Source organism: Chionomys nivalis, chromosome 19 (assembly GCF_950005125.1).
Source record: "Chionomys nivalis chromosome 19, mChiNiv1.1, whole genome shotgun sequence".
Taxonomy (NCBI): domain Eukaryota; kingdom Metazoa; phylum Chordata; class Mammalia; order Rodentia; family Cricetidae; genus Chionomys; species Chionomys nivalis.
The window spans coordinates 59,474,716-59,608,525 of record NC_080104.1 but is presented as its reverse complement, the minus strand read 5'-3'; the positions used below and the strand labels follow the sequence as shown (position 1 = coordinate 59,608,525).

Genomic DNA, 133,810 nt, shown 5'->3' with positions numbered 1-133,810 from the left:
CTCGCACCCCAGTTTCCACTCATCCGCCCCACCCCCACCCGTGGAGCATTTTTTTTGATTAATCATTGGTGTGTGAGGGCTACATGGTGAGTTTCAAGACAGCAGGCAATACATGGAGAGACCATGATTTTTCTTTTACAAAAAGAAAGAAAAGAAAAAGGAATTAAACTAAAACATTGTGTGTGTGCATCGAGATACAGCATCTTACTGGCCTGGAACTCTGATCCCATGATCCTTTCCCCTCAGCCTCCTGGGAGCTGGAATTGCAGGTATGCACCATCACATTGAGTTTTTGTTTTTTAAGGTTTATTTTTACTTTAAGTGTGTGCCTGTAGGCTTCTATGTGCCCACATGGACGCAGGACCCTTGGAGACTAGAAGAGGGTGTCAGATTCCCTGGAACTGGAGTTACAGGTGACTGAGTCCCCATTTCGGTGCTGGAGCCAAACCCTGGTCCTCCAGAAGAGCAACCAGTGCTCTTAGCTGCTGAGCCGTCTCCCCAGCCCTGAGTTTTAAATGTTTTGTTTTTTTTTTTTTTTTTTTTGACAAGGTTTTCCATGTAGTCTTGACTGTCCTGGAACTCACTTTGTAGACCAGGCTGACTTCGAACTCACAGAGATCCGCCTGCCTCTGTCTCCCAGGTGCAGGTATTGAAGGCGTGTGCCACCACTGCTCAGGTTAATTTTTAACTTTGATCATTTGGTGAGCCTGTGATGACTTTCCCTTTCTTTTTCTGTGTGCTTTTAGCAGCATGAGATAGCAACACCCAATAGAAACAGGCCATGTCTTGAATATTTCTATTTTGATGCTACATCTGCCTTTAATGGGCAGGACCTCAAGGTCAACACGCTACACGCGTACGAGCAACGTGTGTGTCAGTAGACGTTGAGATATTGAGTACTATTAGGCACTTGTCTGCAATTTTGAAAAAGGATGATTTTGTTACTGAAACTGATGTTCCCACAGGACTGACAGAGCAGCCTGATAAGAAGTATAATTAGTTCCAGCTGGGTGGTGTTGGCGCACGCCTTTAGTCCCAGCACTCGGAAGGGAGAGCCAGGTGGGTCTCTGTGAGTTCGAGGCCAGTCTGGTCTATAGAGCTAGCTCCAGAAAAGGCTCCAAAGCTACACAGAGAAGCCCTATCTCAAAAAACCACAAAAAAAAAAAAAAAGTATAATTCCAGGCCAATCTGGGCTACGTAACAAGACCTTGACTTGACGCAACAAACAAAAGCAAAACAAATCTGAATTCTAGGAACTCAGCTGGTGAGCGGGGAGGAATAGAGCATTGACAGAATGGCCTCAGGGAGGGGTGGGCAATGTGCCTCTCAGTGACAGATTGCTACACACCCATTTATAGTTCATTCTGAGTCGCTGCAGTAAACACTCAAGGCTAGCACCTTGTGCGTCAGCGTGTGTGCCTGGAGGTGTGGGTTAGAGGGCAGCCTCAAGTGTCGTTCCCTCTCACAGCAGCCACTGTGTTTCTGGAGGCAGGGTCTCTTACTGAGACCTGGCTCTCTGTGTTAGGGGGGCTGGTTGGCCACCTCTCCAGCACTGCACTCATGTCCACCCGAGTGCTGGGAATTAAACTCGGGTCCTCACGCTTGGCATCAAGCACTGAACATACCATCTCCCCAGCCCTGGCTGGAGTACTTTGTACAGAAAAAAAAAAAGAAAGACTAGAAAAATTTTGAAGGTCAGAGAACAGGGCACCATCGGCCTGGTGAGCCACCCTGCCCCATCTACACCGTCTGTGGTGGAGGGACAGCAAGCCTGCTGGTTACGCGCACAAGGCCACACTGGTGACAGTGATGGCCGCGCTTTATAGCAGCCCGATCCTGAGGGAGCTGACGCCCTCTGTCACCTTCACCGTTCCCTCTGAGGCACTGCTAATTACCTCCCCTCTTTAAGATCCCAGGGCCTCACCCCTGACACACCAGGAGCCCAGCATCCAGTGCGTGAGCCTTTAGGGTGTACACTCGCCCCTCAGTATTTCTGGAAGAACTAGCGATACCTCACCAGAGTAAAAAATAAAAAAAAGAGCAACAGTACCTGAGAGAGGCTGGCCCAGAAGTGACAGCTCCGGAACACTCCTGCTCTGTTAGTGGGAACACACAGGCACTCTGGAACACACGCTGGTGGTCTCTTCAGAAATGAAGTGCATCCTCGTTTGTATAGTGGTTAAAAAAAAAAAAAAAAAAAAAAAAAAAAAGAAAAAAAAAAGAAAAAAAAAAAAGAAATGAAGTGCAGACACACTCGTGCACTCACATACACACATGCATACATACAATACACACTATACACAACAAACACACCTACACACATTCCACACAACATGTGCAAATACACACTATACACAACAAACACACCCACACACATTCCACACAACATGTGCAAATACACACTATACACAACAAACACACCCACACACATTCCACACAACATGTGCATACATCCATATGCACACATACACACATGCACACACAGGTACACACACACTTGCATACACATACATACACACACCATATGCATGCAAGTACACTCAGCAATTTGTTCTCTCCCCACAAAAAAAAGAGGTGTCCAGAAAAAAAGCAGCTTGTGTAAGAGTGTTCTGGGAGACCCCTTCCTGAGACCCGAGTGACAGACCATCGTGACGACCATCAGTGGGGAGCTGTGAAAATGACTTATGGTTTGGCCATTCAGTGGAAATCAGTGCAGCAGCAGCAGCAGTAACAAAAAATGAAAAGCAAACTCCTGCTGGCTGTGGGGGCTGAAGCAGGCAGATAGTTGTGAGTTCGAGGACACCCTAAGCTGTCTCAAAAAGAAAAAGAAAAGAAATGGAAAAAGAGAAAGAGGGGCTGGAGATCAGTGAGTCAACCCCAGGGCTGAGAATGGAGACGAGGACCCATGGGGCTTGCTGGCCAACCAATCTAGCTGACATGTTTAGTTAGACACCTGGCCACAAAAAACAAGCTGGGATACTAGGACATGGCCGAGCAATTACGAGTAGGTGCTGCTCTTGTAGAGGACCTGAGTTCAGCTCCCAGCACCCACACGGCAGCTGTCTGTCATCTGTAAACCCACTTCCAGGAACTTGAAGCCCTCATCAGGCCTCCACAGGCACAGAAGTGGTGCACAGACAGACATGCAGTCAAAACACTCATACACAAATAAAATAAAAATAAATAGTTAAAATGCAAGATGGAGAAGTAATTGAAAAAGGCATGAGTCTCAATCTTGGCTTCCACATATGCCTGCATAGACACACATACATACACCACACACACATACATACACCACACATACATACATACACCACACACACATACCACACATACACATACGCCACAAATCCACACACATATATACACACATACACACACTACACACATACACACACACCACATACCATAGGCATACACATACGTATACCACACATACACACCACAAACATGTACATACACACATACATACACACCACACAGACATACATACACCATACACACACACATACACACACACGACACATACACACATGTATGCACACTCTCATAGAGAAAGAGATATTCAAGAATACACTGGGTGTTCCATTTATCTAAAATTTTAGAAATAAAAGCTGGGTGGTAAAAAAAAATAAATAAATAAAAAATAAAAAAAACAACAACAACAACAACAAAAAAGCTGGGTGGTGATGGTGAACATCTTTAATCCCAGCACTCGGGAGATTGCTGAGACAAGCAGATTTCTGTAAGTTCAAGGTCAGCCTGGTCTACAAGAGCTAGTTGCAGGATAGCTAGGGCTATTACACAGAGAAACCCTGTCTAGAAAAATCAAAAAACAAAAAACAAGAAAAAAAAGAAAGAAAGAAAAAATAGAAATGCAAATCTGCAGGCTGCGAGATGGCTCAGCTTACACCAACCACGTGTAAGCCTGGTGATAGGGGTCCCTTCTCCAGAACCCACTTACAGGTGAGAGAAACCTCACTCCACATAGCTGTCTTCTGACCTCCACATGCAAGCCGTGGCACATGCGGAGCCGCGGCGCGTGTGGAGCCGTGGCACACGTGGAGCCGTGTGGAGCTGTGGCACATGTGGACCTTGGCACATGTGGTAGCACACACACAATACAGCAGTAATAAATAATTATTTTAAAGACGGAGAAAATCCATAGTGACAGAAAGGAGATTGGGGTGGCTTGGACCAAGCACCAACTGGTTGGAAAAAAAAAAAGAAACAAGCCGGGCGGTGGTGGCGCACGCCTTTAATCCCAGCACTCGGGAGGCAGAGGCAGGCGGATCTCTGTGAGTTCGAGACCAGCCTGGTCTACAAGAGCTAGTTCCAGGACAGGCTCCAAAACCACAGAGAAACCCTGTCTCGAAAAACCAAAAAAAAAAAAAAAAAAAAAAAAAGAAACAAAAGTTTTGGAATGAGGGCCCTGATTTAACAGGTGGTAGAGGTTAAACAGACAAACACATTTGTCAAAACTCATCAAACCGGGGCTGGAGAGATGACTCAGCAATTTAGAGCATTTATTGCCCTTGCAAAGACCCCAAGTTCAGATCCAGCACCTGCAGGGTGACTCACAACCATCTGCTGTCCTGGAACTCACTCTGTAGACCAGGCTGGCCACAAACTCACAGAGATCTGCCTGCCTCTGCCTCCCAAGTGCTTGGATTAAAGGCGTGCAACTACCACCTCCTGGCGACCACAGCAAATCTTAAAAGGAAAACATTTCACTGAGGTAGCTCACTTACAGTTAGAGAGGTTTAGTCCATAGTCATCATAGTCATAACGGTGTGCAGGCAGACATAGTGCTGGCTACATCTTGATCAGAAGACAACAGGATGTAGACAGAGTCTCACACTGCATTAAGCTTGAGCAAAGGAGATCTCAAAACCCACCTACAGTAACACGCTCCTCCAACAAGGCCACACCTCCTCATTGTGGCAATCCCTTTGGGACCATTTTCTTTTAAACCACCACAGGATCCAAGGCCTTCTTCTGAACTCCACTGGCATGAGACACACCTGGTATACATACATATAGGCAAAACATTCATGCCCATAAAGCAAAGAAATCTAAAAAACATAACAACAAACAAAAACTATTCATCAAACAGGCCTTGGGCTGTAGCTCAGTGAGACCTTGCTTAGGGAGTGTGAGGCAACCCTGAGATTGAGTGCCACCATTGAGAACACCAAAAATCATCTCATCAAACTGTTTAAGTCAGGCATGTGAACACACACTGCTAATCACAGCACTCAGGAGGCAGAGGCAGGTGGCTCTCGTGAGTTTGAGGCCAGCCTGGTCTACATGGAGAATTCCAGGACAGTTAGAGCTACATAGAGAGACTCTGTCTCAAAACAAAACAAAAAACATACACATAGATGATGAATGATATTACATGTAATCATGGCTCTGTGAACGTAACCTAAACCACATAATGTGTGCTTAATTCTTAGCCTGGTTCATTGCCTTCCTGCTGCCCTCTTTACTGTCATTTTATATGTCCTGGTGTTTTGTCTACATGTGTGTCTGTGTACCGTGTGTATACAGTACCTGCAGAGGCCAGAAAAGAGCATCAGGTCCCTTGGAACTGGATCTACAGAGGGCTGTGAGCAGCCGTGTGGGAGCTGGGAACAGAACTCACGTCCTCTGCAAGAGCAGCCGGTACTCTCCACCAGTGAGCCTTCTCTCCAGGCCCCCTCTGTATTTGCTTATAAATTAGCATTTTTTACCTGTTCTCTTGGTTTTTCCCTTTAGCCTCTTCCGCAGATGGCATTAGGCCCATCACCACAGATGTCCAACTTCTGCACTACAGACACCATCTTGGTCCCTTCTCTCCATTTCTCAGGGATCCGAGTGTGGCCTTTGTTTTTCTAATTAAGATTTATTTTATTTTTAACTGTGTGCATGTGTGTGTGTGTGTGCGTGCGCGCGTGTGATGCAGTGTCGGTCAGAAGAGGTCAGAAGATCCCCTGGACCGGGAATTACAGGTAGTTGTGAACCACTGGACAGGGATTTTGGAACCAAACTCTGGTCCTCCACAGAGCAGTCCACTGAACCATCTCTCCAGCTACTAGGCATGACTTTTGTGGATGAAGAAAAGCCCTAGAAATGGGAGAGGACCTTTAAGAGTTGGAGCCTCAGTGGAGAAAGCGGGCCACTGAGAGCAGAACGGCTGTTTGTTTGTCTTGTTTTGTTTTCCAAGACAGGGTTTCTCTGTGTAGCCCTGGCTGTCCTGGAACTCACTCTGTAGACCAGGCTGGCCTCGAATTCACAGAGCTCCACATGCCTCTACCTTCTGAGTGCTGAGATTAAAGGTGTGCGCTACCATCGCCCAGCACCGTTCAGCTTCCTGCCACTCCCTGCTTTCTGGCTATAGATGCCAGCGGCCTCACAGCCCTGCAGATAGGACTGGATGTCTCTGAACTGTGAGCCAAAGTAGACCCCTCCTCCCTTAGCTTCCTTCTTGTCGGGCACTTGGTCACAGTGATGAGAAAAGTGACTAATTCAAAGGGAAGATGGAGGACTGGTGAGATGGCTCAGCAGGCAATGGTGCCCATCGCCAAGGCTGATGACCCGAGATCGACTCCCGTACCCATATGGTGGAGGGAGAGAACTGGCTCCTGAATGTCGTCTTACGACCACACACACACGTAAACATGCATGCACATAGAAATAAGCAACAACCTAAAAATGAAACAAGTCAAAGGGCAAGACAGGGATGAAGTCCGGGTGGGGGTGGGGCAAGAGGACATGCGGGCTCCCATGGGCAGTTCCCTAAGAGGCAGTGTTTGACCTGAAGCTGGAAAAGCACCAGGGCTCTGTTTTGTTTTGTTTACTCGTAGCGCTGAGCCCAGAGCCGGATAATACTTTGCCTCCGAGCTACACGCCTATGATGTGTTGTCCAGGTTGGCCCCATGCTCCATAGTTCAGGCCATCTTTCTGTCTTAGCGTCTTCAGTAGCTAGCACCACAGGCCTCTGAGCCCCAGGCTCCTCACTTCACTACAGCAAATCCAGTCTGTGTCCCGCACGCTCTCAGAGACTTTCCAGCCATCCCTGTCTAGCTAGACACTGTCCTCACAACCAACAGGTATACCCTAAACTAGAAAAGAAACAGTGGTAGCAAATGCTTTTAATCCCAGCCCTTGGGAGACAGAGACAGGTGGATCCCTGTGAGTTCAAGGCCAGCCAAACCTACACAGTGAGACCCGTCTCAAGAGAAAGAAAAAAGAATATCATCTTCAACAACCTTCTTAAAAATAGATGCTATTTTCTTTTGACAGATAGGGAAACTGAGGCACATGGCAGTTAAATGGCCTGCCTAACTAGTGAGTGGCATAGCCTTTGTGTAAGCTGTAAGCCATCAGGCCTCTCAGAGGGAGTGACCATGTTCGCAGGCTGTAGTGTGGAGAGTCAGTACGTTCTCCAGACCTGGTGGGCTCCCACCCTAGACCCCTGCTCTCCCAGCCCAGTCTCCCAGCCCCCCTATCCCTAGTCCCTAGCCTTCCAACTCCCCAGCCTCCCAACCCCCAGTCCCCTGCCCTCCCAGCTCCCCTGCCCCCAGCTCCCCTACCCTCCCAATACCCCAGTCTCTCAGCCCCCCTGCTCCCAACCCTCCTGACTCCCAGTCCCCCTGCCCTCCTAGCCCCCAGCCCCCCTGATTCCCAGCCCCAGTCCCCCTGCTCTCCCAGCTCTTCTGTCCCCAGCCCCCCTGCCCTCCCAATACCCCAGCCTCCTAGCCCCCCTACCCCCAACCCTCCTGACTCCCAGTCCCCAGGGCCCCTGCCTCCAGCTCCCTGCCCTCCCAGCTCCCAGTCTCCCAGCCCCCAGCGTCCCTGGCCTCTCACATCCTCTCGCCCCCTGCCTTCCTGTACTTCCTTTCCTACCACCAAATGCCTGTGGGTCTAGACATTTGCAGGCTTCCCTGCCCTCCTAGCTTCCTTCCCTTCAGTCACCCAAGTCCTCACGCCAGCAGCCTCAGAGGCTGCCCTGGAGGACATGACCATCCCTGGCCCCGGCGCTGGGATATGAGGTGCCAAAGGCAAGGGGTGGCACTCATCAGTCAGCCTCCGGGGTTGTCTCCTGAAGGTGAGCCGCAGACATGAGTCAGGAGTAGCTGCCCCTTATCATGGGAAGGGCGCTGTTAGAAGGTCATAAGGGACCTCCTCTCTCACTCTTTTTTCCTGTTGTCTTTTGATTTGTTTTTGCGCAATGGAGCCCTGGCTGGACTCACATTTATAGTGCTTCTGCTGCTTTGCCGCCAAGTGCTGAGGTGACAGGCCCAGACTCCACCCCTCTTGACCAACTAGAAAAAAACACACGTTCTGGATTAGTGTGAATTACATTTGAAAGCCAGGAAGAGCCAGGTGTGGTGACCCTTGCCTGTCTTCCCAGCTCTTGGCAGGTGGAGAGGAGAGACTGCCCTCCTGTGCCAGGTTCAAGGCCTCCTGAGCCACACAAGACTCTGTCTCAAAAACAAATACATAAAATAAAAGAAGATGCGTGCCATTGGGTCTTACTCTCAAACTTTTTGTTTGTTTTGAGACGGGGTTTCCTGAGTTCACTCTGTATACCAGGCTGGACTCAAACTCAGAGACCTGTCCGCCTGAGTGCTGGGATTAAAGGTGTGCGCTACAGGCGGCTCAAACTTTCTTTTCTTTTAAATATGCTATGTTCAAGTACTTTTGTCAGTCAGAAATCTTATGTAAATAAAAACGAAACCTACTTTCTCATTCCATTCAATTTGAATAAATTTATTCCTCTATCATCCACCAACTGGCGATGATTGCTTAAAGCTCCTGCAGCCGGCAGAAGCTCCTGCAGTGGGGAGGGGCTGACTGGACAGACCTTCCTCCTGGACCCCTAACTCGGTCAGATGCGATGGAAGAGGGGCATCAGATAAGCGCGAGCCCTACTTTCTTTTATCTGTTTTCGTGGCCTTGGGAATGCTAGCCAACCTAACCCCTGGCTTCTTTTCTTCCACATGTATGTGTACATGGTGTGTATATAGTGTGAATGTGTATGTAGGCAGGCCATGTGTGTGTTCAGGGGCCTGTGGAGGCCAGAGGTTGATGATAGGTCTCGTCTCCCTCAGTCACTCGCGGACCTTGCATGTTGAGGCAAAGCCTCCTGAGGAACCCCGAGCTGCCAGTCAGTCCGGGGGTGAATGTGCTCTGGGCACCCCTGTGTCTGACTCCCGGCGCTAGGATGACGAGTGGGCTCCAAACACCTCAAGTTTACAAGGGTGCTCCCTCGCACCCTCCTCCTGCTTCTGAAGCAAGGCTTTGCCCACTGAGCCACCTGCCCAGCCCCACCCACTCCTGTTTTGGTTTTGTTTCTGTCTTAAGGCAGGGTCTCACTGTGTAGTACAGTTTGGCCTGGGACTCTCAGTTTTCCTGCCTCAGCTGGGATCCTGTACAACTGTGACAGCATCTCTGACACCAGATTGTGTTCCTCAGCCCCCACTCTAGATACGGACTCCTTTGAGACAGCACTAGGTCTCACTGACTCTTAGCTCTGCCCGCATCGAGTCCTGCCAGCCCCACACGCCGGGCCCACTCTGGGTATGGTGTCTGCAGCTGACCAAGGCTGAGGCAAATCCAAAGCCCCTCCCTGTCCAGCCCTTCAGATCTAGTAGCTGTGTCAGACATGACCCCTCTACCTGGATGCCCTGGAGGAGCCTAGGAGAAGCTTCTACGTGAGGCAGGCGGCCTGTGTGGACTCTGCTTGTTTCACAACCAAAACTGTGTCCTGTCTAAGCCTCCCCTCAAGCCAGAAGCTCCTGCAGCAAGAGTCCAGGCCTGGTATAATCCCAGCACACAGAAAGTGGGGGCAGGAGGAGGAGTTTCAGGGGCTCAGGGTAGCAAGATGGCTCAGCAGAAAAAGGAGGTTGCTGCCAGCATGGTGACCCGAGCTCGGTCTCCAAGACCTGCAAGGTGGAAGGAGAGAACGGTCTGCCATAAGCTGTCCTCTGGCCTGCACGTCCGCACAGGGGCATGTGCCTGCACACACGCACTACCCACACAAATGAATGCAGCAAAAAAAAAAAAAAAATTATTTTTTTGAGACAGGGTTTCTCAGTAGCTTTGGGGCCTGTCCTGGAACTAGCGCCTGTTCAAGGAACATAACTTAGGTGCTAGGCCATCCCACCTGATTTGTGACAAACCAGTGAGCCACAGGCTTGGAGAGAGAAGGTGACTGTCCCTAAGAATGGCATTGTGCCAAGCATAAATGTGTGTCAAACCAAAGGTTGAACAACAAGTTGTCCCTCACTCATCTTTTCCGATATAAGGGAGTCAAAAAAGCAAAGACAAAAATGCCCTAGCCAGCCCCACGCCCAGCCCCACCCAGTTCCACCGTCCTTTTTATCTCCACAAGCACACTACGGTACCGGTACCTGCCTGCCCACACCCACACCAAACTAAATTCATTCAGTTTTTTAAAAAGGTCAGGGCTTAAGGCCTAGACTCACCTGTAGTGGGAGAAACTGTCTTCAGCAAACACAGGAGCTGCGCACCTGTAACCCCAGCATTCAGGAGGTGGAGGTGGGGGGGGGGTCAGGAGCCAAGGTCATCCTTGGCTACGTAGTCAATTTGAGGCCAGCCTGAGCTACACAAAACCCTATCTCAAAACAACAACACAACAAAGGCTCAGACAGGCTCAGGTAGTGGGGGCGGGACAGTTAAGGAATGCGAGGGAGGGGCCTGGAGAGATGGCACCCTCTTCTGACCTCGGGTGCCCGGCTTACACAGAGCACACACAAACACATTCAGGCAAAACATAAAATAAATCATTTAAAAACAAATGTGGGCATGAGAAAAAGAGAAACCAGAGTCACCGTACTGGGCCTTGGAGAAGTCAGTATACAGAAAGAACAGGGTCCAGCTGTTCGCCTGCCCTTCCCCTCTCCATAGCCCCATTCCTGCCAGTTACTCAAGCAGGGTGCCCCAGGGTGGGGCCCCATCTCGATGCTTCGTCTAATTCCCACCAGACACCAGCAGGGAAAACAGCAGAAAAGATACCAGATCTATATGAACCCAGAGGCAACCAGGGGTAAGCAGGCCTCTGTGCTGGAAGGTTCTCCGGAGTCCCCTTGGTCCAACAAGTGTGAGCTGGGGTGGACAAGGAAGTGTATGTGCATGAAACTGCATGTACATGTGTGTCTGTCTGGGTGCCCATGTGCATGTATGTGTGCATTTGATGTGGGGGTACCTCATGTTCATGCTTGTACTGGATTGTATATATCTGCATCTGCTGCTTGTGTCTTCGTGTCTGTGTGCCTGAGGCTATCTGTACCATGAGCGTGAGGATAGGGTGATGCCCATGACTGACGGGTACACAGGGGACCCACGGGGAACATTTTTGCAAACTGGTTAGTGCGCTGATGGCAGAGCAGAAGCCACATTTGGTTGTTGCTGTTGCTTTTTGAGACAGGGTCTCATGATGTAGCCCTGGCTTTCCTAGTACTCAATGTATAGACCAAGCGAGCTTCAAACTCACACAGATCTGCCTGCCTCCACCTCCTGACTGCTAGGATAAAAGGCATGTAACCACCAGGCCGGGCCTAGAAGGCATCTGTTTTGTGGTTTTGATGCTTTTGTGGAGTGTGTGTGCGTGCGTGTGTGCATGCCCAGAGATGGGCATCAAGTGACCTCCTCAGTCACTCCCCACCTTTATTTTGCAGGGCCTCTCACTAAACCTGAGGCACACTTATTCCAATAGCTGGCTGGGAATGACCTCCAGGGTTTGCTGTTCCCCCAGGGTTGGTATTACAGACACCACCAGTGGGTTCTAGGGATCCAAACTTGGGTCCTCATGCTTTCGACGACAGGTACCTCACCCGCCCAGCCATCTCTCTAGCACTTGTTTTTGGTTTGGGTCGGACAGGGTTTTAAGTACCTCAGGCTAGCCTCAATCTCACTGTGTAGCCAAGGCTGACCTGGGAAGCCTGACCTCTGCTTCCCACAGGCTGGAACCACAGGTGTGCATCGCCACAGTCAGCTCAAGTGTTTGCCGAGGGATGCTGTCTGCCTGGGTGTGTGTGGCTAGGGGCAGCACCACTCTACTGTCTTCCTGGGCCCACCCCAAAGCACCTAGCTTTGCCCAAAGAGCTCCAGTCTGATGCTCAGACCCGGCTACCCCGCCCACCCGCCCGCCAGGGAGGGCGTCAAATCCCAGCCCTCCAGGCGACAGAGATGACTCCAGCAAAGGAGCTAAGGCAGGGAAGAGGAAACCTGACGGGACCTGTCGAAGTCGTCCAAAGACTGCTTCCTCCCTCTGTGTTCACAGGGGACCAAGGCCTGGAGAGAGGAAGTGCTTGGGAGCCCTAGGACCGGAAGTGAGGGCTTCTGACTCCAGGTCAGCGCTCTTCCTTTAGGCCTTTAGCGCACTTGCACAGTCCTACGGGATAAATGGGCGGAGCAGTGCTGAGCCTGCTGGGTGTTCTGGGGAGTCTCCCTACCCCGCCTCCCTTAGCCAGCAGCTCGCTGTTTGTTCGTAGCTCACCTCTCTCTCCTGGGGTCGCCAACTCTGACGTCACAGCCAGTGGGCTGCATCCCAGTCAGCCTCTGGTCCCCAGCAACTGGTGGGAGTTACCGCCCAGCGGTAGCTTAAATGAGTGTTTTAGAGAGGGACCAGGGGCACCCACAGCCATCGTCTACCTTTCTTGGAAGCTCAGCTCTTTCTTCTCCAGGCCAAAGGATGGGAGAGGCCCAGCTTCTGAACAGCCTTGAAAGGGGGACAGAGAAGAAATGAGCTAACTACAAAGCCCTCACTTCTCCCTGTCCTTGGGTGGATGGTCTTGAGAGTTCCATTTTGCAAAGTCTTGGCCTTGCTAAAAAACCACTATGCTTAGTGAGGGGCTAGAGGAGTGGGAGGGGCTGGCATTCGACCAGGGACAAGTGCAGCAAAGGAGCCATGCTAGCCCTCTTCCTCACCCCCTCTTCACTCACAGCCTCTCCTTCTGGTCTCTGCACCGACTCCCACTTCCTGTGCCCAAGTTCAAGCAACTCCTCAGTGGAGGCCTTTCTACCTTAAGAACGTTCTTGTCCACAGGCTGGGTGTACGCTTGCCTAGTATGCATGAATTCCCGGGTTCAATCCCCAGAACCTTGTAAGTTGGGCATGGTGGTGCATGCCTGAATCCTAGCACTGGGGCAGGTGAAGGCAGGAAAGTCAGAAGTTCAAGGTCAGCCTCAAAAGTTAATTTTGACCTGGTAGTGGCGCACGCCTTTAATCCCAGCACTTGTGAGGCAGAGGCAGGTGGATCTCTGTGAGTTCAAGGCCAGCCTGGTCTACAAGAGCTAGTTCCAGGACAGCCAGGGCTATTGCACAGAGAAACCCTGTCTCGAAAAACAACAACAACAACACCTTTTCCGGCGGTGACGACCTCCCTACGAGAACATGCCTCTCGCAAAGGATCTCCTTCATCCCTCTCCAGAGGAGGAAAAGAGGAAACACAAGAAAAAGCGCCTGGTGCAGAGCCCCAATTCCTACTTTATGGATGTGAAGTGCCCAGGATGCTATAAAATCACCACGGTCTTTAGCCATGCACAGACGGTAGTCCTGTGTGTCGGCTGCTCCACTGTCCTCTGTCAGCCTACAGGCGGGAAAGCAAGACTGACAGAAGGATGCTCCTTCAGGAGGAAGCAGCACTGAAAAGCACCAGATTCGAGATGAGTGGGAACCATCCCAATAAACACATTTTGGATATAAAAAAAAAAAAAAAGAAAAAAAGAAAAACAACAACAACAAAACAAAAGCAAACAAACAAAAGTTCATTTTGGCTGGGCATGGTGGTGCACACCTCACATCCCTGGGGAGGAAGAGGCAGGTGAGTTCAGGGGTAGCCATGGCTACACGGAGAGAAAACAGCTCTAAAAATCTACTCTGGCCGGGCGATGGTGGCGCATGCCTTTAATCCCAGCACTCAGGAGGCAGAGGCAGGCGGATCTCTGTGAGTTCGAGACCAGCCTGGTCTACAGAGCTAGTTCCAGGACAGGCTCCACAACCACAGAGAAACCCTGTCTCGAAAAACCAAAAAAAAAAAAAAAAAAAAATCTACTCTGTCACCACCACTAATCTTATTGTCCACCCCCTCCGATAATAGCAGCTAAATTTATTTATTTATTTATTTATTTATTTATTTATTTTTGATTTTTCGAGACAGGGTTTCTCCATAGCTTTTGGCTCCTGTCCTGGAACTAGCGCTTGTAGACCAGGCTGGCCTCGAACTCACAGAGATCCGCCTGCCTCTGCCTCCCGAGTGCTGGGATTAAATTAGACACGTGCCTGCGTGTCTGTGTCATCTGTGCGTGTCTGTGTGTCTGTGCATCAGTGTTCAGATCGAAGAGAACCTTCTGGAATCAGTTCTCTCATCCCGCCATGTAGGTCACAGAGGTTGAACGTAGGCCATCACGCTAGGCAGCAAGAACCTTTACACACTGAACCACCTCACTAGCAAGATGTAATTTCAAGAAAATTCTGCAAAAGGCTGGGTGTGGTGGCACACACCTTTGATCTCAGCACTCAAGAGTCAGAGGCAGGCAAATCCCTGTAATTTCAAGGCTAGTCTGGTCTACACAGCCGGTTCCAGGCAGGCCAGCCAGGGCTAGTGAGACCCTATAGCAAAAAAATTGAAACAAAAATAACAACAACAACAACAACAAAACCATAAAGTTAACCTCTGTGGAAACTTCCAGAAGTCTATGACAACAACCAACTGATTCCTTGGGGTTCCAGCTCCCAAAGCTGGGCACTCTGAGCCTAGACACAGAGTCCTCTTTGCTCCGCAAATGTATGAGACCCAAAGACCAGGAGTGAGCAGGAGCTTCCCCATCAGTGCGCCCCCACGCCTGCCTGCCACTCCTGTCCTGGAGAACTAGCTGCACAGCAGAATGCCCCAGTTTCCTGTTCCTGGGAGGGGGTTTCCCAGCCGGCCTTCTCAGGTGCAAGTCTTGGGCTGGGGGTTGAGGGTGGCGCTCAGTGAAAGTCAAGCAAAAAAGGGCCTTTCTCCAATCCCTGCTAAAAATAACCCCGGGCCTGTGCTGAGGCCCCCCAACTTAGCGCTGTTTTGCTTGAAACCTCCAAGCAGCTCAGCAGTTGGGGCGCGGGCAGGGGTGGAGGGCCTGCTGAGGTTCTGTGACCCTGGGGGGGGGGGGACAGTTGCAGCTGGTCCTCTCAGGGTGCCTGGGAGGGGCTGGTGTGTCTGTGTGCCAGTGTGCTGTGGTGACAGGGCCTCCCAGCAGCCTGGGCTGGAAACAGAAGTCAGAGGACCAGTTGCGAAGGGGTCTCTGTCCTACTAACTGCAGCTAGAGGGGCCAGAGTTACTACTCCACGGGGTCCCCACCTCTTCTCAGAAGCACTCAGTCCCTGTAACCCAAGCCAGGCTCGGGGTGTAGGGGGGCTGTCTTGCCCCTGGAAGGCTCCTGGCACACACCCAACAGGGGGTGTCGCCTCACAATCCAGGTCCCTGTCTGGCTTCTGCTCTGCCCAAAGAGATGGGCAGGTCCTCAAGGGCGGGTGTGGTGGGGTGGGCAAGGAATTTCCCTGGAAACGGGAAGTACAAGATGTGTCAGTGTGGGATCCCAACAGAGCAGACAGAGGGGGAGGGAGGGGAGGAATGGGAAGGAGGGGGGAAAAGGAGAGGGAAGGGGAGGAGAGGAGGAGAGGACAGAGAGATGGGGGTAGGGAAGTGGAGAGGAGGATAAGGAAGGAATGGGGAAGGAAGAAGAGAGGAGCAGAGGGGAGGAAAGAAATAGAGGAGAGGGGAGAGGAAAGGGAAGGGGAGAGGAGGGTAGGAGGAGAGGGGATGGAAGGATGGGGGAGAGGCAGGAACGGGGTGGTGGAGAGGAGGAGAGGAAGGGGTGGGAGAGAGGAAGAGAGGACAGGGTGGGGGGAGAGGAGGAGGGGATGGGGTGAGGGAGAGGAGAGAGGGGAGAGAAAGATGAGCAAGAACAAGGAAGGGAACCGAGATGGGAAGGGAAAGCTTTTCTCTCAAGTCCTCTCTGATTTGGCTTCAAGGCTTCTTGGGACAGGACTGGTCTGCATTTGACCTCCTTATAACAAAGTAACAGAGCTCCAGGCCCTCCAGGACTTCTGCGTGAACAATTTCTCCCCACCTTGGCAAGCCCTAGATGGACCCTTACTCTCTGTCAGAGCAGGAACAGACTTAGGATGGCCACACGTCTCTACCCTATGTGCAGAACATGCAGGAGACGGCTCTTGGGAACGTGAGAAACAGTGTATTCAGAGAACTATTCAGGGGACACGAGAAAGGGTTTCAGAGGGGACTTCCCTGGGTAATTCAGGACAGATGAGCACCGCTCCTGATACTTGGTAGAAAATACACACACACACACACCACAAACAAAAAACACTTTATAGTCACAAGTTATGATTGATGGATTTTGAGACAGGGTCTCGCTATAGCCCTGGCTGTCCTGAATCTCATTATGTAAACCAGGCTAATCTTGCACTCAGAGAGATCCTTCTGCTTCTGCCTCCTAAATGCTGGGATTAAGGCACAGGCCACCACGCCCCACCTCCAGCTGTGATTCTTGGCCAGAGATCCTCAATCACTCTGAGCCTCAGTTTCCATCTCTACAAAATGGATCTAATCTTTCACAAGATTCTGGAGAGCTGTACGCTGGACTTGCTTTTTTTGTTTGTTTTGTTTTTTGGGGTTTTGTTTGTTTGTTTTGTTTTGTTTTTTGTTTTTCAAGACAGGGTTTCTCTGTAGCTTTAGAGCCTGTCCTGGAACTAGCTCTTGTAGACCAAGCTGGCCTCGAACTCACAGAGATCCGACTGCCTCTGCCTCCTGAGTGCTGGGAGTAAAGGCGTGCGCCACCACCGCTCGTTTGATTTGCCATTTCTGTATGCTAGAAAACACCAAGTTCTTCAACCTTGGGACCTTCAAAAGTGCTGTTCCCGCCGGGCGGTGGTGGCGCACGCCTTTAATCCCAGCACTTGGGAGGCAGAGGCAGTCGGATCTCTGTGAGTTCGAGACCAGCCTGGTCTACAGAGCTAGTTCCAGGACAGGCTCCAAAGCCACAGAGAAACCCTGTCTCGAAAAACCAAAAAAAAAAAAAAAAAAAAAAAAAGTGCTGTTCCCTTTGAAGGGAGTCCTGGGCCTCCAGATGTCCACAGGACTCCTGGGCTCCCAGCCCTCCCTGCTGGACCTGCACCCGCTCAGCTGTCTCCATGTTCACGTCTCCTGAGCACTTATGGCCCACATTATCTGCTAATTTGCTTCATTTTCCTGCTTGTTTATGGCCCTAACCACCCAGGATGTAAGTTTCTTAAGAGCTGACCCGGCCCTGGCTGCATTTGGAGTTTGCTAAGTATCTGAGTGGCCTCTGAGCACTTCTGAATGAATGAACAGCTAGCCTTGCAAATGACGTTGTGTTTAAGTGACTGATTCTCCCACAGGCCTCCCTGAGCCAAAGGGCAGTAAATGTTCCTTAATAGAGGCCTGGAGAACACTCTGGGCCTGGCCCTCACCCAGCCCTGAAGCTCCCCGGGTACAGGGAGCCGGGAGGCTGTCTGAGCTTCCGGCTGCTCCAGGATAAAGGTCAGTCCTTTGCTGGAACACAAGGTACTGCACCATCTGGGTCTGCCTGCCTCTGGCCTCATCCCCCTGGCCTCCTCAACCTGCACTCTGTGTCCAGCCAGACCAAACAGTGCCTGGTGCCTGCCACACAGCACAGGACTGTCTCATGCCCTCTGTCCCTTGTACCTGGAACAATTTGTTGCTGTGCCTAGCCAGCTCTCTGCAGACTTAAGAAGATTTACTTCCTCCAAAGGGAACTTGCCAGAACCTTCTGTCTGGCCACACCCGGGTCCCTGAGTTCCCAAGGCTTTAGGATGATACGGTTTTATGCATTTTTTTTCCTAAGTTATTCAGTGGTCTTGAGAACAACCACCAGCATCCATGTCTCTAGGGCAGTGGTTCTCAGCCTGTGGTTCACGACCCCACAAGGTCTAACGACCCTTTCACAAGGGCACATAACAGCTACTCTGCATATCAGATATTTCCATTATGATTCACAACAATAGCAAAATTACAGTTATAAAGTAGCAACAAAAATAATTGTATGATTGTGTGTGCACCACATCCTGAGGAGCTGTGTCAAAGGGTTGCAGCACTGGGAAGGCTGAGAAGCACTGCTCTAGGGGGAAGGCACTATGCCAGCTGCGCATAGGAGGTACTTAGTAAAGACCTAGCTTTTGCAGTCTGGTCCCAGAGCCTATGTTAGGTGCCAGAGAAGTGCCCTGAGTTGATAAGCCGGACTCTGGCAGAAGTTTGGGGAAGGATCATCCGGCCGGTGAGATGGCTCAGCAGGTAAAGGGCTTGCCTCCAAGCCTGACTGACCTGAGTTCAATCCTAGGGCCCACGTGATGGAGGGAGAGAGCTGACTCCCTAAGCAGTCCTCTGTCAATGTGCACTGTGACTCTCTCTCTCTCTCTCTCTCTCTCTCTCTCTCTCTCTCTCTCTCTCTCTCTCACACACACGCACACACACACACACACAAATAAAATGTAATATCTTAAAAAATACGACCGGCAGATAAGAACTGTATAAACAGAACTCTGAGTGAGCGAGAATGGAAAAAGAGGAAGAAGAGTAAACTTAGAGGAAGAAAACGCTGCCTAGAACACAGTGTCCCCCAGAGAGCCACCGAGGACAGGAAGCCAGGAACCAGCACAGAGGAAGCACACAGGGGCTATTTGGTGTCTCTACTCCATCCGCTGGGGTGGAAGAGTAGCGTGGGCAGGTCCTGTGGAGCTGTGACTCTCTCCTCTCCTGGGGTGACAGGGCGCTATGAAAGGCCATACACACCACCGGATATAGGACATCCTGGAAGTTTCTTCATCTCTCAGCTCAGAGGAGCCCTGTGACAGGAAGCCAGGCACCTTGACCTTGAGCGAGCACTTTAGCTACCCTGGTCTGTTTCCCAAGCTGCAGGGCTAACAGCCCTCTCCGAGGGGGCTCATGCTGAGTTAGGACTGCCACGCGGGACAGTCAGAGCCAATGTCTAGATTCTTCCCTGAAGCCCTGCTGTGGATAGTGAGACTATGCTGCAGATCACGCTGCTGTGAGCTGAGCAAAGTAGCCTAAGCCTGTGACCCAGCACTCAGACGACAGAGGCAGGAGGATCAAGAGTTCATGGTTCTCCTCAGTTTTGCAGAGAATTTAAGGCTAGCCTGGGCTACAGCCCTGTCTTATCAGGCCATATACCTCTGAGAGTGAGGTAGGTAACAAGAGATAGTTCAAATGTCCCAAGCTGGGAGCCATGACAGGCACGCCTGACACTGCAAATCTGCTGCTGGTGTCGTGGGGACCTTGCAAATGGGTCATTTCATCCTGTCCCATGGGCCAGTGTCACCAGTGCTGTGCTCGGAGGGAGGGTTGTGACAGGAGGGTCATGAATTCAAGGCCAGCCTGGGATACATTGCGCGATCATGTCTATAAACAAATAGTATGTCCAGTTCCAGTTTGCATCTTTGGTAGGGACTGAGTCCTGGCATTGAGATCCTGGGGTGGATCTCTGCCCTCCCTAGGCCCCCACCTCTGCCTGTGCCCTGTGACTGCTAGGGCAGATGCTTGAACAGTACAGATTCAGGGTGTCAACCTCACTTGTCCAGCTGGGTTCAGGGTTATTGCTGAGGTACAAGAAACAAATACGAGAATCAAAAGAGAGCGATGGAATTGACCTCAAACATAGAGAAGCTGGAGAGGAGAGGAGGGGAGGGGAGGAGAGAAGAGGGGAGGGGAGGGGAGGGAGACAGAGAGAGAATGAACATGAACTGGGGGCTTCCTGAACCCTTCTGGAGTTTGCCTTCACCCTCCAGGATGAACTCAATGGGCTCCCCACTGCTCCATGGGCTGTGGGAACTGGAAACTGACTCCGTTAGCCTTGGGGGGGGTCCTGGTGGGGAGGAGGAGGTGGGCAGATGAGAGCCGCTGGTGCCGACAGCAGGATGCCACTACTGGAGGAGTATAAATAAGAAACAGCCAGTGTAGGACTGGACAGAGGCCATTTGAAACACACGGTACATTCCGGCCCCAGTGTAACAAACTGTACCAGCCTTCCTGAGAGCTGGGAGCACTGCAGAGGGGTGGGAAGACAGCAGAGAAGCCTCCCCCCCTCCTCCCACAGTCCTGGCACCACACAGAAAGCCCCTGTCCCCTGGCAGCCACAGGAAGCGTACCATCCCCGCTCACACTTTGTACCAAGTTCCTCTCCCAACTCCAGACAGGGGTGGGGGAATCAGAGGAGGGTGGGAAAAAGGTGAGACTTGGGGGTGGGAGCCACAAGCCTGTGTGAGGAGTAGGGGCAGGCTGCCACCACAACCTAGGCAGCACAGGGGAGATGGCATGCATCCTTCAGACAGGGACCCACCCTGTCAGTCACAGCAAGTGAGGGTTGCAAGGAGGTAACTGAGGAAGTGCCTTACCCAAGGTCACACAGCCGGTTGTTCTCGGGGTGGGACAGAGTTATCCAGAACTGGGCAATGCTGGGCACTCTTGGGTGTAGGACTGTAGGAGTGGCAAGGCAGGGAACAGGCAGTGCCCAAGGACTAAGGGTGGGGAGCCCACAGTCAAGGCTGCCCCCACATGCTTTGCTTGGCCTTGAGTGGGCAGGGCTTGAGTACAGTCCCCTTCCCAACCTTCCCCAAACTCCCCCTTACATAGCAGAGATAACACTTGTGAAATATTTCGTGTGAAGGCTGTCTGGTGGGGATATCAACTAAAATGAGTCACCTCAACCCCTCCCCTATTCTCCTACACACACACACACACACACACACCACACCAAACCCCAGGCATAGCACCTTCTGGGGCCCTTTTGTTTTTCATATCACCCCCTTGTTCCTTGGAGGTTTCTATAGCTGTTACATACTTTAAACGTTTACCTGTTGGTTTAGGTTAACCATACACACACTGGGTACAAAATGTGTGTATGTGGTTAAACAGTAACCTAAACCTCATCACCTGGATTACAAAATGCCCAAGGCTCTTTGTGAGTTCGAGACCAGCCTGGTCTACAAGAGCTAGTTCCAGGATAGACTCCAAAGCTACAGAGAAACCCCGTCTCAAAAAACCAAAAAAAAAAAAAAAAAAAAAAAGCCCAAGGGACTTGGAGGGTTGGAGGGGGAGGGATGAGCTGGGATTGGATGAATGAAGGGTATGAAGGAGGCCTTAAGAAAAAGTTGACTTTTGGCGCACGCCTTTAATCCCAGCACTTGGGAGGCAGAGGCAGGAGGATCTCTGTAAGTTCGAGACCAGCCTGGTCTACAAGAGCTAGTTCCAGGACAGGCACCAAAACAAACAAAAAACCAAAAAACAAAAAAAGTTGACTTTGCTTCAGCCTCAAGGCTTTCTAATCCGGTTAGAACTGGGTGAATGAACAGATAACTAGAACAGGAGACAGGCCCCAGGCTGCTGAGCTTTGGGGAGGTGCAAGAGAATTTGGGTAAAGGACAGGGAGGGAGTGCGGTTTAGCTGGTGCCTCCTTCTCAGGATGGGGAGACCGAGGGCAGGCACCATGACAGACGTGATACCGAATCAGGGAGGTATGGAAGGAAGGGAGAAGCCAGGACCTTTGAAAATATCTATGGGGCTGGAGAGAGGGCTCAGGGTTAAGAACAGTTGCAGCTCTTGAAGAGGACCTGAATTCGGGCCACAGCGACTGACCGCTACCTCCTATAACCCAGTTTCTGGGGATCTGACGCCCTCTTCTGGATTTGGCAGCTCCAAACAGCAGTCAGCAGTGTGTGGTCTCTCTCTCTCTCTCTCTCTCTCTCTCTCTCTCTCTCTCTCTCTCTCTCTCTCTCTCTCTCTCTCTCTCTCTCTCTCTCTCTCTCTCTCTCTCCTCTCTCTCTCTCTCTCTCTCTCTCTCTCTCTCTCTCTCTCACACACACACACACAAATAAAAATGAAATAAACATTAAAAAAGAAAGCATGTCTCACTTTTCATGACATCCTTAGCTCAGGCTCAGCACACAGTCCCTGGCTTGGGAGAGGAGCCAGCACTTGGTGTTGTCTTTGCAGGACGATTGAGAGAAATGGTGACTCTCAGTAACACGCCAGTGTTTGGGGCTGAACAACAGGCAGAGCCTTTGGGGTCCTCTTGCGCCACCCTGCCCTTGCTCCACCACTCCCACTCGGCTCTCCCTCCTCTCAGCATCCTGCCAGGGGCTTCCCAAGCTTTCCAAAAAGGCCGAGCTTGGTTGAGGACTCCGGGAATCCCTGGAGTCTCCGTGCTCCCAAATTCTGTGACGGCTCAAGGGTGGGGGTGAGAAAGTGGGAGGCTCCTCCGGGGGATCGCTTGAATTGGTCCCCTCAAAGCGGGCTTCGTTGTCACGTGGTCACATTCCAGGTCTCCCAAGTCTGGGTCTGGCGTGCTTCCAACTATCCTCCTGCAGTCACTGGGACTGAACGTTTGCGTGGAGGGTGGGAAGTGGGGGTGGGGGGCTCTTAATACCTGCCCCAGCTCCCAGCTGTAGTCATTCTCCACCAACCCGGGGCAGGGGATTCACCCAATCTGGGAGGGCAGAGGCGTCTGGAGAGGCGCGGGTGCTCGGAGGCTGGTGAGTGCTCAGGGTTGCTGGGGCCCACCCTCCAGGGGTGCGTTCTGAGAGTCCCTGCGGCCACGGGAGGCTGCGCCATAGCGCAAGCCGCGAGCACAAACAGGGCGAGGAGGCTGGTGTGAGCGCCTGGGCCCGCTGCCAGAGCGCTGGGGCTGGAACACAATGTCCCGGGCGAGAGCTGGCGGGCGGGCGGGCGGGCGAGCGCGAGCGAGAACAGCCTGACTCAGCAGCTGGGTAAGTGGGTGTGTTCGCCCGCTCCCCAAATCAACCGCTCCGGCAGCCTGCGGTCAGCAGCCGGCTCCGCGTGGGGAGGAAGGGCGCGGAGCTCCGGGACCTCCACACGGTCGGGTACAAGGACTCCTCACCCCTGCATGAAGCCTTCTCCGGACCCTCCAGGCCAGGGCACCGCTGGCCGGTTCAACCCACCTGGGACGAGAGTATCCTCCTCACCGCATCCACCCGTGCAGAGGACCACGGAGCTGCTGGCTACAGGCTCCGTGGTCCCACCAAGCCCCACCCACTCTGGAACACCTCTGGAGGTCTCAGAGTGGCTTGTGACTGTCAGTTGCAGAGAAAGCAGTTTGTTCTGAGGTTTGGGGGGTAAAGGGGCCAAGCAAGAGCATCCTAGAAGAATTAAGGCAGAGTTCTGCACTGTCCTTGACTGACCCAGAGTGTTCAGTGTCTCTTCCTGTCCCCCTCCTTTCAAAACCACTGGGGCCCTGAAGATTTCCTCCCGGGAGGGAGGGAGGGAGGGAGGGAGGGAGGGAGGGAGAAGCAGGTGGCCTGGTCCTCTGAAGCCTGAGACTCTGCTTTTTTTGCTGTCCCCACCCTCCCACCTGAAGCCACAGCAAAGGCCCACGAAGCTGGCCACCCAGCCACAAAATTCCTCCTTTGCGCTTGCTGACTCTTGTGGTCTGGTGGGGCCATTGAGAGCATGGCAGCAGGCCAGAACCAGAACGGGTGGTTCCTTGGGGGCGGGGTTGTTTAGTGCTCCAGCCTCCTGGGGTGTCTTCAAGGTACCCCGAGGGACACCCTGTGCCTGAAGAGTGCCAGGACAGGCAGGGAGGGGCTCTGTCCTCTGCTGGATTCCCGGAAAGGTTTTGGCAGACAGCACAGGCTTGGGTTCCAGAGCCTTCCAGGCTGAAGTTTAGGGGAGGGACCCTAGACTGCTGGAGTACCTCACCTGGGCCTAGTGTCCCCAGGCCATCTGATTGCACCATCTGAACACTCTGTAGCCAAAGGTGAAGGGAGGGGTGCCAACGTGGATCCAGGCTAGGGACCACTTTTCAACACAACACACACCCCATGCAGAAGGTCACTCAGCTGACACTCAACAAACTGACTGTCACCTATTCCAACCTACAACCATATCAGTTCCTGGTGCCTGTTTGCTGGTGTAAGTGAAATGGTAACCTGGGTACACTGACTTCTCTAACTTCTGGTTCCCCACCAGACACTTCTCTTCACATGCTTCTAAGGGACTGACTTAACTGCCCACTAAGACCTGATCCCCCGAACTCCCTACAGTGGTGGGCTAATTTTTAGGGGGGCTGAGGATGAAATCTAGGCTCTTTGAGCTAAATCTCTACCCCTGTTGTTGTTGTTTTTTTTTTTTTTTTTTTTTTTTTGGTTTTTCGAGACAGGGTTTCTCTGTGGGTTTGGAGCCTGTCCTGGAACTAGCTCTTGTAGACCAGGCTGGTCTCGAACTCACAGGGATACGCCTGCCTCTGCCTCCCAAGTGCTGGGATTAAAGGCGTGCGCCACCACCATCCGACCCCTGTTGGTTTTTATTAGACTGGGTGTTCACAGCCTAATGCCAGCACTGCCTCTTGCTTGCCCAGCTCCAGCCAAAGGAGTAGAGGGATCAGTAAGGAGGTGCCATACTGTGGCTCCTACATAGCAGGCAAAGCACCCAGGAAACAACTGGCTACAAAAGCCACTCGCGAGAGTGCGCCCTCTACTGGAGGGGTGAAGAAACCTCATCGTTACAGACCTGGCACTTCCGTGAAATCCACCCATCTTCTGACTGGCAAACTCCCTTTCCAGCAATTGCTCAGGACTTCAAAAGAGATCTGTGTTTCCAGAGTGCAGCTATTGGTGCTTCACAAGAAGCAAGTGAAACCTGTCTGGTTGGCCCTTTTGAAGATACCAACCTGTCCATGCCAACCATGTAACAGTTGGGCAAAAAGACATCCAGGAAGCTAGCCTCACCCGCGGAGAATGTGTCCCAGAGTCCAGGATGAGGGGAAATGTTCCATTCTCAAAAAATTTTTTTTCTTCTTCCTGTTACCGGTAGTTCTGACTGTTAGGGTTTTTTTTTTTCCCCATGGGGTCAAAAGGCACCTGAGTATATGATTGTGAGTGGAAAAATAAGGGACAGAAATCAGGTATTGGCAGTTTTTCCATTTTCACTTGATAGGAATTTTTAATATAAATATGAGATGTAAATAAAGTATTAATGCGGGCAAAGGGGTACAGGGAACACAGTTCAACAGTTCAACTTTATAACCATTATAAATAAACTTGTTAAAATTTTCTGGACAAAAAAATTAAAATGACTGAGCCCTTCGTAGTGGCGGTGCACAGCTTTAATCTAAGCACTCAGGAGGCAGATGCAGGGCTATCTTTGAGTTCGAGGCCAGCTTGGTCTACAGAGCGAGTTCCAGGACAGATAGGACTACACAGAGAAACCCTGTCTCAAAAAACAAACAAACAACCCAAAATAAAAACAAAACCAGATGAATAAATAAAATCACTGCGTGTGCCCGTGTGTACATGTGTGTATGCGTGTACAAGGTACAAGTGTGTGCGTGTACAAGGTACATGTGTGTGCGTGTACAGGTACATGTGTGTATGCGTGTACAGGTACATGTGTGTATGCGTGTACAGGTACATGGTGGCAGTCAAAGGACAGCTTTGTTGTCTGTTCTCTTTTCACTCCGTAAGAGCTGGTGGCAAGCGTCTTTGCTGCTGAGCCATCTCGCTGGCTCTAGTTAACTCTTAATTGATCTCTTTATCAACAGCCTATATTTGATCTGTCACTACATACCAGATTCTTCATTTTGCTCCTTATGTTTAAAACTGCTATTATTTGTTCCTGACTTTTTCCAGTTCTTTCTCTCCAACCCTAGAGAGTCCACCTTTGGCACAAATTGTCCTGCTTTCTGACCGGGAGTTCTCCTTGCTTCTACACACCCTCCTGGAATAATCGTTCCCAAACACCATTTACTGTGTATGCTATCAACTTCAGCCAAGCACTCTGGGAACACTGGGTACTGTCCTGGGTGTTCCCTGAGCAGAGGCCTGGGCTCATTCATCCATTCCAGCCCACTGTACTAGGCACAGGCCTCACAGTGAGGGGACACTAGGCATTCTTTTTTTTTTTTTTTTTTTTTTGGTTTTTCGAGACAGGGTTTCTCTGTGGTTTTGGAGCCTGTCCTGGAACTAGCTCTTGTAGATCAGGCTGGTCTCGAACTCACAGAGATCTGCCTGCCTCTGCCTCCCGAGTGCTGGGATTAAAGGCGTGCGCCACCAACGCCCGGCGACACTAGGCATTCTTAAGTGAACAAACCATTCATTTGATCCAACATTCCCCTCACCTCCTTCTTATTCTCTCTACCAAGTTGGTCTCTCTAGTCCCACAGAGCGTCGTGCCTTCCTGATGCTCACTCAGGCCCTGTTTTTAAACATTTGTGTGTGTGTGTGTATGTATGTATGCATGCATGCATGTATGTATATTTGGTGTGGGTGCAGGTGTGCCAGTGGGCAAATGTGGCAGTCACTGAACAACTTTCAAGAGTCATTTCTCTCCTTTTGCCATGTGGCTCCCAGGTCATCAGGTTTAGCAGCGAGCACCTTTGCCCACTGAATCTGTTTTTGCCCTATTTTTCATCTACTTCAGACTCTTCAGAGTTCGGAAGGGGAAGCTAACATCCAGGTTACCCTCAGAGAGTTTGTGCTAAATTGCAGACACAGGGCAGTTGCTGTGGTACCTGCTCCTATGAGACAAAGCCACAGAGGACAGAAGACCCAAAGGAGGGGCTGTGGATGTACCTAAGTGCTTGCCACACACGTAGGGGGCCCTGGATCCCTCCATCCCCAACAAGGTGTGGTATACACCCATAATCCCAGCATTTGGAAGGTAGAGACAGGCAGATCAGACGCTTAAGGTTATCCCTGGCTAAATACAGAGTTTGAGGTCAGCCTGGGCTAGAGATCCTGTTTTAAAACAAATAAAAAAATTAAAAAGGGTCTGGTTAGCTTGAGTCACCAGTTTGGCGGCCTGGCTTTACAACCACCTCCTGACCTACTTGGAAAGGCACCTTCCACAGGAAAGCCTCTAATAATACCAACCCTGTTTTGATCCTTTTGAGCAGCCATCAACATTTTCTAGGTTTTATTGCTTAATTATGTCCTGTGGTATCTTCACGCCATTTCCCCGGAGACTATAAACTCCTTCATGACGGAGACACTCGGCCTTTCCTATCACTTAATCTAAGAAGGAAAAACGACGAGGGGACTCAGATCCACAGGCGTGGGTCCTGTCTTGGCTCCACCGTTTAGCTACTGGGCTAACACTGGTTCCAACAGCTAGCTTAATGAATCGCTCAGACTCAGTTCCTACAACTGTCAAAGGAGCTAGAACTACAAGGGGCAAAGGTCACAAAGACCTGAGTGCTGGGAATGAGTTGATAAGTCGTGAGCACACAGGTTTGCCTTCCTTCCCTGAATGGCTGAGGCCTTCCATGAATTACAGAACTATCTTCCCTGATTAGCGCTTGTTACAAGAGAAGAGAGGCACTGAATAATTACATAGGTGGCGCAGCGGATAAAGGCGCTGCCAAGCCTGACAACAAGGGTTGGATTCCTTCGCTCCCACGAGGTGGAAAGGGAGAACTGACTCCTACAAGTAGCTGCTCTCAGAGATCCTTTTGCACGTGGTGGCACGCGAGCCCCACCCCCGCAATAAATCTAAAAGAAGAAAAATTACATCGACTCCAGAATCATATCCCAGGTGCAAGGCCACTCCACCCGCATTCGTGACAACCTGTGTACAGGAGGCTTGGAAAGAGCAAGACAGTCCCTAAGAATGGCGACAAGCATAAACATTTGTTGAATCAAAACAAACGAACACAAGTTGTCGCTCATTCATTTTCTCGAACACCAAGCAAGTCAAAAAAAAGTCAGAAACGCCCCACCCCGCCGCGCCCCCAGCCCAGCCGCACCCTGTCCCAGAGCACCAGGCTGCCTGTAGTCCCTAAAGTCCGCCTGTCTCCAGCCCCGCCTCCGATTGCCTTGGAAACAGTGACGTTTAGGGGGCGTGGCCGCTCTCCATCCTCTCCAACGGCTTGAGCGGCGCCTTAGCGCAACCTGGGGGCTGGGTGGGGGGAAAGGATGAGGTTATAGTTGCTGGGTCTTCCCCCGCCCCTTAGGCGGGAGATAACTACGCAGGCCAGTCCGCGCCCAGGAGAGCGCGCGCCTCGCGATTGCTCTTGACGATCTCGCCCTGGATCTGAGAGTGCGGGCCGGGTCCCCGGGAACCTTTCCTTGCGATCTAGCAGGGTGGAGGGGTGGAGGTGGGTAGGGAGTCTGGAAATAGCAGGCTTGGGTCCCCGAGAACCTCCCCTGGCGATCTAGCGGGAGTCTGGGAACTGTAGGCCTGTCCCCGGAAGCCCACTGCACCCTCCATCCTTGACGCTATACGGGCAGCTCGGCTGGGCGCAGTCGTGTGCCTTCCGGGGCACCCAGGCTCGCTGCGCGCCCAGGGCGCGGACGGGAAGGGGTTAAACAAGGTGCTGGCGTGGGGCGCGGCGGGTGTGGAGGAGGGGAGCGGGGAGAAAGTGAGAGCGGGGGCGGGGGGGGGGAACCGGAGCGAAAGAACATCCTGTGCCGCCGCCGGATGCGAGGGGCGGGGGAGGCCGGGCGATGCGCTCCGCCCCGCGCTCCTCCTCCCGGGCGCTGCCCTCTCCCGCGCTTCACGCGGCGTCTCCTGGTCCCCACGCCTTCGCGGGTCATGAGCTGGCCAGAGGGGCCCCTCGGCTCTAATTCCGCGGCCGGGGTAAGCGCGGGAAGTGTGGGATCTGCTGCGAGGCACGGGCGCCCCCCAGTCTGATCCTCTGAGCACTGATGGGGAGGTGTCCGTTGCACAGCGATAGGATCTGCACCTTCTGTGGCCAGTCCTGCTGGCTGCATTTTCTGAGCCAACACCGAAACGCTGATTGTGGAGTTTGAGGAACCCCACACTGCGGGGATTAGAACCCGAATCGATCGGACCGCAAAGGGCTTTTCAATGGGTGTAGCGAAAACTCAAAAACCCCTTAGCTGATAAGGCTCCCGAGAGATAGGCCGCGGAAGTGAAGGAGGCTTACCGAGTAAAGGCCTTTGCCTTCAAGCTTGACGACCTGAGTTCGATTCCCTGATCCCATATGGTGAGAGACCTACCGATTTACGTAAATTGTCCTCTGATCTCCACATGTGTGCCTTAGTATGCGCATACCCTACTCCCACCCCCACCCCCGATAATTTAAAATTCAGGGGAGCCGAACCTGGTGACTTTTAACACAACAATCAAGAGGCAGAGACAGAATACCTCTTGAGTTGAACTCCTGGACTATCTAGAGTCTGTCCTAAAAAACCAAAAGTAAGCCGGGTGGTGATGGCACATGCCTTTAATCCCAGCACTCAGGAGGCAGAGGCAGGTGGATCTCTGTGAGCTCGAGGCCAGCCTGGTCTACAGAACAAGTTCCAGGACAGCTAGGAGTGTTATACAGAGAAACCCTGTCTCAAAAACAAAACAAAAAAAGTAAAATAAATAAGTAAATAAAAGTGTTGTGGATAACAGTTTCGCTCTACACCTTAGCCTCAAATGGGGCATAAGCTAGCCATGTGGGCGGCTGGGTGCCGGGGACGCAGCCCTGCCACTCATATTACAACATATCTGAATGCCGTGGGTTTGTCTGAGAGACCCTGTCTTAATGAGGAAGGTGGGAGAGAGGGTAACAGCCAACCTGGCACACCTGGGAAGGAGAGACTTCAAATGAGGACTTGACTCCATCAGATTGGTCTGGGCCCATGTCTGTGGAGCACCTCCTTGATTGCTGATTGGCTAGAAGGTGCCAGTACTAAACAGGTGGGAGTAGGTTGTGTGGAAAGGTTAGTTGACCATGAGCCAAAGACCAAGCTAGAAAAAGACGTTCTGTGGTTTGTGCTTCGGTTCCTGCCTTGATTTCCCTAAATGATGGACTGTGACCCGGAAGTGGAAGCCAAGTCGACCCTTCCTCACCAAGCTGGGTTTGTCACAGTGTTTATCACCACAGAAAGCAAGCTAGAATCCAGGATGATTCTAGACGTCAGCCTTGAGCCTCCACGTGTATACACACATATGCACACATATGCCAACACATGTGGTACCATACATGAACACAGGTACACCACACACACACATACTGGAAAATGGAATAAAAGAGAGGTGAGCATTGTGCATAGGCTATTAAGTGTGCAGAATCAACTCAGTTGGGGGTCAGAAAAGGTGGGAAGGCTGGGTGAGAAGGGTGGAGCATGGACCTCGTCTTAGATCAGCCAAAGTGGCCTTTGAGTCTCAGGTGACAGTCCCCCCCAGGTGGCCATTTTCCTGTCCTGAGTTGTCAGGAATGAAGGGTGATTCCACAGCAGTAGAGACTGTGCTCCCCTTCCTTGGTTCCTTGTTGCAGAAGACCCTGGAATTGCCTATCTGAAGTCAGGCAGATCTGGAGTGCCCCTGGTGGCTAGCGATAGAAGAGGGGACAGGAAGATAATGGCTTCAGGAGCAGTCCCTGTTCCCTGCACCTAGTGGGTGGCGCCTGCCAGGTCCTGTCCTTACAGCTACCCCCCCCCCCAAACTTCTGTCTAGGCTCAGCTCTGGAGCCTTCTGACCTGGCTCTTTCCAGCAGGCAGGCTCAGCCCTGCTCTAGCACCTTCATGCTCTGGGCCAGCTCGAAGCCCCTCACCTCCACACGCAACAGCAAAGGCTATGAAGAGACCCTGGTGAAGAGAGAAGACACCTAGGCAAGCTGCTCTTTCTCCCTCCATGTTAGGAGAACACAGAGCCCCTCATTCCAAACAGTAAGAGCTATGCCTATAAGTCTCTAAGCTGTGACATCATGGCTTATAGACCTACTAAGTGCAGGCCGCTAAGCTGGATGCAAGTCACACAAAGACTAGACCCCTTGAGACTTCCTCAGGGAGGCAGACTCCAGGGCTGCAATCAGAAGCTGGGCGGGACGATTCTTTCTAAGTTGTCCACCTGTCATTTTCAAGCCCGGGTGTGAAGAGGAAACCCTGTTTGAGAAACAACCTGCCACCCAGGCAGAACATCCATGCTAGAGATCAACAGATGGTCTTGGAAGTTGAGCTTCCCCAAACCCAAAGGCCCAAGCCCAGAAGTGGGCCTCTGCTGCCCTCTAGTGGAACAAAAGGTACTGGAACGCGCCACGCGCCGGCCACTCCAACTTGGCTCAAAGAAAAAGGAACTGGAGATCAAAATACACAGCCCACACACGTGAAGATGACATAGTGCAACCCCTCAATTTAAACAATAAATATGTATTCTAATAAAAAAAAACAGGAGCTGGAAAGATGGTTCCGTGGGTAGAGCACTTACCACAAACACAGGGGTACTGATCCCCAGTACCCACATAAAAAAATTCAGGCACAGTAGTGTGTGCCTGTAATCTCAGCACTGGGGAGGTGGGGACGAGAGAATCCTCGGGGCTTGTTGAACACCTGGTCGAGTCAGGTCAATGAGCCCCAGGTTCAGGGAGAGGTCCATCTGAGAACAATATGACAGTAGCTAAGGTGCACACTGTTCTTGCAGAGGACCCAAGTTCAGTTCTTGGCACCCACATCTGACAGAACCACCTATAACTCCAGCTGCAAGATCTGGTGCCTTTTGCCCTTGAAGGCACCTGATTGACGGTCACAAACCCACACACAGATGTAAGCACATAATTGAAAACCAGTACTGGGGGCTGGAGAGATGGCTCAGTGGTTAAAACCATTGGTTGTTCTTGCAAAGGGCCTAGGTTCAGCCCCCAGCACCTACATGCTGGCTCACAGTGCTCTCTAATTCTCGTGCCAGGTGACCTGATCTCCATGGGTGCACATACATACATGAAAGCAAAACATTCAGATACATAAAATACAATCAATAAAATATGATGGAGAGAAGCTAAAGAATATACCTGATATTAATGTCTGTCCAGCGTATATGCATGCGAACACATGGGCATTTATATCTGCACGTGCATACAGAAACATGTTCATGAATGCACACACACCTCCCACACACTCCTACAACCAAACAGGCTGGGCATGGTGGTGCACACCTGTAACCGAGCACTTGGGCAGTAGAGGCAGGAGGGTCAACCAAGGTCATCCTTAACAAAATAGTAAGAAGGAAGCCAGTCTGAGCTCGTGATACCGCATCTCAAAAACCTGAAAGCCAGGAGGTGGAGAGGCAGCTCAGGGGTAAAGAGCACTTGCTGCTCTTCCAGAGGACTCGAGTTTAGTTACCGGCACTCACAACTGGCCGCTCACAGCTGTAACTCCAGCTCCGGTAGATCCAGCGCTTTCTTCTGGACTCCTTGGGTACCATATGCATGCGTGTACGGCACACATACACATGCATAAAACACTGAAGCCGGGTGTGGTGTCACACACCTCTAACTCCAGCAAGGAGGGGCAGAGGCAGGTAGATCTCTGGGTTACACAATGAGACCCTGTCTACAAATAAATGATGGGAGATATAAAAACAGGCAGTGACGAGCCCATGGCCTTGCCATGCCGGGAAGTGCAGTCTCTGAGCCCCACTCAAGCCCCCCCACCTTCTACCTCCGGAGTCCCTGGCTTCATCTCTGCAGCCTCCGAAAGCTGAGTCCTCTCTGCTTGGAGGCTCTCTGGCCTCTTACTTCCCTGAGGGCCACCCTTAACCACATCAACTCCCGGATTTCCTTTGTTGCCTAGGCTTCAATTCTAGTACCCTGGTTCTCGGCCCTGCCAGGGTTCTGGTTCTGGAATGTTCTCTGCAGGTGCCTTGGGCCTAGCTCCCACCTAGACCACAGGGCAGCACTGAAGTCATGGGCAAGACCATTCCCCGGTGCCTGCAGCAACTGGACCTCCGCAAAAGTGTTGTGGGCCTAGCTACAGGCGCCGGGGCCATTTACCTGCTCTACAAGGCCATCAGGGCTGGCATAAAATGTCAGCCGCCCCTCTGCTCCAACTCACCCATCTGCATCGCCCGTGAGTGTCCGGTCCCTGGGGAGAGGGCTCTGCCCCAGGAGACACCTGCTCCTAAGGCCTCCCCTGGGGGAAGGCCCAAAGGTGACTCCTTCAAGCTGCTCTCTCCCTTCCTTCTCTCCTCAGCCTGCCTCAGTTTCCCTCCCCCTCCCCAGCACCTGAGGCAAGGCCCTGCTATAGAAGACAGTTGGGGGGTCCCTGAATAGCAGAACTCGTGGAGCTGGGTCCAAGGAATCACCCACTCTGGCTTCCTCCACTCCAGGTATTAGAAGTGGGATCAAGAGCTTTATCTGTCTTGCTCTCCCTCAGGACCTGGAGCCAGTGAAGGAAGGAAGAGCAGGGACTTTCTGCCCTAAGCTGCCCTAAGTACATTTTTATTTTATGTGTTAGGGCAGTTTACCTGTGTGGGTGTCTGTATACCACCTGTGTGAAATGCCCAGGGACTCCAGAAGAGGGTATCCGATTGATGGTTGTGAGCCACCATGTGGGTGTCAGGAACCGAGCCCCGGTCCTCTGGAAGAGCAGCCAGTGTCCTTAACCCCTGAGCCATCTCTCCATAGGGTACTTTTGTGCCATCAGAGAAAGGGTGACTTCTTGGAGATGGTTGGTTGTCATCTGCCGGGTGTCCGGCAAGCCTGTCACGGCTACACACCAGGAAGGTTGTGGTTGTGAACCAATGAGCAAGCCTCAGGACAGAGGGCACAGGAGTCATGGTCCTCGCGCAGAGCCCAGGCGGTGCTGTTAGTGCCTGAAGGACTGGGCACAGCGAAGCCTTCACTTTAGAGAAGCCTTTGCCCTTGGCTCCCTCCTCCCCTTCCCCCACTTCTGAGTCCATCTCCTGAACTGTGGGCCTGGGGTGCTGTCTAGGCCTGGCCATCGAGAGAGAGCGTCAGGGGCGGGACTCGGGAGAGATCCGAAGACTCCTCAACTCGCTGGAGTGCAAACAGGATGAATATGCCAAAAGCATGATCCTACACAGCATCACCCGTTGTGTGTATCTGCTGGAGGCTGAGGTGAGGAGAGGCGGGGTGGGGGCGTCCCCCCGGTCGTCAGTCTGCCCCCCCCCCCCCCCCCCCCGGCTCGCAGCTCACCCCTAACCCCAGGCAGTGTCCTTAGACCTGTCCCTCTGGCTGGTGGCGGCAGGGGGAGGTCTCAGAGACTTGGGAGACAGTGGTCCCAGGACACCCGCTTCTCCTGTCTCTCCCGGCTCTCCTCACATGCTCTAGGCCTCGGCTTGTACTACCGATGACATCAGCCTGGTGGGGGAGATGCTGGATGACAAGGACAACAGCGTCAAAATCCAAGCCCTGAATGCTCTTAAAGCTTTCTCTGGAATCAGGAAGTTCAGGCTCAAAATCCAGGTGAGCCTGTCCCCAGGGTCTGGGTCCTTCGATTTGCATAGGGTGAATGGTCGGGTCCTGTAAGTTTGTTTGGATCTGAGTTTCTAACCCAGAAACAAGCGAGGAGGTGGTGATCCGCCTCCTCATAGGCAGGCACACTCATCTGCACATACCTGAAAGACACTGGACACCCGCCCCACAAAGAGCAGAAAGCCCCTCTTATTCTTAGACACCAGCGCATAACACACAGGTGAGGCCTCTCATTTCAATGCTAGATTGTCTGCCTCCTGACAGGCTGGCTGTGCAGCTAGGGTCACCACACCTTCCCGCTTAGGCTGGAGAAGGAGCTGAAGGGACGTAGAAGTCACAGCTCCACACCAGCCAGACAGAAGAGAGGAGAATTAGGCCAAGGTCAGGAGAAAAGATGGGAGTTTGTTTTCCGCAGGCCAAACCCTATTGCTCAGTCTCTCGGGCACTCCCCTGTGTGGGAATGGCAACCCAGTGGCCACCAGCTGCCACCTCCCTCTGTGGCGCTTGGAGTGGGGCTGAAGATTCCTGTTCCCTAATCCTGGTTTAGTCTTTTGGGTGACCTAAGGGCTCACCACAGGGATGTTTAAAAAAGCAAACAGCAGCTGGGGACCCAGCTAGCTTAGCTGGGGGTGTCCTGGTCTCAGGACCCCAGAAGCCAGCAGAGGTGGAGGCAGGAGAATCAGGAGGTGAAGTCCATTCCAGGGTCTAGGGTCTGATGACTCAGAAAAACAAAACAAAACAAAACAAAACAACAACAACAAAAAGTAAATTCTAAAATATAAGGTCTTTGACCCCAAATTGCTTTCTAGCAAAATGTCTCTTCCCCACCAGTTAAAACTGGCTAAGGGCTGGGAGGGCAAACGTGCTGACCTGAGTTCGAAAACTGACCCCCAAAAGTCGTCCTCTGACCCCCTTGTGCAAGCCAGGGGGTGTCTTACACTCCAAGTCTTACATACACACAATAATCACATATTCTTTAAGAAGTAAAAAGTTAAATATTTAATTCACACTCACATATTAACTGTTTCCAAGACAGGGTTTCTCTGTGTAGCTCTGGCTGTCCTGGAACTCACTCTGTAGACCAGGCTGGCCTCGAACTCACAGAGATCCGCCTGCCTCTTCTTCCAAGTGCTGGGATTAAAGGCGTGCACCCTGCTGACAACATCTTTTGTGTGTGTGAGGCAGAAAGAATAACAATTCAAACAAAACCCAGGGCAAGGTGGCTCAGTAGGTAAGGGCACTTGCGTCTAAGTCTGACCACCTAAATTTTATTCCCAGGCCCCACACGGTGGAAGGAGAGAACCAGCTCCCAGAAGCTGTCCTCTGACCTCCACACGTGCTCACGCATGCAGCCCCTTCCCCAAATATGGCCAGCCCCAAGAGAAGAGGGAGACACAGTCCCCTGAAGCTAGACTTCCAGGCAGCTGTGAGTCACCTCTTTGCGAACAGAGCACTCTGGTGAACTTGAGTCCTCTGTGAGAATGGCAAGGGCTCATAACCTCTGAGCTACCTCTTCAGCCCCTGTACTTACTTCATATTCTAACTATAGAGTTCCTCCTCTACCCCCAAGATTCAGCCGTCTCTAATGCTAACGGATTTATTTAATCCATCTCTTAAAGTCTCCCAAGTCTGGACAGTTCCGATAGTGTTTGTAGGCGCACTCTACTCTGAGACTCGGCATAGACTCTTAGCTGTGAATGCCTGTAAAATCAAAAAGATGCTCCCAACATATAACCCCAGAGTGAACATTCCCATTCCAAAAGGGAGGAAGGGATAGTAGTGGATAAAGGAGGGATAGGAAAAAGCCCAGCAGGGTGGGCATTACATCCTGCAGCTCTGTGTTTGGTAGCTAAGGCCGTGGTGACACAGAGTACCATAGGTGCTTACGTAACCCCATCCCTAAGGTCTTGCATTTGCTGCTCTCTCTTGGGCTGGCTCCAGCCCGTCCATACCCACAGCTTTCCTCCTCAGCAGACAGCCCACATTCTTGGCATCCCGTATCGAAGAGTCTGCATTGCAGCCTTGTTTTCCCTCACAGCCGTGGGCACAACCCTCTTGGGGCTTCTGGAAGGGACCACAACTCTATAAACCCTCTGCCTGGCTTCTTGGGCTTTGGGCTTCTCTGTTTTCTGGAATCCTGGTGGAAGCATCTGTGACATCTTTGTACTGTGCATGCCTGCAAAGCCAGCCCACAGTTATGACGCCAAGTCCTGCTGCCAGCCTGGGCAGTAAGTGGCTAAGGCCACCTTGTATTGCAGCCACAGTGGCCTTTTTCTAGGTGGCCCTTTGTGAACAGAGCACTCTGGTGGCATTCTAGGAAGGTCTTACTAGTGAATCTCCAGTTCCGTACCCTGGAATGGGGTCTCACCTCAAATGTCCAGAAGTCACCATTTCCTATTGGCTGTTCACCTTTTCTTTAATGGTGTCAATCTCTTTAACAAGTACAGTCATTTTCTCTGCACTTTTAAATGTGCTCCTCTTATGTGTGCACAAATTGTGTGCGTTCAGATTCTTCTGCTTTGCTCTTTGTTCCCGGTTTTCACCGTGAGACTGGCTAACGGTAGTTCGCAGTCATCTGCCACCGTAACGGCACCGCAGCCTGAATGTTGTGCTGCCTCTGAAATCCCTCCACGAAATCAACAGGCCATTGCTTTCAAATTCAACCTCATTCAAAATTTCAAGGCCCAGGAAAAATCTAGACAAATTCTTTACCAAATGTGGAAGTCCTGTGGTCCAGTTCTCAACCCAATCCTCGTTCTCCACCTGAATCCTCGCAGATAGAGTCTGTGCTGTTTGGCGTCTATCAGCATTCATCATCCGCCAAGCTCCAGTTCCAGGGTTCTAGGGAGTTCCTAGCCTGTACCTCCAATCTTCTCCAAATTCCTCCTGCAAACAAGTTCCAGGGGCCTGAGAGCCACACCTTCGGGCTGTTAGCAACAGCCCCACTCCTGGTACCAATTTCCTTCACAGAGTTAACTTTGCAGCATTGCCACCCCAAGGGCGACAGAACACAAAGGGAGGAAATGATTAACTTGGCTCATGGTGTCAGCTCATCACAGGGGGCGCAGGGGAGGCGCGACAGCAGCTTGGCCCAGGGTGGTGGGAGCCTGTGATATGGGGGTATGTGTCATAGAATACCAGGAAGCAGAGAAAGACACAGGAACCAGAAGCAAGATGGACCCTTCAAAGACCTGCCTCTTGTGACCCACTTCTACCAGCGAGGCCCCACCTCCTAAGGATTCCACAGCCTCCTAAAATGGAGCTGCCAACTGGGAACAAGGATTCAAAACACGTGCCGGGGAGTGGAACATTTTGGTTTCAAACCATACATATACGGTCTGTAGTCTTGTGTGGTTTGCTTTCACACCCCCCCAAAACATTGAACAGACTAAGATTTATCCTCCCCTGGACATTTTATTTCCTTCTTCGGATAGTGGCCAATATTCAGTGGTCTGTTTTGTGGCCACCTTAGTGTTTGCCCACGGTTGGACGGTTGAGCTTTCCCTGGTTATTCCTGCACCTCCACTTGCCACGAGCATGCTGCGCACACCCTCCATGCCCTGGAGCATTGCCGTAGATTGGTCCGCAGGAGAGGGAGGGCTTGGTCCAAGGTGGTGTCCAGCGTTTCCACAGCGTTACCCTAGGATACAGTCCCATCAGGCCTGCCTGAACGGTCCTGTTGGCTCACCCTTCGTCAAGATTGGCATATTCCAAACTTTAACATTTCCGTCCTGGGTTAGCTTTTTTTTTTTTTTTTTTTTTTTTTTTGGTTTTTCGAGACAAGGTTTCTCTGTGGTTTTGTAGCCTGTCCTGGAACTAGCTCTTGTAGACCAGGCTGGTCTCGAACTCACAGAGATCCGCCTGCCTCTGCCTCCCGAGTGCTGGGATTAAAGGCGTGCGCCACCACCGCCCGGCTCCTGGGTTAGCTTTTATTATCAACTTGATAGAACCTCAGCTGAGAAGTCACCTCCCCCAGACTGCCCCGTGGGCAATTCTGTGAGACTGTCCTGACTGAGGATTGGTGTGCGCACCTGGCCACTGTGTGTGACACCATCATAGGCAGGTGCGCCTGGGCTCTAGAAGAAATTTAGCTAAACATGAATCAGTGAGCTAGCTTGAACACACCATTCCCCTGTGGTTCTTACAAAAAAAAAAAAAAAAGAACATTTATATGTATGAGTATTTGTCCCCTGGGATCTATGAGTGCTGTATCCATGCCTGGTGACTCAGACCAGAAGAGGAGCCAGATCCTGGCGTTGGAGTTATGGATGGTTGTGAGCCACCATGTAGGTGCTAGGAACCAAACCTGGGTCTCTGCAGGAGCAGCCAGGGCTCTTAGCTGCTGAGCCGTCTCCCTAGTCCCTCATAGTGGTCGTTGTAGGAGCAGTGGTAGGTAATAGTAGTCTTGTCTCCGGGCTGATAACCCTTCCCTCCCCCACATTCTTTCAGCCATGGTGTTAGTCACCGCCACACACACAGAAAAGGCAAACTAGAATTGTTTCTTACATGGAAAATATGCTTTCGAAACAAAAGCTTGGGCTGAGACATCATGGTACATTTCTGCAACCCTAGTGCTCAGGAGGTCTAAGGTCAGAGGATTGTGAGTTTGGGGCCGGCCTGGGGCTCTCGAGTTGAGAGTAATTTTAAAACAATAACGTTTTCTTGCGGTCTTCACTTGGTGGTGCTTCCCCCACCCACTCACGGAGCACAGCACCTTAGCTTCCTCTGTTGCCTGAAAGCTCTGGTCCTCCCAGGCCACCTCAAGCTGCTTCCATGAGAGAGCCTGTGGTTCCACCCAGCGGAGTTCACTTCCCGCAAGGAGCTGCAGCCGTGCGTGCGTGTTGCATGCGCCTCAGAGGATGGGTGCTCTCTGTATTGGGAAGGCGGAACACTTTCTATTTGGAAGGGCTTTCTAGGTCCCTGCAGTCTGCGGGTGGGGTTTGGGTGGGAGTTCCCCTGCTTCCTCAAGGCCAGCTATCACCAGATGTACTACCTAGGCCTGCTGGAGGGCCTCTATCCTAACCGCCCTACATTTTCAATCAGACCATGGTTTGCTCTTTTTTTGTTTGTTTTTTGAGACAGGGTTTCTCTGCAGCTTTGGAGCCTGTCCTGGAAATAGCTCTTGTAGACCAAGCTGGCCTCGAACTCAGAGATCCTCCTGCCTCTGCCTCCGGCGTGTGCCACCACCGCCAGGCTGTGCTCTTAGAAACTCTGAGCAGGAATGTGACATTGGCTGTGGGCCGTGCCTCCTTGCCCTAACCCCAGCCATTTAAAAGGAAGTTTCAGACCCTCTCTCTCCCTGTTCCTGCACCTCGTTCTTCCTTCTTTCTGAGGCCCTCCCCCAGACTTTCACCTGCCCTCCACTCCCAGAAGGCAGTGGGGCGGGCAGGGAATGCCTGCTTTCACAGGGACTTTGCCTCATTGCTGAAGGGCCAGCTTGGGCTTGTGTTGTTCGATATCTTAACCCTCACCACTCAAAATCCCTCTAGCCCTTGTCTGTTGACCCTGACTGGGGGGCACTGAATGGGGCAACGCTGGTCCTTGCGGGACATACACCCTAACGGGTGGGTCAGGGGCACAGTCAGGCTCACGGTGCCTCTGATGTGAGGCTTGAGGAGGAAATCAAGAAGGGGGAAGCGGCTTTATTCCCAGCATCCGGGAGGCAGAGGCAGGCGGATCTCTGAGTTTGAGGCCAGTCTGGTCCACAGAGTGAGTTCCAGGACAGCCAGGGTTACACTATGAGATTCCCTCTCAAGAGAGAAAAAGGGGAGTGGGTGAGGAAGGTCACGTGGGGGTGCAGTTTTGATGCGATCTTTTGTTACCTCTATGCTGAGGCTTTGTGACATCAAACACATGCTCTTTTAAAAAAAAGATACGGTGTGTGGATGTGGCCCCGTGGGCTGAGTGCAGGCCTAGCCTGGAGAAGCTGGGCTCTGCCCAGATCATAACTAGGTGCTGTTCTCATGCTCTAACCCCAGCACTCAGGAGCTAGGGCAAGGAGGTCAGGAGTTCAAGGTCACCCTCAGCTACAGAGCGTATTTGAGACCAGCCTGGGCTACAAGAGACCCCATTTTAAAACAGAAATAAACAACAACAAACCACATGTTTGATGACAGATGCATCAAGATTTCAAACCCAAGGTTGATGAAGGAGCACGGTGGTGCCAAACCTGACCACCTGAGATAGCCGGTTCCCACAGGCTGTCCTCTGACCTCTACTTATGCACCTCCCACCCAACCCTGTACACCACCTCACCACCATCCACACACAATCATAACCTTCAAAATTAAAAGCATAGCTAAAAATAAAAGTTAGCTGGTGGGTTGGAGAGATGGGTCAGAGGTTAAGAGCACTGGCTGCTCTTCCAGAGGACCTGAGTTCAATCCTCAGCATGGTATGGCTCACAGTCACCTATAACTGTAGTCCCATGGGATCTAATGCCCTTTTCCAGTATGCAGTCGTGAAGATGATACACTCATATACATAAATACATAAATCTTAAAGTTAGTTGATAACACCAAATGCTACAAAAATATAGCAAAACTAGGTGTCACCCACATTGCTGGTATGAATATAAAATGAGAAAACAGTCATTCTGGAAATTAGCTTAGTGATTTTTTTAAAATTTTCTTTTTGTTTTGTTTTGTTTTCCTGAGACAGGGTTTCTATGTGTGTCCCTGGCTGTCCCAGAACTAGTTCTGTAGACCAGGCAGGCCTCAAACTCATAAAGATCTGCCTGCCTCTGCCTCCTAAGGGCTGGGATTAAAGGCGTGCGCCATCACTGCCCGGCCAATTTAGTAGTCTCTTAAAACACTGAATACACATCTATCAACTGGTAGTTGCATTGCTCCTAGGTTTTTATCCCAGAGAAATGAAAACTTAAAGCCCATAGAAATGGTACATCAGCTGGCTGTGGTGGAGCACACCGGCAGGATTTGCGGAAGGAGGTGGAGACAAGAGGATCACAAATTCTAGGCCAACCTACGCTACACAATTTCTTCTGGGCAGTGATGGTGCACGACTTTAATCCCAGCACTTGGGAGGCAGAGGCAGGCACATCTCTGTGAGTTCAAGACCAACCTGGTCTACAAAGCGAGTTCCAGGACAGCTAGGACTGTTACATAGGCAAACCCTGTCTCAAAAAATAAAAAAAGAAAAAGAAAAAAGAAAAGGTGCACCATTATACATAGCAGCCTTATTTCAAATTGGCTCAAACTGAAAGCTACCAAAACATCTTTCAGGTTTTTTGAATCATCTTGGTTAAACTGTGGTATAATTTGAAGAAGGAAGGGAAGGAAAAAGGGGATGGGGTGTGTGGCTAGGGAGGACCTTCCAAGGTGACATTTCAGCAAAGCATGGCAGGTTGAGGGAACAGCCTGTGCGACTAGCTGGTATGCAAGGAACACCTCAGGGCCCTTTGTGGTGAGCCCCTCGCTGCTAACAAAGACAGGAAGGGAGGGCTGACGATCGGGAGACTGGAGCAGAGCCAGTGGGATGGTGACGAGCATCTCTAAGGATTTCAGCTTTTTACCTAGTGAGTGGCCGGTGCAGGGGAGAGAGGAGCAGCAGATCTAAGTCTTCAGGTGTTCTGAACCAAGATGCAGGGGGCAGGATGGAAGGTGGGGTACAGGACACCATTGCAGAAATCTGAGTCAGAGATGGGGGCTTGGAAGAAGATGGTAGAAGTGGGGATGGATAAGAAGCAGTTTGGTTTTACATAGGACTTTTTTTTTTTTAATATACAAACTTTTTTTTTTGATTGTGTGAATGTGTGAATCTGGGCATGCACATGCCAGGGCACAGTTGTGGAGGTCAGAGGTCACCCTGCAGAGGTCGGTTCTCTCCTTCCACCCTATGGAATGTGGAGATCAGATTCAGTTTGTCAGGCTTGGTAGCAAGCACTTTTGCCTGCTGAGCCAGCTCACTGGCCCTTTCGCTGTATTTTTAGAAATGATTGTTAGCGTGTGTACGTGTGCGTTGCGTGCATGTGTGTGTGTGTGTGTGCAGACAACAGCTTTGTGGAATTGGTTCTCTCTTTCCGCCTTATGTACATTTCAGGGTTTGAACTCAGGTCTGACACGCTTGTACCACAAGTACTTTACCCACTTCTCCCTAACCCCTTTTGCTGGTTTTGAAGATAAAACCAAAAAGATTTCTGAGGGATGGAAAAGGGAGAGAGGAGGGAGGGGAGGGATAGGGAGGGGAGAGGAGAAGAGAGAGAGAGAAAGAATTGGAGGGAGCTGGAGAGATGGCTCAGAGGTTAAGAGCATTGCCTGCTCTTCCAGAGGTCCTGAGTTCAATTCCCAGCAACCACATGGTGGCTCACAACCATCTGTAATGAGGTCTGGTGCCCTCTTCTGGCCGGCATACATACATACAGAATATTGTATACATAATAAATAAATAAATAAATAAATAATAAATAAAAGAATTGGAGGATGCTGCAAGTTGGGGCTGGGAAGGAATGTGAGACCGGTGGACAGGACCAAGGAAGCAGGTTTGGGGTAGGGAGAAAGTAGGGTTAACGGGTGGGGTGGGTTAGTGACCTTACCAAAGGGGTGAAGCGGAGAAGAGAGCGTTGGGCAGAAGGCTTAGGAAGACTGAGAGGGAGACTAGCAAGGGGAAATCCACATGAGGCGGGCCTGGCTGACCAAGGCATGCGGTGCTTCCCGTTCAAGGTAGGGAGCATTGTCTACTGGGTCCCCGGTGGCCAGTGAAGGGTGACATGGAGCATGGTGCGTCAGGGAGGTCGCCATATGAAAGCAGACCCTTCTCTCCACCCCAGGAACATTCCATCAAGGTGCTGGAGCTGATCTCGACCATCTGGGACACGGAGCTGCATGTGGCTGGCCTTCGCCTCCTCAACAACCTCCCGCTCCCTGACTACGTGCACCCACAGCTGCGGCGGGTGATGCCCGCCCTGATGGAGATCATGCAGTCGGACTATGTCCTGGCACAGGTGCCTGCCCATCAGGGCCGCGGAGCAGCGCCTAGAGGGAAGAGCAGAGGTTCAAGCCTCCCCTGCTGAGGCCCAGACCCACCGGCCTTCTCCTGCTCTTCCTTATTCAGGTACAAGCTGTCCGCCTGCTGAGTTACCTGGCGCAGAAGAATGACCTTCTCTATGACATTCTCAACTGTCAGGTGAAAAAAGATGGAGAGGGGCTGATGGGACGCCGATGTGGGTGTTGGGAGGATTGTGTTCACTGGGTAGATTTTTTTAAATTATTTTTTAATGTGCATGGGTGTTTGCATGTGTGTGTCTGTGCATCACCTGTGTACAGTGCCTGTGGAAGCCAACAGAGGGCGTTAGCACTCCTGGAACTGGAGCTACAGAGTGTTGTGAGCCACCCATGTGTGGGTGCTGAGAATCCACTAGTGGTTCTCTGCCAGGGAAGTCAGAGCTCTTAATGGCCAAGCCCCTCTCTCCAGCCTCATATACTGAGTCTTAAAATTAATCTCAGGAAACCACTCGAGTGCGGATTTTAGAACAGGCCGGAGCTCACGGTTCTCTCCCGCCCCCAACACAGGTGCACTCCAACTTCCTGAACCTCTTCCAGTCCTCACAGCCGGGGAGTCTGCTGTTGGAGGTGCTGGTGTTTGCCGAGCGGCTGAGTGAGGGCCGGAACTCAGGCCACTACCGAGCTGTGAAGTGGCATTACAACGAGCAGTCCCTGCACGAAGCCCTCTTTGGGGATGAGTCCAGACTGGCCGACCGACTGCTCTCCCTGGTCATCCACCCCGAGGAGGAAGTCCAGATTCAGGCCTGCAAAGTCATAGTCAGCTTGCAGTGTCCCCAGGACTTGGGGTCCCGACCCTCAGCCTGCCGTCCCAGCCATTCCTACTTTAAAAACGGGGAGTAACGTTAAGGAGAACCAATAAATGCATACGGGGGGGAAGGTGAGGCTTCTGGAAGCAAGCGTCTGTCCGTGGCCTCCCAGGGTCACCAGGACCCCCGCCTAGGCCATGGCACAGCAAGGGCGAGTCTCCCAAAGGCACCCCACTTTTGTGTTTGGGAGACTGAAACCCTCCTTCTGTTGCTGCTCTTCAAATCTGTTTTTCTTTTCCTGTTTTTTGTGTGGTGTGTGTGTGTGTGTGTGCATGTGTCCAGGCATGTGAGCACATGTGCGTGTTTGTGTACATGTGTGTGCTTGTGCAGGTGGAGGCTTGACCTCCTCCACCTTGTTCACCGAGGTGGGGTGTCTCAGTCAAGCCCGCTCACAGCCAGTTCATCTGGGGGACCCATCTCCCTCTGTCTCTGCCTTCAAGGCTGGAAGATGGGGCAGCCACTCTGCCCACTGGCATTTGCTTGGGTTCTGAGGACTCTGGACTCCAGTTCTCACTTTGATTCCCCAAGTCATCTCCCAGACGCCTTTTAAAACCTGAATGTGAAGCCCATCCTTTCCCGGGGAGACGTAGGTGCTGCGGTGTGTGTGTGCATGCGTGTGTGTCTCTGTGTGTAACTGGAACTACAGTGAGAGGTGGTTGTGAATAATCATTCAGGTGCTGGGAACCCAGGTCCTCTGCAAGAGCATCAAGTACTCCTAACCACTGAGCCATCCCTCCAGTCCTCCAGCTGGGTTTAAGAATCTCCCCCGAGTCCCTCCTATCGGGAATGGTGTGATCTTTTAGGGTGTGGGCTGTTGTGGGAGGTGCCTGTGTGGGAGCTGTGGGAGCCGGTCCTCTTTCTGACCTTCTGTCTGGTGCTAAGGCTGTTGTCACAGGAGCTCCTGCTATGACATGCCACCATCCACCCCAGGCCTTACAGAGGCTGCATCCGTGGGGCTCGCCCATAGACCCTTCAGAATGATGGGTTTAAACCAGGCATGGGGCACACGGCTTTAATCCCAGCCCTCGGAAGCAGAGGCAGGCTGGTATATGCATCTCAAACTGCACGTCTGCACGTAGTCTATTGTCCTGTTCCTCTAGAGAACCCTGATACAACGCCTACCGTCAAGGCACTTGTACGTTACATTTCTATTACATGTGTGTTTGTATGTGTGCGCGCATGCCATGCCACAGTACATATATGTCGGAGGACAACTTGCTAGGGAGAGTTAGCTCTCTCCTTCCACCGTGTGGATCCCAGGGTTGAACTCGGGTTGTCAGGCATGGCAATACGCACCTTTACCTGCTGAACCATCATGCCGGCCCGGGCACTTTTTTACACCACATGCCCCTTCAAGTCCTGGCCAGAGGAGGAACCACAGCTTCTCAGGGACTCCCAGACCCCAGCGTATTCTCGAGTATTAACTGTGTTCCCCACCCCACTGAGTTTCCACTGGAAATGAGGCTGTGCACATTCCAGTGGCCACAAAGGGGGCATGGAGGAAGACTTGAAAATGTTTGGTGACCACATGAATGGACAGAGAATGACAGACTGACTAGGTACGGTTGACAACCCTGGATTGCGAGTGCTGGGTTCGAATCCTAGCTCTGTCATCTGTTGGCTGCCTGACCTGCGGTGGAGCAGGGCCCTGTTTTGCTTCAGTCCCCTTGTCTATAAAACAAATAGGAAAATGGCACTTACGGGCCTGATGGAACTGGGAGGCCATCGGAGGAGCTGAGCCGTGACGTCATCATGGAGAAAACACGGATTGTTCCTTTTCAGGAGGACAGCCCCTGGGTAGACTGCCTAAAAACATAAAAACAAAAATCAACAGCTTATGTTGGGGTTAAGCCCCATCAAACCTTTCAGGATTCAGAAGGATTGCTATAGCAGCCGAAACCCTGACTAGTGAGGTCTGAGGGTAAACAAATTAGCTCACCTAAGTCTTTTCGTCAGGTCCCATTCATTCTTTCTATGCTCTCTCTAAAGGCCTCTTGACGCTCCCCGTTCGATGGTTCTCTTTTGGTGCTGCTCACTGGTTTTCCCATCCCGCCAGGTTTCCAGTTCACATGCCCACAGGCACATAGCTAACAATTCTCGGGGAAACAACAATGCTACCGAGCATGCGTCTCTTGGGGCTAACAGGATGGATGGAAGACTGACATGGTGGGCACAGTGTGTCTCAGAAGGGGCGTGGCTGTGAAGCTCCCTGGCAGATACTGGGAGGGTTAGGATGGAGCTCGTCCCCTGGCTGAGCATCCTGGTGCTATATCCGCTGGTACCCAGGTGAGAAGGACTCTGGGGTTGGTTTAGCAATCCAAGGTTTGTTCCTGCATATTTTAGGGGTAAAGGTACAAACAGTTAATTTCCTAGACTAAGACCTTGTGTCAAGTGAAAGGTGAAGGTGAGCACAGAATATTAATAGCTTGTGAGGGCAGAGCAAAGGCCAGCAGGTTACACCTGAGTCTGCTGCTAGAGAATTCAGGGTCACCCGGACCTGTTTATCAGTAAGAGCAGACCTCAGGGCTCCTTTCCTGTCAATAAGTCCTGTCAATAAGGACAATTGTGGGGGACTAGCTTTATGTAGATTTGACTATAAGATCAAAGGTTTAGCTGGATAAATGCCCATACAGGAAGAAGTTATCTATCTCAACTAATGATTTATATGCTGCTGGGATATTTTGGGATGAATCCCATGATGGAGAAGGGCCATGACTTCCTAAGATTGCTACAGAATGGACAAGCATTCCCGAAGCTCCGCAGACTGGGTTCCTGGTTGGACGGACCACACTCCCGTGAGTTTCTCTAGTCTGTCAGTGTGCTTTTGGTGTACAAGGCTGTGACTCACAGCAAACAATTGTTATCTTGGGAACATGGGAACGTTTGGGTTGATTTGTCTGGTTCCATCAAGCTGTGGTTGGTTCAGCCTTGGCTAGGGCTCTCTCTAGTCAGCCGAGGGCTCAGTAAGGACTGTCCCCTTCCAAGAGGCGGCTCCCTTGTGTGGCCAGCTGATGCCAGGTCCTCACTCTCTCTGCAGGATGTTGGAGAGTCTTCAGGTCATAGCATCTGGCTTCCCCAGAGCAAGTGTAAAAAATCTGAATACGGGGGCTGGAGAGATGGCTCAGTGGTTAAGATAAGAGCATTGCCTGCTCTTCCAAAAGTCCTGAGTTCAATTCCCAGCAACACCATGGTGGCTCACAATCATCTGTAATGAGATCTGGTGCCCTCTTCTGGCCTGTAGGCATACACACAGAACACTGTATACATAAATATTTTTTAAAAAATCTGAATACTGTGTATTTCAAAGCATAAAACACAAAAACATGCCTGGGGCCTGCGAGATGGCTCAGGGGATAAAGGTGCTTGCCGCCAAGCTTGATGTGGATCCTCAGCAGCCACAGGGCAGAAGGTGAGCATGGACTCCTGCGAGCTGTCCTCTGACCTCACTTGCGCGGCGGTAGGAAGGTGCCACTCCGTACTACACCATACACAGTTAATGTAAATTCTTTTGTTCACATACAACAGCTGTTTTTGGGTTTGTTTAAGATTTATTTATTTATTTATTATGTATACCATGTTCTACCTGTATGCATTCCTGCAGGCCAGTAGAGGGCACCAGATCTCATTACCGATGGTTGTGAGCCACCATGCGGTTGCTGGGAATCGAACTCAGGACCTCTGGCAGTGCTCTTAACCCCTGAGCCATCCCTCCAGCCTTTAAAAATGTAAATTTTTAAAGGAAAAAATGTATCTTAATTATTTCAGAGTGAGTTTCCATCTTGAGGATTTCAGCATGTACCGTGTGTGGCATAAAACCATGACTCAGCGGAAATGAAGAGTCTGAGCGTTTGACTGTTTGAGGTCTTAAGGGAAACTTGCCAGGTCTGAGGCTGGAATGTCTTTCAGTAACTGTTCAAAAAGGAACACGTGACTCCAGAGGTTTCGTACATGTGTTAAGAATTGAAACGTCTGGGGCTGGAGAGATGGCTCAGCGGTTAAGAGCATTGCCTGCTCTTCCAAAGGTCCTGAGTTCAATTCCCAGAAACCACATGGTGGCTCACAACCATCTGTAATGGGGTCTAGTGCCCTCTTCTGGCCTACAGGCATATACACAGACAGAATATTGTATATATAATAAATAAATCAATAAATATTAAAAAAAAAAGAATTGAAACGTCTGTGTGCTGGTCCACAACCAATAAAATCTCAACGGAAACATACAGAGAAAACCAAACCCCGTCATGGAAGAGCTTGTAATCAAAGCACTGGGGAGACACAGACAGCGGGGGAGGGAGGTCTTGGGGCTCACTAGCCAGCCAGGCTCGCATGTAAGTTCCAAACAAGGAAGAGACCCGATCTCAAAACATTTTCTTTCAACTTTTTAAAAAGTGCACAGCCCTTGAGGACACCCTGAGGCTGTCCCCTGGCTTCCACAGGCATGAACACACATTTCTCTCTCACACACAAATGGAATAGTAATGTCAAGATGGGAGAGAAAGGCCATGGGTGGCCTGGAAAGTCACATAGACACTCTGCAGGTACTGGGGTGCTAAGAGGATGATGAGGGGACCCCAAAGCAGTGCTATTGCAAAGTTTTCACCCAGCATGGCGAGTGGCTTCTTCAGAGCCACAGATGTAATCCCATTCAGTTCTGTCCCCAACCAATATGCTCTAACCTCTCTCGACCCCAGGCCACGTGAAATAGGACAGAATTGCATACAAATGGCCTAGAGGTGCACAAGAAGGTGGCTGGAATCTCAGGGGAGGGTCCAATGACCGACCCAGCTCCTTCTCTGAGACCTGATGGCAGTGTGTACTCGCCCTAGCAGGTGCACCTGACCTCAGGATGGAGCCAGACCTCTCCTGCTCAGAGGGCTGCCCCCGAGCAGTCCCGGCGATGCCCCGCCCCCCAGTAGGTGGACACTGCGAATCTCACTTTCACTGACTGAACAGACTTAGGAGGGGAGAGCCATACACTGCTGTTCTGGGCCCCAAGGGCCATCTTAGTGGGCAAGGAGTCACTTCTTTAAGAATTCCATGACCAAAACCAACTAGGGGAGGAAGGGGTCTAATTGACTTCCACTTTCAGGTCACAGTCCTTCATTTAGGGAAATCAAGGCAGGAACCGAAGCACAAACCATGGGACGTTTTCTTCTAGCTTGTTATTTGGCTCGTGGTTAGCTTTTTATACAGCTTGGTCCCACCTTGGGACTGGCACCTTCTAGGCCAATCAGCAATCAAGAAAATGCTCCACAGACATGGTCCCGGGCCAATCGGAAGGAGGCAAATCTTCATTTGAAGTCTTCCTCCCCAGGTGTGCCGGACTGGCCGCCACACTCTCTCTCGTCCACATTCCTCACTAAGGCAGGGTCTCAGTCAAACCCAGAGCACCTAGACAAGGCTAGTTTTGCTAGCAAGTGTACTGAGGGATCCTGCATCTGCCCCAGGGGTTAGATTTACAAGAGAAACAACACACACACACCAACAATTTACATGAATTCTGGGGATCTGACTTCAGGTGTTTTATTTTTTTTTTCTTTTTTTGGTTTTTTGAGACAGGGTTTCTCTGTGGTTTTGGAGCCTGTCCTGGAACTAGCTCTTGTAGACCAGGCTGGTCTCGAACTCACAGAGATCCGCCTGCCTCTGCCTCCCAAGTGCTGGGGTTAAAGGCATGTGCCGCCCGGTTTTCAGGTGTTTTAACAACTGAGCTACAGTCCACATTTGCTGTTTAAAGATTCTAAAGACAACCAAGCAGTGGTGGCGCACGCCTTTAATCCCTGCACTGGGGAGGCAGAGGCAGGCTCTCTGGGAGTTTGAGGCCAGCCTGGTCTACAGAGCGAGTTCCGGGACAGCCAGGGGACTGGACAGCGGTAGAGCTGTGGCTGCCCCACAAGGGCAGTGGGAACAACTGAAGGGTCATGACTGGCATTTTTTGTAAAAAGACCAGAGATGAAGATAAAAAAAATCCTCAGAGCTAGATGTGATGTCATCCCTGTATTCGCAACACTTGGGAGGCTGAGACTGGAGGATTGCCATGAATTTGAGGCCAGACTGAGCTACACAGTGAATTCCAGGCCAGACTGGGCTACAAAGTGGAATCCGGTCTCAGAACAAACTAAAGCAAAATCTCAGTGTCTCTTGTGGTGAGCTGGACAGGGAGGCTGTAATCCTAGCACTTGGAAGGCAGAGGGAGGAGGATCGGGACTTCAGGGCCAGCTCATTATGGTAGGGTCAATCATATAAGAATCATATGAGATATGAGACCCTGCCTAAAAAAGTGGGGGAGGGGGGACTTGGGGAAGGCTCAGTGGGCAAAAGTGCTTGCAGTCGAGACTGGCAACCTGAGTTCAGTCCCCAAAACCTAACTGGTGGAAGAGAAGTGGTCCACTCCAAGTGGTCCTTTCTAATCCCAAGTTCGCACTGTGCCAATTGTGTCTTCCCCCAGCATTCAGACAACAGAAGCCAGCGGATCTCAGGGAGTTTGAGGCCAGTCTGGTCTACATTGCAAATTCCAGGCCAGCTGGGGCTGTATGGTGAGGAGCAAATCCCTTCCCCTGAAAGACACAGAGGGCTCCACAGAGCCTTGCATGAAGGAGAGATCCTTCAGGACATCAGAAACGTGTGTGTGTGTGTGTGTGCGTGTGTCTGTCATCCTGGCTTCACACGTCTGTGTACACAGAACTGTACCTTTGGGATTTTACATGTAAAATGTTAGATTCGGCGGCAGGTAGCTCAGCTGCTGGAATCATGTCCTAGAGGACACAAGCCCTGGTCTAATCCTCAGCACTGCCTGAACCAGGCATGGTGTCAAGCCCCAAACTGGGTATGGTAAGCACATGTGTGGTGACCAGCACTCATGAGGTGGAGGCAGGAGGGTGGTGTGTGCGTGTGTGTGTGTGTCTGGTGTGTCAGGCGATGAGGCAACACCCCTGGTTCCTAGGTAGGACTGTCTGCCTCCGTCTTCCAGGGTGACATACCAGGGCTAAGGCCCAGCCAGGTCCGGAGAGCAGCTGGGTAGGCTCCTGTAGCCCCTTCCAGGTTGCTTCCTCTGAGAGCTGATGTGGACCAGCAGGTCCTGGAGGAGATGGGAGAGAGAGCACTGTATGTCCCAGTCCAGTCCTGTCCTGTCACGAGGATGAGTACGGGAGGGGAAGGAATGGCTGGAAGTTGGCGCCTGTTGGGAGCTGTGAACCCCCCAGATCCTGAATTTCTGGTAAACAACTTGTAATGCTTGCAGCTGCTCTGAGCACGAGACTCTCAAGAGTTCCTTATGGCAGGGGAGTGGTTTCTGGTGCTTTTGGCTGGGGCGTGGCTATCAGTTAAGGATCCCTATAGACGCTGCCCCTGGACACATTAAGGGGGGTATTCAGGCATCAAGGATGACCTGTGTCTCTGTGTGTTTCAGTCGCCAGCCCCTTGCCTGGTTCACAAACTGTATGGTAGTGCATAGGCTGCTGGGCCTGTCTCCAGATGCCTGGTGTCTTCACAGACAGGACAACCAGCCTCGCCCTGTATCTGGGTCACAGGGTAGAGTCTCTTGTCCCAGTTCTAGCCCCACAATCTATGACTTTCCCCAGAGAAGCAACCTCAGCCAGCTTCCCCAAATACCCCCCCCCGAGTTCTCGGCACCCCACCTAGAGCTGACCCCCCCAACACAGATGGCCTTTCTCACCAGCTTTGGACACTGTCATTTCTCACCTTTGCCCCATTTGTCCCTGCCTGAAGACCTGCTTCTGTCTGCCAAGCCCCAGGTACCGATTAAAGCCAAGCAAAGTATCCCCTCCCCCCCCCACCACAGGTACCCTGGGCTGCCCTAGGCATTTTAGGCAGGAGCTTGCTATTGTCTCCTTTCCTACCTAGAGTTCTGGTCCTCCTCTTCAGTGAGTTTGGCAGCTCTGCCTCCGCCTTTAAACTCAGTACTCTTGAGATAGGGTCCCTTGTTGTAGCACACAACGCCCGTCTGCGCTCTATGAGCTACCATACAGTTCACGAGCTTCGGGCAAGGGGCTGGAGGTTGAAACACACAGAGAGACAGAGAGACACGAACCTCTAAGTCACTGGTAAGAAGCCCTTTATTCGGGGGCTGGAGAGATGGCTCAGTGGTTAAGAGCACTGGCTGCTCTTCCAGAGGTCCTGAGTTCAATTCCCAGCAACCACATGGTGGCTCACAACCATCTGTAATGAGATCTGGTGCCCTTCTCTGGCATGTGGGCATACAAGGAGGCAGAATGTTGTATACATAATAAATAAAATTTAAAAAAAGCCCTTTATTCAATAGCACCACGGAGGCTAATATACCCAACAGTCAGGTGGGCCAACAGGTGAAAACCTTATCCTCTGATCCTCAAGGCCAAGGCAACACGTGCTCGTGAAGCAGAGCTGGTAAACAACTTTGACACAGCTTTCAGTAACTCAAATCAGAAGGAAAGTAAAGATCTCTAGCAGGGAAGAGTAGCTGGAGGCCAGGACTCCAAAGGGTCCCTACACCTCGTAGCCCAGGCTAGCCTCAGACTGACTGGCTTTGAGCTTCAGGCTCTGGAATGCTAGGACCACGGCCTTGTGCCACCCCTCAGTTTATGTGGTACTAGGGGTCAGGCCCAGGCTTTGTGGGTATGAGGCGGTCATCCCCATTCCCTGGGTTTTGTTTTTTAGAAAAGTGTAGTTCAGGCTGACTTCAAACTTACTATGTAGCCAAGGATGACCTGGAATATCTGCTCCACCTGTCTCCACCGTCTGAGTGCAGGGAGAGGCAGGTGAATCTCTGTAAGTTCGAGGCTAGCCTGGTCTGCAGAATGAGTTCCAGGACAGCCAAGGCTACACAGAGAAACCTGCCTCAAGAAAATCAAAAACACCTCCCCCACCAAAAATAAAATAAAATAATAAAAAGATCTATTTTGTGTGTATGAGTGCTTCGCTTACATGATGTCTGTGCACCATGCGTGTGCCTGGTGCCATTGAAAGACCCTACAGACCCCCTCCTCAGAACCCGCAGCTAGCAGGCTCCCCGGGAGAACGTCCTGTTTGCTTGAAAGATTCTCAGGATCAGCAGCTAGCCTGCTCTCGTGAGAGGAAAACAGGATATCTATAAGATAGGACATCTACAAAGCAGGATGACTGCAAAGTAGGATGTCTATAAGAACAGGATGTCTGCTGCCAGACATCCATGCTGGGAGAGGAAAAACCATTCATCCCCCCCCACCCCCGCGCCTCATTCCGATAACCACGCTTCTGCTTCTGTAAAACTTGCTTTTGCTGCCCTCTTTCCTATAAAAAGACCTCCTCCCAGTCTGCCGGTGCGCAAGTCCTCCGAACGACTTTGCCACCCGCAGGTACCTGTGTCTACCTAATAAACCTCTTGCAGTTTGCATCCGACCCGTGGTCTTGGCCTGGTCTTTGGGTCCGGGGGTCTCCACCTGAGGGAAGGTCCCTACTGGGGGTCTTTCACCATCAGGGGTCAGATAAGGTTATGTTGCCCCAGAACTGGAGTTACAGATGGCTGTGAGTCACTTCGTGGGTCTTCCGCAAGAGCAGCCAGTGCTTGTAACCTCTTAGTCATACCCCACAGGGTCACATTTTAAATGAGCTTTCACTCACAGTTTGAAATATGTGTTTAGAAGCAGCTCATATGAGGCCCAAGGTCCCACCCACAGCATAAACGCCCTGCTGGTTCAAAGTCTTTCCTCCATCCCCTGCAGAGCCAGCGGTCCTTCCCCACCTCCTCTGAGCAGGACAGGCTGTGACCATCGAGCCCACGCCGGCTGGCTACCACCCCTACAGAGATCTTTTTCCGTACTGCTCAGGAACCTCCAGTCACCCAGGCCATGGCCTTCACCCAGGCTTTAGCCACCACGCTGGCACTGCTCGCCGGGGTCCTGCCACACAGTCTCAGTGAAACCTCAGATCATAAAAAGGTAAGCAGTGTCCCCGACTTCTGTGATCAAAGGGTGGGGACCGAGGACTACAGACAGCTTGCAGCCTCCCTCAGTGGGGATCCAGGCCCTGACTGGAGGTGTGAGGGGACCCCAGGTGCACTTCACAAGGCTGTTCAAGTTCCAGTCACGTTCCTGGATCGAGAGAGCAGTGCCCCTGGCCCAAGCCCCATTGGCTTTCACACCACTGGGTCTACCAATTCTAACCCCTCCCTCCTGCTTCTTTCTGGGTCCTCTTCTACCCTCCTCCAGGGCCTAGGACTCCTCTAGATGCCGTCTTTCTCCCTCCTCTTTCTCCCCTTGATTTTTAATTCTGAAAGTTCCTTCTCTCCTTCCCTCATTCCTTCATCTATGTATATGAAGACCAGAAACAACTCAGGGCACTCCATTCTCTCCTCCCATCTTTACTCCCTTGCCCATCATCCCAGGCTGCCCGTCATCCCAGGCTGCCCGTCATCCCAGGCTGCCCATCTCACACAGCAAGCCCTTTTGTTGGCTGAGCCATCTTGCTCCAGTCCAGTCCCACTAGCTATTCAGACTGTGGTCTGGGACTATTTCCCAGTGTCATTGTTTGGAAGCCATGGAGGTGAAAGGGCAGGAATTAGGATGAAGAAGGAACTGGCTGAGCCCCAGAGCCTGATTCTTTTGCTCAATCAAACCGTTTGGGGAAGAGGGTACATTGTGGGGAGGTGTCTGAGATGGCTTCTCTTCCTGGACCCCTGAGTTCTTGGGCAGTGCCAGGATCTCCTCCATCCCTTCATAGACAGGAGCTGGTGACCAAGGCTGTCTCTGCAGGCCAACGGGGACAGGTGCGTCCACCACACCCACTGCCTCAGTGACTGCTGCCTCATAGACCTGGAAAAAAGCGGGGCCTTCTGCACCTCCAAGTCTCGTATGGGCATGGCGTGCTTACCCCAGGTGAGATACCAGCGAGCCGAGCGGGGAAGGGGGGACAGAAACACATCTGTGCTCCCCCTCCTGGGATGCCCTTCCCCCACTGCCCACTCCTCCTGCAGTAGCCCAGGCTGCCTCACTCAGCTGGAGAGCTTGCAAGGGAAGCCTCACAGCCTGCCTGGTGACTGCGCATAGTAGATGCTCAACAAATGTTTGTTGAGTGAGAAACTTTTTCTTAACCTTTCTGGTGTAAGGGGGATGGAGAATACATCTACCCTTTCTTAGTGCCCATCTCCCTGTCACCATGACCTGGTCACTTGGGAGAGCTGCAGGGCTAGCTGGGACCTCAGCTTTCCGGTGGGATCCTCACATCCTGGTTTCCCTAGCTTCCTGTCTGGGCCCTCTCTGACCTTTTGTTTCCTTGCCCATTAAGTGGGACTAATGTGTCTACCTTACAAAGTGACTGGGACATTCACAGGGCTCACTCAAGAGGCTGTTGTCAACTGGAAGACACAAAGGCACAGAATGTCTTGTTCCTACTCACTGGCCATGGGCCCAAACTCTCCTAGGGAAGATGGACCCAGCCCCCATATTCCTGCCTGACCCACTACCAGTGTCTAAAGGAAGCAGTCAAGAACCCCACTGTGGCCTGGAGAATCTCTTTGTTAGAGGGCACTGGGTACATCGTCTCACCCACTATAATATTATGAAAAAGTAATATAATAGATGAAAAAGTCACTCCCCCGGTCGGCTTTCCATTTCTGTGATACACAAACACCAGGACTAAAAGCAACCCAGAGAGGAAAGGGTTTGTTACAGTTTCTACTTCCAGGTCACAGCCCATCACTGAGGGAAGGCAGGCAGGAGCTGAAGTAGAGACCATGAAGAAATGCTAATTAGTGTCTCACTCCCAGGCTCAGCTTAGCTTTCTATACCAGGTCCACCTGCCTAGGGATGGTGCTGCCCACAGTGAGCTGGGCCCTACTGTATCAAGGACAATCTGAGGGAGGCAATTCCTGAATTGAGGTCCCCTCTTCCTAGGTGACTGTAGATTATGCTAACAGAAAAACCCAGTGTGTGGGGGGGGCTGGGGGTGGAGAGGTGGGGGCTGGAGACTGGAGACATGTCTCCTCAGTGTGGGGCACTTCTGGCAGAGGACAAGGTTCCTTTCCCAGAACTCACGTGGTGGCGCACAGCATCTGTAACTCCAGTTCCAGGCGATCTAACAGGCATGTAGGCGTGTGCATACATGCAGGCGTGTAAGCACATAAAATAAATCTAGAAAGAGAAACCAGGCCAGCTGCTGTTGACCCCCTGGACAGAGGAGGGGACCAGGGAGCCCAGACTGGGCTCAGTCATCTGACATGAAGCCTCAGGTTGGGGTCTCACATCACTGCTTCCACTTCCTGGCTCCCCGGGAAGTATAATCCCCTTACCTCACATCCTCCCTCTCCCACAGACCAAGGGGGCCCTGAACATCATGTGTCCCTGCCGAGTGGGCTTGAGCTGCCACTCCAAGGACCCTATGTGCCCCCGCCGGTGCCAAATGATCTAGAAGAGGACACAGGCCACTCACGGTCACTGCTGCTGCACCCTCTCCCGGCGTCCCTCTCCCAAGGAGTCCCCATCCTACCCCTCAGCTCCAAGCATTAAAGTCACTTTCTGGCTCTGGTCTCTGTCTGTCCTTTGTGGGAAAGTCAAAAGGGGAGACTGAGGCAGGGAGAACTTCTCTGGGGCTTTGTTTGCCTAACACCTTGGTGGGGAGGGGGCTGGGAGGGATGAAGGGATGAAGAGCTTCATGGGAAGGGACATGGCTGAGAGACTGGGGTGTGTGATGGGAAGGGACAGAGTGGGGGAACCTTTGAGGGGGGAAAAGAGGGTGAAGGTGGAAGGGAATCGTGTCTGTTCAAATGTATGGGATGGGGGCTGGAGGGATGGCTCAGAGGTTAAGAGCATTGGTTGCTCTTTCAGAGGTCCTGAGGTGATAGTCACATGGCCCGCCCCTCACAGCAATTGCCTGAACTGCAACCCAGAGCAGCTGAACTCCTGGAGAGTTTGGGAGGACGGGGTGGGGCCACACGTGCCCATAGCCTGCTCCTCTGGCCTGTCTCTTCAGATAGCTCAGGACCTGTGACCTCTCCTCCTGGCCTGTGGTCACATGGTCATGACGTGGGGGGGGGCAAGCCTTTAGCTCCACCTTCCAACCACTTCTGGACCACCGTGCCATGCATCAACAGTTCACTTTGAATGTATCTCCCCTACTGGGAGGGCAGGCAGCCCCCGGGGTTGGCAGGACAAACCTGGAAGTGGCACAGCAGGGAACGTTGCCTGCCCCCCCCCCCCCCGACGTCTAGGAGAAACAAAGGCTCTGGTCCTGGGTTTGGGCTATGGCTGTCTTAGAGACTGGGGTGCTCAGCCACTGACCTGAGCTCAGAGGGCTCGACATACTTTATTGAGGACATACTAGATACCACTTTTCTCAGGTGTCCAGGACAGGACTGGGGATGAGAGAGCAGACCGCGCCAACAGAGCTCCCGTTAAGTATAATCCACAGCTGAAGTTAGAGGAAGAGAGTTTCAGGCAGAGGGAATGTTGGCTGCGAAGTCAAGGCAGAGCCAGAGGAGGAGGCACAGTGAAGAGGGGCCAGGGAAGTAAGAGGAAGAGAGTGAACATAGAGCCGGAGATCCTGCCCTCCTGCAGCTGGAATCTGCAGGGAGACAGATTCAAAAGGGAAGAAAAGATAAAGATGATTCCAGAGAGGTGGTGCTGCTGTGAGCACAGGAAAACAGGACGGTCCCCCATGGCTAGGTGCTGGCTGGGGTCCTCCCTCCATGGCTGGGTGCAGCGCACAACGTCTGTCTGCACTACCATACAGTTCACGAGCTTCAGGCAAGGGGCTGGAGATTAAAAGACATACAAACACACACAGACATAGAGACAAGGACCTCTGGTCACTGGTAAGACCTCTATTCAATAGCACCACGGAGGCTAATATACCCAACAGTCAGGTGGGCCAACAGGTGAAAACCTTATCCTCTGATCCTCAAGGCCAAGGCAACACGGGCTCGTGAAGCAGAGCTGATAAACAACTTTGACACAGCTTTCAGTAACTCAAATCAGAAGGAAAGGAAAGATCTCTAGCAGGGAAGAGCAGCTGGAGGCCAGGACTCCAAATGGTCCCAACAGCTGGGGTCCTCCATGGCTGGGGTCCTCCATGGCTGGGGTCCTCCTTGGCTGGGGTCCTGCTTAGCTGGGGTATAGAGCCTTCCTCCTGAGGCAGGAGGGGGATCAGAGCAGGGCGCTCTGAGTAGGGTGCTTGAGGCCCAAGGCAGTTCTGAGGTAGGGGAATGGAATCATGGGAGTTGACAGGCTTTCTCTAGATGTTCTGGAAGAGGGGACAGGAAGGACAAGGGGTGAGGAGGTGGGACAGAGAAGCAGTGGGAAGGCAGGAAGAGGCGTGGCCAGTGTGGCCCTCACTCCGCGGTCCTTGCAGGGCTTACACCTGCCAGAGGGCCAGCCAGAGGGCTCAGCACAAGCCTGATGACCTGAGCTCGACCCTCAGACCCCACAGAGGATGGAGACAACTAATTCCACAAAGTTGTCTGTTGACTACACACACAAATAATCAAATGCATTCATTTAAAACACCCTTCAATAGGTATAAGAATCCATGACACCCACTGTCCACATCTGGTCAATGTTACGGGTAGCACAGTGTGCAGACCAGGAATTCATACAGTGCTCGCTCCACCAGGATGGCCTATAGAGTCACCCCGACACCGTCAAGGCTTGCTTCAAGGTCAGCCTGGGCTACATCGTGGAACCTGTCTCAACAACAACAACAACAACAACAGGCCCTGTCCTCTGCTCAGCTTTGTGTCAGTGACAGGCTCTCCTCACAGAGGTCCTCTTCTCTGTCACCTCTCCCAGCCACATCCCAGCCAAGGCTGCCGTCCAGAGCCACGTGGGCCATTCGCATTTGTAGGAGCTGAAATCCAACACATCAGGAAGTGCACCGGCTTGGTTTCAGCAGTTGCATTTCAATTTCTGGGAGTTATTTCTGAGCAGTCCTGGTAGTACAGGCTTGTCAGGAAGATTACAAGTTCAAGGTCAGCAATTAGAAAAAAAAAAGGATGAAAGGGTATTTGTCAATCATGGGCAAGACCCTGGGTTCAATTCCCAATCCTGGAGAAACAAGGGAAGGGAAGAAGCAAAGAAGTGGGGGGGAGGCAAGAGTGGAGTCGGGAAGAAAGCAAGGACAGGGGAGGGGGGCAGAGGAGAGAGGAAGAGGCAAGGACGAGGAGGCAAGGAGAGGGGAGGGGGAGGAGGCCAGGGAGTGGGAGCGGGCCCACCTTGGCTGTAGAAAACTCCACTGTATGGTCGTCGGGATGCCAGCTTTGGGGAGTAGTACACCATGGCACTATGGCCTATCTTCCCACCGTATTCACAGAGCCTAGCACACACCAGATGATCAATGGGATTCTGTTAGGATTCCCTAGAGCTCTAGCCACAGATGGTTGTGAGCTGCCACGTGTGTGTTGGGACCTGAACCCAGGTCCTCTGGAAGAGCAGCCATCATATTTAACTACTGAGTCATCTCTCCGTCCTGGAAACAATGCTTTTCTTTTCTTGTTTGTTTTTTGTGACAGGGTTTTGCTATGTAGCTCTGGCTGTCCTGGAACTAGCTCTTGTGGACCAGGCTGGCCTTGAACTCACAGAGACCTTCCTGCCTCTGCCTCCGAGTGCTGGGATTACAAGCATGTCGTTCCATGCTGAGCACTTATGTATAATATGGTGGGAGAGGGGCATACATATGTGTGGAGGTCAGAGGGCAGCTTGAGAGAGTCCTCTCCTTCCAAATGTGGGTCCTGGGGATCAAACTCAGGACATTGGGCTTCACAGCAAGTACCTACTGAGCCATCTTGCCAGCCCGGGACATGTTTGTGTGGATTTCAGAACAGGTGACTGCTGACTTCCAGGCTTGGTAGGAAAAAGGATTACTTAAAAGCCACAGTGTCGGGGCTGGAGAGATGGCTCAGTGGTTAAGAACATTGCCTGCTCTTCCAAAGGTCCTGAGTTCAATTCCCAGCAACCACATGGTGGCTCACAACCATCTGTAATGGGGTCTGGTGCCCTCTTCTGGCCTGCAGCATACACACACAGAGAATATTGTATACATAATAAGTAAATAAATAAATACCTTTAAAAAAAAAGCCATAGTGTCTATCACCCCTCTCCTTCCGTGGAGCCCAATACCAAAGGTACTTTGCTCATATCCTAAAGATCCTCACACACCATGGATGCTGCGGTCAGTCTAGATGCCCAGCAAAGCATGACTGCGGCTCCCTTCCAAGGCTCGGGTGGCGCCTGCCTCTGCACTCGACCTGTCTCCACAGAAGAGGCACTGAAAGCTCTTTGTGTTGGGGTCTCCTTTCCCTTTCTTGATAGTGGAACTCCAGTGTTACTTGAGCAGCAGCAAACCCAGCTCTGGGAGGGGAATCACAAATTGTCAATCATGGTCATCCAGACTCCCTTGCAGCTAGAGTTTGGTCAATCATGGCTGTCCAGTCTCCCTTGCAGCTAGAGCTGGGTCTAACCTAGTTGCGGTCATTGTGCTATGAAGAGTCTGCCTAGAACAGTGACTCTCAGCCTTCCCGGTGCTGCGACCCTTTAACACAGTTCCTCAGGATGTGGTGACCCCCCCCCACCATAAGATTATTTTCATTGCTATTCATAACTGTGATTTTACTGTTATGAATTATAATATAAATATCTGATATGCAGAACATTTGATGTGCAACCCTGTGAAAAGGTCATTCGACCCCCAAAGGTGCCACAACCCACAGATTGAGAATTGCTGGCCTAGAGGCTCTTAGCAAAGACAAGGAAGGGAAGGCAGCAAGGAGAGCCGTCTCTCCCCATAGCCCTCCTCCTCTGCTTTATGGTGAAAGGGTATGGTGGCAGGAGTGGCTGCTTATGCACCGGACATGTGCCAGCACTTCCTGTCTCCCGACTGTGGGGCTGGCGAGACTGAAAACTCACCATTTTGTGAAGCCAAAATGACTTGGGGCTTTGCAGCTGAACATGGTCTGATGGCAGAAGTCACAGGTTCTAGAGGCTTCGCTGACTCAGAACTGCAAACTGTGGGACTGGGGGAGTACCTAGATGTTGATACCCGACTCCCTGTTTGTGAATCTCCCCTCCACCCCTTAGTCTACCAACTCAGGGGTCAGAAGCTTCTCCTTGGGCCTTGCTGTGTCTTAATTAACTCATGGGGTTTTAAAATTACATTTATTTATCCATTTATTCATGTGTAGGGGTGTGTGTGTGTGGTCTCATGCATGATGTCACATGAGTGGAACTCTGAGGACAGCCTGTGGGTTTTTGTTTTGTTTTGTTTTGTTTTCTTCTTCTTCTTCTTCTACCATCTGCATCCCCAGGAACAAACTCAAGCTGGCTTGGTTGCAAGTATCTTTACCCACTGGTTCATCTCACTGGTCCTACTGATATTTGATGGCTCCTGAAAGAACGAAATTCTATATCAAGGAAAAATTTAATTCCTTATGCTTTCTACTCCTTCTTACTGTGGATGTTGAGGAAGGACAGGGTAGGGTGGGCTTGTGTGGTGCTGGGCACTCTCCTCCAGCTCTCTGAACTCAGCATCCTTATAGGGACTGTAAGTTCTTCCTCCCAGAGTCACGGGGGGGGGGGGGTGTCCAGAGAGGAACCACTGCAGGTGTCAGTGGTCTGACTCATTAGCACATAAGAGGCGTCAGCTAGCTGTCACAACTGAAAAGAGGGAGATCTAGAAGAGGGTACTGTCATGATCTGAGGCACAGCCCCAGTGACGTCATCATCCGTCAGTCCGTGCCTCCCCCCCTCCGCTGGAGGCCTGTGCTGTCTGCACCAGCCTGTCTGCCAGGGGCTCAGGAGAGGAGGGAGGCCTGAGCGGGCTGCTCTGTAGGACCGGGTCTAGCTCTGCCTATTCACCAGGCTATCCCTGACCCCAGCCTCCACACACCATTCTGCCCTGTGGGAGCCTGGCCCTGGCAGACAAAGGTTTCGTGAGATTTCTGCTGGCACCGCAAGGACAGGCAGAGGCGGGCAAGGTTGCAGGTGTGCTTTAATTGCCAACCGCTGGCTCAGACGGGACAGCAGGAAGAGCAGGGGAGAGAGGAGAGCGGTGCCTGGGCCCAGCTTATTGCATGAGCTCACTGCTTGGAGCGCCCGACATCAAGGCAGATGCCATAGTTGGTGTTGGTGATGGCGCCAAGGATGGTCTTGTCCCCCTCGCAGCTCAGGCCCCGCTCACAGGGACACCTGTAGTAAACCCCATAGACGCTCTGCAGAGATAGGGAGGTACAACAGAGTCACAGATGGCGGGAACACCTTGGCTATCTTTTGTTCTCTGCCTGGTTGTGAACTGGATTCCTGGCACTTCACAGTGTGCTCCTGACTGCCTCGCCAGGGGGCCTGGGATTAGGCCTCCACCAACACTCTTACTAACTTGAAAGCTCAGAGGAGCCTCTCTTTACTCACCTGTGGAATGGGAACACACACATATCCCACCAACCCAGCGGCCAGTTGTGATGGTCGGGGTGGAGGGGATGATGGGCCGGGCTAAACCCTTTACCCTGTCAACCTCCCTCCTCGCTCCTTCAGCACTCCCTGTCCGGGTGGAGCCCTCCCCGGTCCCCGAGACTGCAGGGCATGTACCTGTGGGGAGCACTCGCTGTTCTCAATGGCCTTGTGGGTGCAGCGGGCGATGCCCAGGATGGTGTCGTGCTGGCAGCATTTGCTGCTGCACTGCATGCTGTTAATGCAGATCTCGCCGTCATCCTGTAGAGACAGCCTGTCAGCCCGAATCCTCCCCCCGTGCCCATCACAGCTACCATCAGCGCCTGTCTGGGGGGCGGGGCAGGTGTGTAGGTCCTACTATTACTGGCTACTTCCTGGTGACCCTGACCAGCCATTGACACCTTGGTGCCTTGCACAGGGGCCCCCAAAGCAAGGCCTCCTACATTTCCTTCCTTTCCTTCTGTGAGACAGGATCTCACAGTCTAGGCAGTCCTGGAATTATGTAGCCCAGGCTGGCCTCAGCCACCCCAGCGGTGGCCTTACAGGCAAGTATCACCACGCCTGGCTTCCCCCACTGTTTGGGGGGGCAGTGAATGTGGAAGTCGTCTCTACACTCACATTTATTGGGCATGGAGGCACTAGCCTTTAATGCCAGCACTGGAGACGCAGAGGTAGATGGCTCTCTGTGAGTTCAAGGCTAGCCTGGTCTATAAAGCAAGTTCCAGGACACCCATGACTATACAGTGAGATCATGTCTCAGATAAACAAAAGCGCTACCCTTGCCTGACAGGTCTGCACAGATTGCTGGACTAGCACCCCTTGCCCCCCTGCCTTCCCCTGGGACGGCTAGCCGCGCAGCGCTTGCTCCCATGAGGTGTGGTGGGAAGACTTCACGGTCCCGGCTTCCCCTGCCTTTAAGCAATGAAGCCTTGGGTGAGGGCCCCGCTTGGCTCTCTGCCTTACAATGAGGGTTGACCGCACTGGCGTTCCTCGGGCATTTAACACGGTGGCTGGCATACAGAAAGGTCTCATCGGAGGGAAGAGACTAGGGTTGTTCTCCTGGCTTTTCTTAGAAAGCTTCCAACTTCTAAGCCACAGGACCTTGCCAGGCAGAGTTTCTGACTTAGAGTTCTGGCCTCGTAGAGAGCACCGTCCCAGCCAGGTGGGGTTCAGAGCTGTCCCTCCGTCTCTCCTGGGATGGCCTCATAATATAGCCAAGGACTCAGGGAGGGATACCCAAGCTGGGTGGCACCCGAGGTCAGGAGCTGAGCTTCCAGAATCCTCACAACAAGACTCTGAGGGCCCCCAGAGACCCCTTACCAGGTTAAGAAAAAGTCCCCGGGGCCCAGGAGCTGCATACGCCACTGCAGCAAGGGTCACAAGCAGAAGGACAAGGGCCCTCTCCATGGTGTCTGGTACAGCTGGTGCGGGTGGCAGCCGGCAGTTCAGAAGGCAGAAGGCAAGACTCAACTGAGGTGGGGGGCCTTTAAAGGAGCCCTATCTACACGGGACCCGCCTTCTGCACACTGAAGGACCGGCCACGAACAGAGATTCAGATGTGGCCTGTGTGCTGGGGGAGGGTCCTGATAAGACAGCTGGCAGAACTCATAAGGGCAGGTGTGTGTGCGTGTGTACGTGTGCGTGTGTGTCCACACATGGGAATGTGGGACATGCTATCTATCGCATTATAGTTAAGGCAGCAGACTCTGGCTGCGTACCTCAGTGGTAGAGTGCGTGCCCTCCCAGCACCCACGAGGCCTGAGTTTGATACCCAACAGGACAAATACAGAAAAAAAAGTAGGGGGAGGCCCTGGATGAGCAACTGCACAAGTGACCAGCCGCGAGAGTTAGGTAAAGTAACCGTCCTGGCTCAGCCGGGGGTGATTGCAAGAGCCGGGAGCGTGGACTGAGCTGGGAGGAGGAGACCGTGAGTCTCACGGGCTCTTTCTGTGTTAATATGAAACTACCAAGTGTATTTATTTGTATTACATACTGCTGTATGCATAGTGCTCTGAACTGGATTATTATCTAGGAGCTCTGGGGATCTGAGCTGGTGACTCCTGCTCCTAAGCAAGGCAAGTGTAGGGTGAGGCGCAAGAGAAATCCAAGACATTTGTGTCACCTACTCTCCCACTTCCCCCCACCCCTCCCCCCACCCCAATCAAACTCAGGCGTGAGGCACAGGTATGAGTCTGTGCTCGTGGGGGATTCCAGAGTCAACCCCTGGCTAAGGTGTGTCTGTTCTCTGAAGGGCACCCCTCTGCCCTGTCCCAGGGAGCTGCCTCCTCAGGCAGTTACAGCTCTGCGGGACGCTCTGCTGTGACTCGGTACCTGCACGTGTGGCGTGGGAGCTGCCCCAGCTGGGCATGGTGGGGTACACCCATCTTCCATCCCAGCTCCCAGGAGGATCTTGAGTTCAGGGCAGCCAAAGCCATATAGCAAGATCCTATGTTTAAAACAAGACCCTGAAACTAACAGGCCCCCGAGTTAAGGTTGTCAGTCACCCTGCACCGACCCAAGGTCATGTACACATAGGAGTACTCCCTACTCCTGGCTGGGAGTGAGGAGGTCTCTGAGCCTGGCGGTGCAGGCTGGGAAGGGCCCAGCTGTCTGAGTGTGCTCAGGTGTGCAAACAGAAAGGCTTTCCCTGAAGATCTGCTTGGTGCCACTGGCACCCCCAAGCCCAGGAGGTGAAAAGCTGCCCCAGGGCCCCAGGTTTGGGTGCTTTTGGCCACAGCTTTGATCTTGACCAACTTGGCTTCAAATATAAACACTTAAAATGGTCATGACCTTGGGTGAGACGTTTAAACTGTGTGAGTTCTCTGAGCCTATTGCATTCCCAGGGCCAGAACCCTGGTTACAAGCTGGAGGAACTAGTCAAGAGACCCTCAAAGCCTAAGGAACAAATACAGGGGAACCCTGACCAGGGAATGTCATCCATTCAGGGATTTGTGTTTGAAGCCATGATCCATTCTTGCCCCTTCTGCTCGGCTTTGCCAGTGCCCCAGGCCTCTGGGCCCTGGGAGATGAGGCCATCAGGGTTGTTTCCCCAAGTCTGCCCAGCAGCTGCAGAGACATCAGAGGACGCTGAAGCATGGTCAGTCTGACTCTAGCAGCTCACGGCCAGCTTCCCACAGGCAAAGTTTCAACCCTTACACCCAGAGTTTCAGAATTCTGTGTTTCCTGATGCATATAAACCAAGGCCTTTGGAAAGCACTAGAACCTCAAGGTTTAACCACCTCTCTTCCTGACCTAGGGAGAATTTTGCTCTCAGTTTTCTTCTGAAAACGAAACAGAGTCCACACATTCATAGGGGTCCATTTCACGGTTGCTCCTTTCGGTAAGGAAGTTACACACACTGGGGAGCAGATGTGGCGCACGCCTGAAACCCCAGCGTTCGGGAGGTGAACGTAGAGAGATAAGGGATATCCTCTGCATGGAGAGCTTGAGAGAGGCAGGGACTACGGGAGGTGGTGTTTCTAAGAACAAAATAAACAAAAGAGAGTGTGTGATTCATTGACCTGGCCAAAAGAGACAGAACTCCCTGGTTGTGCTACGGGGAAGGGGGGTGGAGAAACGGGACAATCCTGCAAGAAAAACTGCAGAGGACACAGGAGCCTTCTAAAGTATGAAAATCATTCTCAAAATAAGTCAGTCGGGTGTGGTGGTGCCAACACTGGGGAGCCAGAGGCAGGCGTGGGCCTGTGAGTTGGAGGCCAGCCTGGTCTGCAGAGTGAGTTCCAGGACAGCCAGGGCTAGATAGAGAGACCCTGTGTCAAATCGAAAACAAAACCAAATAAACCAAACACCCAATGTATATAACACATGTATATATTTAACATATATGTAACTATAGCAATACAATGTTTGTGTGTATACGATACGCATGTATATTTCATTACATTTAATTTTTTATTTTTATGGCATGTGTATGTACGTGGGCACAAATGCCAAGGATCACATGTGGAGGTCAGAGGGCAACTTCTGGGAGTCGGTTCTCTCCTTCCACTGCGCAGGTCCCAGGGAGTAAACTCTGGTCTAAAGGATTTAGTGTGTGTGTGTGCGCGCGCGCACGTGCTTTCATGAGTCTGTGTGCACTGTATGCTTGCACACGTCCACAGAGGCCAGAAGAGAGCTAGACTCCCTGGGAACTGGGGTTACAGGTGGTTGGGAGCCACCCTGGGGCTTTTTACTTGCAGTCCATCCTAACTCTCACTTTTTCTTTTTTTTATTCTTGACAGGGTCTCACTATGTAGGCCTGGCTGGCCTGGAATTTGATATATGGACCGGACTGGCCCCCAGTGCAGAGATCCCCCTGTCTCTACCTCCTGAACAAATGTCACCCCACCCAGTTTCCACCCTAACACTTACTCCGGTTGATAACATCTGGGAAAGTATGCTTAGCTCTGTCTTTAAGATGGTGTCTTAGGCCAGGTGCTGGTGGCGCACATTTTTAATCCCAGCACTCAGGAGGCAGAGGCAGGCGGATTTCTGTGAGTTTGAAGCCAGCCTGGTCTATAGAGCGAGTTCTAGGACAGGCTCCAAAGCTACCGAGAAACCCTGTCCCAAAAAACCAAAAGAAAGAAGAAAAAAGATTCTTTTTTTTTTTTAAATATTTATTTATTATGTATACAATATTCTGTCTGTATGCTTGACGGCCAGAAGAGGGCGCCAGACCTCTTTACAGATGGTTGTGAGCCACCATGTGGTTGCTGGGAATTGAACTCAGGACCTTTGGAAGAGCAGGCAATGCTCTTAACCACTGAGCCATCTCTCCAGCCCCAAGAAAAAAGATTCTTATACCTGGGACGGGATGGTGGCCTGCAGTGCAATCCTATCTGAGGAGCTTGCCACCATCTTCAGAATCTGCCCCTCCCCCACAGCACCAGCTCTAGCAGCTACACCTCCCCACAGGGGCCACCTAGTGAGAACAGACATCTGACCCGTACCCACGTTCAAGCCGAGCAGCAGCACATGTAGTGGCTAACCTTGTTTGACAACTTGACATACCTAGAAGAGTGAATGGTTGAAGAATTGCCTCCATCAGATTTGTAGGGCATTTTCCTGATTGTTAATTGATGTAAAAGGCACACACCTTTAATCCTAGTACTCAGGAGGCAGAGGCAGGTGGATTCTATGAGTTCGAGGCCAGCTTGGTCTACAGAGTGAGTTCCAGGACAATCAGAGCTAAATAGTAAAACCCTGTCTTGAAAAATCAAAAAACAAACAACAAAAAAACCCCAAAACAACAACAACAACAAAAAAAACCAAAACCACTCGTACACATGAAGTAAAGAAGCCTGAAGAAATTTAAAGAAAAAAAAAAAAAGAAAGAAATTTAAAGAAAGAAAGGAGGGGGCTGGAGAGATGGCTCAGAGGTTAAGAGTTCATTTCCCAGCAACCATCTGTAATGAGATCTGGTGCCTTCTTCTGGCCTGCAGGCATACATGCAGACAGAACACTGTATCCATCATAAATAAATAAATCAAAGGAAGGAAAGAAGGGAGGGAGAGAGGGGGGGTGGAAGGATGGGAGGAAGGAAAGAAGGATGGCAAGAAGGAAGGGACCTGAATTTGAGTTTGGGAGTGACCAGCGAGCAACCAGCTGCAGTTGCTGTTCCAAGCTCTTGCCGAGTTCCTGCCTTGGTTTCCCTTGTTGGCAGAAGATGAAATGGTGTTTTCTTCCCCAAGTTGCTTTTGGCTACAGTGCTTATTGCAGCAAGAGAAAGAAAACTAAGCCAGCAGAGAAGTAGAAAAGGCCAAGGAACAAAGTCATGCATCGGGAAGGATGGTGGTTGGATCAGCCCTCAAGAGGCACCAGCAACCAGGCCCTGGTTTCCCAATGTGATATGAAGGCATCAAACACACATGTATGCACGTGCGTGCACACACATGCATGCATACATGCATGCACGCATATACACACACGTACACACTTTTCCCTAAAAGAGACATTCTCAAAGAATCAGCGTGCAAGCTGGTCATGATGGTGTGTCTAGCAGCACTCTGGAGGCCAGCCTGGGCTACTGGGCAAGATTGTTTAAAAAACAAAACAAAAAGCTGACTGTGGTGTCTCATACCTGAAATATTAGTGTTCTAGAGGCTGAGACAGGTGAATTGTTGTGGGTTCAAGGCCAACCTATGAAATCGTGTCTCAGTAAGTGGAAGGGGCTGAGGAGAAGACGCTGTGGGTAAAGTGGATAAAATGTGAGGACTGAGGTTCTAACCCTCAGGACAACATAAAAGCCAGCTGCCTGTCTTCTGTGCGCCAGGGAGGCAGAGACGCAGATCCTGGGGCAAACTGGCCAGCTAGACTCGCTGCAACTGGCCAGCTCCAGGTTCAGCAAGAGACTGCAGCAATACAGAAGGCAGAGAGGGGTCACAGAAGATCCCCAAGGTCAGCTTCAGGCCTCCACAAACACACGCATTGTCTCACACACATGCACCCACACACGGTCAAACATACATACACAGACATGTCAGAAACTATCAGATGTAGATCTGGAGTCTCTGATAAATGAGGGCTAAGCTGCTATCTAATGGTCTGTGCTCTGTGTGCCTGGTAGCTGATGTTCCCACAGCTCCTAACCCTTCCCACGGTGGTGTTTGGTTTAATCTGTATCATTCAACCTTTCAAAGGTATTTGTTTGATATGTATTCTTTTGATTAAGGATGTGGTTTTTTAAAAAAAAATGAGACAAGGAAGTGGTTTTGAGGCCATCGGTCTCTTTGTAGCTCTTCCCTCAGCTGAGGAGTCCCTCTCTTTTCAAAGTCCCCTGCCAAGACGGGTCAGAACCGGTCAGAGGTGGAATGCAGCTTCTGGGGCCTTACCGCGGCAGGGGCAGCCTGGTGATGAAGATGAGGGTGAGGAGGATGATGATGACGTCGTGTATGGATATTTTGCCTGATGTGTGTCTGTGCACCGTGTGAGTGGGTGCCTGGTGCCCTTGGAGACCAGAGGAGGGTGTCAGACCCCATGGGACTGGAGTTACAGATAGTTGTGGGTCCTGGGAATCGGACTGGGTCCTCTGGAAGAGCAGCCAGTGTTCTTAACTAGTTCACGACTTTACAGTCTGCTCTGCTGTCGCCTCCACCTGTCTTCTGGACCTTTATCACTTTGGCTAGTCAGTCAACACACAAATGACCCCACCCCGCCCTGCTTTACAATCCTTCTGTTAGGAATATTTCTTAAGACGAGCCTCTCTGCTGATGCAAATAATTCCAATCAGACCAAATTAAACCGAATCAAAGATGCCCATGTTTAATGCAGTGCTCCCAGGAGGTCCCAAGAAAGCATGGCGAGGGGAAGGGAGAGAAGGGGGAGAAAGAAGGGGAGACCACGCAAAACCCAGAGACCACGTGTTTATTTTCTTGGGGCAGCCTAAAGAGCATGTGGGAGGGGTCATTGCTTGGCGGGCTTTCCCAGACGCGGAGTCCGAACCAAGGCAACTGGGTGGGGGGGCTTGAAGTGGAACTTCCGGCTCCATTCCAAAGATGAGTGCTAGAGGCTGGGTGATGATTCCGACCAAACACCTTCCCTTGCCCGTGTCCCCCGCACGGGCACGGATGCTTTCCTCCGCAGGACCCACAATCAGGCTCTAGGATGCAAGCCCGGGAGCCAGCTCAGGGTCTCTCCAGTCCCTGAACTGTGCGAAATCCCCTGTCTCCTGCTTGGTTACGATCACCTGAGTATTCTGTAAATTAGAGGCTAAGTTGTTAGGGACCCAAGTTGAAGACCCTTGAGAGAATAAAAATTGTTACTTTACCCACATCACAGCAAAGAAAACTCCGACCTGTGTGGAGCGCCCCCTGGTGGCTGTGAGTTCCCATGCATTCATGCTCAGCAAGGCTTGGCGCTGGTAACTCTGCCCATCAGGGGTCCGCATGTGGCTCAAAGCAGCTCCTGAGCCAGTCAGAGCCCTTTGTGGTCCCGCTCCTGCTCGGGTGCACTGAAGGCTTGTGTTTATTCTCCTTAACTTCTACTCTGGAGACCATGGTAATGAAACCAACATAGAATTTCCCGAATTCTATGCATGAACCACCCTATGCTCCGTTGCAAGATTTTTGGAAGTCAGTTCTCTGCTTCCACCATGTGGGTCTCTGAGATGGAACTCGGATCCCAGGCTTGGGGGGCGGCTCTGGCACAACTGGGCAATTTTGTTTTGTTGGTATTGTTGTTGTCTGGTTTTTGTTTTTTGTTTGTTTTTAGTTGGTTTTTTTTTTTTTTTTTTTTTTTTTTTTTTTTTTTTTTTTTGAGACAGGGTTTCTCTGTGTAACCGTGGCTGCCCTGGAACTCATTCTGTAGGCCAGGCTGGCCTCGAACTCAGATTTGCCAGCCACTGCCCCCCCTCCCCCAGTGCTGGGATTAAAGGCATGCGCCACCACTCCACCGGCTCCTATTTTTGTTTCACTATAAAAGGACATGATGTCAAACAGTCTGAGTATTTATTTATGTTCATACTCGCAGGCAAGCGCTATCTCAACCTTGGTCAGAGAAGCTTCTGCAATGCGCAACGGTTCGTGCAGAGACTAGTAAAAGTGCTGAGAATTGGTGACTGCTGAGTGCTCAGCCCTAGTGGGATATCTACATCACCCCCGCAAGGCTTCTGAGAAGAGAGCGGGCAGGAAGAATATAAGAACTTCAAGAAGGGCTGCAGGATGCTGTCTTCTGGCCATATGAACTGGCCACGGCAGTGGCTTACCTAAGCAAGACCTGCATACCTTTGGGCCCCTCCCTCAACCTACTGTCAATGATGGTGGGGTCCCTGAAGACCTATTGGCAGTTACTGGTTTCTGGGGGAGGGCATCTTTGGTGGTGTAACCGCTGGGCTTGTCCAAGTAAATAACCCACGCCCCAGCCATGTTTATTCAAGAAACCTTAATTAAATGTTGTGGGTCAATAGGAAAAAGATGAGAAATAGAAGAGGTGCAGTGGGAAGGGAAAGGGTAAGGGCAGATGGGGGGGTGATCAAAGTACATTCTACATGGGCGCGTGAAATTATAGAATAGAAAAATAATACGATGAACCAGCTTGCAAGTCATCTCATAGGAAAGGCAAACTAGGCTCGTTCCTGTTTATGATTAAATCTGTTTCTCAAGGACTATGCTCCGCCTTTAACCTTAACTACAAATGGTTCTGTACCGCCTGTTCCAGGATTGGCAGTCATGTTTTTGTTTCAAAAGGTTGTTTATAGCCATCTTACAGCCCTACCTTTGTTTCAAAAGGTTGTTATAGCCATGTTGTTATGACTACCTGTTGTTATGATTACCTTCTTATGCCAACCCTGCAATCATGTCTCTGTTTCAGGAGGTTGTTATGACTAAGAGGTTCGGCTATGTTCTGTTCCTGTAACCCCACTTATTTTGGGATTTGGAGACCCCCTCTACCCCTGAGCTATAAAAACCTCATCTTCCTCATGCCCTTGCACCCTTTAAGGGGAGAGAAGCCTGTGTACATGAATGAAAAAGAAAGCTTGCTTTAATTAATTGTTTGCTTTAATTAACTCGACCATAATGATTTGGGTCAGTGGTCTTTCTCCTCACATCTTTGGGATTAACAAATATCCTTACTCTACAGAGACCCCCTTGCAGTATCCCTCATCACCTACCCTACCACATGGAAACAGTTACAAGTCTGCTTTCTTCCTCTGTAGTTTAGCCTCCAGGGCCATATGGATGGAGTCCCATACTGCTCTGTTTTTGGTGATCAGGCTTCTGTGACTTGGTGCAGTGAGTTCCTTGCATGTTGTGACAGGTGCCCCTCCCCTCCGCTTCCTCCCTTTCTTTCTTTTCAATGCTTATAGGGTTCTGTCCGTAGGATTGCCACAGGACCTTCTACATGCTAAGAACATGCTCTAAGTCTTTGCTTGCTGGTTTTCGAGGCAGGGTTCTCACTCGGTAGCCCAGGCTGGCCTCAAGCTCGCGGTGACCCTCTTTCCTCAGTCTCCCAGAAACGGGGATGACAAGTGCACACTGCCACACTCAACTCCCAAGATGGCCTCTCTCTACTGCTCAGCAGTGGTCCAGTGAACAATGGAACTGCACAGATATATGGCATTTGGACTGTTTCTTAAAAGTTTGGGGCACAGGGCAGTGGTGGCGCACGCCTTTAATCCCAGCACCTAGGAGGCAGAGGCAGGTGAATCTCTGTGAGTTTGAGGCCAACCTGGTCTACAGACCGAGTTCCAGGATAGGCTTCAAAACTACAGAGAAACCTTGTCTTGAACCCCCTCAAAAAATTGGGGGCAATTGCTATACAAAGTGTGTGCACATGTACTGGCTAGTTGTTGTGTAGTCTAAGTACTTCCAGCAGTGTCTGGAAACACAGTGTTTGTGGTAGTCATGGCAACCAGCATAAGCAGCTGTTGCTTGCCCCCCCCCCCCAAGCTAAGCAGGGTGTTGTGGGGGTACTGTATCCACTGGCACCCAGGTGAGAAGGAATTCCTTTCTCTGGGGCTGGTTTTGTGATCTAAGTTTTTTTTTCCTGTATTTTTTAAGGGGTAAAAGTACAAATCGTTAATTTCCTAGCCTAAGGCCTTGTGTCAAATAAAAGTTGGTTAAGTACAGAATATTCACAGCTTGTTAGGATAGAGCAAAGGCCAGTAGATTACGTAAACACAGGCTGCTTTTCCATTTCCCAGTCACCCTGACCCGGATAATACCACAGAAATCATACTAATTACAACATTCATTAATTGGCCAATGGTTCAGGCTATTTCTAGCTAGCTCTTACATCTTAAATTAACCCATTTCTATTAATCTATGTATTGCCACGTGGTCATGGTGTTACCTCATTTTTTACATATCTTATTTCCTTAGTGGCTGGCTTGTATCTATCTCCTTCAATAGCTACATGGCATCTGCCTGACTTTGCCTTCTTTCTCCCTGCATTCAGTTTAATTTTCCCACCTAGCTCTATTCTGTCCTGCTATAGGCCAAAGCAGCTTCTTTATTAACCAATGGTAATGAAATATATTCACAGCATACAGAGGGAAATCCCACATCAAGTTTATACTCTCCTGAGTTGACTGTTGGAGATTTTAGGGCCACCCAGCCCTGTTTATCAGTAAGGATAGACATGTTGTCCCCCACTCAATACCTGTCCCTTTGGGATGCCCATGTGGTCCATAGCAGAGGTCCTGCCAATAAGGCTTTGCTGAGTGAATGGTTTCACACCAGTGTGGTCGAAGGTCATCAAGTTGCCAGCACAAGAAAAGTCAGGTTTAAAGAATGGCTTAAAGAACTGCTGGGGTGTTTGGGATGAATTCCACTATGAAAAGGAGGAAGGCTATGGCTTCACAAGATTTCCACAGAACTCACAGTGACTATTGAAAAGACAGGTGTTCCCGAAGCTCTGCAAATTGGGTTTCTCCCTACTCTGTCAGCTGTATTTTTACTGTATAGTGCTTGTGGCTCACAGCAGCTAGCTCTATGTCAACTTGACACAAACTACAGTCATCAGGGAGAAGGAATCCTCAATAGAGAAAATGTCTCTGTAATCCTGGCTGCGGGCAGGCTTCTAGGGCATTTTCTAAATTGGTGTTGATGATGGAAGGCCAAGCCCATTGTGGGCGGTGACCCCGGAGCTGGCGGCCTGGATGCTCTCAGAAAGGAGGCCGAGGAAACTGCAAGGGGCAAGCCAGTAAGCAGCACTCTTCACATCCTCTGCGTCAGCTCCTGCCTCCAGTTCCTGGTGTTTCAATTCCTGTCCTGGCTTCCTTCAGAGATGTGGAAGTGTGAGCCAGACAAACCCTTTCCTCCACAAGCTGCTCTTGCTGGTGTTTTACCCCAGCAAAAAAGTCCTAACTAAGAGACAACATGGGAAAGTTTTGGTGTGAACACAAGTGTTCATTTCTCTGGATGAAATACCCAGGAGTCAGATGTCTGGGTCACATGACCGATGCCTATTTCAGTCTCCGAGAGGCTCAGTTCTCCAAGGGGCTGAACTGATGCACAGTCCCACCAGCAGCGTGTGAATTCTGGATGTTTCCCATCTTTTACTGAATTTATTAACATCAGTTTTTAAAATATCTTGGGGAAGGGATTGGAGAGACGGTTCAGTAGGTAAGCTTCCAGAACACCCAGGTTCAATTCCCAGCACCCACATGATGGCTCACAACCTCTGTAACTCCAGTTCTGGAGGGCAAAGACACACATGCAGGCAAAACACCCGCACTAGACATTAGACAAAAATAAGAAAATATTTAAAAAACATTATATGAGGGGCTGAAGAGATGGCCTGTATGCTTGTAGGCCAGAAAGAGGCACCAGATCTCATTACAGATGGTTGTGAGCCATCATGTGGTTCCTGGGAATTAAACTCAATCCCTCTGGAAGAACAGCCAGAGCTCTTAACCGCTGAGCCATCTCTCCAGCCCTGTTTTATTCTTTTATAAGAATAAACTCTTTACATTAAACATGTAATTACTAAAGATGGGCATATATGGTTTATTTTATTTGTTTTTTTTTTTGAGACAGGATTTTTTTAACAGAGTTTCTCTGTTTTTTTTAAAGATTTATTTATTTATTTATTTATTTATTTATTTATTTATTATGTATACAACATTCTGCCTCCATGTATGCCCGCACGCCACACGCCAGATCTCATTATAGATGGTTGTGAGCCACCGTGTGGTTGCTGGAATTGAACTCAGGACCTCTGGAAGAGCAGGCAGTGCTCTTAACCTCTGAGCCATCTCTCCAGTCCCCCAGAGTTTCTCTGTGTAGCCCTGGCTGTGCTGGAACTCGATCTGTAGACCAGACTGGCCTCTAACTCACAGCGATCCACCTGCCTCTGCCTCCCTGGGGATAAAGACGTGCGCCACCACCTCCTAGTTTGAGGCAGGATCTTATGCAGCCTCTCCTTGAACTTCTGATCCCCCTGCCTCCACCTCCTGAGTGCTGAAATTACAGGTGTGAGCTACCACATCCAGCAAAACAAACCAAATATTTCTAAAAAGAAATCTTCAGCAAAAACAGAAACTCGAGGAGCAAGGCCGGGTGTTGGACACCGAGCTCTGGTGCGGTCTGGGAATGCATTTTGCTCTTCTTTTTTTTCTTTTTTTTCTTTTTCTTTTTTTATATTTTCTTTTTTAATTTTTTTTAAAATTTTGCTCTTCTTTATAGTTGCCGGGGTTATTGCAGTAGCTGAGGTTCATGGTCTTTGAAGGCGGGACGTTATCTAGCCCCCCACCAGGCTCGTGGCAATCATTGGCTGGAAGACCGAGCCGAAACCACAGTGGAAACTTGCAGCCCTCGGCATACAGGGTTGTTGGTGGTGGTGAGGGTGGGAGGTGAGGTCCCGGAAAGGTGTCTAGGGAGTCCGGGTGTAGAGGCCGGGAAGCGGTTTTGTTGCTGGAATTAACGGGAGGAATGTGACAGCCGCGGCCTCACCCTCTGGGAGGAAGAGAGGGTTGGGTCTCGGGCGTGCTTCCCCTCCTGGCTCCCCGCGCTCGCCGGCCCCGCCCTCCCAGGCCCCGCCCCCGAGCCCTGGCGCTGGCCGTGGTGCTGAAACGCGCGCTCCACAGAGCTAGCCGGGCGTGGCCTACGACGGGGAGCGGGAGGTGCGGGCAGGGCGGCGGCGCAAGCCCAGACCTTGACCGACCTAGAGGAGGGCTCAGACCTGAGACCCTCCGGGTCTGGGGTGACACAGGTCCCTGAGAAGCGCCTTCAGCGAAGTCAAGGTTGACCTTGGCCTGCTGCGCTCCTGGCCAGCCCGGGGCACGCTCACGCTGACCTCAGGCTGCTCTTCACACCAGGCTGGAGTGACCCACACCAGGCCCTGCTCTCTAGAGCTGTAAACCCTCAACCAGCCAGTGCCCCTATCCCAGTCCTGCGGCCTTCGCCATGGTGAAGTTGCTGCCAGCCCAGGAGGCCGCCAAGATCTACCACACCAACTACGTGCGCAACTCACGCGCCGTGGGAGTGATGTGGGGCACGCTCACCATCTGCTTCTCCGTGCTGGTCATGGCTCTCTTCATCCAGCCCTACTGGATAGGCGACAGTGTGAGCACACCACAGGCGGGCTACTTCGGCCTCTTCTCTTACTGCGTGGGCAACGTGCTCTCGTCTGAACTCATCTGCAAGGGTGGCCCTCTGGACTTCTCCTCTATCCCCTCCAGAGCCTTCAAGACCGCCATGTTCTTCGTGGCCTTGGCCATGTTCCTCATCATTGGCTCCATCATCTGCTTCAGCCTGTTCTTCATCTGTAACACGGCTACCGTCTACAAGATCTGCGCCTGGATGCAGCTGGCTGCAGGTGAGCAGGGGGTGGAAGGGCGGGTGGGGCAGACCCAGGGCACAGTTGGCTTCTCATTCCTGTGGAGGCGCTGGGCCTCCTTCTACTCAATGTTCCACGGAAGATTCTGAGCAGAGCTGGGCTTGCTCACACGATGATCCCAGCCCCTGGGAGACAGAGACAAGAGGACAGCTGTGAGTTCCAGCCCAGCCTGGGCTACATTGTGAGACTCTGTCTTTTTTTTTTTTTTAATTTATTTTAACTTTATTTTATGTGCATTGGTGTGAAGGTGTCAGATCCCAGGGAACTGGAGTTACAGACAATTGTGAGCTGCCATGTGGGTGCTGAAATTGAATCTGGGTCATCTGGAAGAGCGGCCAGTGCTCTTAACCATTGAGCCATCTCTCCAGTCCCAATGCGAGACTCTGTCTTAAGAAAGAAAATCTGTGAATCATAGAAAGGACGGGGCAGGGACTGCAAGATGACTCGTGGTGAAGGTGCTGTCTCCATGTCTGGCGCCCCAGGTCAACCTCCAGGACTCACATAATGTAAGGAACAAACAAACACCTTTGAGTTGTCCTGTGACCTCCATATTCACACGGTAGCATGTGCCCATGAGTGCAAGTGTCACGTGCTCTTACACACACAACTAAAAGTATTTTTAAAAGGCGGGGGTCCGTGCTGTGGCACTGTTTGGTCCATACATGCTATCGAGCTCTGAGTCAGAGAGAAGTAACTTAGAGAGGGCCACATAGCTTTTGGTAGACGCAATCACAAGTACCAACACCCAGACCACCACACCACTGCTGCTTCCAGAGGGAGGGGGAAGGCGGCTGCCCTGTGGGCTAGGATTCAATCCCAGGGCTATGGTGATGGCACTTCCCACCCTCACTCCCTGACTCTTCCTACCTCCAACTGCTCCCATGGGGAAGATTCCAGGATTTTGGAGTGCCTCTGGTAGACTGGTTGAGACCTCTCTTCTTAGCGACTTCCTTTCAAGCTCCCCTCTTTTATTGTGGAGTGAGCATCTTTGTCCCTGGATGTGAGCTCTGTATTGAGTCAGTAAGTAGGACACCGTTCTCTGAGGTGGAGGTACACAGGCTACCCCGGGCCATTTAACACCATGTCAGGTAGGCAGTTGCTTGTGGGGGTCCCAAGGCAAGGCATCCCCTGCCCACTTTTCTGCTCCAGGCTCAGGTGACCCTCTTGGTCCTTGGGTCAGTTGAACTTGGTCTCCATTGGAGTTCAGGAAGAGATGACCAATACCCTTCAGAAGCCTTTGGTCTCTTAGTCCCTAACCACCCACAGATGCTCCTCAGCAGTGGTGAAGATTGGAGGCTGGAGTCAAAGTGTTGGGACATCTTTAGTTAAAGTAGTATTATCTTGGCGGGGGTCAGAAGGTGTCAAAAACAGGAGTCTGAATCTCAGGCAGGCAGAGCTGAAGGGGACTCCTGCTATGGATGAGGAACTAGATTGAAAGAGGGGGTTAGAGTTGGTCAAGGCTATAGCAGGCCAGAGAGCAAATCAGACCCTGGGAGAATTAAGGATTCTTCCAAATTAGATGTATTCTAAGACTGTTTTTATTGAGACCCATATTTTATAAGCATGATTCACAAAATACTTCATTTTTTGGAGAAGCCTCACACAACCCAGTAGTGAGTGTTCCTGCATTTACAAGGTCCTGGTTCAGGCTTGGTGAGCCCTTAGCAAGCAAAGACAAACTTAATAATCCCCAGTCTGATATGCAAGCCACATATCTGGTCTGAGTTCCTCCCAACCCCAAGCCATCTCCAAGCCTTGCTGGGCAGTAGGGACAGCAGTCCATCATGGTTATATCAGGGACAACAGTCCTAATACAACAGTGGTTTTATCAGGAAGGGGCCATGAAGCTCCAAAGAGTAGTGGGTGGATGTGCTTGCCAGCTGCTCTGCCCCTCGGGGATACAGGACGCTGGAGATACGCCATCCTTTCCCAGCGCTGCCGCCCCCATGCCAGCATCTCTCAACAGGTGTGTTTGCTGAGCAGGAGCAGGAGGAAGGCCTGGGTGGAGGAGCCCCCTAGTTACTTGAGCCAGATCCTATCTGGGCCACAGAGCTGAAATACTGATACCAGAGGTGGCCGGGTGCCATCCCATGAAGCATTGATGGGCTGAGGACAAAGGTGGTGTTGTGTTCCACCCTGTGTTGAGAGGAGAGGGGAGGGTTAAAGAGGTGTGCCCCATAGCCAGCAACTGGGGGGTGAATCTGTTGACCTAAAAAATGTCCACAAAGCCAGAGAACAGGGCAAGGGTAAGGGAGAGCAAAATTGATGCCCTTGCAAAACTGAGGGAATGAAGCTTCAAAGACTGATGGAGCTCGGGGCGTGGGCCAAGCATGGGCTCAGTTGTCTTCCCTGAATCTTGGTAACCTTCCATCTTAGTGAATTTGGGTTATTATAACAAATTCCCAGAGGTGAGGGGGCATTTATTTCTCATGGTCCGGGAGGTTGGATGATTGAGCTCAGGTTGGTACAGTGTGGCTCTGATGTCATCTTCCAGCTGACTTCTTGTTCTGCCCACAATGAAAGGGAAAGGCAGGAAGTCTCTCTGGGGTCCCTTTTATAAGGGTGCTAATCCCATGTATGGTGGCTTTGTCTCATGAGCTAATTACTTCCCAAAGTCCCACATTCCAAAGGTTAGAATTTCAAATATACAGGTTTGGGGGGATTCAAAGCATTCATCCCGGTGCACCTGATCTGTAGGGTCTGGTGATGGTGCCCCATCCCTTGGAGAATCGGTGAGGATGATACAATGCACGAGAAGCATTTTATAAGTATTTGGCAAATGTGGAACCCACAGGCAGGGGTGCTGAGACTTCCAACTGCAGTGGACCGAAGCACAGCTCTCTCTTGTGCTGTGCGTCCTCTGGCATCACTGAGGACTCTACTTTCACTACTCGTGGCCGCCTTTGCCGTCTTTACTGCAGAGGGAAAGGGCAAAGAGGCCGCTTGAAGGAAGTGAGAAGCCAGGGATGTGGCTGGCCCCCGTATTCAGTCAAAGGGCCCGAGTTGTGAGGTGTGCCCTGAACAATGAAAGGTTTTGCCGATCCAGACTAGCTCCTGCCCCATCATTACACTTACTTCAGAGACGGAGGGAGAGCGAGCATCTCTCAGAAGAGATGCATCTTGGGACCAGATGCTGGAGGGCTCTGGAACCAGAGTAGGCAGTGTCTTGCTAAATTCAGGGTGAGATTGGAAGAGGAACAGAGGGTCACCTAGTGTGGGGTGGAGCCACCTGGTATGGGGCAGAGCCACCAGGTGTGGGCGGAGCCGCCTGGTGTGGGCGGAGCCACCTGGTGTGGGGCGGAGCCGCCTGGTGTGGGGCAGAGCCACCAGGTGTGGGCGGAGCCACCTGGTGTGGGCGGAGCCGCCTGGTGTGGGCGGAGCCGCCTGGTGTGGGCGGAGCCGCCTGGTGTGGGGCGGAGCCGCCTGGTGTGGGGCAGAACCATCTGGCTGAAGAGCTCCGCATGCAGCTATCCTGATGGCTAGTTCCCAGGACTTCAGCTTTTCCACTTGTTTTTTACATGGATGGAAGAAGTTGCCCCACCCCATGTGGTTCCCAACGCTGGCCAGAGACCAGGGAGGTGACAAGAGTCAAGGGAGGGAGGCATCGGGGCATGCCCAGTCTGACCCCACTGGTGCCCTCTTGTCTCCTTAGCCACAGGCCTAATGATCGGATGCCTGGTCTACCCCGACGGCTGGGACTCCAGCGAGGTGCGGCGCATGTGTGGTGAGCGGACTGGCAAGTACACGCTGGGCCACTGCACCATCCGCTGGGCTTTCATGCTGGCCATCCTTAGTATTGGAGACGCTCTCATCCTCTCCTTCTTGGCTTTCGTGCTGGGCTATCGACAGGACAAGCTCCTCCCTGATGACTACAAGGCAGATGGGAAAGGTATCTGTCTTCCTCTTGGGACTGTGGGTGGAGAGGTGGGTGGGATCGTGGCTCTCACAAGTCGAGTGTGTCTAGGTCCCTGGAGCTGAGACAAGACCAGGAACTGCCTGTCCTCCCTGAGCAAGGCGGTCAGTGGAAGGTTGAAAGCTGGTAGGCCATTCAGAAAAGGCCCATGAGCAGGAAACAGCCTTAATACGGCAGATGGGGTCCTCCCAGGAGGCACTGAAGCTGGGTTAAGTCATGGGGGGTTGTCAGGTGGACAGGAAGGTGGGATAGAAGGCACAAGCTGATGGGGAAGGTTGGGGGTGGGGAGTGTGCGTGGTCTTGGAAACATGACGGTACAGAACGGACAGCTCCTGAAGAGGAGATGGGGCACATGGGCTCCCAGGCTCCCCCTCTTCTCTCTTGTCCATCCAACTGAATTTGTCACCAGCCAGCTATTTCTGACGGGGGTGTGGAGGTGGAAAGTTGGGGCAATATGGACACGGACCCTTGGGAAACCTTCCCTGACTGCTTCGTGTTGGCCTCCTGTTGTCTGGGATTTTCTGCCCATCTCCACTTGGCCCCTTCCTTCCAATTGTCCTGAGGGGCTCTTTCCAGTGTCAGTGTTAATCCAGCCAGAGGACAGCACCTGCCTCCCAGCTCCAAGGAATTCCGAAACGCTCTTCCTAGCAGGGGCCACCATCATGCTTGAGACACCTTAGGGATATCCCCAGCCTCCTGAGAGCAGTGCCAGCACACCAGCCCTTGGACCTGGACGAGGGACAGTAGGCAGCCTCTTGCCCCTGCGGGGCCGGGACACTCCTGCATAGGAAAGACTGGAAGCCCAGAGGACAGCCTTCTCTAGCTGAGCCGGGCCCGGCCATCTCTGTGACTAGTGATGGAAACTGTACATTGCCAGAGCTGGATCAAGATCTCTTTCCTTCACGGGGGGCTCCTGAAGTTACTGGGTCCCCCCCCAGGACCCCATTTGGGGAAAGAAGCTGAAGCTGGTCTTTACAGGATGCCTTCCCATGCAAGACCCGGGTGAGGTTTGCTTACAGGGGCCGATGTCATCAGCATTTGCAGGGCGTGGGGGGCAATGTAGGGTTCCAGCAGCATCTTTTCCAGAGTTCAGGCTTTTCCAGGAAGACGGAGGGGCAGTTGGGAGCATGGTGCCGATGCGCAGTTCTCAGCCTCCAGGCAAAGCGATCCTTAAATTTGTCTTCATATATGCAAGTGTTCTTAACTGTTCGCATTCTTTCTCTTCCAGAAGATTTACTTAGTCAAAGAGAAGCAGTTGTCCACACAAACTTTCTCTGAAGAATAGCTTACACAGATGGCCTTTACTGATTAAAATGGCAGTCGCTGCCTTCCCCCTCCTCTTAATCCCACGCACCTCTTCAGTCTCTCCAGATTTTCCTCTCTCCGCATTTCATTTCTCCTGTAGGAATTTGGCAGAATCACAGTATGGGGTAGACATTGGAACGAGCAGAGTATTTTAGAAGTGCTTTGACCTTGAAGAATCCTTGTGAAACAGCGATTGTTTTGCTGAAGGGCCCTATAGGCACCCAGGTGCACTGTATCATTTTCAATATACAATTATCCAAGGACTTCAGGTGTACCTGTGGCATCTTGTGACCAAAGCTGCGGGCTGGCTACACATTTCTGCACTGTTGCCCAGGGCTGGCTCGATTTCTGCTGTAGCCGAGTGAGCACAGCTGGCTAACAGCCTCCAGTCGGAGCACAGAGCAGGACTAGGAGCCTGGCTCAGCTCTGCCCCTTCCCTTCTTGGCTAGGGCAGCAGGGTTTGAGCAGCTGTGGAGCTACTGGCTTCCTGGGTCTGGAAGAGGAAGCATGGGCTTTGCTGTCAGACCAGGGTTTCAGTGTCCGACTCCACTGTTCTCTAGCTGCCTAGATTTTTTGAACACTTTTTCTTAACCTTCCGCCCCATGTTTTATAGAGACAGGGTTTTTCTGTGTAGCCCTGGCTGTCCTGGAACTCTATTTGTACATCAGGCTAGCCTCAAACTCACAGAGATCCACCTGCCTCTGCCTCCCGAGTGCTGGGATTAAAGGTGCATGCCACCACCACCTGGCTTATTTTCTTTTTCTTTTATGTGTATGGGTGTTTTAGTTCATGTATGTCTGTGCATTGTATGCATGAAATACATGAAAGACAAAAGAGGGTGTCAGATCACCTGGGAGCGGAGTTACAGACCGCTGTGAGGGTGTCAGATCACCTGGGAGCGGAGTTACAGACCGCTGTGAGCTGCCATCTGGTGCTGAACACGGAACCTGCGTCCTCTAAGAACAGGAAGTGCTCTTAACCACTGAGCCATCTTTTTAGGCACTGAACTTCAGATTCTGCATCCAAGCGTGAAAGCCATCAAGTGCTATGCTTAGTGAGTTAACGTCATATTAACTGTATTAATAAAGGTGAGGTTGTGCTGGAAAGCATGTAGAAAACAAGCATCCGCGTGAGGATAGTCCTCTCCCGTCTTCTGTGTCTCTCCTTTTCCTCTCCCCTCCTGACCCAGCGCGTGACATCTCCAGCACTTCAGGTCCCATGGCCACAGCGGCCAGTGCAGGGTATAAGCACTGTAAGCACAAAGTGCAGCACGGTGAGGAGGACCATCTCCTAATTTACAATTACTAGCTGAAAATGCAGCCCTCTTCTTGAATGCCAACAAGAGGCTCTTTAGAAAGAGGAATCTAGGAGGGCAGTGGTGGCACAGACCTTTAATGCCAGCATTCGGGACGCAGAGGCAGGCGGATCTCTGAGTCTGAGCCTAGTCCACAGAGTTCCAGGACAGCCAGGGCTACACAGAGAAGACAAAACAAAAATAAACAAACAACAAAAAGGCAGAAAACAAAGAATCTGATGGTGGCAGAGCATGCAGGGCTTTCTCTTCTCTTTCCAGAGGAAGTCTGACGTGACCGAGGCCTGGCGAGGCACACTTCGGGCAGGTGAGTCTGCAGGGGCTGACTCAGGGGAGGGGGCTGTTTGGGGTTCATGACCTAGGTTCTGAGAGGTGAAACCGCCAAGGGTTACTCTCACAAACCGGTGGAGCCTGGCAAGCAGGACAGAGCATTCTCGGAAGCCACTGTCATGATGTGGACTCTTGTTCTCAGGAAGACTTTTAAGGGATTGTAAGAAACATCTCAGAAAACCTAATGCAGCAGAAAATAAGCCACAGAGGGTAAAAAGCAATGCTCAATAAAGATAATCTAATAGAAATACTAGCATTATTTGGCATACCAAATCTTAAGTTTATCTCTGTTTCTGTGTATCTGGAGACACTGACCGAGCAGTTTCAGAGTGATCCCAAAGGAAGCATGGTGTATTGATCTCCTTTCCTTTTTTGTTATGGAGACAGGGTTCTCTATGTAGCTCCATCTGACCTGGTACTCACTATGTAGACCAGATTGACCCCAAACTTACAGATATCCACCTGCTTCTGTCTCCCTAAGTACTAGGGCTTAAGGCATAGCCACCACACCCATCCTTGTATTGATTTCTTTATTACTTTTTATCTTCCAAAATAACTTAGTAGTTAAGAGAAAAACAAAAACCAGAAACCACCTCTTCTTCCCAAGTGTCATCTCCAATACATGCCATTTATTGAGGATCAGGTGGTCAGTGTGCACACGAATTATATTCATTTAATCAATTCTTATTTGGGGATGTGCCTTTCAGTCCTTGGCTCTGATGGTGATGATGGTAACGGTGGTGGTAAGGATTGTGAGGACAGTGGTGGTGAAGGTGGCGATGAGGATGGTGATGGTGGTGGTGAGGACGGTGGTGGTGAGGATGGGTGGTGATGGGTGGTGGTGGTGAGGAAGGCGATGAGGATGGTGACGGTGGTGGTGAGGGTGGCGATGAGGATGGTGACGGTGGTGGTGAGGGTGGTGGTGGTGAGGATGGGTGGTGATGATGATGGTGATGGTGGTGGTGAGGATGGTGGCGATGATGATGGTGACGGTGGTGGTGAGGGTGGTGGTGGTGAGGATGGGTGGTGATGGTGGTGGTGAGGAAGGCGATGATGATGGTGATGGTGGTGGTGAGGACGGTGGCGATGATGATGGTGATGGTGGTGGTGATGGGTGGTGGTGGTGAGGACAACGGTGGTGGCAGGGCTGTGATCATCAGTGGAGCCCCTGCTCCATATAGAGCAGCCGCACACCTGTGCTTCAGGTCACTGGAGAGCCTGTCCAAAGGCAGCTCTGCCATAGTAGGAGGGAACCACAGACAGATTCCTGGAGCAGGAATCACACGGGAAAAGCACAGCTGGGTGTCTCCAGTGTCTGCCGCAAGCCCCACGCCAGCAGCTGGTGCACCACTTTCTAAGTTGACCCCGTTGCCTGTGGATACTCACTCGGATGCTGTTCTAACTTTCTGCTGAGTGGGATCACTGAATCGCAGGAACCTCATTCTCTCCACCCACGTCGTCATGGTCATTGTGATGCTGGTGAATCCATCTTTTGCTACACTAGAATCGGGAATTCCTGGGCAAGGGTGAAGCTGAAGTGTGACCACACACACACACATTTACATTTATTTTGTGTGTGTGTATACGTTTGCGGGGGTCAACAACACAGGAAAGTGGCTGGTTCTCTCCTTTCACCATATGGGTCCCTGGTATTGAACCTGGGTTGTCAGGTTTGGCAGTAAGCACCTTTACTCACTAGGACACCTTGCTGGGCCTGTATTTTTTTAATTGGCTTTTTTTAATTGTTTGTATGTGTTTTTTTTTTTTTTTTTTTTTTTCTGAAACAAGGTTTCTCTACATAATAGTCCTGGCTATCCTCGCTCTGTAGACCAGGCTGGCCTGGAACTCATAGAGATCTGCCTGCCTCTGCCTTCTGAGGGCTTGGATTAAAGGCTTAATCACCACCACCACCAGGCTTAACTGGCTTTTAAAATGTCATTTTATAATTTTTTGTCTTTTCCCTTTTCAGGACATTATTTCCCTGGCAAAGAAAATCATAACTCAGATCTTCAGAGATGAAAACTTTCCCTCCAGCTTCCTGCTCTCAGATCTTTCAGCCTGAGGCAGAGAGTCCCAGGACAGGGTAGAACCCGTCAGTCTCCTGCTGCGCAGACAACTGTCCACAGCAGACACCACCACAGAAGGTGCAGCAATCCACAAGACGGCAGTCAGAGCTGAGTGGCTGAGGGTGCTTCCCCACAGAGACCCACGGCCTCTTCTCAGCCAGCGTTTCCCATCAGCAGGCCATCTCACTCTTTGGTGACCTCTCTGCTGGACATTAGGTGTATGATCCATGTCTGCGGGTCAGCAGCGCCCCTTTGCCTTCCCTTGTTTTCATATTGCTGCCCAGAGATGAATGAGGAATAGACAGCAAACATAGGCTCAGGAATTTCCCAAGTTCAGCCGGGCAGTGGTGGTGCACGCCTTTAATCTTACCACTTAGGCAAAGGCAGGCGGATCTCTGTGAGTTCGAGGCCAACATGATCTACAAAGTGAGTTCCAGGACAGCCAGGGCTACACAGAGAAACCCTGCCTCAAAAAGCAAAACAATATATATGTCCCCCAAAAAGGCATTCCCAAGTTCAATCTGACTCCTCATTGAAATCAAAACTTGTATTTCCCACAGTGCCCAGAGTCCCAGCCAGATGGCTTCTGGCTTCAGAAACTTGCCATTTACATAGAAATAAATTTCCACAGTATGATCTAGCATTCCTGTGAGAAACTTGGGATTTGAAAAGCCTGCTGGGTGATCTTCTGCCAGGGAAGACATAGCTGTGTGCTGAGCCGCTCTGTCAGCTAGCTCAGAGCAGACAGGCTCAAGAGGGAGGAGCCAGGAGGAGGGTGTGACTCTTGCCCAGCATGCACAGGCCGCGGACCTGACCCCCAACACTGACAAGGCAGGGTGGTACACGCCTATAATGCCAGCATGTGGTAGGCCATCTCTGATGACAAAGCAAGTATGAAGCCAGCCTAAACTACTTGAGACCCTGTCTCAAAAACCTAAAAAAAATCTCCCTACACAACAACTATCAGATGTGGTGGAGTTTCATTAATTTGTTAAGGCTGAAGATCTCAAGGCTAGCCTGGGGTTGGGGAGCAGGTTACATACATCGACTGTGTCAAAAATAAAAACCAGTCTCTGGATGAGATGAACTTAGACTCTTCAGTGTTCTCTACAGCCTTCACTAGTCACCACGCTATGACACATGGCCCAGAAGCCAGGGGCTCAGCACAACACTGACCTGACTTGTGGCCCAGCAAAGCTGGTGGGATCTTCAGACTGTTGACTTCCTCCTCCACAGGAGGCCACTCAGGGAGCCTGCTTCCTCAGAAGGATCCAAAGGCAAACAAGACAGCACTGGGGAGTCGCCATGGGACCAGTCCGGTAGTTTATTGGTCTGCTGCACCACATAGGGTCGCTTTCTAGTCAAAACTTAGCAGCCTAGTCTGGTTGTCCCACTTATTTACCTCCTGCCTGGCTACTGGTAATAAACACATCTGCTGTGGGATAATGCTCTTGTACACTGGAAAGATTTGTCACTCATATTGGCTCAATAAAAAGCTGATTTGACCAGTAGCCAGGCAGGAGGTAAATAGATCAGACAACCAGACTAGGAAAATTCTGGGAAAAAAGGCAGGTACTTACCCGCCAAACACAGAGGAAGATGAGAATATTTTAACTGTGAAGAGGTACCAAGCAACATGGCTAAACATAGACAAGAACTATACATTAATTTAAAATATTAAGAGTTAGTTAATAGTGCCGGGCGGTGGTGGCGCACGCCTTTAATCCCAGCACTTGGGAGGCAGAGGCAGGCGGATCTCTGTGAGTTCGAGACCAGCCTGGTCTACAAGAGCTAGTTCCAGGACAGGCTCCAAAACCACAGAGAAACCCTGTCTCAAAAAACCAAAAAAAAAAAAAAAAAAAAAAAAAAGAGTTAATAAACCTGAGCTAACAGGCCAAACAATTTATAATTAACATAAACCTCTGCTTGTTTCTTTGGGACTGAACGGCTGTGGGATTGGGAGGGACAGAAACTTACACCTACACATATAAATGGTCAAAACTCTCAAGCTTACAATCTCATCAGTACTCAACAAGTAACCAGAGCAGGACACACCCCTTTCTGGGAGAAACCAGGCATAGGCTTGCAACCCAGCACAGCACGGCTTAGAATGAGTACTGGCCTAGCATGAGCCAGGACCCTTGGGGAGGACAACGACTCACCACAGCAAATGGACTCTACAAAGGCCCAACAGGCTATCCCAATAAACTGCCTGGCCCTTCTCTGGTTAAGCTTCCAGGCCTTAAGAGAGCGCTTCTTCTGGCCAGGGGCGTCATCTCTGGGAACTCGCCCAGGGGTGAACCCGGAAGCTGCACTGGACCCTCAGAAGCGGCTCCGTCCCGCCAGCGGCTCCACCAGAAATGTGTGCCAGCCGTTTGCTAAGCTTAGAGCAGCAGTAAACCCTTCACACCGGACGGGAAAGAACAGCGCCCACACACATACACGCATTACATGTCTTCCTGTTGCTCATTTATCTCACTGAACCTGGAGTTCCACAGACTCAGCTAAACAGGCTGGCCAGCAAGCCCCAGGGATCCTGTTCCCATCCCCTCAAATATGCCATACTCCATTAACTGCTTGGGCAACAAAGACACAAAACTTCGGTAGACAAACAGGTTATTAAATACTCTTTATTGATCTGCATTTGTGAGGACAAACAATGGACTCAGTAGAAAGAATATAAAACATATCAGGGCTTTATTCTTAACCAAGAGCCAACAGCAGTCCTCCTGTGAGTGAGACCTGGCCTCTGCTGTGTCCACTGTGCTCAGCCAAGCTCAGGGAGGCTGTGGATGGGCACAGCTCCTGCTGCTGCCTTGCCTCCTCCAGCTCCTCCTGGGTCCTCTGGCTCCTTAAGCGATAGAAGGAAAGCCCTTATTTTGTGGGACTCATTTCCAAAATGAAGTTCCAGGTTCTCCCATTAAAATTTCCTGTGGTATCAATGATTAAAACAGGCCTGCTGTTGGCTTGTGTTTCTTGGTTGTCACCTTAATGTCACTAGGAGTCCTGTAATCCTGCAACTGGGGTTTGCCAAGAAGCAGTTTCAGGTAGGTCTGCTATTGCTTTAGATGTCAATACAGTTGACAACCCAGAGTGGATTAGAACGGACGTAGGGTTTCCCTGCCGTTATGTGACGTCATCTGCTCCCTTTATTCTTGATAGGTGCATAGATAGCCTAACTTAAAACTCTTTCTAAAGAACACGTCTGGTTCCAGGAGTAACCAATCACGAGCCAATGAATGGCTGGCCAGTTCCTCAGGTGAAGTCGGTGAGTTACGAGAGCCTCTAAGTGTAAAGCCAATCACAAGGCGACTCTCTCCAGTCTGTGGCCGGATTCACTCGGCTTGCTAGGAGAGACTTGGCTTGCACTCCTGTGGCTTTCTGCATGTTAGAAAGTGAGCTGTTTCCGAGAGTGCTATCACCAAGACCCACTTGGTCCTTGCTAAACTAGCAAGCAGCCTTTCTGTGACCCCGATCCTGCCTCTCTTCTGATGCTCACTTCACCCGAGGAACACATAATGTTTAGGTAATCAAGTTTATGAGGCGGAACCTAAAAACAATTCACAAAGCCTTTTTCCATTAAGTAAAAGCCTCAAGTACATTTCAATCATCTCAAAATTGTAGTTAGAAACTGACATTATACAAGGAAATAGCAGCATAGGATGGCTAATGTCAAAACCAACGTGGGAAAAAGAAAAGAGCCACCGTTTCCCCTTGGTTCTTCTCCCAGGGTTTCATTAAAGACACCGAGCCTCTGAGAACTGAGAACAGCAAAGCCACCTGGAGAAAATGCATCAAGGCCAGGATTCCAGAGCTGCCTGGGAAGGACTTGGAATGCGAGACACACCCCAGACGGGACAGCTCTGAAGCCCCCATCTCCAGTCTGGATCACCCCCCCATGTTCTAGCTACAAAATAGTAAAGCCAGTGGGCGTTCAAAGCAGGAAGTGTGGAGCAGAGGCTGCCTTAGGGCAGCAGAAGACACACGGAAAGGACTATCTGCACAAGACCTGAGGCTCTTGGGGAACTTTCACTGTTCTGTTCTGTCTGCCATTAAAATTCAGAAGCAAAATTCCAGGAACGTAGTTATGACAGAATGAGAGAAATCTGACAGTGCTTTCAATGGCGATAAACTGGTACCCAAATTTGTTGCACATCGAAAAATGTAGCATAAAAGTCGCAGGAAAAAAAATGTGAACATAGAAAACGCAGAAAGAATCCAGGAAGATGACGCAGCCTGGATACAGCACGTTTAATGTCTCTGCTGCTCACAGAACTCACACCCTCCCCTCCTCAACCTGGTGCTGGCAGCAGGATATGCATCGGAAAGTTGACTCTCAGAGTCAGCGAAAAAGGATGGACTCACATCTCCACAGCTCTGCTGGAAAGGGCTGACAACCTAATTAGAAGGGCAGGGCAGAGGGTGAGGCTGTTCATACTTTTGGTCTTTGGCAGAGCCCAACTAAGCCCAAATTCACCTAGGATGCCCAGTGGCTGTGGGATTTCCACAGGGTCAAGGAAGCAAACCCAAATGAACATGTTGGATTAAAAAAAAAAAATTTTGTTTTGTTTTAAGAAACCCTTGAAGAAAGAGCTTCACCCTGAAAAGGGAAGAGGGAGCATCTCAGAGGGGAGGGCCGGAGGGTCAGCCTGAGGAGCTCTGCTGCAGTGCACGAGGGGCTTAGGAATTCAGCCAAGGGTGCCGGAGACACTCAGCGGCAGTGGCTCTCTTCTCAGGAATAAGCTCCAACATGGGTAGCAGGAAATCTGTGAAGCCGGCGGCCTCTTCCTGGGGCCACTCATACTTCTCCACCAAAACCTCCAGAAGGCCCCAAGGCTTCAGCTTGGTGATATGTTTCAGGTCACCTGTGGGAAGACGATACAAGGCTCACAGTCTGATCTCATGGTATGCTCAAGCGTCATGGCATAAACAACTGACTTAGTCTTTCTACAGCACAACAATCTAGCAAATGCTGCTTCTACAGGAGGCAATGATTTCCAAACATAAAGCTAATAGCATGACAGACAGACAAAATGACAACAAATCTGGAGACTGTCCTCAGGGGTACCCCTCTGAAGGCTCAGGTGATCGGCTCCTTGGAACTTGAATCTGTGGGCTTCAGCCTCTCAGGCAGCAGAGAATTACAGGGCTCAGCCCCTGCCTTAAGTGAGGAACTTCATAGGTGGTCACTCAACAGCTTCCTTGGGTAAATGCTACTTAAAACCCTTCTCATGTAATGAGATTGGGGATCTTTTTCAAAGGACGCGTCCTGCTCAAGTCCCTCAGCACTTGTTAGCCGCTGGGGAAAATGGCATGTGGCTCCAGAGAGACAACAGACCGGATCCCCAGACCCTTCCAGATTCATTTTTCCATCAGTTCCATCTTTGATGTATAAAGAAACAGACTCAAGGCTCATGCCCACAATCCTAGAACCGAGAAGGCTGGCAGGAAGACTGCCTGCGGCTGAGGCAAGCACTGTCCTAGGCTAGAGAACTACATTCTCAAGCTGCCTCTTCCGACTAAGGTATATAGTATCCCCTTAGTCTTTCTTTCTTTCTTTTTCTTTTGGTTTTTCGAGACAGGGTTTCTCTGTGGTTTTGGAGCCTGTCCTGGAACTAGCTCTTGTAGACCAGGCTGGCCTTGAACTCACAAAGATCCGCCTGTCTCTGCCTCCTGAGTGCTGGGATTAAAGGCGTGCGCCACCACCGCCCGGCCCCTTAGTCTTTCTTTTGTTTTTATTGGGAAAGGGTCCTTACACTGAGGCCTAGGCTGGAGTGGAACAACTCCTGCCTCAGTCTCCTGGGGGCTGGGATTAGAGATGCACACACCAAGCCCAAGATCCTAACAGCACAATCATGAAACTCAAGTGTTGTTTGTCTCTATGGAGAATGTACTCAGACGCTCCCAGGGCTGCAAAGGCGAGAGAAGGACAGTGTCCTTGCCTGTAGGAGTCTTCAAATTACTACAAGTACATGCTCTTAAGCACAGGGCCATCTCTCCAGCCCCCTAGGGTGTTGTTTTTAAGTAGGACTGGAGAATGCACTATGAACCCTACCTGGAATACATAGGAAGACACCACCCAAACCCAACAGTGCAAATGTGCTGAGCTCCTGCCCATACCATCCAGTGCTTGCTAAGTCACACTGGGTATACCCAAGGCACACACTCACCTTTCTGCAGAACAAGTGTCTCATTTTAGACACTTTTACCCCTTACTGACTGGGAACAAACACTTTGTTTTACCTTTTTTGGTGAAAAATTCCTTGGAATATTTTCCCGCCACAATGAGCTTGCGAGGCACTTTCCCCAGAAGTTCTATGATCAGGGCGATGTGATCTGTATGAGAAAGAACAGAGCACGGATGACACACGTGGCTCTGGACACAGCACGCACATCACCGTTAGGGCACTGCACACTTGCTTCCTGTCCCAAAGAAGAGATGGACTCTACCTAATGCAGGGTCCACTCCAATGTCAAACACCTCAGCACTGCTCAGGCAGTGAGAACCAGAGTCAACCTTGGTAGGAGAGGCTTTGTGCCTTCAAGTTGTGTCCCTGAGCTTGTCACCCTGAGACTGAGAAGTCCTGAGACTATTTCCAACTGTGGCCAAAGGGTCTTGGAATCTGGCCTATCAGCTCCAGCCCGCGCCAGGTGGGCCAAGATAGACCAAGACCAACAGGATCAAGGTGAAGCGGTGAACGAGGCTTTCCGTGGAGAGCTTTCCCAAGGGTGAGCAGGTTAAAGTGACAACGGATAAAACCCAGGTGTGCAGGGGAGACTCAGAGTACCGAATGACCTTGGGCCCTGCTGGCCTCACTGCAGGCCTCCTCGGCTGGAGACTGACACACACACAGCTTTACTTTAGGTCACAAACCTAGCCCAGTGGGTTCTTCCAGCAGAGGAGAGAGCATGACAGCATCCCAGACACCATAGCTAAATAATGACACACACATTTGCCAAATGGCAGCACACGAGCAGACGCCGGGGGATGACCTGAGTTCTGACTGGGGGTGGAATACTAAGGGCAGGTGCTCCTCCCTTTCACATGTTTTAGTTTTCAGTTTGGTGGTGCAAGGCCCTACTCCATGCAGCTCTAGCCAGCACGCATACTCTGTAGCACACGCTCTCTACAGAAGAGATGTGATGGGGCGTCTAAAAGCTCCATCAGTCTACAGCTCTTAACTTCTAAGACAGTGGTTCTCAGCCTTCCTAACGCAGTGACCCATTACTACAGTTCCTCATGTTGTGGAGACCTCAACAATAAAATTATTATAATCACTATTAACTTATTTATTTATACTTTTACCTAATTCTGCTTGTTTTTTGAGGCAGTTTCTCTGTGTAGCTCTGGCAATTCTGGAACTCACTCTGTAGACCAAGCTGGCCTTGAGATCACGAGCGATCTACCTGTCTGCTTCCTGAGCGCTGGGATAAAAGGCGGGCACCACCACAACCATCCCCCCACCACCCTGGGCATATTATTTCCATTGTTACTTCGTAACTAATCTTGCTACTGTTATGAACCATAAGGTCAATATCTGATATGCAGGATATCTATCTGCTGTGACCCCAGTTGAAAGAGTCATTTGACCCCCGAAGGGGTTGAAACCCACAGGTTGAGAACTGTTCTAAGAGAACAAAAGCAAGCAAAAGACAGGAAAGTCAGTGTGGGACACCGTGTGGTGTGACGGGTACCCAGGAAACACACCCTCCCTGCACTGGGCAAACAGACTTGTGTAACCATTTAACTGCTAGCATGTCACTGGCCATTTCCCACAGTCTTTATGAATCTCAGCAAGCTGTGCCGCCTATTAATATCCAAAGGGAGCCACGCCACAGGGCATTCCCGGTCCCACAGAACACAAAGCCACGGGCAAAGCATGGCAGTGGAAGGCACATTCTTCACCCAGGTGCCATCTGCCAGTGCCTTACCCTGCAAACTCACTGCAGAAACCAAGAGGCCAGGCATTTCTGTCGTTATCTTTTTCAATCACCTAGGAATCTGGATAGTGGCTGGCAAAATCAGATGCACCAAGCTGTCTTTCCCATGCCCTCAGGACAGAGCAACTGACAGTATGGGCTTTTCCTACGGGCCACAAAGTTTAAATCCACTATATTTTAATTTAAAATGAAATTCTATACAACTTGAAATAAATAAAACTTTAATTTCTAGAAAAGGGAAATGCTAAATATTATATATGGAGGAGAGTGTCTGCCTCCAAGTGCCACAGTGCTGCAGATTAGATTAAAATTACTGACTTCCAAATCAACACGGAGGCATAAATGGGTGAGTCAGACTTGAGCTGTGGGGAAAAGTCACTGTTCTTTGGATTTTGTTTTGATTTTTTTTTTTTTGTGGCCTTTTAAAGACAGGATTTTTCTGTGTATTCCTGGCTGTCAGGACACTAGTTCTGTAGAGCAGGCTGGTCTTGAACTCAGAGATCCGCCTGCTCCTGCCTTCCGAGTGCTCGAATTAAAGCCGTGCACGCCCAGCTAAAGTCATCGATCTTCAAAGGACGACAAACAGATGTTAAAACTAAGCAACCTATCCACCCCAAACTGGCAAGTAAGTTGTAAGCCAACCAATTGTGGATGTCAGAGCTCTTTAGTATTTCTTTCTATAAAAAAGGATGATCTTTAGCTGGGCATGGTAGTACACGCCTTTAATCCCAGCGCCCGGGTGGCAGAGGCAGGAGGATCTCTATGAATTCAAGGATAGCTTGGTCTATAGAGCAGGTTCCAAGACAGTAAGGGTTGCACAGAAAAACACTGTCGAAAAAAAGAAACAAACAAGGTGATCTCATACAGCCCACGCTGACCTCACACTTGCTGTACATGAGGATGACTTTCAAGTTTCAAGCCTTCTGCCATCTTTCCAGTGCTAGGCTTACAGCACACGCCATCTCCCTTAGTCTGAGCAGTGCTGGAGACTGGGCTCTGGGCTCTTGCATACCAACCATGCACTTCAGCTACTGAGCTGTCAGTCTTTGCTATCATTCTTGTCTTCCTGCATGTTTCCTTAGTGCTGGATGACATCACTACCCCGTCAGCTCATTTCTCCTGTTTCAGTGTCTGGCACACTCCTCCCACAGTGACGAAGACCTCTGTGCCAGGATATGACACTAGTGACCAACAGAAAGAGTAACTACACACCAACAGCGGGAAAAGGGAACTCACCTTCATCTCGTGTGTAATCTTCCCCTGAATGAGGCTCAAACAAATAATCACCTGTGGCTAGTTCAAAGGCCTAAGAAAAAGAGACAGCACACGATAGTATCAAAGAAACAGAATGCCTTTTTCGCAAAGCCTTTTGCTATGTTTTCAAAACTAGATGACCATTTGAAAAACGTCTAAAATAATTAGAATACAGAAAAAGGAAAACACAGAACACAACACCAGAATAATGGTAGCTATACAATATATTATATATATAATAATAGTTTGCATTTGAACAGACAGAAGAGGTTCTGAATGCTCCTTAAAACAATGTTTAAGCAGGGCAGTGGTGGTGCACTTGGAGCACTTGGGAGGCAGAGGCAGGTGGATCTCTGTGAGTTTGAGGCTAGCCTGGTCTACAAAATGAGTTCAAGCACAGCTAGGGCTACACAGAAACCATGTCTTAAGAGAGAGAGAAAAAAAAAAAAACAAATAAAACCAATGTCTAAATTGCATTTTACTCATTAATTAATCCTCAGGATTTGGTGCTCTTTCCCAGCATGCATGTCTCAGAGTTTGAGCTCAGGTGGTCAGCATGAATACATGTGCCTTCACCAACTGAGCCAGCCCGTGGGTCTAAAGTTCTCAAAATTCTAGTCACCAAGAAACCATCTGAAATGACAGATAGTCTAATGCTTCAGATTTCACCATGACATTCTGTGCCCCAGAGGTATGACCCTTCCATATGACAGTGTCCTCCAGGCCAAGTTTCCCTCTGGCCAGCAAAGGGTACAAGTAGGTGTTAGGGAGTCCACGTACAAATCAGGAGAAGAGCAGCTCCCTCCTGTGTTAGAATGTGAAACCGTCTAGAAATGGAATCTACACTCCAGATTACACTGAACACTGAGATTTTCCTAATTTCATGTCTAAATTAACAAAATGTGTGTGTGTGTGTGTATTTTTTTAAGACAATTTTGACTATGTAGCCTAGGATGGTCCTGGATTCTTGCCAATCCTCCTGCCTCACAAGACACAGCGAATTCTCCCCTCTCTTTATTTACTGCTGAGAACTCATGTGCCCACACTCTGATCCCGTGTGACAAAATGAGATCACAATTAAGCTGTGCACACCTGACATCGGGCACCTTCCCTGGTGGTGACACTCCAGCAGGAGAGTGGCCTCCCAGACTCTTTTCTGAGTCTGGCCTTGACCTGTGCCTCAGTGACAAAATATTAAGTTAGTACTCCTGACTCAGGGGCTGTGGTGATCTCCAAATTCATCCTGTAGCCACTAAGTCAGAAGCCTTGTGAAGCAAAGGCACTCGTGGGTAGTCAGGGTCGTGCCCTCAGGGCAATGACCGACTGCGGTACAGGAGCCCAGGCAGGAAACAGCACACCCAGCGAAAGCAGTGATCCACAGACCTGTGGGTGACACAGATGTCTGAGGAGCTGCTGAACGCAGAGAACCCAAGCCTTTCCAGGGGTGTCCCTAGCATGCAAACCAACTAAGAGCTCAAGGACGCTAGTCATCCACCAGTACAAAAGAACAATGCTCAGTTCAGACACACACGGACACACTGGTGACCACTGCGTGTTCCTCTGCAGTTCCTACTGTACTGCTGACAGCACACGGAAGGGCAGCAGGGCTTACCATGCAGGCAGTGCTCCAGATATCAGCAGGCGTGTTGTAGCCAGATCCGATCAGAACTTCCAAAGACCGATACTGCCTTGTCTGGATATCTTCTGTGAAATGCTTGTGCTGAGTAATTAAAAAAGCGCAGAACTTTAACAGCCACACATCTGACAAAGGAACAACTCAGGACTGCTTAATAATGGAGACTGTTCTCGGAAAGTATCATTTTCATGCTGCTAGCCCTGAAACAGCTCTGCCTCACTGCTAGTTCAAATAACTTTAAACAACTAATGAACCTTAACTTCTGTCTGTCTCTGTCTCTCTCTCATTGACCTGTACGCGAACTCAGAGATCTGCCTGCCTCTGACTCTGAGTGCTGGGATTAAAAGCATGTGCCATATTAACCCAGCTAAAGATGACCCTTAGTTTAGTTTAGTCATACAGATTTAGAAATAACAACCAGTGTGGTGATGTACGCCTTTAATCCTAGCTCTTGGGAGGCAAAGGCTGGCAGATCTTTGTGAGTTTAAAGCTAGCCTGGTCTATGTGGTGAGTTCCAGAACAGCCAGGACTACAACGAGACTGTTTCAAAAGGCAAAACAAAGAAATCCAAACCAAGCAAGCAAACAAATAATAAAAGTACACAGAAAAGGGGTCAGCAAGAAGGCTCGGCAGGGGGGGTAGCCTGCCAGCAAGCATGAAGCTCTAAGATGGACCTCTCAGGCCCACCAGGGAGGGGGGAAGGGAAGGAAGGAGAGAGGAAGGTGTCTCCAGCAAATTCTTCTTAATTCCACACAGGTAAACACATGCAGGCTTCCATACAATACAATAGAGGTTAAAGAAAAAAAAAGGCTTAATAATAAAAGACTTAGGGTGAGTCCTGTATAGGAAACGGCACAGAAAGTGAATCCTGGCAGCACGGCCCAGGCTCTGAGGCGCTGCACTAAGGGAGCAAAGAGCACAAGGACTCTAGCATCCCCACCTGGAGATAAACCAGCTACCGGACAGGACACTTACACAAGCAGGGGACGAGGAGCTGGGCCTGCAGGGACACTTACTGAAAGAACACAGATTTAGAAACGAAAAGCCGGGGCTGATGAGAAATGGAATGAAATGTCTGCTGCTCACTACCTGCCAATCCTAGTCGCCGCGCCCCCCCACCCCCCCACACACTCACACAATGGGAGACCCGACTCCCACAGGCTGTCCTCTGACCTCCACATGCATACCAAATTCTCTCTCCAATCCCTGTGCTTTCTCTGGCTACTGATTTCTAGTTTTGTTGTGATACATAAAATTATTCCAGTTGATCCGTCTCTACTGTTAGGATGTGTCCTAGCACATCTATTTTAGAGGCTGAGTGTGACCCCCAGCACATAAGAGACAGGCAGGATACTACACAGGAGGAGCTCGGGAATGCAGACAGGGTAAGCCAGCTTAAAAATGGCTAGGCCCAGGTTCAGTCAGAGACCCTGAGTTAAAGAAGGGCTTTTCAGAGCTGGGTGATAATGGCACAGGCCTTTAATCCCAACACTTGGGAGGGAGAGGGAGTTGGATCTCTTATAAGTTCAGAGCTATTTCCACCAAAGCCAGAGCTACACAGAGAAATTTTGTCTCAAAAGAACGAAACAAAACAGTCCTAAACAAGCCAAGTAGTCCCAGCATTTGGGAAGCAGAAGCAGAAGCAGGCAGATCTCTGTGAGGACAGCTTGGTTCACAGAGCAAGTTCCAGAACAGCCAAGACTACACAGAGAAACCTTGTCTCACCCCCCCCAAAAAACTTGTTTAACAAGATATAAAAGATACTATATAGCACATAACCACAACTACAACCAATAAAAAACCTTCCTTAACTAGATATAAAAGATACCATATAGCAAATAAAAATCCATAATTACATATATTCTGAAGGTAAGTCTTACAGCACTGTTCATCAAAAGCCTTTCAAAGAACATAAAGCAGCACACAGCTACTGATGCAGCAGCCCATGTGCGACCTGACCTCGGGGCAGCTGCTCAGGACACTGCACAGACACTGTCTGTAAGAGCTCCGGGTATAGTGACTAGGGCACTCACAGCACTACAGTCACACAGCCACTGAATCTCACCAATCACTGGTGAACAAAATATGAAATGAATTTAAACACATCACTGAAAGTGGCCAGGCAGTGGCGGTGCACGCCTTTAATCCCAGCACTCGGGAGGCAGAGGCAGGTGAATCTCTGAGTTCGAGGCCAGTCTGGTCTACAAGAGCTAGTTCCAGGACAGGCTCCAAAGCTACAGAGAAACCTTGTCTCGAAAAACCAAAAAAAAAAAAAAAAAAAAAAAGAAAAGAAAAGATGAATGTTCACTTTGAGAATGGAGCTGTGGTTGGGGAGGGAAGGAACATGGGCACCAAGGTGTCGAAGTAAATAAGGGTAAGGTCGAACCAGTGGACGTGACTGCAGCTGAGTAATGGGGGACTTGGGGACTTGACACTCATGTTTCAAATATCAACTTCCATTCCATATGTTCATAAATATCGAACTTTTCCAAAATAAAGGAAAAATGAAATACTTAGTAAAATACAGTCCATAAACATAGATGTCTTAGTGTAACTAAGCCAACTGTCCTCACCCAGTCATTCTAAAGACAGCAATGAAATAGGTGTGACTTACCACCCAGCAGGCATTCCCAAGATCTGCGATCTTCACTTTGAGTTTTTCTGCATTTTTTGGCTCAAGGGGATTAATAAGAAAATTTCCAGCAGTGAATTTTCCTACAGACAACAGCCATTATCAGTAAAAGGGTTTAATGAACACAAGATACCCTAAGGGAAACAAAGGTCTACAAGTTACTACTTAGAGGCCCCTCCTCCAGCCTCTAATGAAACTTTCTAAGACTTTCTAAGTTTCTAGAGCACAAGGCCCCTGTAAAGCTATGACTGCAATGCTCTATATCCATCTCGTTAGCCACAGATTTACACACTACAAGTAACTTGGACAACTGCTTCCTAGAGATGGAGCTCAGAGGTCGTTTTTGCCCAGAGTACACAAAGTCTGGTCCACTCCACCCCCACCACTGTAACAAACACCTCCTTCCCCACGAAATATCCAAACTAGATGCCTGCTGTGAAAATGCAGTTTGCCTACAAATTCAAGAGCGCACTGTGCAGGGCAGGGCAGTGGGGTGTCTGTGTGGTACCTTTGTTGTCCAGTGGTCCATTGTGTTCCTGCTCATCCCCAGAAGGTATCTCTGCCCGAATGCTCTCTTGAAGTTGGCTGATGTCCTGCTCACTGAGCGACTGGTCTACAGAGGAAGACTGGCACACCATGGTCTCTGACACCTCAGAGGTCACGGCTGTGCAAGAGTCTGTTTCTTGAGATGCACTGCTGTCTCCATTTGGGGAGTTTAGGAAACTAGGTTCCTGCTTCCCAGTGTGGGCATCACAGTCATTAGCATTATGGAGATCCTCGTTAAGCCTCAATGTTTCATTATTACTGTTTTCAGTGTAATTAACGATTCCAATTACTCCATTGCAATTAATTTCTGTTGTACCACCCTCTACACCACGTTCCGTGAGTGTCTGATCCTGGCCAATGGAACTTGACTCTTCTAAGGAACAAACAGAAAAGGACGCATGTGTGTATGTGCCAGTGAACAACAGAACAATTCTCACAAGGCTAAACTAGCTTCTAGAGCTTTTACTAAGTGCCATAAACACAAGATTAACAGCCCCCTGACACCTACTGATGGGAGGACAAAGATCTCATCCTCACCCAATGGCTACAAAGTCTCTCTCTACCTCTGGAGAAGAGAGCAACAAGTCACGCTTTCCTGTCATCTGCCTGGCATTATCATAGATCTCAGCTCTTACAGGACACCCCCAGAGATGAGCTGGACACGAAACCACACATTATAGAACAGTGATTAAACCGGTGCTCAGGTATGCCATCAAGTCATTGTTCAACGCTCTATTTATACCAAGTTTCTCTTGGGTCATTTTATTAGGTGGGTTCTCTGTCAAGGGTCTTTCAACAGGACTCTCTGATGCTTCTTGCTTGTTAGGTCTTTTTTGCCCAGGGCCCGACTCTTTCTCCATTTCCTCAATTTCCTGCATTCGCTTCTCTAGTAATTCTGCCTGGCGCTTCTGCTTCTTCTTCAATTTCTTCTTCTTATTCTTTGACATTTTGTCAGCCTGGCGGAGATCACAAACAGATAAAGTCTTCAGGTGGCTAATCCATTACCCCTGGTTGGAGACAACTGTTAACTTTAATTATTTCCTAATTAAATTCCACTCTTTCCCTAGCATTCCATTAACGTAAATGCGCAGAACTGTTATGAAATTGAACAAATGGCACTAGCAAGTTTCCATCTTCTGTGTATTCTGGGGGCTGGGTCTCTCAGGCACCTCTATTCACAGAACCCTCACCAGTACCAACTCGCTGACGGCGCAATGAGAATACTGGAGAAAACCATGGAGGGCAGGAATGGTCCTTTTCCCTGGTTTCCACTCTAAGTAAACTATGCCCATCAGTATCATGACCATGCCCAGCACCCAGGAGTTAAACACAGAAGCACTGTATGCTTATACTTACTGGCTTAGGCTGCGGAGCAGTACTGACTGAAAAGAAAAGAGAAAAAACAGGTAAGAACCCTGGCACAGACAGGCAGAATGCAGACTGGGAAAAGACACTGCCAGGTGGAGGCTCATCCCTCCCACAGCCTACTTTCTCTAAGTGATGCTGAGTAAGTTGCATTTTTTTTTTTTGAGACAGGGTTTCTCTGTGGTTTTGGAGCCTGTCCTGGAACTAGCTCTTGTAGACCAGGCTGGTCTCGAACTCACAGAGATCCGCCTGCCTCTGCCTCCGGAGTGCTGGGATTAAAGGCGTGCGCTACCACCGCCGGCTCAAGCTGCATTTTTTAAAGGAAAACAAACATACATATAAAGAGGCCAAATTTTATCTACGAAGTTTGGTTTTTTTGGGGGGTGGGGAGGTTTTGAGACAGGGTTTCTCTGTAGCTTTTGGAGCCTGTCCAGAAACTAGCTCTTGTAGACCAGGCTGGCCTCGAACTCATAGAGATTCACCTGCCTCTGCCTCCCAAGGGCTAGAATTAAAGGCAAGTGCCATGATCACCTGACTAAAGAAGTGTCTTAAAGACAGGGCCTCATCATGCAGACCTGGCTGACCTGAACCTTCCCATGTGCCTATTTGCTGAGACTAAAGGTGCCCACCATTGTGTCCCCAGTGCAGCAACCTGTAAAGACTGTAAACTGGGGGGCTGGAGAGATGGCTCAGAGGGTAAGAGCACTGGCTGCTCTTCCAGAGGTCCCGAGTTCAATTCCAGCAACCACATGGTGGCTCACAACCATCTGTAATGAGACCTGGTGCCTTCCTTGCCAGCAGTACATTGGATGCTTAATAAATAAATAAATAAAATAAAAAAAAAAAAAAGACTGTAAACTGTTCTCCACCAGTACCCATCTACCCAGAGCAGCTTCCTATTTAATTCCACAAGTGGTTCTGCTCAGAACTGCTCCCCATGCACAAGCACCCAGGTTTCCCGTCTCTTCAAGGCTCCCTTCTGTACTTGTCAGTTCTATTTAAAAAGAAAAAAAGTATAGCCATTGTGTTAACACACATGGCGGGGGTGGGGGTGAGGTGCTTCGTGCCACAATGCACATGTGTGGGAGTCAAAGAACTCTATGGAGTCAGTTCTCAATTTCACCCTTCTATGGGATCCTGTCACCAGGCTTGCACTGCAGACCCTTTTACCTGCTGGGTCACTAAGGTTAATCTAGGCGACACAGAGAGCTAAATAAACACCATTAGGTACAGCCAATAGACCAGCTTAGGCATGGCGTCCATCCTCCTTTCCTGGCTGTGGTTTGTATGACATAAATCCAGTCTTTCCATCTTTTAACATTGAACCCCACTCATCAGCTTTTATCTCATCCCTTCTTCCTTGACAAGCGGTGTTAACACAATTACACTACTAAAACTGGAACCCGCCCCTCACGTGGAAAAACTGCAATCACCTCCCACTGAGCACAGTGCTGTGGGGAGTTACCAACTGCTTCAATGGAAAATTTAAAACCCACAATTCCTGTTTAAGGGAAAATGAAACCAAGTGACTTGGTCCCAGTCTCATATATGAAGACAAACCAGCAGCTCTCCTGGCCATGGGGTGACTGAGCATGTGTGAGCACCGCGAGCTACCCAAGGAGCAGCCAGTGTCACACACAATTGCTACAATCCAGGCACGGAGGCGCCTGAAGCAGAAGGATCAGGAGTTCAAATTTAGCTTGGGCTAGTGTTTAACAAGACTCCTAAATTAAAATTAGGGTCAGAAAGATGGTTTGGCAGGTAACGATGCTGCTGATCCTAACAACCTGGATCTGATCCCCAGGCCCACATGGTGAAGAGAACCGACCCCTTCAAGTTGTTCTAACGTTCACACACAAAAAAGCTGCCCCTACAAAGTAAAGAAGGTCAATAAAAATATAAAGTCTACCAAATAAAACCACTTTAAAACTATAATGTAAGACAGCTATTTTACTATAAAGCATATTTTTTTTATCTAAAAACAACCCCCCACTTTCTTCCCATCTGGAAGAAATACTGAAGTCTTTTGAATGTTGCTATATTTCTAAAATATTTATCGGTAAGTGAGCAGTGTTCATTCCACTGTCTTGCGACCAAATACAAACAGAAATTCCTCCTGCAGTTCTGATTGAGCCAAGCTCCCCACACACCTGCAGACCCAGAAGGAGGTGGGGCTCCAGATCGTTGCCATTCTGTAGCTTCAGCAGCCAGTCTCCGAATGTACTGGTCGTTCACTGACAACAAGATGTTTTCTGGTTTGATATCAGTGTGGATGATCCGGCACTTGGTGTGTAAGTAATCCAGACCCTGTAGCACCTGAATGGGAATAAAACAGAAGCCTCACAAATAAATAAAACTAAAAACAAACAAACAAACAAAAAACCAAGTTTTCCTGGGGGAGTGGGAAGAAATCACAACCCACTTAAAACAGAGAGATGGAGAAATGGCTCAGCAGCTCTTCCAGAGGACCCAGGTCTGATTCCTAACACCCAAAGGGCAGATCACAACCACCCCTTAAACTCAAGTTTCAGGGAATGCAGTGCCCTCTTCTGGCCTCCGCTTACACCAGGCATACATGACACACAGACATGTAGGCAAAACACTCATGCACATTTATATTTTTGGTTGTGAGCCTAGCCTTTAACGGCTGAGCCATCCCTCCAGGCCTCATGCACATTTAAATAAAATAAAATAAAAAAGCAGAAGCACAATGCCCAGTTTTTGTATCTGGCATTAATCAGGGACCAAACTTGGGTGTGTGCACGCATGCGGCAGACACTTTTCGAGGGAGTCATTTCCCAGCCTCAATCCTTGTTTCTAAAATAAGAATTTTGTTAGAAACAGAAAACACCTGATATGTTTATATAGAAAGATACAATAAGCCAGGTGTGGTGGTTTATGATTTAAACCCAGCACCTAGGAGAAAGGCAGGCAGAGTTCCGGGGCAGCAGGGTCCACACAGTGAGGTCCCCTAGAGAGACAGAGGGGAACGGAGGAATTCCACACAGCAAGGACCAACATACATACTTGCTGAATAATCTTTTTGACACAAGGCAGCGGAAGCCCCTGGTAGTTGGACTTGATGATCCACTTGAGTAGATGGTGTCCCAAAACTTCAAACACCATGCAGATGTCTGGGGCTCATTAAGGAAGAAAAGGTAGGCGAGACGTGGATTCAATTCCTAAGTCCCTTTCAGTCACAGAACTACCTTGAAAACACAAAGCTGTTGACAATGACGCGACACCACCAACAGCCACAAGGAAGGCCGTCTGGGACTGAGTGCGCACATTAACACACTTGGGCGGAAGCAAAGGAGAGTCTGATGTGAAGCAGACAGAACAGCAGGCTCAGGGTCGGGCTCAGGCCTCTTCTGCAATGACAGGCTACACTCCCACCCTCACAGGCTCAAAAGTCAAGAACACGCTCTTCTTTAGCACAGAACTTAACTGAAAAGAAGGAAATGCCAACGTGTTCTTCTGTGTCTCTACTAGTGTGGAGCATACCTAGTGTTCTGAGAGAAGACAAGTGCCCCAGCACTGGGCTACCCCTCTCCACCAACATTTCTAAAAACAGGACTCTGACTTAATGTTCAGCCCGATACCTCTGTACCGCTCTTCACGCCAGTATACCACACGCAGCAAGCACAAGCCCTGAGGCAGCGCAGAGGCTTGGCAGCCATGCTGATACTGCCAATCCCATCTTCATTACAGCCTGGAAAGCCAAGCAACAAAAGGAAGCCTAGTTTCCCAAGAAACGGCCAAATCCCAGGCTCGTTACAGGGTGGAGGAACAAGAAGCCCTTAGTGTTCGAATAGCACCTGCTACTATGCAGTCCAGGTTGCCCTGATCTGGGGCGTGGAAGAAGCACCACTTAGAGGTACATTATAAGTTAGTATTGTTATTCCCCAGAAGGCCCCTGAGGGTAGCGCGCCAGGGAAACTACATTTGACGCACTCACTTGGGGGACCCTTTAAAAGGCTGAAATGCCGTCTGTTCGCTCTCTTTTTCCCCTTCTCTCCTGCACGCCTCAATAAACCTTGCGCGCCATGTGAGTTTTGTTGTGTCTTGCGTCCTCCTTTCGCGGCTAAGAAGACTAAGAAGACGAAGAACAAGACAAGACAACAGAAGAGAAGAACAAGTATAGCAGTTGAAAATGAAAATTAATGCAAACACAGGGTTTGAGGAGGGGCAGGAGAATCCAGAGCCAAAGAATAGACAGAAGCAGCGGTAACACAAACACAAAATTCCTGCTTCCAATCACAGCGATGAAGACTAAAACCACCTGTAAAACCTGCAGGTAAACACAGACGATTGGTTATACAAGGAATACGGGCTTGCTCACTACAGGGCACGCCTCACACCACATGCTGACGCCATATAACAAAGGGCACACACCTCTCAGGGCAACCAACAGAAACTGACCAGCCTGAGGAAATAACTAGACAGACCTAAATTCAGGCACAAAACAAGCAGACTTTATTTAAGGGGGAGTCCTGAGACTCCCGACAGACTGTGGGTTGCAAATCTGGGCAGAACAACTCACTGAATTAGGCACCAAAGGCAAAGCTAGACCATGGTGATTTGCTGGCACTTCCTCCCCCAGCACCCGAGTGAGCAAACAGGGAGGCAAAGCTCTCTCAACTATTTCTCCAGCATCATGCCTGCCCGTGTGCCACCATGCTCCCCACCATGATGAAAATAGACTAAGCCTCTGAAACTACAAACAAGCAAATTATGAAATGCTTTTCTTTATAAGAGCTGCGTGGGACATAAGTCTCTTCAGAGCAGCAGAAAACTAAGACATTGACACCCTAACAGATAAGCAGACACCTGAGGCAGGGGTATTGCTACAAAGGCCTGGAATTGTTTGAAACACCAAACACACCCCGACAGGGAGCTGAAATTTCACAACACACAAACACTGGTTAGTAGGGTGTTTCTGTAGTGTAGCGGATATCACGCTGGCCGCCAATTAGCAAATGAGGGGTTGTGTTTGGATGACAGTTACTAGGGGGTCAAAGACATCTGAAGATGACTGTTTAGGTCACACTGGTCATAGTTAAGTTCTACATAAAATCACATTATATAATTTCCTCAGTCATGTATCATTTATAGGTTTTGTTTCATCTTTCTTCATCAGGGTACGGTGGGCTGAGACAGGATGTGACTGGTGTTGAGACTGAGATTTTGGTGCTAGTTTCTCAGAGTTGCTTTTGTGTTTGGGCAGACAGTCGAGCCACTCGACTAAACCATGCCGACAACACTGGAAGACTATTCTGAGACATGAGGACCACATTGAATGACCCACAGCAGGTCAATGTTGGGTTTCTGATGGAATGGGTTGTTAACTATGCACAGCGAATGACTAAGCCATTCATGGGATGAGATGCTGTGCTATGGCTTCAGGACAGTAGGTGACAGGGCAGCAGATGGCTATTTGTTAGCACTTCATTACCGGAGCATTTGGAAAATGACAAGAGAACCAAGTAAAAGGGACTGTAAACAAGCCAAAGGGCAGAGAAAGCAGCATGTGGCGACACATGCCTTCCACGGACTGAGGCTCACCTCGATGAGCCTCTAGAGCAGACTCAGGCCAGCCAGGGTCACAGGATGAGGCCAGAGCTCCAATATTTCCTTTCAATTTTGTTATAACCGAAGCAGATAACTAAATGTTAGAAACAGTTTTACAAACTATCCTTTTCTAATTTCTTTTTCTTTTTTTGAGACAGAGTTGCTCTGAAAATCACGCTATAGACCATTGGCCTCAAACTCTCAGAGATCTGCCTGCCTCTGCCTCTGCCTCCCGAGTGCTGGGATTAAAGCAATGTGCCACCATGCTTGGTCAAACTACGTCTTCTAATCAGGTTAAATTTAAAAGATTTAAGGCTATAATTACTAATTGTTAGTTTTTTGGCGGTAAGCATCAGTAACAGCGGGGGGTGGGGGGGTGACACTCCCTAAAAGGTTGAAAGTTTTGTGTCAAGTTAAGGGAGCTTGAATTGTGTACTAAAAATATTACTTTGGAGCCAGGGGTGGTGGAAACCTTTAGTTCCAGCACTCAGAAGGCAGAGGCAGGCAGTTCTCTGTGAGTTCAAGGCCAGCCTGGTCTACAAAGAGAGTTTCAGGACAGCCAGGGCTACACAGCGAAACCTTGTCACGGCACTACCACCTCCAGCCCCCCGCCCCCTGGACCTTCCAAATGGCTCACTGGCTTAGGGCTGTAGAGATACTTGCCACTAAAGCTTCATGACGAGTTCAATCCTCAGTTCCAGAAAGAACTGACTCCGAGTTCTCCTCTGACCTCCAGTTTGTCATGATCCTGACATGTCTGCATGTGCAATGATAAACTTGAAAGTTACTAGGTTGAGTTCTGTGGGCAGCACGATACCTAACAGCTACCTGCTAATTTCAGGTAGATAGGTATATGTGGGGTACATGCTACTATGACATGGTTTTAGATTAAGTAACAGGCAATTTTGCACAAACAGCTATATGTGGGGTACACGCTGCTATGATATTGCTTGAGATTAAGAAATAAGGCCTGAAGCTGGGCGGTGGTGGCTCACACCTTTAATCCCAGCACTCAGGGAGTCAGAGGCAGGTAGATCTCTGTGGGTTTAGGCCAGTCTGGTCTACAAAGCGAGTTCCAGGACAACCAGAGGTACAAAGAGAAACCCTGTCTCGAAGGAAGAAATACAAACAAACAAAACAGGCCTGAGGTGGGTGGAGAGATGGCTCAATAGTTAAAAGAGCACTGGCTGTTTTTCAAGGACTGGGATTGATTCCTAGCTCCCTCAAAGTGGTTAATAGCTCTTTCTAACCCTCTTCTGGTCTCCACAGGCACTGCATAATGTCTCCATACAAGCAAGTTAAATACTCATACACATTGGGGGGCAGGGCACAGATATGGAGGGCCCAGTGAGAACTACTCTCCCTCGCTCCTGGGTGCTGAAAGAGCAGTTTCAAATTTTTATCTCAGTAATTACTCCCATTGTGAGCACAGCTGGCTGTGGCTCATTGCACATCCCGTGTAGTTAGCTACCCATAAATCTAAACTTAAGACATGTTGAGCCCCTTATTATAGGATGTAAACGCCCCATTTAAATTTTAAGTATTTAACTTACTTTATGTATGTTGTTTTCCCTGAGTGTGTGTGTGAGACTGTGTCTATGTATGTTTGTTCCACATGGCTACAGTGCCCAAGAGACCAGAAGAGGATATCCGATGCCCTAGAGCTGAAGTTACAGGTGTTAGTGAGCTGCCATGTGGGATTGAACCTGATGATCTTCCTGGAAAACAGTAAAAAGAGTTCTTAGTCCCTGGCCCTTCTCCAGCCCCCATTTAAGTTCTATAACATAGGGGCTGGAGAGATGGCTCAGAGGTTAAGAGCACTGGCTGCTCTTCCAGAGGTCCTGAGTTCAGTTCCCAGCAACCACATGGTGGCTCACAACCATCTGTAATGAGATCTGGTGCCCCCTCCTGGCCTGCAGGCATACATGGAGGCAGAACACTGTATACATAATAAATCTTTTTTTTAAAAAAAAAAAAGTTCTATAACATAACAGACAACAGTTCACACTCTCTTTACTACTAAGACCTGTTGAAATACATAAGAATATTTTTCATGAAAAAATTTACATGATGGCCAGGCATAACAGTCTGTGACCCCCAACCCTTGGGAGGCAGAAGCAGAAGAATTTTCATTTGAGACTAGCCCAGTGAGACTACATAGTGAGATCAAAGTCAGCCTGGGCTACATGGTAAGTCCTTGTCTTTTATTTATTTTTAAAAAGTACTTCCCCTTAAGCCACAAAGCTACTTACCATTTTTAGATCTTGATGTTCTTTGCAAAGGGGAATGAGTGAGTAATATTCTAAAGAAGACGCAGAACAAATAGACATAACCCATATGTGTGCCTTGATGCCCACAATAAAGAAAAGGATGTTATTATTATTTACCTTAAGCACAGATGCTGAGTGCATACAGCTAGCATCTTTCTTTGGTAATGAATTATTTCATGATTAATTAGCCTGATTATCTTGAGTTCCACCCCCAGAACTCATGCTTGAAAGAGAACCAACTTTTGAATGTTACTTTCTGGTATGCACATGTGTGCGCGCATGTGCGCGCGCGCCCACACACACACACACACACAGGAAAAATAACTGACTTCTGAGCATATTTTCCGACACAAACATACATATGAGGTTAGAAGAGAACTCGGAGGAGTCGGTTCTTTCCACCACAGGGAACTGGGGATTAAAGAAATAAACTGAGGGCTGCCTGGAGAGATGCCTCAGAGGGTAAGAGCACTGGCTGCTCTTCCAGAGACCACAAGTTCAATCCCAAGCAACCACATGGTGGCGCATAACCATCTGTAATGAGACCTGATGCCCTCTTCTGGCGTGCAGGCAGACATACAGAGCACTGTATACATAATAAATATATTTCAAAAACAAAAACTGAGGGCTAGAGCGGTGGCTCAGTGATTAGGAGCACTTGATGCTCTTGCAGAGGACCTGGGTTCAATGTCCGTTACCCACATGGCAACTTACAACTGTCTGTAACTCAAGTTCCACGTTATCTGATACCCTCCTTCTGATCTCTGCGGGCACTGCACACATGTGGTGCATATACATACATACAGGCAACACACCCATACACATAGTTTAAAAAATAATAAAATTGGGGGCTGGAGAGATGGCTCAGAGGTTAAGAGCATTGCCTGCTCTTCCAAAGGTCCCGAGTTCAATTCCCAACAACCGCATGGTGGCTCACAACCATCTGTAATGGAGTCTGGTGCCCTCTTCTGGCCTGCAGGCATACACACAGACAGAATATTGTATACATAATAAATAAATAAATAAATAAATAAATAAATAAATATTTAAGAAAATAATAAAATTGAAAAGAAAGAAAAAACATTGAGTTCTTAAAGGATACGTGTTCCATTAACACCTGATATTTTAAAGTCATCTAGTAGTTGAACAACCATTTCTCCATTTGGATCGTTCGGGTCTGAATTGCGAACCTGGATTGGAAAGAAGCCGTATTAGCACAAGTGAAGCAATCAACAGGGAGGAGCAGGCTGGCTGAGCCTCACTACACACTGCTGTTACCCCAGTTCACGATAAAAAGGACAAGAAAGGCTTCCGGTAAGATAAACGTGTTTTCAGGTATAAACCCAATCAAAGATACTGTATTTGTTCTGGGTCGGTCAGGGGTTATTGAGCTGTGGGTCGTGGCCCCTTTGTCAAACTTATATCTCTAACAGTATTTACATCATGATTCCTAATAGTAGCACAATTACAGCTGTGAAGTAGCATCAGAAACAACTGTATGTCTGGGGTCACCACAGCATGAGGAACTATTAAAGGGTGGCAGTGTCAGCAGGCTGAGACACTGCTCTAGGCAGTGTCTCTTTTGACGGTCTTACTATGCTAGCTGTGAACTCAGAGACCGGCATGTCTCTGCCTCCCAAACGCTGGGTCTAAAGGCATGCGCCACACCAGGCAGCCATGTCTTTATGATATACAGTAGGCATCACAAACTTATGTAACTTTTCCTTTGACCAGGGATATGAAAGGCACTCAAGGCAGGGCTGTGTATAAAGTTCTGCTTACCGGAAATGACGGGGAATCTAACCACGGAGTCTATCAATCCCTACAACATGCAGGGAGCAAACCCTTCATCTTCCTGTAGCTCCAAGGAGCACTGAGTCTGTAGTAGCCCTTGTCTATGTGATGCTGAGACCGGGCACAGACTCCATGCCACACGATGACCTCACACTTACTGATTTCAGCAGTCGGATTTCATCTAGTGCTGTTTCTGTGTAATGTTCGGCACTTTTAACTACTTTCATTGCCACAAACTTCTTTCCCCTAAAAAAAAAAAAGAAAAAGAACAATGAAAACAATTCAGACTAAATTACTAGATTATCCATCTTTTATCTTTATAGCTAAGATTTAGTGGTGAATGATAAAATGAAGATTATCGTGCACCTAGGAGTGGCACAAACTGGTCAGACTGAGCTAATAGAAGGCGTGCCAGGTAATCTCAGACACTGAACATCTTCTCTAGTTAACGTCCACCTTCTGATTATGCAGACAGCTAAAATCCTTCATCACACAGTTAAGACGTTATCGTAAAATAATTTTGCATTGGTTGGCCTAATTACCTGGATTTTTAACTCTACTCCAGTGAGAAGACAACGATGATCTCCATTATACAGCATTAATATGTGCACAGCCTTGAACCTGGCAGTGCCACCCGCTTTACTGGCAAATTTATTAGTCAGTCTCTTGCCCCTGGGATGGAGAGGCAGTGTGACTGACTCTTCGTAACGGGGAGGCCGAGGGCTGGCCACAGACAAGCCCACTGTGCTTCTGTAGCAACCTGTGCCACAATGAAACCCACTATGTGTAATCAGCATACGGATGCTAATTATTTATCTATAAAAAAGGGACACAACCTAGAGACAGACCTAGATCACCTCTCGGATGTCAGACAAAACATGAAGTTTATCTCAGTCCTTCCCAGAGTCACGCAAACTTACAGAATATCCCATGATAACCACACTGTTGAAAAGTGTCCCCAGCCCAGCTTCCGGATCACATGGTATCTCCCGTTAAACAGATCTCCAATTTTCACAAGGTGATAACCTCCTGAAAGAAATGGGGGGGGGGCTTAGCAGAGGAACCCTCATACCTTGCATCCTGTCAGTACCACGCACCATTTCTGAAGTCTACCATGATCCACCTAGGAGACTCTTCAGTCAAACCCCCCAGTGTCACTCATCTCGCTGCAAGGAAACTGACCCCGATGATCTGCATTACCTCAGCCTGTGCTCACAGTCTAATACTGCTGGTCCCTCAAAAGCCCAAAGATCTACTATAAAAGAAACCAATCTACTATACTGGTCACCTCAAAAATTTTTAAAACAGTAAGTCAAGCAGTGGTGGCATGCATACACCTTTAGTCCCAGCACTTGGGAAGCAGAGATAGATGGATCTCTGTGAGTTTGAGGACAGACTGGTCTACAAAGTGAGTTCCAATCACCAGTATTAATTTAACTGAAAACACCCACACACAAACAAACCAGAAAACAGTAAGATCTGTTCTTCTAAATATAGGCCAACATGGTGAGTTCCAGGCCAGCCACACAATGAGACCCAGCTCTACCCCCTTACCAAAACTCCCTAAAACAAAACAAACAGAAAGAAAGAAAGAAAGAAAGAAAGAAAGAAAGAAAGAAAGAAAGAAAGAAAGAAAGAAAGAAAGAAAGAAAACAGAAAAGATGCCTTAGATGCACGTATCAACACTTCTTTGTTTGTTGGAAAAAGGTCCAAGCTCTCGTAGCCAGCAAAGCAGATAGATCCTCTACCGCGTGTATTCTAAGGATCCTGGGAAACTGCACCAGCTGGATCTGATTGCCCAGCTACACTCAGCCATCATCACCATGAGAAAAAGGATTACATCATGGTATTTTTTTTTTTTGGTTTTTCGAGACAGGGTTTCTCTGTAGCTTTGGTGCCTGTACTGGAACTAGCTCTTGTAGACCAGGCTGGCCTCGAACTCACAGAGATCCGCCTGCCTCTGCCTCCCGAGTGCTGGGATTAAAGGCGTGCGCCACCACCGCCCGGCCATCATGGTATTTTTCAAAACTCTATATGCCAGCCCAGTGCAGGGGTGTACACCTACAATCACAGCACACACAGGCCAGACTGGGTTCCAGAGCCAGCTCTAGTACTGGTGTGCCACTCTCTGAAACCATCAGAGGGAAACATGGACTGTCACTCTCAGAGGAAAAGAGTTCTCCTTTTCTAAATCAATCAATCTATCTATCTATCTATCTATCTATCTATCTATCTATCTATCTATCTATCTATCTATCTATCTATCTATCATCCATCCATTCATCCATCTTTTAGAGACAGGATCTCTCTACATAGCCCTGGCTGTCCTGGAACTTGTTCTGTAAAACAGGCTGGCCTTGAACTCACAGAAGAGATGTGCCTGTCTCTGCTTCCCAAATGCTGGGATTAAGAGAGTGTACCACCACTGCCTGGCCTGGAAAATTTTTAAAAGGGTTGAGTGCAGGGGGCACCTGACTATTAATTCTGGCCCTAGTGTGACCCTAGCACTGCCAACAAGTTTAAAAACTTAACCAGGGAGTGGAGAGATGGCTTAGCAGTTAAAGAGAGCAGGCTATCCTTCTAGAAGACCTGGATTCAATTCCCAACACCCACGTGGAAGCTCACAACTGTCTGCAACTCCAGTTCTAGGAGATATGGCATCCACAACCCAAATGCAGGCAGAACATTAATGCACATAAAAGTAATTATTTAAGCTACATATAAAACTAAGAGTCAACACTATTTTCTGCATCTTTCAAAGACAGAGACAGAGCAAGCAGGCACCACAAGGAGCACAGCCCAACACCTTACATGCACACCTTTACAGTAGTCATTGGGGTCCTCCTGCTCATCATCGTCAGACCCCAGGATCTCCTCCTCCTGCTCGGGGATGTCACTCTCGGAGTGGGGTGCAGAGCCTCGGTGCTGAGTTTCAGGCCTGAGAAATGACATAACATGTTAACTCGGAAGTTGGGCAGTAGTGGCACACACCTTTATTCCCAGCACTCAGGAGGCAGGGGAACTCTGTGAGTTTGCAGCCAGCCTGGTCTACAAGAGCTAGTTCCAGGACAGCTAGGGCTATACAGAGAAATCCTGTCTTGAAAAACCAAAAAAAGAAAAAAAAAAATCCCATTAGACAGCAGAGAGGACCTTAAGAGGCGTCACTACCCACCCCACCCCACCCCACCCCATATCAAAGGCGGCCTCAGAAAAGAGATGGTTAGCAGGTCCATAGTGACTAAGGAAGAGCTAGGAAATGAAATAAAGTATTAATATTCAAACACATCAGTGAGAAAACCACTAGATTTTCTTCACTCTGTGGCTTTTTTTACCTATAATATTTTACACACTCCGGAAACACATTTGTCCCCTGCTTTTCTTTGCCCATCTCTATGTGGTCTCCCGGGTCACCACGAGGTTCCTTAGGTAGAGCACTACTTATTCTGGCATTCTGTTTAGCTCGCTTCTGAACCACACTACTGAACAGAAAAATGTTTTGTCTTTTCAATATTTTATGAGAATTATTTTCTAAAGTTATACTAGAAAAGAGTCAAAACTTTCTGTCTTTGCAAAAATACACGAAACAGAAAATGTACTGACTCTGTCTGTGATGTCCCCACTCTGCGTAACTTAGTGTCACACAGCAGATCATTTTCCAAAAGGGTCAAAATGTGTGACTGATCTGATGGGCTAGAGAAGAGACCACACTTCCCTGTGTACAGGACCTTACGCCTCCAGCTGCTTGCTACAGAAGGCTTCCAGCCAGACAGCAAGGGAAACACTGTCCTTTTGCGGGAGTCTCACTGTACTGCCTAGGCTGGCTTCAAACTTCTGGGATCAAGCCATCTTCCTGTCCCAGTATCCTGAGTGCCTGTAACAACTATATTAAAATACTACACCAACTTAGCATTACTTTTAATAGCTGCAGGAAAAAAATTAATTATCCTTTAAAAAATATTTACTTGCTTGCTGCTCAATTAACTGTTTTGATTACACTGGGGTTTCTTTTTTTCCCCCTTAAAAGATGCTAACATGAAATAAAGTTTACTACAAAACCACTCACATGGTATTGAGACACAAATGCCCTGGTGGGCATCACTAGTAATTCAGGTTCTGATGGTCAGTTCAAACATACTTCCTGCTATGTTTCTGTCCTCCAGGGTACATAGATATAAAACTCATCAATGTTCATTGTTAGTGAAAAATGTCTTTCAAGTAACAAACTGACTCACTTTTTAAATTTTACATTTACTTTGTACAGAAGGGCTCAGGCATGCACACACATGCCTATGTGTGTCAAAAGACAACACGCAGCAGTAGGCATACGGGTGCAGGGATTAAACTCAGGTCAGGGTAGACAACAAGCAACTCTAAACTTGCTGGCATAACTGGAAGAAGTAAACTGTAATAACTTATAGGGCTGGAGAGATGGCTCAGAGGTTAAGAGCACTGGCTGCTCTTCCAGAGGTCCTGAGTTCAATTCCCAGCAGTAACATGGTGGCTCACAACCATTCATGAGATCTGGCCCCCTCTTCTGGTGGGCAGACATTCACACAAGATAGAACATTATATGCATAATAAATAAATCTCAAAAAAAAAAAAAGAAAGATTTAAATGCTGGGTGGTGGCTGTGCACGCCTTTAATCTCAGTACTCGGAGGAAGAGGCAGGCGGATCTCTGAGTTCGAGGCCAGCCTGGTCTACAGATTGAGTTCCAGGGCTGTCTGTAGTTTCGCACACAAGAATCCAGAATAAAGTGGTTACCACACATTGCTACTTCCTACAACTCAGATAACAGTAACTAAAATTGTAAATTTTAAAAATTAGTGAAAGATCAGTTCAGAAAAGCAGACCTAAAAAGAGTAGAACGTTGAGTCTTACAAGTACCATGGAAATGACCAAAATTATTTCCAAATGACCAAAACATCTCCCACGGGAAGGCTTTGACTTACAAAATTGAGCAAAGTTCCACTGTCGGTTAAAGAACTCAAGACTCAGGGCTGGAAAGATGGCTGTGTAAGCCCGGAGGACCCAGGTTCAATTCCCAGCACCCACATGTCAGCTCACAACTGTCTGTAACTCTAGTTCCTGGGGATCTGACACCCTCACGCAGGCAAAACAGCAATTCACGTAAAATAAAAATAAATTTTTTTTTTTCGAGACAGGGTTTCTCTGTAGCTTTGGTGCCCGTCCCGGAACTAGCTCTTGTAGACCAGGCTGGCCTAGAACTCCCAGAGATCCGCCTGCCTCTGCCTCCCGAGTGCTGGGATTAAAGGCATGCGCCACCACCGCCCGGCCTTTTGAAATAAATCATTTTTTACAAAATAAATCATTTTTTACAAACAAAACGATTCAAGACTCAATGTAAAATCACACAGTAATGTCAAGTCCAAGTTGCCCTCCCCCCACACACACATAAGAGACAGAGTCTTACTCTGAAGGCCTCCATGTTCAGAGTGGAGCGTTTATAAGGAAAAAAATTCCTATTGTCAACCTTCAAGTTCCATGCTAAACCTGCCCAGGGTCAGCGTGCACGCTCTGCCGCTGTGCTAGCGTGGGCTCGCCTGTCTGCTCCCTCCACTCCCTCGTTTCACCCGCACTCTTCAGTCATGTCTGAAATCCTTATTTTAGCATCATGCTTGACTAACAGGCTAAGAGGCTTGGGAAAATGGCTCCCGTTGAGGATTCAGTCCTCTCAGGAGTGGTTCTTTCCAGGCAGCTCTCCAGCCCGCTCCAATCCCACTCTCTAGCTTCGTGGGCCCCACACTGCTCTGTTCACTCTACCTCACAGGCGCCTTCGCTGCTGCCATGATGACCCACCTCCTCCTGTTTCCATTTCTAGGAACTCTGGCTCTGCCCTACATTCTGAAACCACTCAGGATTTTTAATAATACTTGCACACGACACTAAAGAACACCACCCAATTATGAAAAGCTTTTCTCATAAAGACAAAACCAAGGTGCTAGAGAGATGGCTTGCTCAGTGGTTAAGAGCACTGTTGCTCTTCCAGAGGACCCAGGTTCAATTCCCAGCACCTGTCTGTAAGTCCAGTTCCAGGGAACCTGACACCCATGGCAAAACACCAATGCACTTAAATAGAAATAAATTAATTAAAAAAAAGACAAAACCAAAGCAGGAAGAGAAACAGAGGAAACAGACACATTTAGTATTAGAGTCTCAAGATCATTAGATCCTCAAAGAAAGATAAAATGACAAATAATAAAATGATAAAATCTCAAAATTAGAGAACCCAATGACGTCTGATGGGCACAAAGAGACTTGTATGCTGGACAGTTACAGCTCGGTGGAAGAGGCCCTCCTCGCGTGGGTCAGGGATGAGGACATAGCACGCCTTTCAAGTTCAGAATCACTAGACATTGGAGAGTTTTTCCAAGAACGAGGAAGGAAAGCTGAAAAACTGTACTTTTAAACTCTTACCTGTTTACAATGTTTATGTTCAAATCAAAAGTATCTCCCATCTTTAAGAACCCAAAGCATATAATAAAAATTTAATACATCAATAAAAGCCCTAACAAACCTTGACATTGTCAACAGCAAACACTAACAGTGCTAAGCTTTCAAAGTCGTCAAGCCGGGGCCAGAGAGATGGCTCAGCAGTTAAGCACTTTCAGTTCAGAGTCCAGGCCCAGCTCCCAGCACCCACACGGTGGCTCAGAACTGCCTGCAGCTCCTTTCTAGGGGTCTGCCGCTCTCTTCTGACCTGCGCTACTACTGCACTCATCTGGTGCACACATGGACACTGAGGCACACACAGCCACACATAAAATACAACAAATAAACATGTATTTTTAAAATTGTAATTTGTGTATGACCATTTTGCCTGCACGTATCAACACGTACCATGTGTGCCCGGTACCCAGGGAGGTCAGACGAGGGCTGGGAACTGAGTTACGCATGTCTGTATGACACAAACTGTAACTGGGTCCTCTGCAATTTCCCTGCCCTCAGCTTCTCTTCTCCAAAAGGATCACAAGTCAATTGTTCCTACAGAGTATCTGGGTACATACACACTTACTTGCAACAACAAGCAACAACACAGTGCTTAAGACATTCCTTGTTGGGACAGGTCTCAGTCATGACCCTCCTGCCTTTCTAAGTAGTGATAAGGAAGCCTAGTTCTTGGCCCTCCATAGATAAACTGCTGTGGCACACAGTTCACACACACACAATGAAATATTTTCTTTTAAAAACCCACTCCACTTTATTACCTCAAAACAACAGAGTGAATACAGAAGCTGACTTTCAGCAGTGGAGGAACATGCAGGGTAATGGACTTGGTAACCCAGCATAATTCCCAACTACAGTCGAAATAGTTACCTAATACAAATAAATGTAGCTTCTGTCCAAGCAATTTCTCTTTGCAACAGATGACGACCATTACAGAACCCATAAACGGTTAAGCTGCAGAGAACTAATGATCACAGGGTGACCAGCCCCAGCTGATAGACTACAACACAGTTCCTAAATCTAAGAATCAGGGACTGCGGCAGGAGAGGAAGAGGAAACATAAGAGCCAGAGGAACAGGGAGTTTGCTGTGAGACTACATCTCCTAAAAATACCAGTTATGAGCTGGGCGTTGGGGGTGCATGCCTTTAATCACAGCACTTGGGAGGGGAAGGCAGAGGCAGGGGGATCTGAGTTCAAGCCAGACTAGTTTACAAGAGCTAGTTACAGGACAGACTCAAAAAAAAAAAAAAAAAATTACAGAGACTGAGACATGTTCATGTTTTAGTTGCTAAATAAAATTAAAATGTAAACCCTAAAACTAAATGCATATGGAAAATAAGCCCAACTATATGTTGATAAAATAAAAGTCAAGAACATATTAGTCGAATTAATCTTGGGTATAGGACTCCAACTGTACACTTAAACTGACTATAGCCGGGCAGTGGTGGTGCACGCCTTTAATCCCAGCACTCGGGAGGCTGAGGCAGGCAGATCTCTGGGAGTTTGAGGCCAGCCTGGTCTACAAGAGCTAGTGCCAGGACAGGCTCCAAAACCACAGAGAAACCCTGTCTCGAAAAACTAAAAAAAAACAAAAACAAAAACAAAAAAAACAAAAAAAAAACAACTGACTATAACCTGAGGATTATAGACACCAAGAAACCTCAGCAGACCTGGTGCTGGTATTGATGTCTAACCTTCAAACTGTCTTGTGTACTATAGAGAGAAACAGAATAAATAAAATATCCACTAAGAGGACGGAGGAAGCCTTCAAATGTTCAACGGGAGAAGCTAAAGACAATCTGAATTGGAAATACCACATACTACAGAGATACTGTTTCAAAGCAATGGGGCCTATACCCAATAGGTCTCTGTCCTCCAGGCCTGCTAATAGCGCCGAGAGACAATGGAACCTTGATGGAAATAACAGTCCTTTGGCGATCCAGGGAATCACCATTTGGAGCAGGAAAAGCATGCAGTGAGCTTGGGTAGCTAGTCAGAGTTGAAACACTAGACTAGCCAGATGGTGGTGGCACATGCCTTTAATCTCGGGAGGCAGAGGCTAGCAGATCTCTGTGAGTTCGAGACCAGCCTGGTCTACAGAGGGAGTATGCTCCAAAGCTACAGAGATACTCTGCCTCGAAAAAAAGAAAAGAAAAGAAAAGAGAAACAGGACTAAATTTAAGGCTTGAATCATGCCTAAATTCTGGATGCAAACAAGAATGCTGTAGGGATACGGGAGTATGCTCAAGGGCTGCGTCTGCTCAGATACTCAAGCCTTTGTTCTCAATCTTGTCCATTCTTGCAGAGTGATTAGGGAATTGTGGTCCTTAAAGGATAAGGCCATTCTCAGGCTCGTGCTCAAGCTCTTAGGTGCTATGTCACGACCTTTATTACTTTAAAAAAGTTACCACATAGTCAGCTTTACTCATGAAAACAGGGAACCACCAAGAAAAGCTACCAACATCGCTGCTGACTGACAGAACCTGATGTCAGTCACAGTCGAGGGTAAGGAGGTGGATTCCACAGACCAAGGAAACTTCTGGTAATGTCAAGGGTGCATGTGCTGGCACAGCCCACATACATACACATAGACACCATACATACATACATACACATATAGACACCATAATACATACATACACACATAGACACCATACATACATACACATATAGACACCATACATACATACACAATACACACTTACACATATAGACATCATACATACATACACATATAGACACCATACATACATACATTCATACACAGACACCATACATACATACATACACACATATAGACATCATACACACATACACATATAGACATCATACATACACACACACACACACACATACATACATACATACACACCATACAACAAAATGCCAAGAACTAGTGAATGATACATGATGGGCACTTACAGTCAGAGGAACGTAAAGCACTGAAATGCCATTCTTCACATATCAGAATGTAGAAAATGAGCAACAGTTTTTATTGTGTATGCCAATACACAAGTGTCATTGGGGACATCCATGGCAGGTGTGTGGAGGTCAGAGGGCAACTTTCAGGAGTTTTCCTTCAACCATGTGAACTCTGGGGACTGACCTCAGGCCAACAGGCAAGACAGCAAGTAACTTCACCTGCTACTCATCTCCGCAGCCCCAACATTATTGTTTTCTGTAATGGGCTTGTAGACAATAGGCAATGTTAAGACTTAGATGAATTAATACTGTATTAATACTTGCCATTTTAATTATATTGTGGTTATACAGGTGAGCGCCAACTCTTAAATAAATGGAGAATGTAAGGCATATGCTGTTTGAAACTTAATCATGAGTTAAGTCTTGTTTTCTAAGCATTCACATTTTCATCCTGTATCCAAGGCACTTTTCTTTCCTCTTCAGCTGCTCTGCCACTTTTATTAAAACAGAGTCTCACTAGGTAGACCTCGCTGGTCTGGAACTCACCATGTAGATCGGGATAATCTCAAACTCAGAGCCTGCCTGCCTCTGCATCCCAAAGTATAAGGCCCATCATTCTTTGATCCAAATTCATCCGTTGGGCCTTTGTCCCAACCAGTTTCCCAAGGAGAGCTGGCTGACTGTGAAAGGAGTTGAGCAGTCACAATGCTCTACAAAGAGTGGGTTTGTTAAAATGCACAGCTACAGAGCAGCCGCAGGAGAGCACTGCACAGAAGGATGCACAGGAGGCTGCAGAGCAGCCGCAGGAGGGGAGCACCGCATAAGGTCCTGTTGTATCACAACTCCATGACTTTGGTAAGTCCTACTTTATGAAGTTCTAGTTGGGATGAGGATGTAGCTCAGTCACTAACATGCTTACTTAGCATGTTCATAGTCCCAGCTGGGTTCCATCCCCAACACCACATAAAAACAGCATGACAGTTACATGTAATTTTCAAGGCCAGTCTGGGATACATGAGGCCATTTCAAAATACAACAAACAAACTAAAACAAAGTTCTGTCACAGTGGCCTCCCCTGTAAAAAACAAAACAAAAGCAAGCAGAAATGATCCCCTCTCACTGAATTTCTGAGAAAACAAGAATCTCATACTCAGGCAGTTTTCGAACACAACCTCTAGCAATGTGTGTAGGAAAACAGGAAAGGGAGTGTGTGTGTGTATAGGTGTGCCAGGCATGTACTGGACGCTGGAAATGCAGCCAGGAGCGGAGAAGAATGTGTCTTCACTGCACATATGGTCCATGAATGCAACAAAGAAGCTCATCTATCTAAAGCCACGGAGTTCCACCAGCAAACTGGAGAGCCCCATCAAGGCCCTACTCTCCAGGAAACCCGTGTTCTCAGGGGACGGAGCTGAGAAGGGCTACAGAAGGAAGCGGAGGGGTGAAGAGAGTATGCGCTCACTGTTCTAATAGCATCGTGACATTTAAGTAAGAAAGCGCCGCACTTTACCCTGAATAACACAAAACTAAGCAAACTGACAGACAGGGAAGCTGATTTGGAGATGCTATGCTTTGAAGTTAAGAAATGATTTCACTCAAATTTCAAAAAAAAGTAAGCTACAAGCTTAGAAACTGGAAAGACGGGTCAGTGGTTAGAACACTGGCTGCTCTTGCAGAAGACCTGGTTTTGATTTCCTGTACCCACATGGTTGTTCACAACCATCTGTAACTCCAGTTCAAGGGTATCTGGTCCCGACTTCAGGCCTCCAAGGGCATCGTTTGCACATGGTACACAGATACAATGCAGGCAAAACACGCATACACATAAAATAAATGGCAAAAAAGGAGAAGAAACTCTTACCGGAGGCTCTTGTATTATAAAACCAAAAGGGACAACCTTTTGAGTTACACAGTAAAACACAACCAACCTGATTGTCAGGCCAGGTGATTCAGAGGTAAAGGGAATCATGACTATCAGTTCGATACAACAAGAAAAAGAAATGTCACAAAAGTCAAAAGTGAAAGGAAGGAAGAGGACCAGAAGAGGTCAGTGCTCCTCCAGTCCGGTGCTGGCCCAACATGCACTGGTGTCTTCTGAACCTTGTGATCTACAGACAGGAGCACCCACATTTAACACAGCATCGGAAGCAGGTGGGTGGTAACCTGCCAGCTCCTCTACAAAATCTAGATCCTAGCTCATCACCTTGCTTCCCCTGTTTGTTTTGAGACAGGGTTTCTCTATGTATCCCCAGGGTTTCTCTATGTATCCCCAGGGTTTCTCTATGTATCCCCAGCAGTCCTATTACTCTCTTCTGTAGAGAGACTGGCCTCAAACTCAGAGATCCACCTCCCTCTACCTCGTTTTTTTTGTTTTTTTTTTTTGTTTTTTCGAGACAGGGTTTCTCTGTGGTTTTGGAGCCCTGTCCTGGAACTAGCTCTTGTAGACCAGGCTGGTCTCGAACTCACAGAGATCTGCCTGCCTCTGCCTCCCGAGTGCTGGGATTAAAGGCGTGCTCTCTACCTCGTTTTTAACAGGAGAATCTGCAAGCACCCCACAGTTATTTTAACATTTTAACTAAATCTGGGGATTAGATTTTTGCATAATCTGGGTTGGCAAACCCGAATCACTGTAGAAACACCTGTGCGAGCAAAATAAACATAAACCTGCTAAGCAGGAAATATTCCTGGTAAAATCTTTAGAGATGCAATTTTAAAAGCACAAACTTAAATTTTAACATTAACACTAAAAATTTCAGAAGAATTAGTGGAAAAATTGGGGAAAAAGTTAGGAAAAATGGAAAAAAAAATGGAAAAAAATTGTGTTAAAACACATCAAGTCCAAAAAGCCTGTAAGAGCCAGGCGGTGGTGGCGCACGCCTTTAATCCCAGCACTTGGGAGGCAGAGGCAGGCGGATCTCTGTGAGTTCGAGACCAGCCTGGTCTACAGAGCTAGTTCCAGGACAGGCTCCAAAACCAGAGAAACCCTGTCTTGAAAAACCAAAAAAAAACAAAAACAAAAACAAAACAAAACAAACAAACAAACAAAAAAAGCCTGTAAGGGGCCGGGCGGTGGTGGCGCACGCCTTTAATCCCAGCACTCGGAAGGCAGAGGCAGGTGGATCTCTGTGAGTTCGAGACCAGCCTGGTCTACAAGAGCTAGTTCCAGGACAGGCTCCAAAACCACAGAGAAACCCTGTCTCGAAAAACCAAAAAAAAAAAGCCTGTAAGAAGGTGAGAAATACAAATACTCCACATGACAAAGGACATACTGTTTATAAACAGCTCTTAATGCAAAACAATGCAGATGATGGTGGCACACACCTTCAATCCCAGCACTGGGAGGTAGAGGCAGGCCCATCTCTGAGTTTCCCCCTCACATTGACAGTCAAGGATACAATGTCTCAAAAAACAAATAAAAATCTTTAAAAAGAAAAGGATCCGTAATCCAGTATAAAAATCAGTAGTACAGGTGGGGTGGGGGTGGTGCACGCCTTTAATCCCAGCACTCAGGAGGCAGAGGCAGGCAGGTCTGAGTTCGAGGCCAAGATAGTTCCAGGACAGGCACCAAAGTTGAAGAGAAACCCTGTCTCAAAAAACCATCATCAGTAGTACAGCACGTGCCTAGTATGCATAAGCCCTGGGCTCAATCTTTGGTACAGGGTAAGGAAAGCCAAACAAGATTCCCTGCAGACTTGCCAGGCCTGGAAAAGACCCAAGCACTGTTCCTGTGGACTATTGTCCCTGAGCCTGGGACTCCAGAAGCACTGTCCCCTGCTGTTCTGCAGGCCATTGTCTCAATGCGCCTCCTATCTGCACCCCCAACCCTTATCTTCCTGCCTGAGCATCTAGCACACTATGAACTTTCATACTTAGTAATCTCTTACTGTTTCCAAATTTCATTTTGTTATGTGTATGGGTGTTTTGCCTGGATGTATGTATGTGTATCACAAGCATGCCTGGTATCCCAGGAGGCCAGGGGATGGCGCCGTGTCCCACAAAACTCAAGTTACATACCTATGTGGGTGCTGGGAACTGAATCTAGGTGGAGGGGAGCCAGTGTTTTAACTGCTGAGGCTTTCACTTGAGGCCCTCATTCTCCTTCAGTGCTGTAGCCCAAGAGAGGCAAACAAGGACTCTGGAGTGGCCAGGGGTGACATGAGCTAATCTGGTTAAACAAAACCTTTGCAGAGAGAACACATGGATAATATGAATCAAAATCTAAGACGATTCGAAGGAACTATCTATAATAATGGCAACGATACACACCCCTCCCAATCATTTATTTACCTGACCTGCAAGTTCAGCCAGAAACTAAAATGAGCCAACAATGGGCCAATTAATGCTACAAAAACTACTCAGGACATTAACTGGGGTAAAGTATGACCAAAGAGTCCATTTGGGGGTCTTATAAAGTTTTTGTTTGTTGGGGCTGGAGAGATGGCTCAGCGGTTAACAGCGTTGCCTGCTCTTCCAAAGGTCCTGAGTTCAATTCCCAGCAACCACTGGTGACTCACAACCATCTGTAATGAGGTCTGGTGCCCTCTTCTGGCCTTCAGGCATACATGCAGAAAGAATACTGTATACATAATAAATAAATAAATAAGTTTTTGTTTGTCGCTGGGTGGTAGTGGCACACGCCTTTAATCTCAGTACTTGAAAGGCAGAGGCAGGCAGATCTGAGTTTGAGGCCAGCCTGGTCTACAGAGTCCAGGACAGTCAGGACTACATAGAGAAACCTTGTCTCAGAAAAACCACAAATAAGTAAATAGATAAATACCATGCATGTCTGTTAACAGGCAGTAAACTAGTAAACTTACCGAAACACTCAGAGAGGCTGTTCCTTGTGTCTCAATATGGAAACGTGGTGAAGAAAGCCAACCTTAAAAATACCAGATGGGAGCATGCACACTGCACGAAGTGACAGAGAACTAAGTCCCAAGGGTCACACAGACTGGTTCTGCTTACACAGTCTCCCGTATCATCTACATTGTAACAATTTACATTTATGGAAAACAGATAACTGTATCTCCTTCTCAACTTAGAGTAGGAGAATGAGCAGAAGCATTTCCCCAACTCAATCACACAGCCAGGTCTGCACCGCACCTAAAAGGCTATTCAACTGCAAGCACAGGGAAAACTGTCACCACTCCACCTCCCAAGCCAAGTATAGGTGTGAAACCCACTTTCGCTCCTGGGCTCCAAACCATTGAAAAGCAATGAACTACTACTGGGCCTAAAAGCTTATGGCAAACAGAGAAAGGTGTGAAAACAAGCCCTGTGCGCGCGCATGAGCGCGCGCGCGCGCGCGCGCACACACACACACACACACACAGAGGCATGCACGCACGTGCGCGCGTGCACACACACAAGCCCTGCTGCACACACCGGAATCTAGCACTCAGGGAAAAGGCACATTGTGCTTCTCAGAGTAACCCCCAGGTTCACTGACAAGCTTTTCTCCTCAGGCTCTACCTTATTTGTCCCCAACACACCAGGGCACTGGCTACAGAACATGCCAGACCCAGTCCTAACTCTCCAGACCTCTAAAGAGGTAAATCTGCAAACCACAAAGCAAAACTCATCACCACCCGACTAGTTAATGCCAATAAATAAAAGAATGTCTAGCCTGGCATGTGGCACATGACTTTAGTCCCAGCACAAAGTGGGCCGATCTATATGAGCTCATCTATACAGTGAATTCTAAGACCGCCAGGGCGAGAGAGCGAGCGCGAGAGACAGGACAGAGACATAGATAGACCGAGACCCTGACCGACCCTGCTTAGGGAATTTAAAAAAAGGAAGGACAAAGGGAGGGAAGGGAGAAAAAGAGAGAGAACAAAAGAACGAAAGAAAGCCTAGGGCTGGAGAGATGGCTCAGAGGTTAAGAGCACTGGCTGCTCTTCCAGGGTCCTGACTTCAATTCCCATCAACCACATGGTGGCTCACAACCATCTATCATGAGATCTAGTATCCTCTTCTGGAGCGAAAGCATACATGCAAACTGCATACATAATAAATAAATAAATAAATAAATAAATAAATAAATAAAGTCCCAATAAGACAAGTTTATTCCCATAACCCTTCCGCACAAAGGATCTGTAGGGACTGTGCTCTGGAGGCAGGAGCCCTGCCCTGGCCACCAGCTCCATGGCCATGGTGTACTCCTTCAAATGCCTGAGTTTTACAGGACCCGCATAGCATCTGGACAATCCATTCCTTCGGTACCACATCATGCCCCTATTATACGGTGCACTTGAGAACACTCTAAGACTGTTCCCGTGAATGCTTGTTTTTTGTACTGGTCAGTCCTGACCACCTTTCACTATGGTTGAGCTACTGGTCATAAAGGTATTTTTAAGACTAACTTTGTCCAAGGTCAGCCTACAATCAGAACTCAAAATCAGATCTGTCTTACTCAGAAGACCAGACTATGGCAGGCCTTCCCAACAGTTTACTGTTACAGAACAGCCAAGGTGTCAGGAATGCAGTCAGAAACAGGGTCCAGTTACCTGGGCCAGGTGGGGCTTCTGACACAGGACTCTAAACAAGTTAATCAGACATTTCAACTACTTGGGTTACATCCAGTAAAATAACTGCTAGATCTTTATTCTGCGATACTACAGAAGGGCTACAAAGAGATAATTAAGAATACGGACAACTCCAAGTCACCTGCAGTAGTGAGCATATTTTTCATAAGCATATTTTCATATTTTTCATAGTGAGCATATTTTTCAAAAGCAGGTATGCCTGCTTTTGAAAGCAGGTACATACAGGACAGGTGAGATGGCTCAGTGGGTACACCAAGTTCAACCCCTGGGGAAGGAGAGGATCAACTTCTAAAAGCTGGTCTCTGGGCTACACATTCACACTTCAGCACACGGACATGGACACTAAGTAAATGTCTGTATACATACACTGCATGTCCAACCTAGACAATCTGAAGGATTGGTATCTGCTAAGTATGTGACCATCAAATGACAGTTTGATCCACCCTAATGTCAAAATAAAATTCCATGTCTTACACAGGACAGGTGGCCTGGAAGATAAAATGTCTAAGAACAAACCAAATGGGTGATTAGGCACCAGAGCATGATGGCACAAGATCAGTAATCCTATGATTCTGGAGACTGAGGCAGGAGGATCACTACAAGTTCAAGACCAGCTTAGCCTACATAGTGAAACTCTTGATTCAATATCCTTTTCAACCAAGCACGTGGCACACACCTTTAATCCCAGCACTAGAGAGGCAGGCAGAGGCAGGAGGATCCCTGTGAGTTCAAGGCCAGCCTGATCTACAGAGTGAGAGTTCCAGGACAGGCTCCAAAGCAACACAGAGAAACCCCGTCTCAAAAAAAAACAAAAACAAAAAAGAATGCTTGTTTTGAAAAAAAAAAAAAAATTTCCTCCTTCCATCTGAAAACACAGTATAAAACACGTTCACACAGATTCCCCAACAGGCACGGAACAGGCAGATCTTTGTGAATTCGAGGCCAGCCTGGTCTACAAATCGAGATCCAAGACAGTTAGGACTGTTACACTGAAAAATCCTGTCATGAAAAAAAACTAAGAAAAAAAAATACTTAAAAAAAAAAAAGCAAAACAACAACAACAACAACAAAACAAACATAGTTCTGGAAATCCCTACATAATCATAATCAACACAAGAACCTAAGGACTCTCCCATCTGCCCACATCTTGGTCAAGTGCTTACAAAACATTTCCTAAGACACACAAGAGAAAATGGAGCAAGAGGTGATAGTCACTCACCACTCTGGCCCTACTCAAAGAAGTCAGCGCACTGCCTTCCCAAAAACAACACACCCAACACACCCAAATCTGGAACTGTCATTCAGCAAGGTGACCTAGAGAACTCTAATTCTGTTACACCAGCCCAGCCCCAACTGGATGGTGCGCGACACACAGATTAAGGAAAAAGCGACAGAAAATAATGTGCCTGAAATCAAGAGCTGGGCAGAGAACTTTGTAAAACGACCTCGAGGAGCTTTTGCAACTAAATGTTAGCACAAGAGTGTTTTTGTTTGGGGCTTTTTCAATACACAGCTTGTTGTGTAACAGCTCTAGCTGTCCTGGAACTAGTTCTGTAGACTGGGATAGCCTCGAACTCAAGAGATCCACCTGCCTCTGATTCCTGAGTGCTGGGATTAATGTTGAACTCTAAACTCGCTTGCCTGGCTTGGTGTTCCAAACATTTAATCCCAGCCCTCCCGAAGAAGAGCCAGACAGGTCTCTGAGTTCCAGGCCAGCCAATGCTAAACCAAGATTTGTTGAAGCCTTCCACCCGGCGGGTTTCTATCAGGCGTGCTCTCTTTTTTTGCACCACCACTAAACCACTATCACGCATCAGATCGGACAAGCGTGGCACTCGGTCCACCAAGCCAGAATCACCCAACCTGCAGCTGTAATTAGACTCCAACATCGCTGCGCTAACTCCATTCGATTGAAGACCTGATACTCGCCCAACAGTGCACAACATGGTTATCCCACACGCTGCAGGCTGAGGACAGCGATGCGGCAGACTTAGGAGGAAGACTAAACGGGGGTTGGGGGGGGGGGGTGTTCCCGCCGCCCTCTACCCAAGAGTGCGTGTGGTTGGCAGGACCAAGAGTAAACAGGGAAAATTCATTCAACAATTTTCCGACGGCCTAGCGTGCAGACAGACACAGGAGGCAAGTCAAGACGCTGCGGATTCAGGAAGGGAGTGCGAACAGAGTTCATAAACAGCAGGTAATGATTACCAGCTTCGGCCGCCGGCCCACACTTGAGCTTCCTCGGTGGAGTTGGGGAGCGGTTCCGGGCAGGCTCCGGTCCTTTCCAGCAGGCCCGGCGCCCCAGCTCCCTTCCACATGGTTCCCGGAGAGCGATTCACCCAGCAGCTCAGAAGCCATGTGGCGGGATGGAACTGGGGGAGCCGCCCGGACCCCGTGTACGTCTGAGGCGCGCAACCCGGGAGGAGGTCCCCGAGGAGACGCTAAGGGCGGGATGTTGGGGTACGAGACTCACTTTCTTTGGGCTTTGTCCTTCTTGGCCTTGGTCCTTTTCTTTCGGGCCTGGAGCGCGAGCACTGCGGGAGAGAAGGATGGGTGAAGGGCCGATGGAAGAGGTAGGTGGGGGATGGCGCGAGAACGCGGGGCGGAAGGGCCTGCGGCTGCGGACCGAGCGCGGGGCCGGCTGCCCGCGGTGCACGGCGACTGCCAGGTTCGGTGCGCCCGCAGGGGCTCGGGCCGGCCATGAGGCCTCGCCACCCCGGCCTGGGGCTTGCGGAGCGAGGGGCGGGGACGGGCGGAAGCCCGGGGACGCCGCGGCCAAGGGGCGAGCGGCTAGGGCGAAGCGGCTTCTGAGGGCCGCGACAAGCAGCGAGGAGAGGCGCCCGGCGCCCACTCGGGGGCCGCAGTCATTCCTCGTGGCGGAGGCCGCTCCGCAGCTCACCTTTCCGCTCCATGGCGAGACCGGTAACCGCCAGGCGCCTGCGCACTCGAGTGACGGCGACTCGGGCTCCCGCCGCGGCCCAAATCCCAGCTCTTCCTCCTGGCGCGCGCAGGCCCCGCCTCCGGGCCCGCCCGGCCACGCCCCACGCGCGTGCGCAGTGGGCACGGAGCCTACCACCTGCTCCAGGGTGGGCTTGCAGTGGAGTAGAGAGGATCGAGGAGGGCGTCCTAAGCAGAAACCTCGTGTGCATGGGTCTGGTTTTAGTGGCCGGGCTGGAAAGCGCGGGGCGTTGAGAAGTTTTTGCCACCTGAGGAAGGTCGGAGCCCCGCAGTCAGTCGGGAATAACCTCAGCTTCCCAGCCTGCAAAAAGGATTAACCAAACGTGTCCAGTTCCTTCCTGAGCTATTTGTAAGGACCAATTAAGACACTAAAGAAAATAGGATAATATCTTTGTTCGTGGATTCACACAGAACAAAGTCTGGAGGGAGGAAACGTGTGGCTGCTATCATGGTTTTCGAAAACCTGGGCCCGCAGCTCAGGTGGATCTCTTGTGAGTTCGAGGCCCGGCTGGGTTTAGATAGCCATGTTTCAGGCTAGCCAGGGCTGTATAATAAGACCCTGTTTCAAATCAATATAACTGGGCAAGATGGCTCAGCAGATAAAGGTGCCTACCTTCAAGCTTGACGACCTGAGTTCAAACCCAGAACCCTCAGGGTGGAAGGAGAGGACCAAGTCCCACAGGTTGTCCTCCGGCCTGCACACAGGAGCCATGGCACAAGCAACAGCCCTCTTCCCCCATAAGTAAATGAAAGCAATAGCTTTTAGAAATAAAAGCAAAAACTTAAGAAGTGGCCGGGCGGTGGTGGCGCACGCCTTTAATCCCAGCACTCGGGAGGCAGAGGCAGGCGGATCTCTGTGAGTTCGAGACCAGCCTGGTCTACAGAGCTAGTTCCAGGACAGGCTCCAAAGCCACAGAGAAACCCTGTCTCGAAAAACCAAAAAAAAAAAAAAAAAAAAAAAGAAACTTAAGAAGTAAATTTTCCCAAGAAGTTCGAAGTTCAGGAGAAAGCTTTAAAGGAAGGGGTGAAATGAAAACGCCATTTTCTCCTTTCCAATACATGGTAGGGTTTATGGAATGTTTTCATACTTTGCTAAGTGCGTGCATGCTCTTATTTGATGTGGATGTCAACCTCAGGCCAAGGTGGTTATTATCTGCATTACACAAACATTATGAAGAATGTATACTCAGAATCTTGGTGTCTCAACCTAGTGATTGCGTCATTGCAACCCTTACGGTCAAATAGGATCAGCAGGTATTTCTGAAGTGCGCGGAGAGTGGGTCGTGAAGCTCTCTGGACCCCATGTTCTAAAACGTAGGGTGTGTGTGTTCCTATAAAGATTTACTTATAGGCACTGAAATTTGAATTTTACATACTTTCTCTATGTTACAAAAATCTCCTTTTGATCTCTTTTTTAGAGCATGGTTTTTCAATCATGCTCAGGCCTTAGCTTTCCAACCTCTGTTGTAAAGCCATGCATATTTTAAAGATGGGAATATTCTGAGAGATATGGCCCAGGGTGATTTTGTCCTGTGCAAACATCAGAGAGTATACTTGCCCAGAATACGGCTATAGAGTCACTAGGTAGAGCAGATGTTAGTGTTCTGTGCTAGTAAGGGGATTGCTGCAAATTCCATGCCACCCTGAGCTATATACAGTGAGTTCTACCCCAATCTGGCCTACATATGAGACCATATTTCAAAACGAACAGGTGCTGAGAGAGGGCTGTAGCTGGGTCCTCAGCACCCATATCCAGTGCCTTACCTGTAACTCCAGCAAGGGTATCTGACACCTGGCTTATGCAGGTGACTGCACTCAGATGCACAAACCGACAAATGCACGCACATTAAAAAAAGGGAGGGAGGCTGGAGAGATGGCTTAGAGGTTAAGAGCACTGACTGTTCTTCGAAAAGTCCTGAGTTCAATTCCCAGCAACCACAGGGTGGCTCACAACCATCTGTAATGAGATCTGGTGGTCTCTTCCAGCCTGCAGACAGAACACTATATACATATTAAGTAAATAAATAAATCTTTAAAAAAAAAAACAGAAACAAACAAAAAACACCTAGCAGGCCATGGTGGCAAATGCCTTCAATCCTAGCACTTGGGAAGCAGGGGCAGGTGGATCTCTGTGAGTTCGAGGCCTGCCTGGTCAACGGAGTGAGTTCCAGGACAGCCAGGGCTGCAGAGAGAGACCCTGTCTCGGGAAGCAAAACCAAAGAACCCCAAACACTTAAACAACAAGAAGCCACAAGGTAGCATAACCTTTGGGGTTACCGTCCTCTGTGAACTCTACTGTTGACTGAAGCCTTTCCATGGGGCATAAGTCTGTCCTCCAGCTGGACAGGGTAGAGGTAAGTGGGACTCAGACTGGGGAAATGGCTCATGTAACGGCTGTGTAGGTATGGTGGCCTGTGGGAGACAAGGCTCTTGGAGCAAGCTGTCTAGCTAGATAAGCTGGCACTCTCTGGCTTCAACGAGAGAATAAAGCAGAGAACTGAGGGAGACACTGAAAGCAAAACCTCAGGCCTCTGAATGCAATGCACAGGCACACGCACACATGCACCACACACAGCTGCGCTCACACATGGGAGCACGCATGCATGGATGCCCACACACATCTATATGCACACATCTACATGCACACATCTACATGCACACATCTACATACAAAAAGAAGGGAGAGGAGGGGGAAGCAGAAGGAGAAGGGAAGGAGGGAAAACAGACAAGTAATCAACTTGTTAGAAAAGGAGGATGAGCGCCCACAGAAGCACAGGTCACGCCCGGGGGCCCAGGCACAACCCACTGAGCCAAGCAGGTAAATTAGTCCAGCCAGGGAGGAGGCAACTTTTGATGTGGGTGTTGAGAGAGGTGTAGCATTTTCATAGGTGGGGAAGAAGATGTCAGGCATTCCTGAATGAGAAAAATCAATTGAGCAAAAAGGCCCAGGCTGGAAACTTGTGGGTGGAGCCTGGGGCTGAGGATGACTGCAGGTATGAGATAGGCGGGGCTAGAAAGCTGTGTTTGCCAAATTGGAAATTCAGATCGCTTATGTCGGCTGTGCAGAACCTGAATGATGGCATTTCTGGGTTTATTGTGAAAGAGGCCAGCACCTGTTGGCCAAAGAAAACTGTTTTCTATTTTAAACCTGAGACTCAAAGGATAGATAGCAGGGCCAGAAAGTACCTGAGGTCTCAGAGTCTGAGCACTGCGCTAGCAGGAAACCCGTGTTGTTGACAGGGGCACAGTCATAGAAGATGCCTCAGCTCCGTGGAAATGGCAGTGCCTTCCCCAGGTGGGGCTCATAGGGATGGCAAAGGCACCACACACACACTCCCCCAGTGTTTACTGCCGGTGGACTTGCTGTTACTCAACCTTCCCGGTCCAAGGACAAGTGTTTACTAAGGATTGACCGAGTCTGCACCGACAGAAAGCCACAGATAGTATCACCTTGAACCACAGGTTCCTTTTCCCTGCTGTTTATAGCCCGAGACTGCCCCTCTGCAGAGACCTCCCATGAGACCAGCTGCCCAGTCCTTGTGCAGTACAAAAACGATCACTCCAGTTTGCTGTAGCATGGCAGTGAGCACAGCCCACCTGCTCCCAGCTTTCCTTATGTGTCTTTCATTTCTTCATTCCCACATCACCCAGGTCGTGCTTCCCAGACCATGCAAACTTCTAGAGTGGTTTAGGGAAATGATGATCAGGGGCTGGAGAAACGGCTCAGAGGTTAAGGTTAAGGCTGCTCTTGCGGAGGACCAGTTTGGTTCCTATTACCCTGTAGAGCTGCAGCTCGTAGCAGCTCACAAAACCAGGTCCAGGAGCTCTAACACCTTCTGGCCTCCTCAGGAACACAAACACTGTTTACTGCAGATCCATCAGCAAGCTTGCAGTGACTCAGTCGCCTCTGCTGTCCATCACTTCTAAGAATTTGATGACTTGATAACACTTGTTCAACAACTCCATTGAGAATCTCATCTAGTGCCCACATAAAAACTCACTGGACTGATTTTCCAAGATTTGTCACTTGCTCGTCCCCCACTTTTTTGGGGTGTTTTTCCTCATGTATTTCCCTAGTTTCTCAGCATAATTCGGTTCTCCACAATATTTTTAAGATCTAAGATCTCTACGCATGTTCGTATGTTTGTACCTTCACCTTCAATCCTAAGGCGCTCTCTCTCTCTCTCTCTCTCTCTCTCTCTCTCTCTCTCTCTCTCTGTCTCTGTCTCTCTCTCGT

At 49.6% G+C, this 133,810-nt stretch overlaps 6 protein-coding genes across 11 annotated transcripts; 4 read left to right on the top strand and 2 right to left on the bottom strand.

Annotated features, from left to right (window-relative positions):
- The first annotated feature begins 13,382 nt into the window (after positions 1–13,382).
- LOC130862115 (40S ribosomal protein S27) lies at positions 13,383–13,715 on the top strand. Its single transcript, XM_057751525.1, has one exon. The coding sequence runs from the start codon at positions 13,405–13,407 to the stop codon at positions 13,657–13,659; it is 255 nt and encodes an 84-aa protein (XP_057607508.1). The 5' UTR covers positions 13,383–13,404; the 3' UTR covers positions 13,660–13,715.
- Positions 13,716–32,708: 18,993 nt separating this feature from the next.
- On the top strand, positions 32,709–44,098 carry Armc12 (armadillo repeat containing 12). 3 transcript variants are annotated; one of them, XM_057751884.1, is made up of 6 exons: positions 32,709–32,871; positions 33,736–33,881; positions 34,095–34,229; positions 43,024–43,197; positions 43,308–43,379; positions 43,796–44,098. In XM_057751884.1, exons 1-6 carry the CDS (start codon positions 32,709–32,711, stop codon positions 44,096–44,098), a joined length of 993 nt encoding a protein of 330 aa, XP_057607867.1. The 3 variants fall into 3 exon arrangements, with proteins under 3 accessions (XP_057607867.1, XP_057607866.1, XP_057607865.1); XM_057751883.1 differs by having other exon boundaries at positions 43,766–44,098; XM_057751882.1 differs by having other exon boundaries at positions 32,709–32,952; positions 43,766–44,098.
- A 9,660-nt stretch (positions 44,099–53,758) lies between these two features.
- Positions 53,759–56,502, top strand: Clpsl2 (colipase like 2). Its single transcript, XM_057751889.1, has 3 exons — positions 53,759–53,975; positions 54,789–54,911; positions 56,347–56,502. The coding sequence occupies exons 1-3, from the start codon at positions 53,886–53,888 to the stop codon at positions 56,440–56,442; spliced, it is 309 nt and encodes a 102-aa protein (XP_057607872.1). The 5' UTR covers positions 53,759–53,885; the 3' UTR covers positions 56,443–56,502.
- Positions 56,503–62,098: 5,596 nt separating this feature from the next.
- Clps (colipase) lies at positions 62,099–63,872 on the bottom strand. 2 transcript variants are annotated; one of them, XM_057751951.1, is made up of 3 exons: positions 63,786–63,872; positions 62,604–62,726; positions 62,099–62,230 (listed from the first exon to the last, which is right to left on the bottom strand). In XM_057751951.1, exons 1-3 carry the CDS (start codon positions 63,870–63,872, stop codon positions 62,099–62,101), a joined length of 342 nt encoding a protein of 113 aa, XP_057607934.1. The 2 variants fall into 2 exon arrangements, with proteins under 2 accessions (XP_057607934.1, XP_057607935.1); XM_057751952.1 differs by lacking the exon at positions 62,604–62,726.
- A 12,147-nt stretch (positions 63,873–76,019) lies between these two features.
- Lhfpl5 (LHFPL tetraspan subfamily member 5) lies at positions 76,020–86,605 on the top strand. 2 transcript variants are annotated; one of them, XM_057751612.1, is made up of 4 exons: positions 76,020–76,721; positions 80,395–80,631; positions 83,534–83,579; positions 85,572–86,605. In XM_057751612.1, exons 1-3 carry the CDS (start codon positions 76,310–76,312, stop codon positions 83,542–83,544), a joined length of 660 nt encoding a protein of 219 aa, XP_057607595.1. In that variant the 5' UTR covers positions 76,020–76,309; the 3' UTR covers positions 83,545–83,579; positions 85,572–86,605. The 2 variants fall into 2 exon arrangements, with proteins under 2 accessions (XP_057607595.1, XP_057607594.1); XM_057751611.1 differs by lacking the exons at positions 83,534–83,579; positions 85,572–86,605 and adding an exon at positions 81,884–82,011.
- A 1,688-nt stretch (positions 86,606–88,293) lies between these two features.
- On the bottom strand, positions 88,294–129,605 carry Srpk1 (SRSF protein kinase 1). Of its 2 annotated transcripts, XM_057794767.1 has the most exons (16): positions 129,515–129,605; positions 129,089–129,149; positions 113,497–113,615; positions 111,598–111,706; positions 110,836–110,923; positions 109,986–110,073; positions 104,070–104,176; positions 103,193–103,358; positions 101,034–101,059; positions 100,420–100,633; positions 99,640–100,050; positions 99,114–99,214; positions 96,476–96,583; positions 94,846–94,915; positions 91,912–92,004; positions 88,294–90,533 (listed from the first exon to the last, which is right to left on the bottom strand). In XM_057794767.1, exons 1-16 carry the CDS (start codon positions 129,525–129,527, stop codon positions 90,349–90,351), a joined length of 1,959 nt encoding a protein of 652 aa, XP_057650750.1. In that variant the 5' UTR covers positions 129,528–129,605; the 3' UTR covers positions 88,294–90,348. The 2 variants fall into 2 exon arrangements, with proteins under 2 accessions (XP_057650750.1, XP_057650749.1); XM_057794766.1 differs by lacking the exons at positions 129,089–129,149; positions 129,515–129,605 and adding an exon at positions 128,824–129,037.
- Positions 129,606–133,810: the final 4,205 nt, after the last annotated feature.

Coding starts and splice junctions, on each gene's coding strand:
- Lhfpl5 (XM_057751611.1), top strand. CDS start 76,310: ATGGTGAAGTTGCTGCCAGCCCAGGAGGCCGCCAAGATCTACCACACC. Junction 76,722..80,394: donor CTGGATGCAGCTGGCTGCAG/GTGAGCAGGGGG, acceptor TTGTCTCCTTAG/CCACAGGCCTAATGATCGGA. Junction 80,632..81,883: donor CTACAAGGCAGATGGGAAAG/GTATCTGTCTTC, acceptor TTTCTCTTCCAG/AAGATTTACTTAGTCAAAGA.
- Clps (XM_057751951.1), bottom strand. CDS start 63,872: ATGGAGAGGGCCCTTGTCCTTCTGCTTGTGACCCTTGCTGCAGTGGCG. Junction 62,727..63,785: donor GGGGACTTTTTCTTAACCTG/GTAAGGGGTCTC, acceptor CTGTCTCTACAG/GATGACGGCGAGATCTGCAT. Junction 62,231..62,603: donor ACAGCGAGTGCTCCCCACAG/GTACATGCCCTG, acceptor CTATCTCTGCAG/AGCGTCTATGGGGTTTACTA.
- Srpk1 (XM_057794766.1), bottom strand. CDS start 128,933: ATGTGGAAGGGAGCTGGGGCGCCGGGCCTGCTGGAAAGGACCGGAGCC. Junction 101,060..103,192: donor ACCTCCTTCTGGGTCTGCAG/GTGTGTGGGGAG, acceptor TTTTCTTTTCAG/TCAGTACTGCTCCGCAGCCT. Junction 96,584..99,113: donor TTGGGAATGCCTGCTGGGTG/GTAAGTCACACC, acceptor TTAATTACTCAG/CACAAGCATTTCACAGAAGA.
- Armc12 (XM_057751882.1), top strand. CDS start 32,709: ATGGGCAAGACCATTCCCCGGTGCCTGCAGCAACTGGACCTCCGCAAA. Junction 33,882..34,094: donor TGTATCTGCTGGAGGCTGAG/GTGAGGAGAGGC, acceptor CACATGCTCTAG/GCCTCGGCTTGTACTACCGA. Junction 34,230..43,023: donor AGTTCAGGCTCAAAATCCAG/GTGAGCCTGTCC, acceptor TCTCCACCCCAG/GAACATTCCATCAAGGTGCT.
- LOC130862115 (XM_057751525.1), top strand. CDS start 13,405: ATGCCTCTCGCAAAGGATCTCCTTCATCCCTCTCCAGAGGAGGAAAAG.
- Clpsl2 (XM_057751889.1), top strand. CDS start 53,886: ATGGCCTTCACCCAGGCTTTAGCCACCACGCTGGCACTGCTCGCCGGG. Junction 53,976..54,788: donor AAACCTCAGATCATAAAAAG/GTAAGCAGTGTC, acceptor CTGTCTCTGCAG/GCCAACGGGGACAGGTGCGT. Junction 54,912..56,346: donor GCATGGCGTGCTTACCCCAG/GTGAGATACCAG, acceptor CCTCTCCCACAG/ACCAAGGGGGCCCTGAACAT.